Source organism: Camelus ferus, chromosome 6, assembly GCF_009834535.1.
Source record: "Camelus ferus isolate YT-003-E chromosome 6, BCGSAC_Cfer_1.0, whole genome shotgun sequence".
Classification (NCBI taxonomy): Eukaryota; Metazoa; Chordata; class Mammalia; order Artiodactyla; family Camelidae; genus Camelus; species Camelus ferus.
Window position 1 is genome coordinate 48,327,044 of NC_045701.1, and position 144,179 is coordinate 48,471,222.

Genomic DNA, 144,179 nt, shown 5'->3' on the forward strand with positions numbered 1-144,179 from the left:
TTTAAAGTTCTTCCAAACTCAAAAAAGCAGTTATAATTTTGTACTATTTTAATATACTCATTTTATGGCTTTTGTTACTAAAATGAGTTTGCTTTTATAATATTGATAAATTTATTAATTTTTTATTTAGTCATTTCTTTTAGTCATTCCTTGGCTGCCCAAAGATGTTTCTCTTTTTGTTATTCTATTTACTAGTTAGGTTAAATTTTTCATAATATTTCATCTAAACTTGAAATAAGAACCCTGCCTTGTAATCCACATTTTCCTTCTTTTGGTTCAGTGAAGAAATTCTTTAATTACTGAGATGCCACTTCAGCATCATGTTGAAACAAACTATTTTTCATGAATTGTTCATTGTAATGACAAACTTAATAATGTCTTCACAAAAAGATGTCTCTGCCCAAATGACTATTCCTGAAGAAAATAACATAAAGTGCACTCAGACTGTCTCCTTGGGAGGAATGAACAGAAGTACGTATCCCTAGAATTCATATGAAAAATAGTTTAATGGCTAATGTACTTGTCCACACCAAGAAATAGACTCACCAGGCTACTGTATCCATCTTGGGGGCGGTCAGCTGGATGTCTCTTTAACAAAAGTATTTTTAAAAAAAATCTGTTTTGTCCCTGCAGATGAGATGATCTCCTCTCTTTGACAAAAATAAAATGAAAGTTCCTCTGCAAGACAATGATTTAATCCAATGTTCCACAGTAAATACTCATGATGGAAACAGTTCATCATGGTTGTGTTAGTAGAGTTCTTTTCTTTTCTTTTCTTTTTGGCCAGACTTTAGGTTTGTTTCTAAGGATGGAGAGATACTCAGGTTTAATGTAGTTGCTGAATTATATGTGCTCAAAGCTATTGGTAGCCTCTTTTGTTGTTGTTGTTGTTGTTGTTGTTGTTGTTGTTGTTGTTGTTGTTGTTGTTACTATGCTGAAGTGGAGTGCTTAAAATTTATAAGATGATTTAAATTTTAAAATTTAAGCATGCATAGAGATGGTTAGAAATCTGGACAGATACCCAGTCCATAGATATAGAATAACTTTTTTTTTTGTTATTTTTGTTTAAAGAATTTTCTGACTCCACTAATAATCTCGGGCTATTCAGTTCCCTGGAGGTTGTCTTAATGATGTACTAGTGGAAAGACTGGCATTCCTAGAATTTCAATCATACAGTGGAACTGGTATTGATGGAAAATTACACAGAAGAAACAGCCTTGTTCTATATGGCTAAGCTCTGGTAGACAAATATTTTATGACTTTCAAGGAGTATTAGTCGTTAATATTTACCATTACTGGTATAGGATATAGCTCAATACAGCTGAATATAGCTGAGTATTTTTGACAGAACACAATGGAAAAAATAAACTTTCAGGGTGTATTATTTTCTTCTGATTGATTTAAATTCAAAGGTATAGCTCTCTTGTCTGTGTCAGCATTCCATCGAATACAAAGATTGTTCAGTGGAAGTGCACAAGACCAGCATCTCTAACATTCCTTGTGTAGTTGAGAAAATCATGATGCAGAGAATTGAACAGACCTTTGCCCCTAATTTGCATCCTTTGACCTTTGCCAAATTCTTACTCCTAATAATTTCCAGGGCCCCTGAGATAAAGTCACACAATATTTCCTTTTGATATAGATGCTTTAACTAGGATGATAATTTCTGATTAAAAGAATCCATTGTACGTGTACTATGGGTCAAATATACTGTTGAGTCTTAAGACAAAGATTCTAAAAACATTTAGTTTGGACTTAAAAATATCAAATGGACCCAGTGACTTACCAACTGGTTTAGACATTTCATGAAGTGACTCTTCTTTACATCTCTAAATAATAGTGGTTTGAAGAATTTACCCAGGTTAGCCCATACAATATTCTCCACTTTTCATTTGGAGATCACTTTTTTACTTATAAGTGGGAAATGTAATAAAGTCGAATTGACATATAGCTGATTTACAATGTTGTGTTAGTTTCAGTTGTATAGCAAAGTTATTCAGTTATACCTGTATATATTCTTTTTCATTTTCTTTTCTGTTATTGGATATTACAAGCTATTGAGTATAGTTCCTATTACACTTCTTGATAACGGATCCATTTAGAGGGGAACAGTGGGCCCAGCTTGGATCATCACACTCGGCTATTTCAGCAAAATTACCAAGACTGCCATTTAGTCTCTTATTTGAAGTTAACAGTTGAAGGTACTCCATCCTATATTACATATTGGCTACAATATCAGAGTATTATATGCAAAATACTAGTATGCTATGCAAAAAGGAAGCAAGGTGTGACTTGGACCTGTAATATTCTGGGCTACACTAGTATTTCTGCCACATTAGTATAGGAGCAAGTCCTGAGAGTAGTCTGATGACATATCAAGTCACCAGAAACCTATTTTTATTGTGTTAATTGACTTGGAAATTGCAGCTGAAATGTTTTTACACGCAGTTGAAAAATTTTCCTTTCAGTATCCTGTTTACTAGCCTGTGTATAGTGTAGATCTCAAAGATGTTAGAGCAGTTTTCAGTGTGGAATGTGAGAAGACTAACAGAAGCATTTTAAACAAAGAGGACTTGGGGTCTGAGCACTTACAATTTTCAGTGTGGCAAACAATGTCTTTGCTTTGTCTTATTTGATAAGGCTTTTGATGTTGGCACATTTTGCACATCACTGTGAGAAGGGTTTTTATGATACTTTCTTCTCCCCACTCTCTTCTCTCTCTGCCTTTTTGTTTTTCTCAGTAGTTTAGGAAATTTGGTTTAAAGACAATAAATAACAAAATCATTTAGCTTATTAAAATATAGGGAGGAGAGCTAAATTTTAATCTCAATGACTGCTAAATCAATAATAAAAATATACAGAAATTAGAGGATAAATTTAAATCAGTGATCCCACTTCTTTCCTGAATAGGATGAATCCTCAAAATGTGGTGATTTGTTGGGAAAGGTTTCTTTCGCTTCAGAAAGTAACTCTTTGCTTCTTTATTTCCATGCTATACTTTTGATAGGGTGACTGAATATTGTCATGAACTCAAAAGTAGATTTATAAAGAAAAAACGTGTCCCAGATAATAGTCAGCCAGTTGAATTCTGCCCTATTAGTACAGTGGGAAGAACAGTATTATATCTGTTTGGTCTTCCACGTTAAAACACTTTGTTTCTTCAAGCCAGTGGGATTCAGCTTTTGCATAGAGGTGGATTAACCACAAGGCCCACTGAAAATAGCTTGCTCAGCTGCTGCCAAGCCTTGAGCCAAGATAAATGCCTTGCAGCCAGATTTAAATGTAGCCTCTGCATTAAAAAATATTAAAATACTTAATGGCACAAGCTTATAGAAGATACTCAAGTTTCATTCAAGTTCTGGCATCTGCAAGTCTCTTATGACTTTCCTATTTCCCTTTTGCTTCAGGACATTGAAATGAGTCTGACTCAGAGACAAGATATGCATATTTATATATGTTTTATAAGAACAACTAACCTTGAAAAAATGCAGAATAACTCAGAGAGGGCTGAATTATGCTTACTTTTCAAATTCCCAATAGTCCTTTATTTTCTGAACAGTGATTTAAAGTCCTTGTGAGTGAAGAGCTTTCGAAAGGGGCATTTATTAATGTGCTCAACATATTTATTTATGACCTAATGTATTTTAAGAACAGCATGTGTCCTAGATTTGGAAAATGTCATTATGCTTTTTTTAGTGTCATTTTACTTGCTTTGGAAGACATATTCTTAATAACTATTTTAATTTTAACTGGAGAAAAAGGAGGAAAGATAAAAAGAAAACCCACCAAACTGTTTTTAAGTGCACAGTGCATAGTGTTTATTCAGAATTCTGTTTACTGGAGTCTCAAATAGCATTTCTATAAATCACACATGCAATGATAATTGATTTTTATAGTGATGAGTTTTAGTTATTATTACATATTGAACAACTTATGAATCATTAAAGAAACATTATGATTAGATTTGTTTTAGTGTTAAGTGTTTAACATTATATATCCTTTCCGGGGGTACAGTATCATTCATGGAGATGGCCTTCCTGCCTAGGGAAGCTGGGGAGGGTGTGTTAAACATGCATTACGTTAGCAAAAGGGACCTTCTTTCTCCCTAATGGCTTCATATGTGTCATAATATTTTAGAGACATAGGTCTGGATAGTAGCTGAATCCATCCTGATCATGTCTAGTTTTAATAAATCAGGTCTTTGGCTCAGTTTGGACTATCCTCTGCCTTGCTCTCCCCACACATCTTCCCCCTTGCCTCCTTCCTTCCTCAATACACCCCTCACAAATTTAGAAAGATAATATTTCTAAAATATACTTTTATTTGTGCATATCTGCTCATCAACCTGCCATGTGTTCCTCTGTGTCCCTTAACCCCGATTTTCAGTCTCTTTTTTGGTTGACATCCAAGTTTGAGGTGGTGTTCAATGGAGGATAGAAAAAAGTGTGAAGAGAAGAGAAAAAGTTGAGATGGGAAAAGAGGAGATGAAACAATTAAAAGGGATAAATTTGGGTTCTTGGACAATGAGAACAAAAGATTTACAGTTTAGTTGGTTTGTATGAAACTTGGAAATATTGTTGGTTCTCTATCTGTGGGTTCTATATCCATGGATTCAACCAGCCGCTGATTGAAAATATTTGAAAAAAAATTCCAAAAGTTTCAAAATGCAGAACATTTTTTGCTGTTGCACACTGGCAACTATTTATATAGTACTTACGTTGTATTAAGTATTATGAGTAATCTAGAGATGATTTAAAGTGTACAGGAGGATGTGCATAGGTTATATGCAAATACTATGCCATCTTACATAAGGGACTTGAGCATCCATGGATTTTGATATCTTTAGGGGTCCCGGAACCAATCTGCCTTGGATATTGAGGGATAATTTATATCGTCTTAAGATTCTTAAGATGGTTTTATCTAGTTTAGAATATAAGCTGGACTGATTTCCTTCATTAGAAATTATGGACAACTTCACTGCTTTGGAAACCAATAAGTGATGATCCAGTTAAAATGTTTCTCCAATATTATTGGCATTTTGATTTTCACTTATGCACAAATACATCTGATATCTAGAAAGATATAATAGTCTGAGAGCCTGTCTTCTAGAATCAGGCTGGAAAGGATCATTTCACTCTTAGGTCCCCATGTGACTGTGCCCCTTGGATAACAGAATAGATTCTGTGAAGAGGTATGAGTTGGGCAAAACAAAACTGTGAGATTGGGGAAGTTTTCACTTACCACGTTTAACCTCCCCTAGTAGCATTTTACTTTACTTTCCACCCTCCCTGTAACATCTTGTTGTCTCAGCGTTTCCTGCCTTTCACTTTTACCTGATGGGAGCTTCCTCTCCTAAAAAGGGGAGGTTAACAACTTTATTGAATCCTACTTATATCAACTTTGTTTACATTTTAAACCATGTTTATTGTAAAATAAATCACAGATACAGAAAACTACCCAAATGTATGGCTTAATGAATTATTATAAAGTAAGCATCCCCCAGGTCAAGAAATAGAACTTTCCTAGTGACTCAAGAAGCCGCTTCCATTTGTCCCATCCTAATTAGAACCCTTCTTCCTCTTGCCATTATCTTGGCTTTGATAGTGATGACTTCCTTGCATTTTCCTTTTTATAGTTTTATCACTCAAATATGTATCCCTAGACACTCTATTTTAGTTTACATTTAAAAAAAAATTGATGCTTGTCATACTGACACATGTCAAAGACTTTTAAGTCTTTTAAAAATCTCTGTGTTCCTCTTCTATCCCTTTCATTCCCTTATGTTAAAAAAACTTGGAAATTTTGATATGTAGAATTTCCCATATTAAAATTTCTGGATTTTAATGATGCTACCCTTTTGGTGCAGTTCAACATGTTTCTTGGTCATAGATATTTCTAACACATAGGCTGCTAAATCCAGAGAGTGGATCTGACTCAGGCTTGATTTCTTTGTCAAGACTATACATAGTATTTGCAATGATTATAGGAGGTACATGTCTAGTTTTCTCCCTATTTGTGATTTTTAAGCAATTATTGATGTTTAATGTCTATATCAGTCATTCATTGGCAGTTGTAAAATGATGTTTTCTAATTTTATCATTTCTTCTTGCATTACTTATTGGAATGCTTTTATAAAGAGACACTTCCCCTCATCTCCCATTTGATTATTTGGAAGTGCAGTTCATATCAAAAAAGCTAGATAAATGTTTGTTGCTGTACCTTTATTTACTAGTTTTCAAGATAATGAGTTAGTTCTCTATCATTATCGGAAGGTGACCAATATTCAAAATTTTATTATGAACTCATAAATTTGAACATACTGATAGATTTCAAGTCATTGCAATTTGCATTATTGTTGAAGCTCACATACTTTATGATTAATTTATTTAATCCTTGTCTAGTAAGATAGTCATTATTTTCTGTCTAGGGATGGGTTCTTCATTAACTAAGTCTTTTTTTTTGATAAAGTTTATTATTCTATCCTCTTTTATTTCCTGCTACAGAATGTAAAGGCTTTATTCTATTGTAATAAAAGAAAGATATGTCTATTGTAAAAATACAGAAATACTTAAAAGCATTAAAAGAGAAAATAAAACTAATTTATAATCCCACCACCCAAACTAATCACTGTTACATTTTGGTAATACCCTTCCAGAATTTTCTGAGCATAATATATAGAAATAAGATCTTGCTCTTGATTCTATTTTATGGTAGATTCTATTTTATGATATTTTAAAAAATCTGTATGTTATAAAGATACTTTGATGTTAATAAATATAGGCTGTATCATTACTTATAATGTATGAATATCAATTAATTGATATTTGGTTTCTATTTTTCCACCCTAAATTATGATATTGAATAATTACTGAAAATAATGCTGTGATACATAATTACTTTTGTATTAGAGGTGCAGGACATTTCCTTGCCCAACTATATCTCCTTAGAAATTTCTGAATGGGTAGTGGAATACAGAACATTGCACCCAACCCTCCCCCTCCACAACTGAAGGATTAATCTAGGGTTCTATATGGCCAGATTCTATAACCCTAGATTGTGGCTTAACTCAAAGTGATGAGATGAGTAGTAGCAATCAGATTTCCTCTTAAACAATTTATAATTGTGAACTAATAATCTGCTGTTGTCACTGACTGCTTAAGTTGGGGGCTGTACCAGCCATACCTGACCACGTGCAAGCTGAGGATTAAGAAGAAATAGTGGATCTATTGAAATAAAAAATGGAGTAAACATACAGAGCACCTACTATGCACCACTCACTGTTCTAGCTGCTTGGGACACATCAGTGAATAAAACAAAGATCTCTGTTTTCATGAAGCATATATACTAGAGGTGAAGGACAAGGAACAGCTATCATTTTAAATGAGCAGTATAGCGCATTGGATGCTACAAGAGGAAGGAAAGGAGAATAGCAAGAGGGGGATGGGAGCACAGATTGTTGGGATGGTGGATATGGCTCTTGTGAGACAAATGGGGAAAACCACCGCTTTGGTTCTGCCAACTTTCGAGTTAATAGTTTCAGTTTGCATGAATCCTGCCCAGCTCTACTCACTTATGGAGCTTGGCATTTGTGACATTTCGGTACCCTTCCATAAGTCTTTTTTATTTAAACTAGTTTCAATCTGTTTCTGTTCTTTTCAACTTTGAGGAAAACATTCTTATGTATTAATTTGGGGGCACTTATCCAATTATTTTTGTAGGGTCCTATAAGTGGATTAATGAGTATGCATATTCAAATTTCTCAGATACCTTATAGCTGAATTTGTCTTTTAGTTTCCTAACTACCAGTAATATTTTGGGAGATGACAAATATTTACGTGGCATATTGACAAACATAATGTAAATCGGACAGGATCCAATCAGAAGCCAGAAACCACACCAGTCATTTGAGCACCGAAAACTTGATATAAGAAATTTTTTTCAAGAGATAAAAGGGGACTGACTACTAAAAAAAGATAAAAGAAAACCCCAAAATCTGTAGAGGTAGCATCTGTAGAGAGTGGCTACCTCCCTGAGAATTGAGGGACAAGTCAATAAGGAAAGAACTGAGAGGAAGGTCCTGCAAGGCTGAGAGACCTTTGAGGAGAGGGTGTGGCTGCCACTGGACCACGCTGTTTACCACTGTGGTAAAGAAGGAGTGTGATGGGAAATACTTGCCTTAGAAACTTGAGAGCCACTGCTCCTGTGGTGATCCTTGCCAATAGGCCCCCTGCTACACTGCCAGGAGTGCCACTGGCTGCTGGGACCCCTGCAGGTCCTCTCTTCTCCCTCTAGCCTGGCAGGGTCCTCCAGGACTCTTAAATGGCTGTGCCTAACAGTGAGCCAAGTAGAAGAGAAGTGTAGTTTGCACGGGAAAAACAAGGTGGGTTTGGAGGTAGGCGGCAATCTATTAATACCTGCAAACGTGGTCAGTGTATTTTTTAAATCCATAAACAGAATAATTTTGATATACTAGAAAATAAGGCCCCCAAATGGATTCTTTTATGTTTTTAAATACAAAATAGTGTATTTGAGTATAATCCTATTTGATCTGAAGCTATTTTAAGCATGAGAAGAGTTCCTAATATTTTAAGAATTCCATCTTTGGTCTATAAGTCTGTATCACTATCTGGCAAAGTGATGAAATGCTTTGTTCTATCATTCAGTTTTACCACCCAAGTGAAGACCAGATAGTGCTTGAGTCCAGAGAGAATTTTATTGATTTAAGTTTAATACTGTGTATTAATCTTGCTGTGAACAGCCTTTCCTACTCATCAGATTCTCTATATATGCTTACAATTATTTTCCATGTATAATCTGCAAGTCTTTTCAAGTGCATTTGTCTCATGGGAACCCCAAAGCTCTAGAAACATTTTTTAGTGTGTATTTCAGTAGCTGCAATTTCAAGGTGCAGCTGCACCTGGTGAGACCATCATGATTCATCTGCTGTCTCTTAGAGAATGTAGTGAATTGTCAAATGAACTAGGTAGTTTTCTGTATTTATTTCTCTCTTTTTCATATTGCATCTGCTCAATAAATTATACTAATGTAAAGAAGAAAATTATTCTAAAATGATATTTTGATGAGTGTTATTTATATAGAATAGTCATAACCGCTGATTTTTTTTCAATGAGCAAAAGCCAACCTCTTCTTAACATCCCATGTTATACAGCCTAAGTTCCAGCTCCCATTATGTCTCAGACTATTAGACTAGTCTACTAAACTGTCTCTGGACTCTGTTCTTACTGCCCCAAATCTGTCCTCTATACTTTTATCTGTGAGGTCTTTGCGAAAAGAACTGATTTTGTTCCATATTAAGCCCCCAACATTGCTCCTCAGTGACTAAATTACTTTCAAGGCAGACAAAGTCACATCACCCGCTGCTCACTCCATTTTGCTCTTTACATCAGTTTCCTGACCCACTGGCTATTTTGTACAAGTGCGTGCTGTTTTGTGCTTAGCAGATGTCTACTCGTCCTTCTAGACCCAAATGAAGGGTTGCCATGAAGATACCCCTGATACTTGGGAAGAGTTGTTTAATCTCTGCCACCAGGGTTTTATTGTAGTGTTTATTCAGACATTTCAGGTATCTGAGCACCTACTTTGTACAGGAGAAGAGAATAGAGACAGGGTAAAAGATGTGATATTTTAGGTAGGATTACTGACTTCTCTGAAGTAATGTTGAGCAGAGAACTGAATCAATTCATGGTTTGAGCCATGTTCCTCTCTGGGAGAAGGAGAGCATTTCAGGTTTAGGATACAATAAATGCAAAAAGACTTGAGGCAGGGATGTGCTTTGATACAGAAAGAATAATATGAAGGATGACTGGCAGGAGAAAAGGGAGCAAGTAGAAGAGTAGTTGGAGGCAAGGTTGGATACTGGGGTAAGAGTGAGGGCAGATCACATAAGACCTTGTAGCCATAGAAAGGATTTTAGGTTTTATTCTCAGTGAGATAGGAAGTGAGATATTGTATAAGAACATCTAAGATTAAATCCCTTTCCCCCATTTGCTTTCATAGCAGAAAATAAATTAATTCTTTAGAACATGAGAACATGACATTGTCTAATTAAAATTCTTTTCACTTTTGCAGTGAACCCTGACGTGCAACAATGGGTTAACCTGCTCTCTTGCCTTTTGTAGGTGGGAGATGTATTTTGGTGAAAAGAAATGATGATTCTTGGAAAAATCAATTTCTTCTTATCAAATCCCTGAAAATGACAAAGGCTTACAATTTTTGCAATTCCTTGGAAAATGGCCTTGTAGTCAGTAGTGGTTTTTGATCACATATTAACCCATAATGCAAATTAAACTATTACAATAGCCCATTGAATTTTTTTTTTATGATCACTTTGTGTTTGAATACATGAGCTGTATTTGTAATTTAAATTACTTAAAAAAATTCAGAGTCAAATCTTGACAGCAACAAAAATAGAAACTGAAGTATACAATTGTTTTCAGTATGGAAAGGACTTTTTTTGAAAGAGATAAGATCTTTATCATTTTATGGAATGAATTAATGTATAATTTGCATAACTTTTGCAACTTAATGGAAATTCTAAAAGTAATATAAATATATAGGATATAAAATATCTGGAATTTTAACTGACTTTAAAAATAAAATAGATATTTGAAAATTATGTACATACTTAAGATTAAAAGCAAAGTCTATGTTGGAAATTATATGTGAAAAGTCAGGGAGGTAGGAATCTCAATAGTCCTATAGTGTATCCAATCACAGTTGGCGTAGTTATGGCATTCACTTCATAATATGTAGCTAATTCCAGTTTCAATATGAATTTCAGAAGTTCAATACTGATACTGTGAAACTGAATTGAGTCTATCCCTGAAGAGCTATATTAACTTCTTTTTAATAACTGAGGATGTTACATGACTAACTCTAGACCTACCACACAAATTGATCAATAAAAATTCAGTTTCAACATTAAGATGACAACAAAAAGGTTCAACTACATAAAACTGTACCACAGAGATTTGAAGTGCATTAGAATTCAGTGGTGGCACAGATTTTAGTTCACATTCATGTTTTCACTCCTAAAAATCTTGTACTCGGTGCAAAAAGGTGGTGATGGAGTGGGTCTCCCTGTTTGTTTAAAAGCAGTCACACCAGAAAAGGAGAGAGAGGATAAACCAGAATGAAAGTTTCTCAGAAAATATTTTAAAGAGATACCCTTCCTTACCCTTAACATGTATTAAATGTAGGTTATTCAGTTTTGGATACTTGGTGTTTTGTCAAAAAAACGAAATATTTATTTTCTGTTTAAAGTCTCATATGTACTTTAATGCTTCCATGCTTCCCAGAATTTCATTTGAGTTCCAGAAGACATTAAATATAAAACTAGATTTTTTTAAAAAGTTGCTGAATTAGTGTCCTACAAGTTAGACAAACTCCACATTATCCAACTAACAAACATCATTTCACTGACAATTCTTTTCTGGAATTCTTTGGTATAGATGTATGTGTATGTGTGTGCCTGTCCATGTATACATGTGTATATTTTCAAACAACCAAATAACTTAATATTAAATAAGAATAATTTGTGTAATGTGACCTAGCCCATCTACTTAGAGTAATAACTTTGAATAAAGAGTGAGGCAGTGAATTTGGCCAGAGAGGAGGACTAACAGAGAGAACAAAGCCTGTCTTCAGTGCACTTTGATGTGGCCCAGCTACCCGGTCACACTGTGAGCAGGAGTCCCAGGAGTTCCAGCTCCTTAGTGTACTAGCTGTTAGCCTATCACCAGGCAAATCAGCCTGCCCAAACCTTTTGTTGTGATGTGTTCTAATTCCAGTGTGCCACACTTTGTCTTGCCTCAGAGTGCCTGGGAGAGTTTCAGGAACACTTTGTTGGGGTGGGCTGAGGGTGGAGGTGAGGTGGTGGTGGATTTTTTTTTTTTTAATTTAATCTCAGGGGGCATATTTTCCTATGTCTGTTTAGCCTCCAGTTCCCTTTATTATAGGCAAAGAAGACAAGACAGAAGATTCAGAAAAATAATAAATAATGCACAAACAGGGTTGTAGCAAAGAGGCAGTAAAAATTGGGAACTGGGGAAACTAGAAAAGAAAAATTCTTAAAAAAGAAAGTTACCATAATCTTGTAAGAGAACTAGTAAGAAGGTGAAGGGATAGGATTAATTATAGAGATAGAAATACTGAAAAAGAAATAGAGAAGGTAGATGAACAAATATCTCATTTATCTTCATATTAAGTAAAGCAATTTTCCACAGTTCACTAATATGATAAATCGTTTTCTGGCAAATAAGAAAAAATTGCCTGTGATGTTAGTTCCCTTAACAAAGGAAATGTTCAGACTTTCTGATTCCACATTTTTTGAACATTGACGGTTATGCTCACATGGCTTGGCCCTTTAGAGATGTTCTTTTAAACACATTTCTCCTGCTAATCAACCCAGCAGGCCTTGAAGGTTATTAACACCGGCCTACTTTCCAAGTCCTGAGCTCAAGCCCCAGGGTATCCAGTTGTGTAAAGAAACACAGATGGGGAAGATGGTACCATTTCTGTGTCTTTACAGGGAAGAAATCATCCCTGTTAATTAAATGAAGAGTTAGAAAAGTGCTTGGCGAATTGTTTGTAGCTCTCCTGTGGGAAGAGTTTTCTTTGTCATGTCTTTGGAAGTCAAGGCTCCAGTTCAAGCTTTTCCTTTGTGAATTAGAATTTGAACTCATTTCATTAAGGAAAATTAAATCTCTACAATCAAATCTCCATTATAAATGAAACTCATACATCTCAAATGTAGGTTTGGACTAGCTACCCCTCTACTCTTAATTATAGCTCTAGAGAAATGGTTTGGAGATTCAAAGTGGTGGAATACATCAGAGTCAGAAGCCCAAAGTTAATTTGATTCTTCACTGCCATTTGTGTGATCTCTCTTTTATTATCTGCTACAAACACTGGGTCTTGAAAATAGCCTTTTCAGGCAGCTCGGGTTCCAGACTCTGGACCTAGTACTCCTGTAGTCTGCGTGTTGCAGAAGAGTTGGGTGGTTTACACCACATGGCCATTTTGCACATTAGGGACCATGGATGGGAAGCTCTGGAATATCAAAGTAAGGCTTACACTATTTCCTAAATAATGAGAAAGATCTTGAATTTTGGAGCTAAAGCTGGGTTCAAATTTCTGCTCCACCTGTTTCTAATTATGTGACCTCAGGAAGATTATTTCTTCAACCCTCATTATAAGGAGAATTTTGTTCACTATTCATGTCATCTGATCCATTGCCAGGCAGCTGGTAGGCAATTGATAAATAATAGCTATTTTATAATTCAGGTGTTGATTAATAAAATATTGTCCCTTTAAGTCTTTTCTTAGAATTGAAGTCATCTAAGGTTCGTACACATCTCCATTCTTTACTCAAGTACTCACGGATTCAGGCATATGGGAGAGATGGTTTTTCTTTGTCTTCAAAGTATTTGCATGCAGTTTTTCAGAGAGAAGGTATTAAGCTGCATTTTGAGCCTCACTATCTCCAAGGTCATTTTCTAATGCTCCCCCACCCCATCCACTTTTTACGGGGGAGAACTGCATATTGTTGCACTTTGATTTTCTCTACACTGTTGCAACTGTTGCATGAAAGGTTGTTGACTTCTTTTTCTTCATCCTTTATCCCAGAACTCAATACAGGCATATATACACTCCTCCACCCAACTCACACAGTAGACTGATGACTTCTCTCCTTCATAATCTCTTTCTAACCAAGCTCTCCTTTGCATTTAGAGCCCCTAAGTTAAACTCACTCTCCCCTGGCCATTGTTACCTGTGTTGGTACAAGTAGTGATTGCTTCAGGCCACTTAAGATTACCTTTTCAATAGACTATAATTCTTCCAGCATTTTTATAACTTGGATCCTGCCTAACTTTCAAAGGTGCCAGGTTTCTCTTCATATGAATACTGAAAACACATTTAACAAAAATTTCAAGCTATACTGATGATCTTTCACATTAAAGTCATTTGTTTCTGATGTTGTAATCACGTAACATACTTCTACTAAGTACTAAATTTGTAAATAAAGATGGTTGTTTCTGCAGTGCTATAAGGAATAGAATAAAATTAACAAGAAAACGTATTTTGGTTATTGACCAGACTTGGGAAAGAGTATGTTTAAAGCAGGGACTGGCAAACTGTAGTCTGTGGGCCAAGATCTGACCCACTCTCTGTTTCTGGAGGGCTTGCGAACCAAGAATGGTTTTCACATTTTTAAATAGTTGAAAAACATCAGAAGAAGAATATTTGGTGATACTTGAAAATGATAGAAAAATCAGATTTCAGTGTCATAAATAAAGTGTTATTGGAGCACAGCCACTCATTTGTTTCATATCGCCTGTGGTTGCTCTCATGCTACCTCAGCAGAGTTGAGTAGTTGCAGCAGAGATCATAAGGCCTGCAAAGTCTAAAATATTTACTATCCGACCCTTTATGGAGAAAGCTTGCTGACCGCTGATGTATGGTATAAAGCACTCCCTGTAGGGAATCTCATGTATCTACTTTATGATTTATATTATTCTTTCGTAAGTATTTAAGCTTCTTCCATGTTATTAAATGATTTGTCGAAGATCACAATATTAGTGACAGAGCTTGAGTTTCACATATCTTCTCAATTAGACCACCATTTTAAACTTAATTTAATGGAAAAAAAAAAAGAATGTTCATGTTGGAAAAAAACCTGTCTTGTTAAAATACACAACAATTTTCCTCTTTTATCTGTTCAATAGGATTTATTCAGACCCAGGGATTTTTTGAAGTAATTTATAAGAACCTTATCCTTGGATTATTTACATATAATAGGTTTGGGAATAAGCATATTCATGAACTAACTAGTGAAATGTAGAGGGAATCCACCATATTGAGCTGTTGAGATTTTGTACACAGAGGCACAAGTTTGTACATACAATGAATGCAGCAGAGAGATTGGTATTATGAAATGTAGTTAACCTGGGTGAGTGTTAAAGAGTATTTTTATTCTAAATTTTGTGATGTGTGATTTTAAATTTTGTTATAAAGATTCAAAATTATATCAGACATAAAACGGAAAGTGTTAGAAAAACTAGAATAAGTCAGTTTTATGTCTTGTCTTTTGCACTATTTCTTAATAAATGATATTAAATAAATGGTAGTTATCATTTTTCAGTAGAAAACAATGAATTGAAAATTCTGCAGGTAGAAAAAGAATATTTGTAGAGTAAATGACTAATTTTACAGTCAAACATTGATCATTTTATAATCAAGCATTTTTTATCCCCTTTTGGCTTAACCTTAATCTGATGTGATATAAAAAAAAACTGTACTGTGATGTAGCAACAAACAAAAAACCTTTTATATTAAGGATAATTTCAAACATATGCAAAAGTAGAGAGAATAGTACAATGAATCCTTTGTGTAGCTATCACCCCACATCAATAATTATCATCTTAGGGCCAAACTAGTTTCATTTTTAAAAAGCTTCCCCCAACACTTGATTATTTTAAATCAGGTGCCTGTAAATAATGTCTGTATGTATCTCCAAAAGGTGAATACTTAAAAAAATAGTAACATTATCACATCTGAAAAATAATATTGTCAGGATCCAAATAAAGGACATGCATTTTAAATTAGTTACTATTTCTCTTAAATCTATAATTTCCCTGTCTCTCTTTCTTCCCTATGTAATATTTTTTCTCCTTTTCCAGTTTTATTAGGTAGAATTATTACAGTTCGACTGCACATATACATTATATTGCATGTAAATTCATGTATACAGTATACTGTACTTTTTTTAGTCTACATGTATGTAATAATTATTGTTTCTATGACAATATTTTATTAATCAATACCTGAATTATAAAATAGCTATTATTTATCAATTACCTACCAGCTGCCTGGCAATGTATCAGATGACACGACTAGTGAACAAAGTTCTCCTTATAATGAGAATTGAAGAAATAACCTTCCTGGGGTCACATAATTAGAAACAGGTGGAGCAGAAATTTGAACCCAGCTTTAGCTCCAAAATTCAAGATCTTTCCCATTATTTAGGAAATAGTGTAAGCCTCACTTTGATCTTTAGCTTTTTAAACTTACATAGTTATCAAAGGAATAAAGCCAACTACAAAATAAGAATCGACAGAATGCAGTAATCCAATCATAAAGGACAGTCAAATGTGCTTAAATATAATCAAGAAATCAAAATAATAATTAGTTCATTTGTGTCCTTATTAGTATTATTATTATTTTTTAGATTCCTCATATAAATGATGTTGTATGGCATTTTTCTTTCTCTTTCTGACCTACTTCACTTAGAATGACAGTCTTTCAGGTCCATCCATATTGCTGCAAATGGCATTATTTTATTCTTTTTTATGGCTGAGTAGTGTTCCATTGAATATATGTACCACATCTTCTTTATCCAGTCACCTGTTGTTGGGAGAGGGTGTGGAGAAAAGGGAACCCTCCTACACTGTTGGTGGGAATATAGATTGCTGCAACCACTATGGAGGACAGTATGGAGGTTCCCTAAAAAACTGAAAACAGACTTACCATGTGATCCAGCAATCCCACTCCTGGGCTTATATCTGGAGAAAATTCAAAAAGACACTTGCGCCCCAATGTTCATAGCAGCACTATTTACAATAGCCAAGACATGGAAACAACCCAAATGTCCTTCCCTATTTAATATTTGTTGAAGAAACCAGGGTTTTTGTCCAGTAGGGTTTACTGCATTGTTACATTTTGCTGATTGTACCACATTGGTGTCATTTAACATGCTCCTCTGTCTCCTGTATTTACTATAAAAGGTATTTGGAAATAAAGGATTGATCAAATTCATGTTCAGTTCTAGAACAAGACTACCTCATAGGAGGATCCATCAGGAGGCAGATGAATATCCTATGCATCTCTCTTTTTCGTGATTTAGGGGCCTTGCTGATTGTTGCCTAGATCTATTATATCATTAGGGTGACATCGAAATTCTATCATTCCTTCTTTATTTATTAGTTGGAAAACTTCTGTAAAGAGAAACTTCTCATCAACTATTTGGTTACCTCAAGTATAGTTTGTATAGAAAAAATATAAATGTGATTTTTTCACCTAGTATTCTCTAGAAGTGTCCTACAAATATATATGCGTATATATTTATCTTTCTAGTGAACCAATTGATTTAAACATGTTTTTAATCAATTACAGTTACTATTCTTAATATTGCTTAAAATGTTCCATTTTCTGTTAGTGAGAGTTTAACTACAAATTTTTAAACATATTTTAAAAAGTTCCCTTACTATATTTATGTGTGAGTTTATTTGAAGTTCAATTTAGTTTTAATGCTTTATCTTTATATATGCAGTGAATTTCTCAGTGCTTATTGTTATTCAACTAAGAATTAAATAAGCCTTTTAATTTGAGTTTTGTGCGAGCGATGGCAATCTCCATCCTTCTTGTAGCAGCAGCCCTTCTTGAGTCCCCTGATCAGCTCACCCTGGATGAGGCTCCCTGCTTGTCTGCTTCTCTGTTTCCTTCTCATATGATGTAGCCTGAAGCAGTTTTCTGCAACCCCAAACGTCTAAGACAAACTGAAATGTTCCTGTCAATAAACAGTAGATTGAAAATAAAGAGATTTGGTTTTTGTTCTGACTTTGGCACTAAGTTACCATTTGTCAGGTTGGTTTAGATCAGTGTTTTCCCTCAAAACTGTATTCTATGAGATCCCTTGTGAAAAGGTCTTATTTGCATAAACTTGGGACACAATGCCTATGATTTCTTTGCCTTGGTGTGTCACTAGACCTGTTAGCATAAAAGGCTCTCAGAATTTTACAGGAAAGAAATCCCTTTAACTTGATATAACTGTGCAGTTTCCTACATCTGCTTGGCCACAAAGTCATCAATACTGCTATCCCATGCCTCTAGAGTTCCAAGGAACACTTTTGTTGGAGATGTTGAGATAGTTAATGACCAGGTCTCTCCTAATTCTGAAAGTTTGATTGTTATTACACAATGTGTCAGAAATCAAAATTGTCTTTTCTTCTATGTGAAACCTGCTTTCCCTCTTGTGTCTTCCTCTGCTCAATCAATGAAGCTGACTTTATCTCATCCCAATGGGAAAAAATTGTCCTGGATCACAGACTTTAGATTAGATGTGAATTTTGGTAGCAATCATTTTCTAAAGAGGCCTAGAGAGAAGTAAGACTGGCTTTGTCAAAGTAGGCAAAAGGAAACTCTTTGGAAGATTAGTGTAGCATTGGAGTATTAAATAATTAACTTAGGAAAATGAGTTTGAAGTCATACAAAGTAGAAGATTAAAATCTAAACCAGGGCAGTTATAGAGGAAATAGAAAATAGAAAAAGGAAGTTACTCTTTACCAACTGGGAGGATTTTTGACTCCAATACACACATTTAGCATCACCAGGGCTTTTGGTTTATGGACCTAGGAATGATGTGGCACTAGCCCTGCCACTAGCTGGGTCACCCTCAGTGAATCATATGGGCCACAGCTTCTTTATGTGCAAAATGAGTGTTTCACTAGATGATTCCCAAGGTTCCCTTCTGTTCTAAGTCAGTGATCATTATGAAACATGTTTAAAAAGCTTCTGTTTTATATACTATTGGTGTATAGAGAAAATAAAAAAGACTTCCTTTCTTCCCAAGAATCAGTTTAAAATATAGGGATGTAATTTTCCTGAAGATGTTGGTAATGTGCTTGGTGGAAATAGCATGGTGATAGGAAAAGAGCTAATGACAAGAAGTTTAGAATTAAAAGAAAGATACAGTAGAGCTTTAAAAATCATTTGTTGCTTCTCCACTATGAACAAAGGAACAAATAATTTGAAATAATTATTAGCATCAGAGTAATAATGCAGCAAATATTCTGACTGCAGATAATTTTGATTATTTGCAGGGATTGTTAAAGACAGAAAGCACAAGAACAGGCAATAGCAGGGGAAGAACATGGACTCTGGGACAAACAGAGCATTTGAGATAACTTTCTGCTCTGTGAAAAAGACCTTATGGGCTGGCTGGGACATCATTTCAGATTTTTTAATTTTCAATTCCCAGCATGTTCTTTTACTGACCTTTTTCTTTTTAATTACATTCGCATTTTATCCAAGCCAACAGCTTCAGAATTACTGTGCTTTTCGACTCATGCAGTCGCTTTACAAATAGAGCATGTCTGGGTTCCTCTGTGGCAAAGATAATTGGAAAAAAAAGTTAACTTTGATTTTGTGGCAAAATGTCTGTAAAAACATGGCAAAACTTTGTCATAGTCCCACACAAAGCAGCTTTATTAAGCTATCTGATCATGACTCTGCCCAAACTAGAGCTTTAAAAACTCCTTAAAAATATTCACTAGCCCAAAGCAATCAAGGGTAAATGACCTTAACGAATACTTCTGGTGACCAAATGGATACTCTTGTGAACTCAAGGATCCAAAAAGTAGTCCAAATATTCAATGGTACTAAATCGAGCAACAGATTTTTTATTTCTCACATCAGGCCTGCAACACTATTGCATAAAGCAGTCAAGAGCAGTGTCCACTTTTAATATGGCATTTGCAATTCAAATGTTTTCCTTCTTCAATTTTAGTCTACAATTGCAAACACCACATTCCCTTCTTGCTTGTCATATCCTCAGGGCTTTGTTCTGCCACAGCTTTCCATGGTAATTTATAGAACCTGGTTCACTTTGTGTCACCACAGGTCATAGATGAAAATGGAAACAATTTGCTGTTAAGAAATCTTTCTGAAACAAAATGCAAATAACACACTGAAACAGACTAAGGCTATTTTGAAAGAGCAGTGTAATATAATTATAGCAGTTGTATTATAATAAAATTTTTTAATAGACTCTCATTCTCTCTCTCATTCTGTGTGTCAAAGGATATCCTTCTGTTTTTTTAAATTAAAATACTTTTTCTTAGGAACTTTTTATTGATTTCTGTTTTTCCCAATTAGTTAGCTTCAAGCCTCTGGACTGCGGTGGGAGTCAGGGAGACCTTGGAGTTATTCCCAAGTGTCTGCAAATCCACCTGTACACCAAGTATTGTCCTTATACTGAATGACATGTTTTTCACATATGTGGAGCATTATTTTTAAATATAGCAGGTGTGATTAAGTTACTTAAAACTGAAATAAAATCATAGCATTTTTTTTCTTTTATGTACTTGTTTAATAGGTTCTCAAAGCATCATCTGTCAAATCAGTATTTTCCATTGTAATTCTAAAACGGAGTTTCTAACACTCCTAGTTGTGAACCACTTCTCTAATATGTTGAATAACTAGAATTAAATTGGTCATTAAAAGAATTACTGAGTTTCAAATATGATTTTTTTTAAAAGCAGGGCTGCTTAATCGTGAGTTCATGGAAATAACTTGCAAAATTTTATGTGTACAAAACTATGCTCATTTTTTCTGAAGAGAAAATTCATAGCAGTGTTCATCCAATTAACAAAAGTGTCTGTGACCATAACAAGATTGGGAACTACTTTTTAGGGTGAGAGATAAACCTGAAAAGAATGAGTACACTCTAAATTTCCTTGAAATGAGCTATATTTTTAAAAAACGAAAAAAAAATCTAATTCAGCAAGCAAGAAAAGCTTTTGTAGACTGAGTTTGTAGGAAAGAGTAGCATATTCCAACAATAAATTGATTATACTCTTGTAGTTACCTAGAGATAAGGAAAATTCAGATATACTATTCATTCTTTCAGAAAAATATTGCCAATACTAAGCTGTTTTTATAGTTTACTCACTTTTATTTTGCCCCCTGTGTTTGTGTCACCAACCCTTCTGAGTCGATTCCCAAGAAGCGTCCTTCTGCCTGGTGTCCCTCAGGCCAATAGAATGAGACTGAGCTGGGTTCAGAAACAAAGGAAAACTTTATTCTTTGACCGAAGAATGGAGAGGTTCGGAGCTCTGGCTCCAGAGCACAAGCGCTGCGTTCTCCGCGCAGGCAGTGGGTGGGGCTGCTCTAGCGGGATCTCGCAGTGGGGAGGGGGCGGAGTTCTCGAAGGTTTGGCGCAGCTCACGCTCCAGAGCGCAGTGTCCCAGACGAGGTCTCTGCCCACGGCTCCCCGCCGCCGCCATCTTGAATTGCGTGTGAGCCCAGCGCTTCTGCTCACCGCTGGTCGAGCTGAGGTGTCTGACGCTGCGCTTCTGTGCAGGGAAGTGTAATCCGGTGGGTTAGTTGCAGGGCCTCTGCACTCGGACCCCTGTAGGCAGGTAAAACTAGGTTAGCCCAAAAGAAGAGGTTAGACCTTATCAACTACATTCCGTCTTACTTTCCTCTGCGATCTCCGTGGGCTTTGCTGGTGACCTAAGAAGCTATCATATACTGGAAGAAATACCTTAGACCACAAGTCGAAAGGTTGGTTTAAATTTGTTTTCTTCTGTTGCTTGATCACTTAATATTGGGAGAACAGGTTGTGATGCTTATTCTAAGAGTGGTCTGTTAATTAAAAATAAGTTGTACTGGTTGTCTTGTTTTGAATGATCAAGACAACTAGGTAAAATGACTCCCCAAAATGCTCGTTTCAACTAGTCACACTGCTATCAAGTAATTACGAATTTAATTTCCCTTTGCGTCAGTATTTCTACTTGTGAAACAAATTCAAGCATATATTGTCATTTACTTAATGGAAATGCTAAAAAAAAGATACTATTTGTAGACATACAAAATTCGGAAGATTAAAATATGCTTTGTAGTTCCTAGAAAATTCAAATTTCCTCACCAGAAAATAAAAAGCACATAGACCACACTGTCCATGGTCTACATGCTTTATAGCTAGTCTGACATCTTGGATTCCAGACCTATGCTTCTAAACCCAAGTTGCCTAGTGCTATAATTTGGGCAGAGGTGGATTTTCCTTTCATAGTGCTCATGTCGATAATAAAATGTGTAAAGAACACAACATTTTATTTTCAAGCACCAGTCAAAATTGTGCCTTGTCCAGTCACAAAATAATATGCTCTAGGCTTTTAAATATCACATATTTTTCTCAACAATATTTTACCTTGAGAATACATACATTCCTAACTGGCATCTTTTAAAGTAATTTCACAATGACTTTTGACTAATGGGCTAAGATTTTTTTTTTATTTTAAAATACTTTAATAAGATAAAATGTACTTATAGTGAAATGCATAGATCTTTAGTGTATGATTCAATGAGTTTTCACAAATGTATATACTTATATAAACATAACTTAATCCAAATATAGAACATTTCCACCTCTGCACAAAGTTCCCTGTACACAGCATCCCCGTAGGTGACCACGGTTCTGATTTCTATCACTATAGACTGGTTTGGGTTGTACACAAACTTATGTATATAAAATAATATAATATGTACTGTTTTGTGCTTGGCTTCTTTTCATGTACATACGTTTTTGAAAGTTGTCCTATTGCTTTTATCAGTAGTTTGTCCCTCCTTTTTTTCTTTCTTCATTATGTTTATACCAAAATCCGCTCTCCTATTGGTAGATATTTGGACTGTTTCCATTTTTTGACTACGATAAAGCTGTTATAAACATTTTTGCACAAGTCATTGTATAGATATGTTTTCATTTTTCCTGAGTAAATACTCAGGAGCAGAAATGCTTAATTATAGACTATGTATATGTTCAATTTTATTTAGAAAATTCCAAGCAGTTTTCCAAAGTAGTTGTACTATTTTATAATTCCATTGACAATATTATGGGAATTCTAATGGATCCATAGCTTCCTCAACATTTAAGGTTGTTAATCTTTATAATTTTAGCTATTCTAGTGAATGTGAAACAGTATTATCACTGTGGCTTTAATACACAATTTCCTGATGACTAAAGATGCCAGATACTTTTTAATATACTTTTTATTTCCTTTTAAATGTAGTCTTTTCCCCATTAAAATTTTTGGGCTTAAAAAAAATGATATGTAGCAGGTTTTTTTTTTTTTATGTATTTGGACACTTGGGTGTGTGTGTGTGTGTGTCCTGACTTGTCATTTTTTAAACATATCTTTAGAAGCACAGACTTCTGAAGTTTTGACATAAGTCCAATTTATTATCATGATGGCTAGTGCTTTTTGTGTACTCTTTAAGGGTCCTTGCCTTCCCCAACACTGTTAACAAATTCTGCCAAAATTTCTTATAAATTTATAGTTTTAGCTTTTATCTTTGGGCCTATGAGATGTCTTGAATTAAACTTTATTTTGGATTGAAGTAGCTTGCAGTTTGGTCTGTTGTTCCATCACCATTTATTGAAAACACTCTCCTTTCTCCACTGACCGTATAGGCGTTGGTCTATTTCTGGATTCCCTTATCTATCCCAGTGATCTATTTTTCTATCCTTTATACAAATGCCACACCATCTTGATCACTATAATTTTATAGTTAGTTTTGAAATCTGGTTGTGTAAGTCCTCCAACCTTGCTTTTCTGTATCAAGTCCTTTGGTAGGTCTTATACAGTTTAAACTTATCTTGTAAATTTATCTAGCAAAAAACAGTGGAATTTTTATCAGAATTTTGATGAGTCTACTATTTGATGATTTGGGGAAAATTGACGTTATTTCAATGTTTGATTCTTTTAATCCATGAACATATATCTCTCTATTTGTTTAGGTCTATATTAGTTTCTTTTAAAATGTTTTATAATTTCAGCATGCAAATATCTTGCAGTTTTTCTTATTGCAGATGAAATTATTTAAAAATTTTATTTTTCAATTACTTGTTGCTAGTATAGAGAAGTTCAATTTATTTTCTGTATTAACTTCTTACCCTACAACCTTGTTAAATTTGCCTATTAGTTCTAGTACTTTTTCTGTAGTTTACTTAGCATTTTATATGTAACATGGGATACATTTATCTAATTTTTATTTCTGTTAATAAAAACATTTTAATACTTTCCAATTTTTACACTTTTAATTTCTTTTGTTTTAAAATCACACTGATTAGATTTCCTGAACTTGGGGAACAGAGGATATTATTCAATGTCACTGATATATAATATTAGCTATAGATTTTCATAGATGCCCTTTATCAGATTGAGAATTTCCACCTCCGTTTTTAGTTTGTGAGTTTTTATCTTTCATGGGTGCTGAATTTTGTCAGTTGCCTTTTCTTTATTATTTCAATATGATCAAATATATTGATTTATTTTTTAATATTAACCATACTGAGTTATGATATATTCTGTTTTATATGTTTCTAGGTTTTATTACTTAAATTTTGTTTATGTTTTGTGGGGATGTTGATCCATAATATTTTTTTCTCTATAGTGTTTTTTGTGATGTTTTGGTAGTAGGATTAAGCTGGTCTCTTCAAACAAATTGTTAAGTGTTCTCTTCTCTATTTTCTAAAAAATGATTTAATGAGATTCTTTTTTTTTTTTTTTTTTACTTCCTTAAATGTTTGATAGACTTTATCAGCAGAAACAATTTGGATCTTTAGTTTTCTTTGTGAGATGATATTTATTTATAAATTTAATTTCCTTACCATATATGGGGCTATTCAAATGTCCTGTTCATTCTTTATCAGCTTTTAAAGTTGTACCTTTGAAGCAATTTGTTCTTTTCATATATTTTGTCAAATTTACTGGCGTAAAGCTGTTCCATATTTGCTTAATTTCCTTTTAATGTCTGTATGCTCCCTATTCATGGTGCTTCTTTCATTTCTGATACTGCTAATTAATATTTTGCCTTTTTTCCTTGTTTGTTTGCTTTAGAAATTTATCACTTTCATTATTCTGTTCAGAGAATCAACTTTCAACTGCTAATTTTCTTTATTGTCTTTTGTTTTTTCAGTTTTTGTCTATATCTAAATTAATGATTTTTTCTATTTGGGTTTAATTTGCTTATTTTTTTCTAGCTTCTTAAAGTGGGAACTTAGATTATTGATCTCCAGCTTTCCTCCTTTCAAATATAAATATTTAGCTATAAATTTACCTTTAAAATACCACTTTAACTGCATCCCATACATTTTATATATTGTGCATTTATCAAGTTAAAAATGTTTTCTAATTTTGCTAGTGATTTCATCTTTAACCTCTTAGTTATAAGATGTTGCTTAATTTATTTGGAGATTTCATAGGTATATTTATTAATTTAAATTTAATTCTCTTATGGTTAGAGAACATCCTGTATAATTTCAATATCTTAACATTCATTGTGAATTTATGGTTCACTGTATGGTCTATTATGGTGACCATTATATGTATACTTGAAAAGAATGTTTTCTGTAGACATTGGAAATAATTTTCCACACCTATTAATTAGGACAAATTGGTTGATAGTGTTGTTGAAGTGTTCTATACACTTATTTTTTTATCAGGGGTTATAAGAAAATAAAACATGATTATATTAAATGTATATTCCTGTTTAATTTTAGACTTCGATAAAACTTTATGGCAATTTATTTATAAAACATGGCCGTCTGTTTTTATGGAGGAAAGGTAGCACACAGGATGCAGTGTACTGTAATTCAAGGAACAGTGGAGTGAAAATCAGAAGTCCCAGGTTAATGTCTCAGCTATGCTACAAAATCCATTCTGGAGCTATTATTCCTTGAATTGGTAGCTTTTCATTTTCAGTGCATTTTTCTTTGCGGTGGCGGGGAGAGGTATAAATCAGAGAATCTTGCCAATACCTTTTGTTTACCCCATGTTTTCCTTTTGCCTGAAGTTTCATTGTAGAGCAGTATTCATTAGTTCCAGTAATATTTATTGATCTTCAGTTATTTTCAGGCACTCTTATGAATATTTGGATAGATATATCCATGAAGCAGATCAAATTTCTGCATTTCTGGAGCTTTTATTCTCATGGGGAGAAATAGTAAATAAGTAAATTGTGTAGTATGTTAGAAAGTGATAAATGCTGTGGGAAACATAGGGGAAGGTAACAGAGATCGGGGTTCTGGGTTTGAGAGTACCAATGACAAACTGTCAGGTGGGCACAGACTTGAAGGGAATAAGATAGTTAGCCAATTGGCTTTTTGGAGATAGAGGCTTTCAGGAAGAGAAGACAGTCATTGTAGAGATCTCAAGGCAAGAGAATGCCTTATGACATATATGGAGAACAGTAAGGAGGCAATTTTGGTAGATTAGGGTGAACAAGGAAGAGAGTAGTAAGAGAAAAGGTCTGGGAGAAGCCAGGTCACAGAGGACCGTTGAGCGATTTTAAGGACTTTTAGAAAAATTTCAAGTGAAATGGCTTTTATTGAGAGAAGTGTCACAATTTTACTTTTATTTTAAAAGAATCATTGCAGATATATTGATAATAGACTATAGGAGGACAAGGATTAAACAGAAGGATATGTTGAAAGCTATTGCAGTAATGTAGCTGAGAATTAAATTTGGTTCAGACTGTGATGATTGAATGAAGTTGATGGGAAAAAAAGTCAGATTCTGAATATATTTTGAATATACCACCAACAGAATTTATTTACTGTATATGGAGGTTGAATAAAAGAGATGATTCGAGGATGATGTCAAGTTTGTTAGCTTTAGCAACTAGAAGGACAGAATTAGCATTCAGTGCAATGGAAAATGTATTTCTTTTGGAGGAAGGAGAAGATTAGATACCCATATTTGGAAATGCTGAGTTTGAAATGATGTCTAGATATAAAGTAGGCATTTGAATATATGAATCTGGAGTTTGGTAGAGAGGTCTGGACTAGATATATAAACTGGGATGCTATAAGCATAGATATATTGAGATGGGGAAAAGGAGAGGATTAAGGATGGATTCTTGGGGCATTTCAAATTTAAGGGGTCTGGGAGAAGAGAGTAAACTAGCAGAGAACACTGGAAAAGAGTGACAGGAAAGGTAGGAAGGAAAACAAAAGAATGAGCTATCCTGGAAACCAGGTGAAAAAACGCGTATCAAATAAAGGCTGACGAGAGGCTTTAACAACAATGAAGGCTATGTGACTTTTGAGCAAGAGCAGCTTTTGGTGCAGTGTGTGGCAGAAGGTGAGCTGGGAAATCTGATAATGAAAGTTTTGCTGCAAAGGGAAATTAAGAAATGGGACAGTACTTGGTAGAGAAGTGTAGTCAGTAGGATTTTTTTCTTTTAAGTGGGGAGAAATTAGAAGCAATCTTAAAGACCTGTAGCTGTTATTTCTATTTATTTATTATTTGGATATGCCTACTTCATCCCCAAAAGTCTTTGAGGTGGGTTACAAAAAACAAAACAAACAAATTTAAAAAGTAAAACAAAATAACAAGGGGAACATTCAGTAACTTTGCCTTTTATAAAGCCTTGAAATTTATGCCCCCTAGGAAATAGAGTAGGCATCAGTTTGTATTTTAGAAGAGGAACATAGTTATTTTTTGTCTAGGTGGACAGAATAACTTACAGTGTAATGACCAGGATGCTAGGTTGTGTTGTGTTGAGTTGTGTGTGTGTGTGTGTGTTGCTTTTGTTTTTTACCATGAGACATATACATCATGGAGTCCTATTCTTGGTTTGTGAATCACTTTTCTCTTGCTGACATTAGAAGTACGTAATTTTGATATCTGTTTGGCCTAGCTGCTCTCAAAATCTTATTTAAAGTTGTATTTCTTCTTGCAGTTAAAATGGCATAATTACATGTTGGTTAAATTTTTCATTTATAAGTCGAGTTCTGAAATGTTACCTGGCTTTACAAGCAGACACAGAGTAGCATTTTCCTGCTTTTTGTAATTTATTCTCAAGATGATGCTTTATCAAACTGAAAGTTACTTTTAAAATCTTATAATCTTTTCCCCCAGTTTTATTGAAATATAACTGTTATAGAGCACTGTATAAGTTTAAGGTGTAGAGCAGAATGACCCGACTTACACATATTGTGAAATGATTACCATAGTATCCTTTAGGTACATCCGTCATCTCATATAGATACAAAAAAAAAAAAAAAAAGAAAAATTTTCTTTTCTCCTTGTGATGACGATTCTTAGGCTTTACTCTCTTAAGTTTCAAATATACCATATGGCATTGTTAACTGTAGTCGTCATGTTGTACATTGCATTCCAGTACTTATTTATCTTATTGGAAGTCTGAACCTTTTGACCACCTTCATCCAGTTCTCCCATTTCTTACCTTATGCTTCTGACAATCACAAATCTGATTTTTTTCTATGTATTTTGTTTTTTTCCTTCCTCCCTCCCTCCCTCTCTCTGTCTCTCTTTGTTTCTGTAAAATTCTGCATATAAATGACAACATACAGTATTTGCCTTTTTCTGTCTGACTTATTTCACTTACCACAAAGTCCTCAAGGTCCATCCATGTTGTCGAAAATAGGATATCCTTCTTTTTAATGGCTGAATAATATTCTGCTGTATATGTATGCCACATTTTGTTTATGCATTTATTTGCAGATGGACACTTCGGTTGTTTCCACACCTTGGCTATTATAAATAATGCTGCAGTAAACATGGGGGTGCAGATATCTCTTCAACATGGTGTTTTTATTTCCTTTGGATGTGTTCCCAGCAGAGGAACTGCTGGATCGTTCAGAAATTCATTTCTAAAATTTTTGAGGAGCCTCCGTACTGTCTTTTGTAGTTACTGCACAGGTTACAGTCCCACCAGTAGTGCACCAGGGTTCCCTTCTCCCACCTCCTTGCCAGCAGTTGTTATCTCTTGTCTTTCTGATGATAGCCATTGTAACAGGCATGGGGTGATTTCTCACTGTGGTTTTGATTTGTATTTCATTTATGATTACCCATGTTAAGCACCTCTTCATGTACCTGTTGGCCATCTTTATATCTTTTTTAGAAAAATGTCTATTCAGGTCCTTTATCCATTTTTTAATTGGATTTTTTTTTGCTATTGAGTTGAATGAGTTCTTTATAAATTTTGGATATTAAATCCTTATTAAATAAATAATTTGCAAATTTTTCCATTCCATAGGTTATCTTTTCATTTTGGTGATAGTTTATTTTGCTGTGCAGAAGCTTTTTAGTTTGATGTAGTCCCACTTGTTTATTTTTTATTTTCTTGCTTGTGCTGTAGGTGTCATATCATTGCCACGACCCATGTCAAAGAGCTTTTTAAAAAATATGTTTTCTTCCAGGAGTTTTACTGTTTCTGCTCTTACATTTAAATCTTTAACCCATTTTGAGTTAATTTTTGTGCGTGGTATAAGATAGGGATATCTTTCTTTTATATGTGAATATTCAAATTTCCATCACCCTCTATTAAAGAGGTTGTCTTTCCTACATTGAGTATTCTTATCTCCCTTGTCAAATATTGTTGACTGTACATATATGAGTTTATTTCTGGACTCTTAATCCTGTTCCATTGGTCTATGTATCTATTTTTTAGGTTTTTTTTTTTTTTTTTTTGTACCAGTCTAGACTGTTTTGATACTATGCTTTATAATATAGCTTGAAATCAGGTAGTGTGGTGACTTCCACTTTGTTCCTCCTTCTCAGGATTGCTTTGGCTATTTGAAGTCTTTGGTGATTTCATTAGTAATTAGTAATTGATCTTTTCAGATTTTCTATATCTTTCTGATTCAGTCTTTGTAGGTTCTGTGTTCTAAGAATATTTCCGTTTCTTCTAGGTTGTCCAGTTTGTTGGCTTATTGTTGTTCATAGTAGTTTATTATGGACCTGTGTATTTCTGTGGTATCATTTGTATTGTCCCCTCTTTCATTTATAATTTTGTTAATTTAGGTCCTTTCTCTTCTTTCCTTGGTTAGTCTAGCTTCAGCTTTGTTAATTTTGTTTATTTTAATCTTTGTTGTTTCTTAATGTAGATATTTATTGTCTAAGCTTCCCTCTTAGAACTGCGTTTCTGCATCCCGTAAGTTTTGGTATATTGTATTTTAATTTGTCTCAAGATATTCTTTTATTTCTTCTTTGATCCATTGCTTATTCAAGAGAGTGTTGTTTAACGTTCTTGTATTCATGAATTTTCCAGTCTCCTTCCTGTTATTGATTTCAAGTCTCATAATACTGTGGTCAGAGAAGATACTTGGTATGATTTCAGTCTTTTTTGAATTTGCTAATTTTCAGTCTTCTTGAATTTGTTTGGGGTCCATATGGTCTATCCTAGAAAGTGTTCCATGTGCACTTAATAGAATGTGTATTCTGTTGTTGACTAGAATGTTCAATATATGTCTGTTGGGTCAATTTGATCTATAGTGTTGTCAAATCCACTATTTTAAAAATTGATTCTCTGGATGGTCTCTCCATTGTTGGTAATAGTTAAGGTATTATCATCCTAACTATTATTGTCTTGCTATTTATTTATCCTTTTAGCTCTGTTAGTTTTTGTTTATATATCTAGGTGCTCCAATATTGGGTGCATGAATATTTACAGTTGTTATATCTTCTTGATGGATTTACCCCTTTATCATTATATAATGGCTTTCTTTGTCTCTTTTTACCATCTGTAGTTTAGCATCTATTTTGTATTACATAAGTATAGCTACCCTGCTTTATTATCTTTTTACACTGTTTGCTTAAAATATATTTTTCCGTCATTTTACTCTCAGTCTACATGTGTCTAAGGCTAAAGTTGAGTCTCTTGTAGGCAGCATATAGTTGGCGCTTGTTTTTTTTTAATCCATTCAGCCATTGTGTCTTTTGATTGGAGAATTTAATTCATTTTTGTTTACAGTAATTATTGACAGGCTAGGACTTATGTTGCTTTTTTTTGTTTTCTGACTGTTTCGTTGATCCATTGTTTCTTGCTTCTTATCCTGCTTTTTGTTTAATTTTTTGCTATCTTTTGTGTTTTGATATCTTTTGATAACAGAATGCTTTGACTTCTTTATCATATTCTTTTATATATTTACTATAGGTTTTCCCTTGTGGTTACCATGAGGCTTACATAAAATATCTTAGAATTATAATATCCTTTTTTAAACTGATGACAACCTATGTCAATAGTGTTCCTAAACTTTACACTTTTACTTCTCTTCCTCCTCACATTTTAGGTTATGTTGTTACATTTACATAATTTTTTAAATTGTGTATCTAATAACAAGTTATGGTAGTTCTGGTTGTTTTTACTACTTTAAAAAAAAAAACCTTTAAAATAGAATTGTAAGTGAATTATGCACCACCATTACCATATCACTGAATCTAACTTTGACTGTGTGTTTTCTATTACAAGTGAGTTTTATGCTACCTTCTTATATTTTTATGATATTAATCAGCATTCTTTTACTTCTACTCAAAGAAATCCATTTAGCATTTTTTTAAGACAGATCTAGTGGTGATGAAGTCACTCAGCTTTTGTTTGTTTGAGAAAGGCTTTATCTCTCCATTTCTGAAGGACAGCTTTGCTGGATATAGAATTCTTCATTGACAGTTTATTTTTATGTCAAAGAATATTCTGCCTATGTTTTCTTCTAGGAGTTTTATGGTTTCAGGTCTTACATTTAGGTCTTTAATTCATTTTGACTTTATTTTTGTATACAGTGTGAGGGAGTGTTCTAATCTCATTGATTTACATGTGACTGTTTAGTTTTCCCAGCACAACTTGTTGAAGAGACCAACCTATCTTCATTGTATATTCTTTCTCCTTTGTTGTAGATTAATTGACCGTATGTGTGTGGGTTTATTTCTGAGCCCTTTATTCTGTTCAATTGATCTATGTGTTTGTTTTGTTCCAGTAGCACGCTGTTTTGATTATTGTAGCTTTGTAGTAAAGTCTGAAGTCTGAGAAGGTTATGTCTCCAGCTTTGTTCTTTTTTTCTCAAGATTGCTTTGGCAATTCAGGGTCTTTTGTGGGTCAATATGAATTTTAGAATTATTTGTCCTAGTTCTGGGAAGAATGTCATGGGTATTTTGATAGGGATTGTGTTAAATCTGTAGGTTGCTTTGGGTAGTATGGCCGTTTTAACAGTATTAGTTCTTCCAAATGGGAAGCGTGGGATAGCTTCCCATTTCTTAGAATTATCTTCAGTTTCCTTCATCAGTGTTTTATATAGTTTTCAGAGTATAGGTCTTTCACCTCCTTGGTTAAGTTTATTCCTAGATGTTTTATTTTATTTTTAAATGTAGTTTTAAATGTGATATTTTTACTTTTTCTTTCTCATTTCTTATTATTAGTGTATAAAACTATAACAGGTTCCTGTATATTAATCTTGTATCCCACAACCTTGCTGATTCATGTATTAGTTTTAATAGTTTTTTTTTTTTTTTTAGTGGCGATTTTAGGGTTTTCTATATAAAGTATTATATCATCTGCAAATAGTGACAGTTTACCTGAAGTTTCCTCTTCCCTTCCAATTTGGATCCTTTTATTTCTTTTTCTTGTCAGATTGCTGTAGCTAGGACTTCCAATACTGTGTAAAATAGATATGGTGAGAGTAGGAATCCTTGTCTTGTTCCTGAATGTAGCCAGAAGGCTTTCAGCATTGAGTATGATTTAACTGTGGGCTTGTCATAAATGGACTTTATTATGTTGAGATATGTTTCTCCGACACCCACTTTGATAAGTGTTTTATCATAAATGGATGTTGAATTTTGTCAAATGCTTTCTCTGCATCTGTTGAGATGATGATGTGATTTTTGTCCTTCCTTTTGTTCATGTGATGTATCATATTGATTAATTTGCAAATGTTAAACCATCCTTGTGACCCTGGAATAAATCCAATTTGATTATGCTGTGTGATCCTTTTCTATGTGTTGTTGGCTTCGTTTTGCTAATATTTTTTCAGAAGATTTTGCGTTTATATTCATCAGAGATATGGCCTAAATATTCTTTTCTTTGTAGTGTCTTTGTCTGGTTTTGGTATCAGGATAGTGGTCACCTTGTAGAATGATTTGGAAATCTTCCTTCCTCTTCAACTTTCTGAATAGTTTGAGAAGGATGGATATCTTTTCCCACTCCCTCAATTTTAGTCATGAAAATGACTTTAGCCCTGAAGTGAGTCTCACATAGGCAGCTTATTGAAGGATCTTATTTTTCTGTCAAATCAGCCATCCTCTGTCTTTTGATCAGATCATTTGGTCCAGTTGGCATTTAAAGTAATTATATAGGTATGTACTTACTGTCATATTATTGTTTTCCAGTTGTTTTTGTAGTTCTTCTCTGTTCATTTCTTCTTCTTTTTGTGTTGTGGTTTGATCATTTTCTTTTGTAGTATACTTGGGTTCCTTTCTCTTTGGATTTTGTGTATCTATTGTTGGTTTTCGCTTTGTGGTTATGATGGGGTTCATATGTGTTGATCCATAATTATCTCTACTTAATTTACACTGAGATTCATTTAGGTTCAAATGCATTTAAAAATATGTCCATTTTTAAACTTCCCTTCCCCACATTTTGTGTTTTAGATGTCACATTTTATATCTTCATGCTTATCTCATTGTTGTTGATTGTAGTTATAGTTGCTTTTATAATTTTATTTTAATCTAGGTACTGGCTTCACTCCTTACTATATATTTGCCTTTCCAATTAGGATTTTCCCTTTCCTATAGATTCTTACTTCTTTTCCATTTAGAAAAGACTCTTTAGCATTTCTGTTAAAGTAAGTTTAGTATTGCTGAATTCTTTGTTTTTGCTTGTCTGAGAAGTTTTTACCTCTCTTCTATTCTGAATGATTATCTTGCTGTGCAGAGTATCCTAAGTTGCATGATTTTCATTTCAGCTCTTTGACTATATCATGCTGCTCCCTTCTGTTCTGCAGTTTCCGTAGAGAAATGAGCTGATAGCCTTATGGAGACTCCCTTATATGTGACTCTTTGTTTGTTCTTCCCTTTAGAATTCTTTCTTTAACTTTTGTCTTTTTAAATTATAATATGTCTTGTTGTGGATTGGTTTGGTTTATCTGGTTTAGGACCCTCTGTGCTTCCTGTATGTAGATATGTTTCCTTTAGGTTTCAAAGTTTTCAGCCATAATTTCTTCAGATACATTTTTAATGCCCTTTTCTTTCTCTTCTCCTTCTGGAACCTGTATAATGCAAATGTTAACATGGTTAATGTTATACCTTAGATCGTGTATATTGCTTTTATGTATTTTTTTTTTCATTTTTCTTTCTGTATGCTGTTCTGATTGGGCGACTTCCATTATTCTATCTTCCAGATCACTTATGTGTTCTGCTGTGTTCTTTAGTCTGGCATTCATTGATTCTACAGTGCTTTTTATCTCAGATATTGAATTATTTATTTTTGATTGCATCTTCTTTGTATTTCCTAGTTCCTTGTTAAATAATCTGTGTTTAAATCAATTCTCTTCCCTAATTCAATTAGCATTTTTATTATCAACATTTGGAATTCTTTGGTAAATTATTTATTTCTGTCTCATTTTTTAGTTTTTTCAGGGATTTTTCTCTTGCTCTTCCAGTTTAAAGTAGTTCCTCTGCATTTTCATTTTACTTAACTTTCTCTGTCTATGAATTTGAGTGAAATAGTTACCTATTGTGGTCTTGAAGTTGTGTTCTTTTGTGGAACAGTATATAGACTGTGTTTGCTCAATGCCTTTAGTGGGAAGGCTGAATTTAGTGTGGATGCCAGTCATGTTTTATCTCAGGGTTGCTGGCCTCTATCACCTTGGTAGGGGGTGTGGCTGGTGATGGAGGAGCTAGAGCCTGCACAGAGTTTGAAGCAATTCTTTCTGTTCAGTGGCCATCACCACCCTGTCGGGGGCGAGATCTGCTCCTGAACTGCTGGAGCAGGAGCCCTGAGGGTTGGGCTTGAGCTGGCTCTGTTTCCTCTAAGTGTGTTTTTCCTTTTCCCTGCACTGGGGCCTTAACCCCAGAGGAGGGAAGTGCTGAAGCAAGTGGGACTTGTGCACATACAGAAATTCAGTGCACTGCCTGTGCAGGTGTCACACATAGCCTATGGTCTCGTCTTTTTGCCTGGCATGGTCATCCAAGATCTAGTGCTAGTCTGTGCTGTGGAATGGGCAAGGCTAGAGCATTTGCTCACCTTGGGCTCGGGACATAGTGAAGCAGTTGTGGGAATTCTGGTAGCCATGCTGCCATCAGAAGTCTGGGCTGCTTCTCACGCATTGTTTGAGTAAATGCCAGGAATGGCCACCACTGCCCCACCTGGGCTATGCCTTGGGCCTCTGGGTCACCTCTGTGTTCCTATATTAAATCTTTTCCCAGGTCCTGGTCACCCTAGATCCAGTGCCAAGTTGTGGCATGGAGTGAGGGGGCCAGGGCATTCACTTGGCTCAGACTGGGGAGCATGGCAAGGCAACAGTAGTTAGGGTAAACTCTCTCCTCCCTGCCTGGGGCAAGGCAGCACCTGTGCACTCCTCACGAGTGGAGTCTAGCCTTCTCTAGTCTTCGTTTGTCCCAGCAGTTCTCCAAGCAGCCAATGGGACTTTCCTCCTTCTTGCAGGACCCCAGGACTGGGACACCCAGTCTGTGGCTTGACCCACGCACTCCCCAGGATGAGTGCCTACCCATGTGATCTTCCTCTTCTTTAGTCCCCTCCCAGGGGCACAAGTTCTGTCCTGATGCTTTTCTTCCCATCCTACCTGATTATATATGTGTCTTTCTTATAACTTTGGTTGTGTGGGAGTCCTTCTGTCAGTTTCTAGTTAGCTTTCCGTGAGAATTGTTCCATATGTAGATGTATTTCTGATATGTTCATGGATGAATGTGAGCTCTACCTCGTCTTACTCTGTCATCTTGATCTCCCTCCCAAATGCTTCTTTTATAAATATGCTCTCATTATCTTAATCTTGACATTTTTACCCGCTGTGGTAGTTGCTCTTGAGAGCATCCTCTTGTGATATTTATGGTTGTGATTTCTTGTGTTCTTTGAGGTCAGAGGTACTCAATTTTGACTAGAAGCCAAAAAAGAGCATGAGTCCATTTCTTGTCCATACTCCCTTTTGGTTATATATCCAAGTTTCCATATATTTAGAATCAATTTCTTTCAAAATTTCCTCCTTTCCCCAAGGTTTGATAAACACCCACATTTCAGCCAGTTGTTTTTTGGAAACTTAAAAATATTTCTTCTATAGCTTTATTTTCCATGGTTTACTCATTTATTCACACTCTCTCCCTCTAAGAAGACTACTGCATTAAAATTCTTAGTTCAAAAAACATCACCACAAGAATTCTTCATAGAGATTTAAAAATGCATTGAAGAGTTGGAATTGTCATGAACAAGAATTCTGCCTCCTATATATTGTCAACTCTTTTATGGAGCCACTTATTTATATATCAGAAACATAAGCACATCCAATAGAACAAAGAATACTTTCTGTTAGGCTTAGAATTCGTTGGTATATTAATCCTAGGGAGTCTTAGGAAAGAAATGGGCAAGGTTGAAATATAAAGTTGTGTTCAGTGCACCAGAGGGAAGAAAAGGAGTCATCTGAGCCACGATTTACCTGTCTTCATTTTCTGAGTCCAACCCTTAAAAATGTCTAGTGTGGTGAAGAGAACAAATAAGAGCAAATTAACTTTCATTTTCCAGCAGGGGAAGATGGGAGATACTCAGGAGTGAATCAATCACTCTGCCACTTGGTTCACTGACAGCATTCATCCGTGTGAGCAAACTTCTGTGCGGGCAATGCCAGTGAAATTTATTTCTCAGAGCGAGTTACTGCTTGCATTCAGGGTGTCTCATCTTTCTGGCAATCAAGATAAACTGTGTCTCAGTAGTAATATTGTAGCAAGCTATTCTTTACTGTGAAGATCCAGTAATGACTGTGTCTTACATTTGCATTAATTCTGACAAGATTTACTGGTGCTTTGCTGGTGCTTGCTGATCTGTAAATTTCAAAATGGCAAACAGCAACAAAGGTCAACACAGCAATAATATTAACAGTTTTAGAAAAAAGGTTGAGAAACTCAGAGATTCCAGTTGATAACTTTGGTGAGAGGGAAATTCAGTGAATGGTTTTGTCATCTATTATTTCCCTCTTTCTTTTATAAGGTAATGATAATACTGTAGCAAAGGAAGCATGAGGTCATAAAGATCAATAATGGAATCAGAGGGGAGGGTACAGCTCTTTGATAGATTGTGTGCTTAGCATGCATGAGCTCCTGGTTGAATCCCCTGTACCTCCATTAAATAAATAAATAAATAGACTTAATTACCTCCCCTCTAAGTTAAAAAAAAATAGAATTAATAATGGAATTTAGTTTAATTATAGGTAACATTTTCTCTAGAATCTATATTTTACAAAAACACTGGGAATTATGATGAGAAAATGGAGATCCTTGAATATTATAGTTTATACCTACAGCACATAGTTGAAATTTTTTGAAGGTTAAGGACAGCTCAGTAACACTTTAACACTTTACTCTGTAATATATTCCTCACTAAGAGGAAACTCAGAATTAGAAAAGCATGTTTAAATAGAAAGAGATACTATCACCTTGATTCTTTTGGTTTCTAATGGGAGAAATGTGTTCACATCGTACAGGATTCACATCTTGTGTGAAATTTTTCCTGATGCCTCTAGAATGCTGCTGAGTAGCTGAAATGTGTAGCTCATACAGACGGGACTCACCACAAGACAGCTGGCTAAATAGTAATGTGTGGTTTCACTAATCCAGATATCCATCTTGAATAAAACCTGGATGAGTTCTTAGCTTAGGCATCTTGAAGAGCATAGAAGAATGAATGCAGAATAACTGAATCCACTGAGTGGGAAGAGAACTTAAGTGCAGTTTGCTCTGTAGTTAAATGGTATTATATCCAGCCAAATATATATGATATTGAGAGCTCTAGTGTAAAACCTGCTAACTTTTCTCAATAAAGACATGGTGAAAATTCTAAAGGAGAAGAGAATAGTTTGTTCTTAGTATGGGCTCCTTTCTTATTTTGTTGTTTCAAGTTTTCTAGGTGATCTGAAACAAAATTTTGCTTACACTAGAACCATTACTACTTGCAGAAGAGTGTCAATCTTTACTCATAGTATCTTTATAAATTAGATTCCAAAGGAAGTTTGATCCCACTAATGAATTGGTACAAATGCTCTTCAATAAATTCTGTTTGTGGCCCTGCACCTCTTCATCTTTTTTTGTTATCTGCATGCTGTTAGTTTTTCATGCTGTGTCCTAAATTTTCCCTGATATGGTGATTGGAGAGGCTGTAATCTGTCTTTTGGTGAGGAGAGTTATTTCCTGAATGGGGTCTCAGCCATAGCAGTGCTTGTATTGGGATGAAGGGCCATACCAGCTGCTCTGTGAGACAGTTCAATATCTTTTCTAGTTAAAATGGCTCATGGTTTTCCTTTTGAATCATTTCACATCTGATGTAACATAAGCCTTGGAGACAAAGACTGAGGATGAAAGCTTGCAAACATTAGACATTTGTAACACCCAACATACTTGATGCCATAAAGAATAAGAGAATTATGAGGTGTGGCATCTATGGGGAAGAGACTTCTTTTCTCAGGAGATGTACCACAATAGAGTGAATTACCACCCCAAATTCTTCACCTCTCCTTATATTCATGCCCTTTGCTATGTGAATGGAAGTTTTCCTACTGCTGGCCAAGTTCTTTGACACTGTCATGTGAAGAGTTTCCTTTTGATAGCTGTTGTCCTTTTAGCATTGACACTAGAATGAACATACTTGGTGCAGTTCTGAGCCCAACCTATAGAATAAAGATAAGTCCTGTGGAACCTGCAGGAAGAACCAGAGGCACCCAGCCCCAAGTTAGCTGACCTCCCAACTCACGACCAGCAGTCATGTGAGTGAAAATAATTGGTGGCTATTTTAAGGTAATGGTTCTGAGCCAGGTATGATTTTGCCTCTGTAAGGACATTTAGTGAAGTCTGGGAACAGTTTTGGTTGTCAGAACTTGAGGGATGTTACTGGCATCTAGTGGGTAGAGATGTTGATAAATATCCTACAATGCACAGGAAAGCCCCCTCCTATGAAGAATTATCTGGCCTCAGAATGTCAATAGTGCTGCTGTAAAGAAATCCTATTTTAAGGTAATAGCTAATTGATACAGTCACCATCTGCTCTCTTCTACTAGATTCTCACTGACCCCCCCCCCCCACACAAATACACACTCACGCACATGCACACACACACACACGCACAAAAGAGTCCAAATTGGCCAGAATCCAGAAGCACCATTGGACTACAGCTTATTAGTGAGCAGAATTTTATGCCTTTTAGACATGACTGTTCTATGTGTTGTCTTGTTGTTTTTGTCACAATACTACAACTAGGCAAGACCTATGTCCTTGGGGGTAAATCCAACTGTCTCCCTTTTTCTTCTCTCCTTCCCTAGGATCTTTTCTGAATTTCTTGCTCACTCATATTCCGTCTTGTTAGATGATCCTGAACTTGCCTCCCGGCCCCATGAAATAGATCAGGTTCGATTAAGCATGAGGGCTTTCTGCTACTTGCTCAGTTGTAAATGCAATGGTTCTTTGATTCCCATTCTGCTATTTTCTTTAGTACATTGGGCTCCCCACTATGTGGGTTGCCCTAGGAGCCCCACAGGGAAGAAGGTGTTTGATGTTACAGGATGTAGGCATTTCTTGGTCCCAAGTGGCAGTGTCATCAAGTAGCACTAAAACCTATCCCTGAGATCTTCACAGGCTCACAGCTGTTAACTTGTATAGTAAAAATGTTAAATTCCGTAAAAGTTCAAAGAAGGAGGTGTGAAAGTCACTGAGAAAGAATTCATGGAGAAAACAGAGAACATTCAACAACTATTTGTTGAACCAATTTCAAATAGGTACATTTCAAAAAAAAATTGAAGTACAGTCAGTTATAATGTGTCAGTTTCTGGTGTACAGCACAATGTCCCAGTCATGCATATACATACATATATTCATTTTCATTAACGGTTATTACAAGATATTGAATATTAAGTGTTCATCGCATTTCAAAATGTAGCCTCAGCATTTTTTCTACACTAGTCTTATCGAACTTAGTCTCTTTTTTTCTCCACACAATTAAGAAACCAGATGACTCACTGCTCTCCAAATAAGCTGTTGTATGTGCTCTTCTTTCTGCTTCCAACTCATTCCTTGCATTTATAAAACCATTTACATTTTAGCATTTATAGCTGACCTCTAATGATGCCTTCTTGGTCTTTTCTGTTGGTCTTTTAAAAAATTTTTTCTTTTCTTCCTTTGAACTTATTAGAACTGTGTTTTATATTTCTTAGTGTTTCCAAACTCTTGACAGATATTAATCTTTGGGATTCAGAAATAAGAAATTGAAATTCCCAGAATTCTTGCTAATTCCTGAAGTCGTAAGATATTCTTCAAATACTTCATATTTTTATGTTATTATGGATTTCTTAAAAAGTTGTACAGTTAATAGGAAATATTAATTTAGGAATATTTACAAGGATAATAGTCTATAGTAAATATTCAGATGCTGGAAAATGCCAGCCAACAGTATTTAGTAGTGTTCACAAATAGTATAATGTTTGGATCTTGAAATAATATTAATAGCACATAGAGAATCACCTGTCAAAACTGCCAATTTAAGCCCTTATTTTACTTCCATTATGTGTTTTTTTTTGTTTCACTCATATGATTTGTTTACAGTGAAATATACATGTAAACAAGTTAATATTTATTTTATTTGAAAGAATGACTGACCATTAGCAGTGGACAAGACCCAGAATACATATATGCTTAAGCAAGGCAACAGCTACAAGCGAGATTGACTGATCAGTGTTTTCTGTGTTGCTTTCAACTTGATGCCATTGATTCTTTTTCATCGATAATACCTCTGTGTTAATTGTTAAACTTTAATTTTCTCAGGAGAATTATAATACTTTTTTCCTCTTTCTGATTTCTTAACTGATTTTGGGGGGATTTGACAAAACATAAGTTTCCCAAGAAATGCCAGGAAGGAATTTCAGTGTGAAATACTAGTGCCTCTCAAAGTACATATCCTGCCTCTTATGTGCATATTCAGACTTCTAGATGATACGAGTCTGCTGTAGATTTTGTAAAGAGGAGCAATACGATAAATGCAGGCCTTTATTAACATTCATCTGAGAACAGAGAAATGTCCAGTTGCAAGTGGTAGGGAACAGGATGGGAATAAGTGAATTCAAACAGAGGATAAATTATAGACGCTATTGCAGTAGTCCAGGTATGAAGAAAGCTAGCTTAGAATAGGGGATGCAGGAATAGGGAAATGACTTGATAGTGAATTGATAAGGACAGTAGAGCAGAGGGAATGGTCTAAGAGCTGAACTGTTAAGCTCGGGGACTAACAGAGTTGTGGGAGTATTAATAGAAATAGGGAATTCGAGAAAAGAAAGTAACCCCTAGGAAGCACTGGCTAACATGCCAGGAACTGTATTACTCACTTTCATATATTATTTAGATTAGAAGTAGAGTCAGTTCAAAGAGGGAAGGTCATCTGTTTGGAAATGGAATCTAGAGTTTGGAGGAGATGGAACAATCAGTGGTGATGTCTAATTGGCAATTGGAAATAAAGTACTTAATTTTAGGTGCGAGGTCAATGTTTGTTACACAGGTGTATTTTTGAGGAATAAAAATACAGATGATGTTTACAGCTGTGAAAAATCAGCATGGGTCTCCTTGAGCTGGTCCAAGTCTTATCACCATTTAGAATGGAATATTAAGTATCATAAACTGAAAGGAAGTGGAAAAAGTATGTTTTTCCATCTTATGATTGGCATATGTTAGAAAAATCCCAGGGTATGTTTAACTAGTTCGCTTCTATGTTTGGATACATAACGTAACTTATTAATTATATAAGAAACTTTTGAAATGTAAGCTGTAAGGATTCTGTTAGGGTCTGTTGGGCTCATGACCTACTGTGCTAACAAAATGAGCCCTAGCCTCAGATTTGAGTGCAGTGACTTTTGGGAATTTTTGGAATGTAATCAAGTTGCTCTTTTAAAAATCAACACCATGGATGATTTGTTATTAGAATCAAGGAATGGGCAGCAGATACGGTTTTAGGCTTAAACATCAAGGTCCAGTGCTGTTCTCCATTCTTCCTCATTCTATGAGTGATTAAGTAATTCACTCACGGCACTAAAAGAAGTCAGAGGAAGAGTAATGATCTGAACTCTCTGACCTCAGGGGTTTTCCCCACTGACATCTTTGGTTCTGGAAATGTAACCTGGTTGGGGAAAAAAAATTTTTAAAAATAAAACAAAACCCTATGAGTAAGGAAGGAAGAATGACCTGTTAATGTAAATAGTAAGCATGGTAAAATGATGGGATTGGTCAGTGATAGTGTTAGTATATTTGTTATCAGAAACCTCTTCTCCTAGAGGAAAAATTGAGAAGTCATAAAGATATTGGGGAAAAAAGTGGGAAAATGGTGAGAAACTGAAAACACAAATACTTTACTCCTGGCCTTTTGCTCTCTGACTTTTACGATCCCATTTATTTTTCAGCTGTGTGCTTGTCCTTGCTCTTTAAATTCCCTTTTTTTTCTTGGCAGCTATATTTAGAGCTGTTCCTTTGACTAATAGAATACTCCGCTTGTGTGAGTTTGATGTGTCTCCTTTAAATATATGATGAAGTAGCTACTCTCTAGGATGCGTCAGGAATATTTTCCTTGCAAGCACAGGGATAATACACTTAAGATGCATTAATGGAACTTGGTTTAAGTGAAAACCATTCTTCATTTCATATATCCAGCACTCTTCTTTTAAAAGACAGTGACTTTATTATTCAAAGCCACATTTAACCAGAAGAATTTTCGCCAGAGTTAGCCACTCAGTCATAGAGCAGAAGTGAAAGTCGTATGCTGCTTATAGCCCAAGTGCAACTGCCTTACTGAACATTTTAGCAGATTGTACCAATGCTATGATTACAGGGAATCTACTATGAGAAGTTTTCTAAGTTACAGGCCAAGAAACGCATTGAATTTCAATCAGATGTGGTACGTGTTGTGTTATAATTATTAATGAAGGCACTCTACCCTTCTTTGAAGGGGAAACACAACTCAGTTGCCCCTGTGTTCTTTGTTTTATATCCTTTCAGACAATTTCAGTGACCACAATTGAATCTCCTGTTAATTTTTGTCCAAACTTAATTTACTATCAAATAAATGATGCCGATTTGGAATAATTTGTTCAGCTACTGTGATTTTAAGGTTTCCATTTTTGTTCACTGAACAAATTCTCAATTATCTCAGGGCATTGAAATGCTCCACAAATCTTTGTGCAGTCAAAGTTATTTCTGTGAATAATGTACAAACTAACCTCTTGGGAGCCCATCTATATTTGAAAGGTTTACTAATGGGCTGTTTCTTCGCCTTGCACATATGCTGGTTTATAATTTACAGCAGCCCTGCAGGAGCTGTGTCTAATCCCTCGGCCCTGCCGCACATCACAGCACATAGCTCTCAGCTGCCACAAATCCCTGTCTGGGAACTTTCTGTTCTCTTCTTTCCCTACAGTTTATGGCATTTTGTTTCTATGGTTGTAGCATTTCTAATTATTTAATTGAGCCCAAACATGTTAAATTTTATGCCATTATAATCCTTCAATAACTTTCTTCTTGAAGATAGACATTTACATTTTCTATAATATTTTTACTTTTCAGTCCAAGATATATGGATTATCATCATTTCTTTTTATAATCTAGTGACTGGTTGAGGAGTCAAAACAACTGGAATGTTCTGAGAGTATTTTTTGTGGTTGTTTCTCCCATTGCTGTTCATTATCACCCACCTATGTGCCAGATATGCTGCTTTCTCTGCCTTTGCAGATATTTCTTCAAATCAAGGATGAATCTCTTTGGGAATAGCAGTTGTCTTTTGTCTTTGGGTTTCTTAGACATATGTTCACACTTGGATTTGTGGAATGGAAGAAAGCCAAATTAATTATGCTTTTACTCTTTCAGTTTCTTGACATGCATTTTTAATCCAGCTGCTATCATATTAGCTTAATGCCTCCTACATTAGAGGCTTCTATTGAAGGAACTGAATTGTACTTTGTTAGTTTTAGTTTTGAAATCTTTAAGTGATTTACAGGACTAAATTTGATCATTTGTTTTTAGTATTTTACTTCATTTTCTAATCAATATTATCTCTGTCTTAAATACAACCCAATACCTCTTTTTGATTTTTGATCTTTTCTTCCATTTTACTGATATTTACAGTTGCTCACTATTTCTCCTTCATCCTACTTCCAGTTAGATGCAAATTAGGTATAGTAGCTTTGGATCTGAAACTGACAAAGCTTTCTGATCCCTTTCTTTCAAGAGGAAACTGCTTTCTTATTAGTGAGAACTACCTTCTGCTTATTGAATTTAGAGTATACTCTAGTAGTCAGGCCGTTTCATTTAATAATGAACCATTTTACATTCACATTGCTTCCAATTTTATTTTGTTTTTCTTGGTATAATCCTAAAAATTGTCTATTTTAGAGGAAAAAATAATGTGTTCTCTGTTCTTGGTATTTGGAAATTCAGTTTTTACATCAGTGCTTCAATTTATTGAAAGCCGTTTTTACAAAAGAGTGTATCACTAAGAGTAAGTCATTTGTTGCACTAGTCATTCTTATAAACTTTTTGCTATTTCGTGAGCTTTCACATTCTTGGGGCTAACTCAAAACCAGCCAGATGCCTATGGAGAAGGGAGAGTCAGGCTATCTTAAATATAGCAATATGGGATATCCATGGAAATATAAGATTAGGGCCATAATTACTGATTTACATTGGTAATACAACATTCTCCCTTTCCTATTAAACTTTTCGTTGGGAGAAATGACTAATAATGTGACATTTTTTTTTCATTATATTCTCTGTGATGAGAATATGAGACTGAAATGCCTATTACATTTATGAATGATGGCTGAGTGCAGTAACATTTTGATTTATGTATGTGTGTGTCTACACTGTACTGTTGGCCAGTTGCCTCATTCATTTTGACTCTGCAGCATTCTGACTTGTGGTTTGAAGAATTAGATAACCCAAATGCAGAATACTAAGAACCTATAATTCAAAGGCAACATCAATCTCACAATGCAATTTTCTCATTAAAATGAGATTGTAGTGATATATGCCAATATCATAAACTGCTCTCATTAGATGATTGGTATTTAAATTGGACAAGGAGCAAATTGAAACCAACCCTATTGAAGATAATTTATTGCATTTGTTTCTCAAGTGTGTTGTAGTATTGACAGGCTGTTAGGTAATTATATCTTTTTTTTTTTTTAATATGGATGCAAAAGGCCTAAGGTGCACGAGGATCATACTTTTGAGTTTTAGAATGTTAAATATCAATTACTGGTACTTGTAAATCCTCCTGGATGTGGCAGAGACCCTGGGACTTAGGCAAGAATCAGGGTGCAGGAAGCATGTAACATACTTCCAGTTCTACTGGGCAGTTGACTGAGCTCCCTGTTTCTTTTTTGAGCTTCCTGCTGCAAGATCTTCTGTTCTTATCAATCTTGATCATCACCCTGCTCTTGGGTACAATGACAACATTTACTCTGTTTTCCCTGGGAGAACAACTGAGTGTTGGAATTTTGGGAAATCTGAGATGAAAATGCTCAACAAAATTCCCTTGTAATGTCAAAGCTCTTGCTATTCCCTTTGGTTCAAAGTGAACTATGGCAGTTCAGCTCAGAAGTTCCTAAGATGACTTTGAAATGAATTTTGTTATCTGTAGGTTTCCTGACTTAGTAGTAGTAGAAAATGACAGCATGCTGGTTGATATACTCAGTCTTTGTGCCTCTATTACCATAATGAAAAAATAATCACCTTAAAAGCACCAACATTGTAAGAATTTATCATTGTACTCCTTACAGTTTTAGCTGTGTAGTACCTTACGCTTAATAGGTATTCAATAAATATTTGTAAAATTGAATTGAGAGCCTAAGAAGAGGAAATGAGCTCACAATCCACAGCAGATAGGATTTTAATTACCTTCACTGTTGAGCTTAGTACATGGATATTAAGAACCATTAAATGGCTATTTCTAAATGTCTCTTATTTTTTCAGCCAATGTTTATAATTGAATCTGTATGCCCAATATGGTGCTGGGAGCTGGGGACAGAGAGGGGTGATTAACAGCCCAGTCCCTCAAGGGGCTTCTAACAACAGGATATCTTTAGGGATATTTAGCTGGAATAGGTGCTAGATTTATTCCAGGTTTAGATCACAGTGTTGCTGAGGTCAAGATGATTGGTTTAATTCTTTCAGTCCATTTAGTCAGACACTATTCTCTATGGCTTCTGTCAGGCTTATATTGCTGATCACAAGTGGGACTTGGTGATAGATTATGTGTGAATCTATGTCATTACTGTTAAGGAGAAAACTCCTCTAAAACATGTAACCAAGGTGGTCAGTAGCATCATCCCTTCTTAACAAAGAACATTTTCACCTCTGAGACTTTTTTGTTGTTGTTCTTTTAGGCTTACAGTTATGGAAAGTAACTATTTGAATTTCAACTGTTATTTTCAAAATGAACCCTGGCTACTTGACAGGAAAAGACTTGGTTTGTGGAACCTTCTCCGTGTAATTGTTGCTGAGGTTGGTTTTTTCTATAGGCGACAGTACTAGTAGCACTTGTGCAAGATCTGCTGCCCTATACAGAATCTTTGGAAGCATCATAAAAAGGAAGTTTCCTAGCAAGGTGAATTACAAAGAGGCACCCTTTTCCTGGAGGTTCATGCAGCCCTACACCAGAGCGCAGGGTTTAGTGAGCAGAGAGAACAGATTGAATCAGCCCCATTCACACCCTCTGCCAGATCCCTTTGTGTTTTAGGCAAAATGAACAAATGTAGGCCATAGCCCTGGCACTTCAAGAGGAAATGAAATTTAATTTGTGACTCTATAATGATATCCACTTAGTTTTTAACCTTAAATAGAGTGCTGATCCTATTTCCATAATGATTCTTCATTTAAAAACTCACTCTGTTAATGACATGTCTCAGGATTCACTTCAGTATGCAAGTTCTCTCACAAATGCTTAAGAGAACTTGATGCTTTGAGAGAGCAGCTTAGTGCTATTTCCCGAGTTTTCCTGAGTGTGAACTGAAATTGTGGCAAAGTGAAGACCATTAAACAATCTGTTTCTCAGTGAGTGACAGGTGTGCATGTTATCATCTTTGTGCTATTTGATAAATAATATTTATGCTCTACAGTTTATATTGCTTTGCTTATTTGTGAAGAGCCTAGCAGAATTATTATATTTTCTAACTGCATCATGGTGTATTGTGAGATTTCAATGTTAAAAGGCTGGATTTATTTTTAAACCTAACTGATTAAGAAGGAGAAAAGCCCTCTTAACACTTGTGAATCTGAGCAGGTGGCTTTGTAGTCTAAGTAATACAGCAGCTGCCCTACTTGCACTTACCCTTATAAGCATGTACTGCATGCTAGGCATTTCATATCACTTAATTTATATAGGTTGAGAAAGGCTTAAATTTTCCTGTTTGGCACAGTACAGAAATTGAAACAGTGCAGTGTTGACCTTGATTTTTTCTGACTCTTTCCCTGTTGCTATGTAAACTCTGTTGAGAAAAGGATCTTGTTGTCTGGGTCATTCTAATATGCCCAGATTCTGTAACAGTGTCACTATATTGAGCATATTTTTAATATATATATAATATATATTTGAATAAATAATGAATTAGTGGGCTTTAATTATATCACCATTTAAAATTTTTTATTAAATATAAAATTTGCTGATTTTTGACACCTAAAGTAGGACTAGTTGGGACATCTACAGAACAATTGGCAATTAAGCTTAGGATATTTTCTGGTGGATTTTGAATTCATTACCTGCATATTGCTTTGTTTAGAGAACACTTATAAGAAAGCCTACAGAGAATAGGTCAGTCTGTGTCATAAGTTAAGAAAACACCAGATGTGGTTGACTAGAAGTAAGAAGTTTTATGACCCTGCCATTATCCTAGCCCTCTTCATTTCTTTGTAGGTGGTTTAATCAGAAGGAAGCCAAAGAAATGAAGGCAGGAAAATTTTAGAAAAGTGTACACTGAATGGAAAAGACATTTTATAAGGCTTGGATTTACAGTAAAATCATATTATTAGTTCTAATATATATTTTTGACAGTTTTTAGTATCAACAAACCTCATTTTCTAGCAAGTTGATTATGTGGTTTTATTTGTGGACCTAACCTTCAATGTAATGATTTATGTGTATATTGATTACTGTCTATATTCTATTTGCCAGAAATATTTCTGGTTTATTTTAAGAATATATGTTTTATGTTCTAACATGAATTTTCTATAATTTGGAAAAATTGGAGAGATCTTGACCTGGATTATTTAAAATTACATATGAATGCAAATCAGGCAATTGTTAGTATTTCCATTTGCACTGCTAATTAACTGGCAGATTCTTGTAGCTCTACAAGCCAACATTATTGCATTATGTTTTCAGAAACACAGAACATATTAGAGTGACTCTGTGATAGGGTCATAATTTGTATGTGTCTTGTTGTTCCATAACATTCTGAGAATAGACAAAATAGTTCAGTGTAGTAATTTGATCTATTTGAGATGCTAGTGTAGAATGACTTAACTACATGGCATAAAGCAATAACCTATCTTGTTTTAGAGATTCAGGAAAGAGCTCTTTCCCCCAAATTTCTCTCTCCTTCTGAGGAATGATCATACTCCCCCTTTCCTCCAGACCAGTCCTGCATTGCAGCTATTTCTCTGGCATAATTACTAATAGGACCTCCTTTCACTCTCAAAAGTATTCTTGTTTTGATTAAAAAAACTATTTGAACAAATTACTTCTAATCATTTGCCCTGAACACTAGACTTAGTCTTTTATACTTTAGGTGGATACAATTTAGGACCTTTCCTGTATTCTTATTAAAAAATCAAATCAGTAACAAGCACAGACTTTAAAAAGGTAGAAGGGATACCTAACTGGAACATTGGGGAAGTAGACACCAACTTATTCTATTTCACAGTTTTCCCAGGGGAATAACCTTTTAGGAATCTACTTTAAAAATTATTTAATCAGTTGTATATTTCTTATTTGCCTTTCCCTTTCCTTTGATGTGGGAACTAAAATAAAAAAGTCTAGAAACAGAAAAAAATGGAAAAATTATTGATCAGTTTCCCTTAGGTAATCAATAACTGCCTACCTTTGGATAATTTTTGTTCATAGCATTTCAGCTTTATTTTAATGTCTGTCTCCCTCTGCTTCTGTCTTTGTCCCTGGGTGTCCTATTGCATTCTCCTTTCTTGTTCACTCGCTCTCTTCCCCCTATGTGTAATTCTCTGTCTCTTTTCTCAGTCTCCCTATATCTTTCTCTATCTCATCTCCCTCTACTTCTTTCTAAGTTTGATGCCATTTTGCTTACTATTTCTAAAGCAATAAGTCTAAGAGTCCAACATAAGCAGAGTATTTTGAAATATTTACATAGCTTGAATATCAACGTCTGCTGGTATAATTTTTGGTTTGGGACGACTGTAATTTATGTTTCCCTGTGATCTTATTTATATTTGCGGACCTTTGCTTTTTGATCAGTTGACTATGTTTTTTTGAGCATGTGCTATAGACTCAGAACTTTGATAAGAATTTTGGAAAATCTAGTATAATAGAGCAGTAGCTCTCATACCCAAATGGATGGTTACAGTGTAGTTAGGGAAGATGTTTTATGAGCAGTACAAGCCAGAATGTGGGCTGCTCCCAATTTATAAATAGAGTGTGTTTCAAGATTATTTGGGAGATGGGTCACTTCGAAATCAGAATATCTTTTCCTCACAGAAAAATAATACTGTGTGGCCATAATAAACCAGTCTAGAAAAGCTAGTTATGTGTAAAATTATTTGGATTAATGGTGCTGTAGAATGCAAATGCTCCTAGGAGAAGATTATCCTAAATTTTAACTGGGATAGTTGAAATACATCTTCCTACCTTTAGCACAGGGGCTAGGATATGTCTTCAGAAGCCAAGGGATAAAAGAGAACTGTGAAAGTAAGAGGCATGACTGTTTGGATGTGGAGGTAGTTTCCAAAGCCAGGTTTTCAAATTAGGGCAATTTGAGGATAATAAGGTCTCAACCTGTGTGGAAGAGATAGTGCACACTATAGAAGGTCCAAGGAGAAGGAACTTCTAAAAGCTTTAGCAGCCATGGGAGTCTGAAAGAAGGACATAGGACTGGAACTGGGTGTTAAAAAACTGATGGCTTCTTATCCACATTTTATATCATTTCCCTACATATTTACTCCAGTTGGTTATTTCTTGGATTAGTCCTTCCCCTCATCACTAAATGTCCTAATTGGTTTGAAATCTGCCAGTTGGCTATACTCATACTATTGTCATGTCCATGAAGCGTCTCTCCAGATGACAGCAAGTAAACGTAGCAAGAGAGAGGATTTTTAAGCCCTGATGTTATACTTCAGCTATATGCAGCCGACTTTGAATTATCTGTGTGAGGATTATCTGCATTTGTGGATTATCTTTAGAGATATGTAAAGACTGGGAAAATTTTTCCTTGATGCCTCTCATAAAGCCAGGACATATTCCTGCACTGTTCAATTTCATGTTGAGGCTTGTAAACTGAACTTGCCACGTAAAACTGCAAAGATATGCTTTTCTCAAAAACTGACAGAATGCATATGAAAATGCAGTTTCAGAAATTTGGATATCAGGACCTGTGTGAGAAAAAATGTGGTACAGTGGAAAAAGCATTATTAGATATGGAGTCAGAAGACTCAGATGTTGATCATGGTTGTTCAACTTACTAGGCTTGTGATCTTGGTGAAAATATTACCCTCTTATACCTTATTGGTGATGGTATTAACCTCTATGGCTCAGTTTCTTTATCTGGAAGAAGTAGCTATTAATATAATCCTGTTTATTACATAAGAGGTTGCAAGGATCAGATGAGATGCAGAGAAAATAATACTGCTGTGGAAATGACTCTACAAGCCTACATGCTACTTTACTACCTTCTTGACCCTGAATTACAATCTCAGGGCATGTATACCAGGACTTCTAGAGTCAGATGGTACCTCAAGATACCAGTTAGTCTGTCCTGCTCTCTTTAAGCCAATAATTAAATACAGAAATTGAGACCCAGAAAAGTCAATTATACATTGTCATACAGAGTGTGAGGAGTTGAAAACTGAGGTAATGTTTTTTTCCACCATACCAGACTAGCATTTACAAAACATAATGCATGTCATTGGAGCAGAATATTATTAGTGTCCAATTGTTGTTTGCCTTAAAAATGAACGTGATTTCTTTAAAGGAGAGATATGAAATGTCTATAATAGTTACCATTTTCAGAGCTTGAGTTCAGGACTTAGGGTACAGAACATCCATAATTGTATTTCTTAGAACAATATCCAGGTTAATTTAAAATATCATTAAGATACAAAGAGTTTGTATTTGCCCCTTTTCACTTGGATAACTAAGAACTTTAAACACTGCACAGATTACTCATTATTGCCAAATCTATGGGAGTCAGAGAGGGTAGAATATTTACAATCTTTGCTAATTAAAGCAATTGATATTATTTAAGTAAAGAGGAGGGTAAGGCTTTATTGAGCATTCTTCCCAAGCAATTAAGGAAGATCAATGGAGCTCAGCCTCAGCTAGCTGAGGGCTGTAAATTAGGAAAAAAATTTATTTTATCCTACATTTACCTCACTTTATCCCTGTGGATTTAGGAAGCTATTAGTGAGGTGTGCGTACAGAGAATCAATAGACTACAATATGTATTAGTCTCCTGATGAGTTCTCATTCTGGTAGTAATCAAAGCAACTTAAAAAATAATGGACAAAATAAAAATAAAATTAGTAAACAACCAGTAGAAAATTTTTTAGTCCCAGTTCTAAGAAAGGATTTATCACTTGCTTATCACTAATTACTTCAAGATGACAAACTCAGAATTTTTCAACCTTGCCAGACTCTTTTCTTTTCACTCATAGCATTCACTGTGGTCAAGCGCGTTTTGCAATCGGGTATGAACCTTGATTTATGGCTATTTGAATAGGGCAGAAGCTTGAGAAAATTGTCTGCAGTGGTATCATTTAATTGTCTTATTACTATGCTTGATCGGAGGCAGTATAGCACAGTTCTCCATTATAAAGTCTCAAAGAAACAAATACAAGTTTGGCTATTTACTCAAACTTTCCCAGTTAAAGAAATTGAGTTATAAATCTTGAATGCCTGGGCTTTCTCAGGAGTCTTCTAGTACTTCTGCTCAAGCAGAAAATACACAAGAAGAGCATTGCAGGTCTCAAAAATCAACTTGGAATAGTGGGACAGTAGAATAATGACATCATAATTGCACTGTAACATAGTGAGACTCCAGACTTTCCCCAGTCTTCTCAGGACTCTTTAAATTTTCCAGTCAAATTTCTTACCTATACTATTCAAACTAAAGAGCTGGTCATTTTGTGTAATGATCAATTTTGTAATTACTATAGTTCCTTTATGTCTATAAAAAGACTTGAGAAATGTATAAGCTGGAGAAAAGAACATGGCTGATGTAATCACAAAATTTATTACAGATCTCTGAATTAAGAAATAAAGTAAAAAAACCTCTGATTAACTCCTCCATGCATTTAAAAAATAGGTCCTTGTGTTCGTAGCACATTTCTAACTCCCTGAAACTTTGGGAGTTAAGTCTAATGCTGCAAATTCACAAAGGAAGTAAAGTCATCAAAATTTATAAATCTTTTACTTACATGATTTTTATTGATAAAAGTATTTTTAAAATGATGATTTGAGAACTTTTTTGGGAAAGTACGCGAAGTAAATATGTATAATAGAAAAGTACATTAAATGTCATTAAGTTTACATGAAGTATAGGGAAATTATAGAGGGAATCTTTTCAATAAAACTTAAAATATAAATGGGTAAATAAATAATAGGATTATAAAAGCAAAACATATTCATTATTGAAAATTTGGAAAATATAGAAGGTACAAAGAAGATCTTACTACTTAATAACCATTATTTGCTGTTCCAGTTGTTTTCCTACAATCATTTAAAAATGGAATTCTCTTCACACTATTTGATAGCATGAGTCATCACTTAAAAACACATTGTGGATGGTTTTTAAAATAAATAATCACTAACAATTTCATTTTTAATATGTATATATTATTACATTGAATGGACATACCATGACTTGTTTAAATAATTCTTTTTGGTATTCTTTTAGGATATTGGCCATTTTCTATCATATAGGTCGAACATTTTAAGTTTGTGTGTGTATTATATATGTGTCTATATATAATACATGCACTTACTTCTTTTTGCATATTATCTAACTGCTGTCTTGCAAGGAGAAGTGACTAGACCTGTTCCACCATATGCCACTGAAAGATACAAAGAGCAGAAGCTTTGATAGAGCAATGTGCAGTCATCAGAGTAGGAGCTGTCATCTGTCATCAGTTTCCAACAAACCGGGCATTGTCCTGAACACTTTGTATAAAGTTAATCCCCTAGCAATCTGATGAGGTCAGCAATACGGTTTTATGATTGTTTCTCCTTTTTATAGATTATTTCCTTATGACTTAAAGATCTTAAATGACATTGTCCAAGGTCATGCAAGTAGTAAGTCATAGAGCTAAGATTTTGAACTCAGGACGTCCAACTCTAGGTTCTCATGACTGTATTTTCCCAAACATCTGTGTAATTTGTGTTCAAATATTTTATATGTGACAAAACTTTACAATGTATTTCCTTGAGAAATGGAGACAGGTACACCTTTGTGAGAGTGTGTGAGGGAGAGAACAGAGGTCTGGGAAGTGAACTTCAAGATTAAGTGTGGGAATATTAATTCTCTCCTAAGGGAGTCTGTGCATCTCAGGACAGGGGACCTTCTGTCAGCCATGATTAGTATCTTGTTAGCTGAGTATTTAGTCCATAGTCCCTCCTTCATTTGCTATAGACTTAAAATCTTTTCAAACCTATCTTAAAATTGAACAAATCTCAAAGTATAAGATACATAAAAAGACTAAATATCAGAACATAGTCGCAGCTCCGAAATCCATCTAAAGTATATAGCAAGCAACCTTGCAGTGTTAAAAAAAAAGGCAATTATGAAACACAAAGTGCAATAACATGATTAAAAAACAGAAAGGTAAGAATTGACTCTGTTATAAATGATAAATTAATTTTGTTTTTATTTCACATGCCTTAGTTTATTAATAAATATGGGCCATTAATCCTTATTAAGAAGGAGACTGCCTTTCTTTGCTCAAAACAGAATGAAGATAGGATACACTTTATGGATGAGAGAGTATTTTCAGAAGACACTTCAGGTTGAATGTGTTCAAAGCTAATCTAACACTGCAGTTATCTTAGGCAACAAACACCCCCAAAACCTTAGTGGCATACAAGAAACTTTTTACTGCTTTCAGTGCGTGTTGAGATTTGTTGTTCTTAGGTCAACTTCCCCAGGCTCATCTAGACTGGCCTGACTGGGACAACTCTTACCATGTTTCTCATCCATCTTCAGGCTAACTTGAGGCATATTTTCACTACTATGGCAGAAGCACAAAAGCACAAGCAAGTTAAGTGCTTTTATAAACCTCATTTACATAACATCTTCTAGAATTTCTTTTGTCAAAGGAAGTCACATAGTCATGCTCAGAATCAAAGTGTGAGAAAATATACCTTTTGATAGGAGGAGTCAAAAGTCATGCGACAAAGGCTGTGAATCCTGGGAGGGGTGAAGGATTGGGGCCAGTGATGCAATTAGTGGATGGTTTGATATCAGTATTATATCATTATTTTTAGTGATCTCCTTCAGATAAGTAAATACAATGGAAACACATTGGTAATAATATTGGCTTTAGTAGGTAGAGGTAGTCATATTCTATCTTAAGGACTCATATGTGCTGAAGGCTATTAGCCAGAGAGGATTTCTTCTATGGTCAAATGGAATCCTAATGAATTTGCAACTGCAAAATTACCTTTAATTTCAAAGAGGGAAACTAAATGATCACTGAAGAACAGCCTGGGGATTCTGATGGTAACTCTGAAGAATAGCCATCTATAAATTGTATCTTTACTCAGTAAGCTGACTGAGTAAAATATTTATTAAATATGTGTATTTCTAGGAAACCTCAATGTGACTTTGTGACTGCACAGGGGATAATATCAGGTGCTTTGTAATAGTGCTTCCCCTAAGACTCACAAGGCCATACCCCAGAGTATGCCTTACAGATGAGGAATCAAGGATCTGAGAATAGTCTGATTAAAAATAGAGTAGAAGAACTGAGTTTGATTTCCAGATGTGTCTGGATTTAAAAACCTGTTCTTATTCTACTACATCACACTGCTTGATACATGTTTTATATGTGTTTGTAGTAGAGTAAAGTAACTTGTATGCGTTGTCATGTTTACTGGAGAATAAAAGCATCTTCTACTGATCCTGAATATTTTAGAATATGGAACTATTTCTAAGTAAGCTTATTGAAGTATAATTTACATACAGTAGAATGTACCCTTTTTAAGTTGATGAGTTTTGGTAAATGTATACAATATTGCAGCTGCCACCACAGTCAGGATTTAGAACATCTCCATCAGGCCCCAGAGTTTCCTTATGCCCCTTTGCCATTATTCTCCCCCTTCCCTGGGGTTCAGGCAACCATTGATTTGCTTTCTGTCACTACAGTTTTGTCTTTTCTAGAACTTCAAATAAATGGCATCATAAAATATGAAATACTTTATGTTTAGCTTCTCTCACTTAGTACTTTTTTAAAAAGATTCATCTTTAGTTTGTGTTTCACCAGTTTATTTCTTTTATTGCTGAGTAGTATTTCGTTATATCAATATACCACATTTCATTTATAATTTACCTGTTGATGGGCATTTGGATTGTTTCCAGTTTGGGGCTATTATGATAATACTGTTACGAACACTAACATACAAGTCTTTGTGGACATATATTTTTATGTCTCTGGTGGTGGTACCTAGGAATGCAATTCTGGGTCCTATATTTAGTGTACAGTTAACTTTGTAAGAAATGCTGATGTGACTGTACCAGTTTTCATACCTATAAGAAACATATGAGAGTTTTCATTGTTCCATATTTTGGATTGAAGTGTATCCCCTCAAAAATTCAAGTGTTAAAGTCCTAACTCCCAGAATGTAACCTTATTTGGGTTTTCAGCGTACAGATCTTCCACATCTCTTGAATTTACTCCAAATTATAATTTGTATTCCTTATAAATGGAATTTAAAAATTTCATTTTCATATTGTTGGTAGTATACAGAAAAAAAGTAGTTTTAAAAAAATATTGCTCTTACATTATGCTGTATTGCTGTATTCACTTACTGGTTCTGTTGGCTTATTTGTAAATTCCTCAAGATTTTCTACATCAAAAGTAGGAAATATTTTTCTGTAAAGGGCCAAAAGAGTAAGTATTTTAGACTTTATAGGCCATTTGGTCTCTGTCACAATTACTCAGCTCTGCTTTGTCGCACAAAAGCGGCCATAGACAGTATACAAATAAATTTTCTACATATATATCATGCTATCTATAAATAAAGAATTGTGTTTAATCCTGTGCAATCTATATAACTCCCCTCACCTCCTGCCCCCATTTCACTGTGCTGGCTCAGTCTTCCTGCGTTATATTGGATAGAAACGCTGAGAGTAGGCATCCTTACGTATGTAATCCAATTACAGTTTTAGGGACTCTATTTTTCATCAGTCTTATCTTTTTTCTGTATGCTTTGGTTTGAATAATTTCTATTTATCTATGCTTTAATTCACTAGTTCCTTTTTTTCCCCTGCTGCCTCTAACCTGTGAGGCTCAGTGAATTAAGAAAAATGATTCATGTATAGCTTGTGCATGTGTAGCCCTTGCTGTGGGGTGCCATTACCAAACTCCATTCTCAGAAGACTGCCAATTCATCTAGTGGTCTTATACCTTTTTGACTCTCCTGCTGTCTTCATTTAGTTAGCTTCAGCTGTCATAGCACAACAAATTCATTGTGTCATGCTCAAAGAGGCTCAAAGCCTCTTTAACTCCTAGTGTGAGATAGGTCAGTAGGCTTCTGCTTTGTCTTGTAGCATCTTTCAAGGAGTTACTTTCCAGATGGTTGTGTCATTCATATGGGGCAACCAGCAGGAATAGGATATTATACATGAGTTTAAGAGATGGATGTGGAGTTGGTGGAGATGATAAGAGGGATAGAATTGAAATAGTTGGAATTTATCTTAGATATTAAGTTTATATCTAGACCCCTCACTTCACCTCAACAAATGTTTTGATTAGACCTTGAGGGTCAGTCAAAATGTCATCTGTAGAAAGAGAATTTAGGTCTCCAGGCAGAGCTAATAGCTAATGCTCAAACTTGCATTATAACCCTTTTCCTCCTGCACTGTAATTATTTATTTGTATATTTTTATTCTCACTGAATTTTGTCCTAAGCTGCTTTGTATCTTTAGCGATAAACATAGGTCCTAGCTCGTAACACATCTCTGTTGAATGAATAAAGGAGATTTGAGTTGTAAAATAATTTCATCAGACAGCTCTTCCCCTTCTTTTCTTCCTTCCTTTATTTTTTCTTTCCTTATTTCCTCACTTCCTTCCTTTCTCTAATCCCCTTCTCTCTCTCTCTCTCCCCCACCCGCCCCCTCTCCTCCATTTGTTCCTTCCTTCCTCCCTCTTCCCCCCCCTTCTTTCTTTTTTTCCTTCATCTTCCCTGCAAGGCATTCCAAAATTAATGTTCTTATAATAAAGTAAAAGCACTAGTTTTCAGTTTTCTGTTTTGAAATTTGGTATTTAGATATAATTTGAGTTTGTTTTTTACATCACTACATTGTTAAAAACAGTATTTTCTATGGGGAAAAGTTGATATAATATGACCTCCTGTTTATGTTTATTTACATGTCCATACCCATAGTGTTCTTGTAGTATACCAAAGAATTTGTTTTGTTTCATTTTGTTTTGGTTGCGTATACCTGCATCTTTGTGGTACTAGAATAATTCCAGGTTGTCTTGAAATGCAGATTTCAGTCTTTTTTCATAGATGCATAGCAATGTGTTAATAACCAAATTCACCATTATAGTTATTGTAATTTTATAAATGGTTTTTTGGTTTCCCAATCAATTATCCTGTGGAATCTAGACCTGTTAACAATCCTGGTTTTCAGTGGGCTCAGCATCGATCTTCCTCAGAAAATGAAATAGCTTCCAATGTTCTTTGCTTTATGTGCTCCCAGCAGCAATTCACATCTGTAATCTATCTGCTGGGTTTCAGTATTTCAGTTTCTGAAATGGTAAATAGATTGCTTGTAGCTGAAGGACTACCTTCTAAATTTTTAGTTATACAACATTTTCGTATTGGCCAGAATTTAGACTGTAAGTCTATTTCTCATACTACTGAAAAATAATGTCTTCATTTCTTCAGTCTTGTTTCTCAAGACTATCATCTAAATAAGAGTGTGTATATTGTGGGGGTGGGTGGTGGAGAGAAAGAATGAGGATGGAACAAAGCATACTATTTCTCAACTCCTGTTGAGAAACTGATGTATTTTTAACATTAAAAAAAAATGATTGATAGGGAGATATGGGCTCCAGGGATAAAAAGCTGAATAGGATCTAATTTTCTGACTCTATTATCCAATCACCATGCAATTTCCCTACTCCCAATGTTAAGGTATTGCAGTATGAGAAAAGAGGTCCTTGCAAACCTGTGACAAGTCAGAGTGAATGAAGTGTCAGTATAAAAGAAGAAAGAATAGGCAGACTTGAGTTGTAGTCTTTACATAGATCTTAAGACAGAGAATCCTTTAGAAATCTGGGGTTCATAGTGTCAAGAAAGAAATAAGAGCGATACTTATGGTGGCAGGATGCAGATTTGCTGTAAAAGCTGTTGAAATTATTTATATTTGAACTCTGCTGTTTCCCCATATCATTCTAGTCTTGAGGTAGTATTTTTATTGCATTGATGGAAATGCAAAACAAAAATCTCAGATTATGTAAGAATTGTTTGAGATGGATGCTTTTCTAGGTGCATAGTTTGCTCTGGGTTATCTGAGGGCAGTTGGTTCTGTTTTTTGGGGATACTGTTATCAGAGGCCAGCGTTCCTCAATCCCTGACTCAGTGTATTAGTTTTCTATTGCTTTGTAACAAATTCCCGCAAACATAGTGGCTTAAAACAAGTTGATCTGTTTACTGTCTTACAGTCTTGTAAGTCAGAAGTCTGGGCACGTGTGGCTGGGTTTTTTTTGCTGACTCCCAAAAGGCTGCAATCAAGGTGTTGGTCAGGATGTGAGTTCATCTGAGGCCTTAGGCCTCTTCCAAGCTCACATGGTTGTTGACTGAATTCAGTTCCTTGCAAGTGTAGAAATAAGGTCCTCACTTTCTTGCTAGCTATCAGCCAGGGGCTACTCTCAGTACATACAGGATGCTTTCAGGACCTTGCTATGTCACTCTTCACTTTAAAGCCAGCAGGAAAGTTTCTCATGCTTTAAATCTCTTCCTTCTGGAAGGCCTCAGTCCCTTAAAAGGGCTCACCTAATTAGATCAGGCCCATTCAGGATAATCCCTTTTTTATTTAACCCCAAATGAAGTAATTTGTGACCTTTATTACATATGCAAATCCCTTCATCTTTACCATAATAGTTTGCTTAATGAAGGGAGTAAAATCCATCGTATTCACAGTCTAGCCCACACTCAAGGGGAAGTGATTATACAAGAATGTACACCTGGGATGGGGATCACAGGATGAGCATGAGAGTAGCATTCTGCCTGCTACACGTCTGTAGTATTAGAGACTGCAAATACATTTGTATATTAAACTGAACAGGAAATGACTAGGGAGCCAAATCTGCTGAGAAAAAATGCTGTTTCCTTTGTCCCATTTTCCTCATGTATTGATTTTTATCTTGTGCTTTTAATTTTGTAAGCATCCCAATATCATGATTTTGGAATCAGTGAGGTATAAATAAATACTAAGAAAAAGTTTTTATTCTCCTAAATCTATATGAATATTTGAATGTTCACAATTTTAGATTACCTGGATCATATTTCCTCTCATAGATTCCACTAGCTAAACCAGTGTCTTTTTTTGCTGATAAACCTTTTGCAGTAGTGTGACTCAGGAATCAGTTCTATAAGATCAAACGGGGGCATTTTTGAGATTTTACCACTGTACAGCTTACCGTTTGCTTGTTTTGAATAACCGTAGTTAGCAAATAAGCAAATTTTTGCTATTTTTTTCTAATTACACAATTAATGATGGAAAATTTAGAAAATGCACATTACATTGGCATCTCAGGCTTTATCAGTCAAAAAGCAGATGTAGCCCTGTTTTCTTTAATAGCAAAATACATGAGGCAACGTGCACCTTGTCATTTCTGGTGCCCCCAAGGGGATAATGGATAAGAGTATTGATGTCATATAATCCTGTGTTTGAGGCTGAATTTAGCTATTGGTGTGAGAAATTTAGCATGTTATGAAACTTCCCTAAACTTTTTCCATCCTTTGTAAGATGGTGACAATAATCATCACTATAATTATATGGTGATTCCATCGATTAAACAAAATAGCGCATGTAAAGTGCTTAACGTATGGCATCTAGGTGTACTCTGTAAATGTTAGCTAGTAATACCATCATTGTTATCTGTTTATTTATCAGACCAATGTACTTTTCCTAGTGTCATCTTGCTTAGTTTGTCTTATAATCTAGTAATTGCAGTGGGATGAAAGTATAATTGGTACACATCACCCATATGGTAGTAGTGGACAAGTACTGGTCTTGGGGAGCAAGAATAAGGGTGAATCTGACATTAACATTTGCTTAAAACATGAAGATAGGATTAGGTAGAAAATCTGGAAGAGGAACGATTGCATTTCTTAATACTAATATTGCCTTCTCCAATTTGTTCTCCTCTCTGGGGTCAGAATGGTCTTTCTACTAAGATCTGTATTCCTCTCTCTTCCTCCAAATCTTCCAGTGGTGTCCCATGGTCAGATGTGTACTCTGGAGTCCAAACTCTTGCATCATGTACAGTGTTGGTTCCTCTTCACCTCCCTCTGTCTGTCCATTCATTCCTACCATCTTCTACTTCTTCTCCCCTAATTTGTGCTCTGCTTCACCTTTTCTCCACTTATGCTTTCCCAAATTATGAACTATGTACAATTTTCCAAACACATCACAGATTCTCTTGCCACTATGTTTTGCAGGAGTGATTCTCTCTGCCTGGAATGCACTCCCTTTCCTTTAGATCTGCTAAATTCTTACTACAAGTCTCACTTCAAAGGTGCTTCTTCTCTTAACCCTCACAGACTCCAGAGGTAGATTCAGACACTTTGTTCCACTGCATTATGCAGAGTTCTCCATCATGGTAATTATTGTGATACATTTCTGTCTTTCACACCACATTAAAAGAAGGGACTGTGATTCATCAACTCTGCCACACCCTTTTCCCAGCAGCGCCTGCTCATATATTTAAGCCTCACAATTTCACAAAAATTTTGTTATGTAGGTAAAGAATAACTGTCACCACATTTTACAACTGGAGCACTAGAGACACACAGGTATTGAATGCTTTCCTAAAGTAACATAATTAGAAAATGGCAGACCTAGGATTCAGACAAAAGATTTCTGGATCCAAGATTCTTTTTTTTCCATTGTTGAAATATTAAAGTAAACCCACAGATATTTGTTGAGTAGCAACTGTGTTCAGATCTTAGTATTATGTTTTATAGATGATAAAAATAAAAGAAAACACATCTTCTTAAAGGTGCTCTTTATCTCTTGATTAATACTAGGACAATGTCCTTTTCACCTGCTGGTAATTGATACATAGTAAACATTAAAATGTATTTATCAAAAATGGATGGATGGATGATTGTGATGGAAGAAATTTTCATGTATTTAAGTGTACGGAAGTCTTTCTGGCTTATACATGATTTATCTTGGACTTTATGCTAAATAGAACACCCTGTCTTATGGCCCGTCAAACGTGTTGCATACCTGCTTTAACTATTACAGAAAAGAATGCATTTAAAAATCAAAATGGAGTAACTGTGGTTCAGGCATTCAGAATGGAGCTGGGTCATCGTGATGTGGTTTCAGATGTGTTCTTGCATCACTGAGAACTTGAATTTCCTGAACTGTGGCAATCTCAAGAACACTATGAGGTGTTCTTAAAACAGTATCTGCTAGCAGTTGCCAGCTGCACCTTAAGGTTTCAAGTTCTCCCCTTGAAGCTATGCAACGGTTTTGGACACTGAACAGTCCTTGCTTAATAAGCATCCTCACTTCTTGCCAGCTTCAGTTCTAATTCTTGACAAAAACTTACATAATTTTGTAGGTTTTGCCATGTAAGCCTCCCCAGTTTTGTAGTCCAGTGGAATACAATTCAGGAGCTTATTCTATCTGTGTCTCCTGGGCTATAGTATCAGTTTGGCTATAATAAAACTCTTTTTCTATTCCTATTATAGATTGTTTATTGATTATTTGCAAGGACAAATGAATGGTGATTATCAAGTTAACTCTTTGATACTGACTTGCAGATAAAAACTGATTAGTTAGTGACTCCTTTTTTCAACTATTTCAGGTTTGGAGCAATGTTTATTTATTATGGATTCAATTTTGCAGACATTTAGGAAGATGGATTGATAGGCTGTATTGTAAAATAAAATGGCATAATTCAGATTAAAAGATAAAACAAAAACAGCATAAAATTAATATTAGCAAACATGAGATAAACTAATCAGAGTTACATTTATAAGAAAATCTTGTAGCCAAGGTGAAAAGAGGATACACATTAAGACATACGGTTTTTTTAAAAGATGGTGTATAAGTTTATTTGCTGAGATAAGTTCTCTAGGACTATAAGGTTGAGGTGATTAATGAGTTTGGCTAGATATTATCTGTTCAGTTCCAAGCAGTTGTCTTCAGAGGAAGATCTCACAGATAAAATAACATCTCAGTCCATATATCCTCCACCATATTTGAACCCATGTGAAACCAATAGCAAACTGTCACTTTCAAATGACCCAGAATTATAGCCAGCTGTTCCATGTTTTGTGAGACCTAAAGTTTATTCAGTTTTGGAGACTCTCTCTGAGAAAAATAATTTAGAGTTATGAATATAAAATACAGTACAAAAGTATATATTTATTTACAATAAAAAAGAAATCATAGCAAATTACAGATTTGTAAAGCTGATATACATCACAAATGTTTCTTTCAGTTTGATTTTAACTTCCAAAAGGGTATTTTTTTCCTTATGTTAGAAAATAAAAGAAAACAAAAAATGGAAGATTTGGGCCAAAAATGGAGAGTTAAGCAGGGAATCTAGTCCAATACAATGACTAATAGGTGTTCAGCTGTCTGTTTTTGGATTTTCTAGAAAGTCATTTGTTTTTGTTGCATGTTTTGCACATGAAGCACTCATCCCCAGACTATGATTCTTCGTAGTGTTTGCTGCATAAGTGAGGTGCCCATTTCAGGATCATAGCACCTCCAGGAGTCATTTTAATAACAGTTAGGGCTGTACTGCTGTCAGCAGGCTCCGTCATCAAGTCAGGATTTATCATCCCTCCATTTTTTTTTTTTTTCATCATTCTGCTTATCCAGAGAAGGACTGAGCGTGAGGTATTCTATATCTTTCTGGTACATAATCATCACCCGAATGTCCTTTCTAGATAGCAGCTGCTGATAGCATGAAAACACCGGCTAATGCCTTAAATCAAAGGAAAATAATTATTGTGAGAAAATTCCATTATTATAGTTCAGAAAATTTCAAGTACACCAGTTTCCTATTTGACCTAGCCAAATCTAAGTGAATAAACCCCTAGGCTTAATTGGCCTTGTCTTTGAGACCCAGTCAACTTTTTAAAAGAGATTGTTTTCTTATTTGCCTTGAGGCATTAACAAGAAACAGCAGAAAATATTAGCCAGAGAACAGATATCCTTTTGTGAAGCTACCAAGTGCTTTAAAGTTTAGTGATCTTTATTACCATGGTAGCAAATGACTCTTTGGCTGGGCCCATATGGCATTTGCAGTCTTCTTTGTAATTTCAGCCATGGCACTGTGTACTCTCTGTTACTTCCAGGCAACTTTTAGCATTTCTTTGTCATTCATTTTACTGCTTACAAAGTCTTCCTACTATTTGCTGTTCACATCACAATTAGACATTGCTCGGATCTTAACCCTTTTGGATAAAGGGAAATTATATAACTGTTCAGCTGTAACTCAGGAGGTAGTGTCCAGGGTATCCCTACAGATAATCCTTTAATGAATCCTGGTTCAGTATTGTTTATAGATGGCTTTTTCTTTAAAATGAGAAAGATATTTCCTATGTAGGACATAAATCACCATGGAACATGTAGCTCTCAAGTCAACTCCACAGTCTAGTGCTCTGTTTTCCCAAGTGGCTAACCTAGTAACTTTGAATTGTGTCTTTGTCTGGTTTTGGTATCAGGGTAATTTTGGCCTTGTAGAATGTAAGCTCTGTTTTCAGAATACAGAGGTTGGTATCTATTATTTATATCTACCTCATTCATTATTATTTTGACTTATTGAAGACTGTCCATTCATTATTATTTTGATTTATTGAAGACAGTCCATTTGAGAAAAATGAATTAAAGCCTGTCATTATTAATATGTTGCTCTATTTTTTCCTAGTATATTTTTAGCTTTTTCTTTATGTATTTTGATGCCATCTTATATGATACACAGATATTCATAAACTTTATATTCATTGCAAATTGTGTTCTTTAAGAATAAAACTGTCTTTTAATATTTTTTGCTCTGAATTAAACCTTATTTAATATTAAATTATTTGTATTTACCTTTGCCCAGACTTTTATTTTCAGCCATTTTGAATCACTGTTTTTGAAGTATGTCTTACATACAGCACAGAATTTTTTCCTGATTCTTTCTGAAAGTATTTTTCTTTTAATAGATAAACTTAGACTTTTACGTTCGTAATTATGGATAATATGTTTGGTATGTGAATGAAAAATACTGCAAACCACATCAGTAAACAAAGAATGCTGAAGCAATCAAGTCATCAGCAGCTGCCGCCCCCCCAGTGAAGACAAGCCTGCAGCCCTGCCTCTGCAGCCACTCACAATGGTGCACCCTGAGGGGACTCAGAATAAGAAAGGACAGGATACTGGCCCTAGATAGCTAGGTGCTTGTCAAAGGAATGAATTCAATGAGCTCAAATGTTTGCTTCCTCCCACATATAGAAAAGTGCTAAATTCTTTAACTTAAGATGCCTGGTTTTCTTTAGTTTAACACGTAATCTTTTAATGTTCCAACTACCTTGTCTTTGTTGTAAAGCTCCTATATATCCTAGCTCCTCCCCTGCCTCTTTGGAGCAGTCCCTGAGAGTGATCTGAGAGGCTGTCATCCCAGGCTCGAAGGGGTTGAGTCCTCAGAAGTGTACGCCAAATAAAACATAACTCTCAACTTTTAGGGTGTGCATTCATTTCAGTCGACAGGTATTCTTTCTGTCTTTTATTTAGTTATAATTTATATATTTTAACCTTAATTTTTGAGCTCTTTTACCATATGATGTGCATTTTTTAGAGGGTGTATTTTTTCATTAATTTGAAAGATTTATATTTTTGTTTTAGTCATCTTTAAAACTATACTTTCATATAGTTCTTTCAAACCTCTGCTTTTTACATAGTTGCTGTTAGTTTCTCCTGATCAATGAAATGATGTATTTTTTTTACTATTGCCTTCCTTTCTCTGTTACCATATTTGTTCATGTTTATAACTTATACTTAATTTACCAGCTTAAATTATGTTTTTGATCTTAGACGTAAATAACATGAACAACACTTTTTTGACTTTGTTTCCTTTTCATCTTGATGTATTTTTCTTATATTCTAATTCCTTTATTGTTATTTCAGGATATCTGTGGTTTCTGTTTGTATATATGTGTTTGTTACTTGCAATTTCACCACCATTTCTGTGATACTTTAGTTTTTCCCTCTTTCTTAAACATTGTCATTGACTTTGTCTTTCTTTTTGTTATTGTGGTATCTTAGTGCCATGTTTTTTCAAAATTTTTATTTACTCTATGGAAACATTTTTCTCATGAGTAATTTTTTTGCCCCCTCCCCATTTGTTTTCTCATATATTATCTTTGTAAGTTTCCTATGCTGTGGGTTTTTTTTTTTTTTTTTTTTTTTTTTGACTACACATCTTTGATGTGTTACGGAAACGACAGGCCAGCCAAGAAACAAGCACCATTCGGAGGATGGGAGTACTCAGATATATTATGCTGGCGGGCTCAGAGGGGCTTCTGCTCCAAAGCTCTGAGCACCTCCAAGATGTGCGCATGAGGTTTTATAGGGTAAAGTACAAGCTTGGGGTATTCGGCCAATAGGCATGGAACAGCTTTAGCAGCATCATTATCACAAAAGTGGAGGCAGGGAGGCAGCAAACCAACATTCCAAAGCCAGATATGTATCTTTGAAAATCCAGCTGGCTAGCAAAAAAACATGAACAGCAAACCAACACTTATTAACTTAGATTTACAAGTTAGTCCAGCAGAACTCAGATCAGTATTCCGATACTTAGACTTGTGAGTTATCTTGTTAGACCTGCCTGGCTTTTCCTTCACATTCCCCTCTCTTGATGCTTTCACAACCCTAGTTGGAGTAAGCATCATCACTTATCTGTTGCAGGGGCTCATAATTGGAGGCTAACATCTGAAGTTCTATAGCCTCTATCTGCTCACTGACAAAGCGGGTCAGGAAGTTTAGGACACAGGGCCCAAATAGCAGAACTGCAAAAATCAGGAGCAAGGGACCTATGAACGGTGCCAGCCAGGAGGTCCAGCCCCAGGGGCCTGTCCATGGGCTCTTATCTAAAATATGTTTTTTCTTTTCCACTTGGTCTTGTAACTCTTGAACCATCCCTCTGACAATTCCTGATGGATTGGCATAAAAACAGCACTCTTCGTTTAGGAAGAGGCACAGTGCCCCCTCTTTGGCCGTGAGTAGGTCTAGACCCCTCCTGTTTTGTAAGACCACCTCGGCCAGAGAGTCAATCTGATTTTGCAGAACAAGGTATAAAATAGCTATCAGGATTCTATGGCCTATGTTTCACTCAGGTAGGGCGGTGCTAGCCAGCCCCACTGCTAATATGCAGACTAGTATAGCAAACAAGGAAAGAGGCAAGGGAGCACAAAAGAAATACATTTAACAGCTTCGTTGAACTTTCCTCAAGCTTCGGCCGTGCGTTGACTAGCCAGCTTCCGGATGTGGCTAGAGCAGGGCTCGTCGATCCGTTTCTGGTCCCTCTTGATCTTGATCTTGAGTGGGTCTCCCGGGACACTCTCAGTTTTCTAGGAACCCTCTGTCTGAGCTGAAGTCGCTCTCTTAACCCTGGAGTGGTGGATCCAAGGGATGATTCCTGCAACTTTAACAGCTGTAGGGGTAGTTAATACCACTAAATATGGTCCCTTCCATGTTGGTTTGAGAGGTTCCTTTTTCCAATCCTTCACCCATACCTGGTCACCTGGCTTATGGGGATGCACTTGGACCCCTAACGAAATGGTTTTCTCTATTACCCAACCCCAAACTTTTCATAGTACTTGCCCTAGTCCCAACAGTTGTTGGTGGAGCCCTAAATTTCCTATTTCTGGGGTGGGATTTCCCATCCTGACTAAAGGTGGCGGTCGCCCATAGAGGATTTCAAAGGGAGAGTACCCAATATTAAATCTTGGGGTGCATCTAATTCGCAACAGAGCCAGGGGTAAAATGTCCACCCAGGGGACCTGGGTTTCTTGGCTGATTTTAGCTATCATTTGTTTTAGAGTTCTGTTCATTCGTTCTACCTTCCCTGAGCTTTGAGGCCAGTATGCTGTGTGCAGGTTCCAGTGGATGCTCAGTGCCTTTGCCACTTGCTGTACAATTTCTGCCATGAAGGCGGGTCCATGGCCAGACCCGATGGAGGTAGGCATTCCAAATCGAGGGATAACATCCCTGAGGAGAGCCTTTGTCACTTCCCTTGCTTTCTCTGTCCTGGTGGGGTAGGCTTCTAACCACCCTGTGAAGGTGCAGACGAAAACCAGCAGGTACTTATATCCCTTACTGGGCCCAAGTTCAGTAAAGTGCACTTCTAAATCTTCGAAGGGAGCCAATCCGCATCGTTGTATTCCCATTGACCCAGTGAGCCCTTGTTTTGGATTGTTTTGTGCACAGAGCAAGCAGCATTGGGAGACTGATGTGCACAGAGTAGGGAGATGAGAAATTAGGAAATACTGCTTTAAGAGGGCCTCCAAAGCCATTTTTCCCATATGTGTGTCTTCGTGTTGTTGTTGAAAAGTCGTTGGTTAGCCCCCTATAAACATCTTGACCTTGGGCATCCGGGGGCCCAGGGGAAGGGAGCCTGGTCTCTCCTATTCTGAGTCGACCCCAGCCAGTCCGATGTGATTACTGGCTGGTGGCTCCAGCTGATAAGTAGGCCTTTTGGCGGGGTGCTCTCTTTCCATCCTTTCTGTTTGGGCACTCGTTCTTCCAGTGTCCTGTCTCCCGGCAGTATGCACACTGGTCTCGGTCCAGGGGCATCCATAGTTGGGGTCCCCTCTTTTGGGGGGGGGTGCAGGATTCTGGATGAAGCTTGTTTTCCCCAGGGCTGCTGCAAGGAGTGCGGCTTTCTGCTTCATTCTCTGGTCTGCCTCTCGTTGGGCTTCCCATTCTTGGTTTACAAAAACTTTGTTTGCTACTTCCAGCAGCCGTGTAGCGTTCATCCCTGCAAATCCATCCAGTTTTTGGAGTTTCCGGCGTATATCTGGGTATGACTGGGCTATGAAGGCAGCGTTGACCATCCGCTGGTTTTCTTGGGCCTCAGGATCAAAAGGAGTGTAGACTCGGAATGCTTCACATAGTCTCTCATAGAAGTCAGTGGGGGTTTCATCTGGCCTCTGGGTCACCGTGGTCGTTTTAGACATGTTAGTTGGCTTCTTGGATCCCGCTCTTAGCCTTGTAGGATGGCCTCCTGGTACTCACAGCAGTGCTTTTCTTCCTTCTTGGGTGTTAAAGTCCCAGTCTGGTCTGGTGTCAGGGGCATGTGTCATGGCCCACCCCTCAACATCCATTGTGTCCCCAGGGACTCGGCCCTGCAGCCACTTTCGTGCTTCAGTGAGAAGGCGTCTTCTCTCCTCCGTATTGAAAAGAGTCAGAAGCAGCTGGTGGACATCTTCCCAGGTGGGCTGGTGAGAATGGAAGATAGACTCTACGAGGTCAATCATAGCCTGCGGCTTTTCAGAGTAGGAAGGAGTATGATAGGCGCCAATTGAGAAGGTCTGTGGTGCTAAAGGGTTGGTAGTAGAGTACAGAGTGTCCGGGCTGAACAGTCCCGTCTTCCCCAACTTGCTGTTGCCCTTGTGTCTCCCGCAGCGGCATTTGGAGGGCCGGTGGTGCTGGCTTCCCAGCTTGTGCTGAGCGGAGTCTCCTTCCTACCGGCTCAGCCTGGGGGCTGGGCTCTGCCTCTGGGTCCTCAGGTTGGGGAGGTGTTGGTGCCACGGGGGCATACGGAGAGGGTAGGCATATCTCATCTTCTGTGTCTCCCTGGAAAATAGGCTTTTTTCTGTCTGTCTTTTTTGGCCTGGACCAGCTGAGCTACTAATATCTTGCATTGTCTAGGTCCATTTGAGCAGAACCGAATCCATGGGGGTAGAGTCTGGTCAATATTTAGCAAGGAGTCAATGTAAGGGAATTGATCTAGGTGGCCTGGGGTTCCAGTGATTATTTGATAGATGGCTCGCACTGTTGCTAGGTCCAGAGTTCCTCCTGAGGGCCACCCGACTCCAAAGGCCGGCCATTCAAGCTCACACAAAGTGCGGAGCCTGCCAGGGGTCATTCGAATTCCACAGTCTCCTGAGAACCCCTTTTTGAAATTCTTAATCGTGCAGTCTAAAGTGGTAGGTTTCGACTTAGAGCCTCCCATTCTTTTTAGATGTTTAAGGATAATAGATCTGTTGCTTTAGACATTTGGGAAGGTAGCCTTTATATCTTTTCTTTCTTCACTTCTCAAAACACCGGAGTTCCCAGAGAGACTACTCTTTTACTGGGTCTATGAGTTGTTTGAAGGCTAATTTGGTCAGGGAGTCTGGGTTCCAGTCACAGCTGATGTCTCTGGAGCTCAAGGCCTCAAGCAGTTTCAGGGACTTTCTTCATTAAATCCTCTCTATATCCTGAACTAATGTATCAAGGGCGTGGGACTGACGGAGGATGGTAAAACAAATGGACTAGAAAAGGGACCTCCAAGGCTGGGTGAGCCTGGTCCTGAAGGAATTTGTCTTCTAAACTTGAGTCCTGGGGGTCTGAGGCTAGGCAAAAGGGGCACTACTTGGGTCAGTTCAGTAGGGGAACAATGAGTCTCGGGTGTTCTGTGTCAGAATCAGGTAGGAGACTTTCTCAAAGAAATAGCATCCTAGCCTCCGAGGGCGCAGGGGCATTAACTCGTTGGCTGTCTATGTCCTTTTCCCTCCCAGTGTAGCCACCCTGTGCCGGTGTCGCAGACAAGACAAGGGAGGGTTTTCGTTGCGTCTGCCTGACCGTTCCCCTCGCGGGGACGAAGGTGCCTCTTAGCTTTGGTGGGTCAGTATAAGCCGCTGACTCCGATCGGGACCCTGAGGGACCGATACCACCCTGAGCCATATGAGGTCACCACGGAACCGCAGGTTGAGACTCACTCGAACTCCGTAGCAGAATGCCATGGAGCTACAAACTCGAGCCTGACCGCGTGCTTCACAGGCCGCTCATTCACTCACACATACACACACAGAGGTTAACGACAGTCCTCCCACCAATACCAATATCCTGTTTCCTGTAGGAGGGGATCAGCCTTCTCTTCTGTCCACTGGGACAGGACCTGATTCCTGACCTGATTTCCCCGTCTGAAATACCATCAGACAGAGAGCCTGTGGGAGGGGATCAGCCTCCTCTTCTGTCCAATGGGACAGGACCTGATTCCTCCTGAGGGTTCCTACCTTGTCCGGATGGCCACCTGGTGAGTCTGTCCATCCCTCCACGGAGTCTGGCTCTGGTTGTAGCCCAGTCATCCCGGGGGCCGAGTTGCTGTCACGAAGGAGAACCCGGAATACCGTCGGGCGGCGCCACCTTATTCGCTGCTGGAATCCCGTCCCCTGGTCGGCCAGGAGCCGCCAGTCCAGCGGCTCAAGGGGCCGTCGTAGTTGTATCTCGCTGGGGCCTCCAGAAATGTTACAAAAACGACAGGCCAGCCAAGAAACAAGCACCATTCGGAGGGTGGGAGTACTCAGATATATTATGCCGGTGGGCTCAGAGGGACTTCTGCTCCAAAGCTCTGAGCACCTCCAAGACGTGCGCATGAGGTTTTATAGGGTAAAGTACAAGCTTGGGGTATTCGGCCAATAGGCATGGAACAGCTTTAGCAGCATCATTATCACAAAAGTGGAGGCAGGGAGGCAGCAAACCAACATTCCAAAGCCAGATATGTATCTTTGAAAATCCAGCTGGCTAGCAATAAAAACATGAACAGCAAACCAACACTAATTAACTTAGATTTACAAGTTAGTCCAGCAGAACTCAGATCAGTATTCCGATACTTAGATTTGTGAGTTATCTTGTTAGCCCAGCCCAGCCTCTCCTTCTCATTGCTAGACTTGTGAGTTATTTTGTTAGACCAGCCTGGCTTTTCCTTCACAGATAAAGAGAGTTCTCCCTGGACCAGCTATTTTTAGGATTTTTCTATAGGGAAAATGCTGGAACTGGGTTGCAGGCTAGCAAGGATTATTCTCAGTTGCCTGGGGATTTGTATATGGGTTCCTTTAGTCTTGACTTCTTCCCAGCCAAAGAAAAGATGAAACTGTGGGGCTTTTAATGCTGTTTCTTTTTTCCCTTGCTGCTCACTGATAGATAGATTTCTGTAAATGTGATTTATCCATGTGATGCCTCTCCCAAAACTGTCTCTTCTTGTTCTCAAAACCAGATTGCTTCCTTGAAAGCTTATACTGCCAGTCTTTTCAGCCCTTTCTGTTGCTGGAAATAAGGAATTTTAGTTTTTAACTGAAAAGATGGGCCCTTACTCTTGGATAGCTTGCTTTTCTGAGATCAACAGCACCAAGTATTCTCTCTCCACGCTTTTATGAACTCCTATTTGTTCTTTAATGCTTTTAATAGTGATTTATCTAATTTTTAACTTGTGATTTTAGTTGTCTCTGAATTTTGTTGAATATGGATATGGATTTCCACTTCTTATTCTTCTCATTGCATTTAAATGACTTCTAAGAGGTGAAGACCGAAGTTCTAAGTTTACTTTGCCTTTTGAAATTAGAAAGGTCTCATACTCCTTTATGAATGAACTCGTTCTGTTTTCAATCTGTGATGAAGGGGAAAGCTGGGTGGTCATGTTTCTACCAGTGCTTTCTCAGTTTATAGTTGGTTGGATCTGGAACAGACAACTTTCCCAAGGCAGACAAATGGGTTGAACCAATCACATTTCCAAGAATTGAACTAAGACTTTGCAGTTAGTTTGTCACAGGCACTTGAGATGAAGGGTCTCATAGAGATGCAACTGGGGTAGCCACACTGAGCTAAAATTCAGATAAGTTGAGAGAATGGAACATGGGTATAGAGCAAAGTGGAGAAGCAATGAAAAAAGGAAGGAATATCAAAGAAACCTTGTGATTTCTAAGAGACAGAAAAAGCATCCTATTTCTAGTTCCTTTTCTGTTCCCATGAGACTGGGCTACAGTTTTTCCTACTCTTCAATTCTGTGAGATCTCTGTGTTTCTACTATACCACACTCGATCTGTGTAGTAGGTTCAGTATGTCTGTTTTTTTTGCAACCAAGTAAAAAATACAAGTAGAAAAGAGAGGTTCCAAACATAGAACTGACAGCACTCAAGTTAGACATACTAAAATTAAAACAAAATGGTATACACATTGGAATAGTGGTTCATAGAATGGAAATTTTTTGCCCCGTAGACAAATTCTTGGAAATATCTGTTTGTATATTGAGGAATATTTATAAAAAGTTAAGGCAGGTCATATATAGTCCATGTTAATGTGAATTCATCCCAGAGAGGGCATGTTGATTTGGTGTGAGACTGTAATTTAATTAGTGCAGTTAATTAACATAGCACACAAGTGACAATACTGTATCCAAAGCAATTTATTGGTGTTAATTTCTTCATTTGCAGATGCACAAAGTTCACCTGTTGAAATGGATGTTTTAATATATACTATAAATGGTTTCTGAACTTGCACATTTAAAAAAATTAGCTCTAGTTTAGTTAAATTTGTGTGAGAGTGCTGGAGAGAACCTTTCCCTCTTAACGCTGTGTAATTGAGTATTTATATTTTATATAGTGAGAGTAGACCCTGCCAGGGCCATGGGCAGAATAGTGAAGGATTACTTGTCTTCTGGTATCCTCAGACTCCCTTTTCCTTAAGTTTTCTTTACTGTAGAGCTTACTTTCCTTTTCTCTGTCTTAACTGTTCAGGGCCCAGGCTCTTTCTTCTTTCAAAAGTTACTCTCAGTATAGGATCTAAAACTGGTTCATCCTAAGATTTAAGAACTGTTAATGTTTTATTCTCAATACTATAAATTGAGACAGGGCTGCCTGTTCCCACAGGAGTGGTTAATTTGGCTATTCCACTGTAGAACATTCCATGTGCATGTAGGAAAATATTACATGATTGGTTGGAATAATTTGATTACTGTATGTTCACCAAGTGGAAAGTCTAGTCACAATATCTTTTTGTCTTCATTTTGTCCCTTGATAACCAATTCATGAAGCCAATCAAGCTGAATCAAATCTTTCTGGAAGGCAAAATTCTTGCAAACTGTCTCTGACACCATCTGCTGCACAAAGAAAGAAAATATGGTGTACTAATTGGTATGTTGCAAAATAGCCGAGGGACTGAATGGTGGTGGTTTTGGAGTCAGTGGATTTCTGTGAGATCTCACATTCTGACAGATGCTAGAGAGTGCGCAGTGTCTGGCCCTAGATATATGGAAAGAACTTCTTTCCTGAAGCTTGCCCTGCCTCTCTCTGCCATTGTGGCCACCCAGACAAGACAGCAAAAGCAGATTTTGTTTAGGCACTTATATACACTTTAAATTTTAAATTAAAGAAACATATGCTTACTGAAATTGTATCTAAATAATACAGAATTACATATTGAAGGATAAAATAAGTATCCTTCATCTCTCCCAACTCTGATTCTTTGCAGGTAACCACTACTAAAATTTATTTGTTTTGGTCTCTGCTTTTTATTTTGGAGTATTTCCACAAAGATCTGGTGACTCTAGTTCTTTGTTCATCTTTAAGAGCAAGTCGTTAAAATGTTGGTTAGGAGCTCTTTGTGGGGAAGCAGGTCTTTTTGACAAGTGAGTTTAACCATAGGGTGACTGCCTCAGACATTTTCACTTTGGCAACCTCCAGTATCGATATCTGGGAGAATGTTTCCTTCCAGAAGTCGTTTGGGCCCTTGCCCAAAGAGTGTAAATCTGTACATCAGCCTTCTTAAAGTTGGACAAGGGGAAGGGGGCTGGGGTCCCAGCATTTAGTATGCAGATTTCTCTTTAATGCCTCTATTTGTAATCTTAAGTCTCATTGCTCTCCCAAGCCAAATGTTTTTGAGGTCTCTGGCTTAGACCCTCTTAGCTCAATTTATCCAGAGTAAACCTCCCATTTCTGAGGTGAAGCAGGGCTCTCTGACTGTAGGGTGGTTTCTGGGCTGTGTGGAGGCAGGCAGAGTTCTAGAACGTTGGCCTCTGTCCCCCTGTGCTCGTCCTCACCTTTGGTGGTATTGTGTGGCTCCATGATACTTCAGCTGGAGCGGGACAGGGAGTTTCCCCCCAGTTGTCTCTGAATAAGCTTGTTCTGTGAACTTAGGAACTTGTAAATTGTTTTATATAAGGTAGCAAATATGGGCAAACATACAAACAAAATGAAAAAAAAATTGGCTAAAGTATAACCTTTGTCATATGTTAGTGACAGGCTTATTAAAATCAACCTCTGAATTCATTGAGTGAATATTTTAAAGAAATGCTTTTGCTTAATGATGATAGCCAATATTCAGGTATCTCAATATTGTCCATGTAACTCCTTCTTCAGTAGAAATGTTAATTTGGTTTTAGTGGAAAATTGTATAATATATGACACTTTCCTATTGAACATGGAATATACGGCTCAGGTTTTTCTTATGGTGACAGTTATAAGAAGAAGGTAATTACGAGGCAGAATTTCTGTGGTATATTATTCTCATGAAACACAATATTAGAATATTGTCTGGGAACTTAATATTACTAGCACAATGGAGTGATCACTTTTAGGGGCTAATCATTAAGTTGACATAATAGTACAGAGTTTTTGTGAGAGTAAGGTGAGATTGCACACCACATTGACACTCTCTCTTAATCAACACACATCCAGCGAGGGTGTAAGGAGAAACTGGGAAATTCTAATTTGAAACCAGAGTGATAGATGTATTTCTTTATGCATATGTATTATACACACTAAAAACAACAGAAATATCATGTAGTTTATAGGAGAAGGAGGATGGATCAACTAAATCTCTGAACAAGCTTAAACAATTTTTTTTTGCCGTATAAATAAATCTCCCTCTAAAGTAGGTAGGATGAGCAGATACAGGGAAAGGTGTCTTATTTTGAGGAAAAGTCTTCAGTCATTATTTTAATTTGTTGTTTAATATGCCAAGATGTTTACCAAAATAAAGAAACAGTACCCATATCAATGTGCTTTTTTTGGTTGTTTTTAAAAACGCTTCTGAAGTCATTTTATTAAACAACATCAGAAGTATCTAGGGATGCAGTCTCTGAGAAGGCCGCCTCAGGCTCTGTATTAATTTCCTCTTGCTGTCGTAACAAACTGTTTAAAATTTAGAGGTTTAAAACAACATGCATTTATTATCTTACAGTTCTGTAGAAGTCCTGCACTGGACTCACTGGGTTAAAATGCAGGTATCTTCTGGGCTGTGTTCCTCTCTTGAGGTTCTACATGAGTCCATTCCTCTGTCTTTTCCAGCTTCTTGAGACTGCCTGAATTCCTTGGTTTTGAAGCTCTTCCTCTGTCTTTTGGATCCTGCTTCCACTGCTGCATCTCTTTGTAATAGGAAAGATTCTCTTCTTTTAATGATTATATAATTAGATTTGGCAAACCCAGATAATCCAGACTAATTTCCCATTCTCAACATCCTTAACCTTAATTATGTCTAAAAAGTCCCCTTTGCCATGTAAAGTAACATTAAAGACTTCTGGGAATTACAGCGTGAATATCTTTAGGGACCATTATTCTCTGGATCCCAGGTTCTAACCTTGAGTTCTCTGGCAAAGCAGGGGCGCAGACCCCGTTGCAGATATAATCTCATTTCTGCAGCATAGTTCCTGTACTATTTTGCTGAGGGCATTGTCACCATACCAGAAGAGCTACTTTTTTTTTTTTCAAATGTATTTGGCAAATACAGAATTTTATTTTGTTCCAAATACTGTGATAGGTATTGAGGAAATAAAAATGAAAGACAGAGGCTCTGTTCTCAAGGATCTTATGTAGAGTAAAAGACAACTACACAATGTCATAGGAGAGAGACAGGGTGCCTTGGGATCTCATAGGGGTACCCTCCACAGCATTGTAATTTTAGGCAAAGATATCCCAGAGAGAATTACATTTAAGTCCTTTGCAAAAAAAGGACTATGTATGGAATTGTGGAGGTTAAAGACGATTGCATTTTTATTTATTTTACTGATATATTCTGTAGATAATGGTGTTACATGAAACCAACAAGACTTCTGCCTTTATGGAGGTCCAAAGAAATGGATAGTCCAAACCCAAGGAGTTTAGTGTCCTAATCTAATAGATTTAGCAGGAGTGAGAACCTTTACACATCAAAGGTAGAACAAGGAAGGACAGAAAGAGTGGGAAAGACCTGAGGTGGTTAAGAGGGCTGACAGGCAAGAATGTAAGATGTTTGGAAGCACCCATTAAAAGTCTTATTTTAGATTATAAGAGCGTCTAAGAGAGCAAAGGTGTTCTAAACTTGAGGAAGTTTACCTTTTAGGAGTGATTTTTTTTTTTTAATCTCAAGGAAAATGCTTAGTAGTTGATCATTTTGAGTTTTTTTATCCTTTCGTTGACCTTTTAAGATGGACTCAGATTCCAGTAAAGAAGTTACTTTGTGCAGAGTAGAAAGGGCTCTAAGCAGGATAAAGTAATTTTTTTTCTTTTTTTTTAGGATAAAGTAATTTTTACTAAATTTAGGTGTCACTTACTTGGAAAAAAAGACTACTTTAGATAGCTGATTCTTTAGCCTGGTCTTATTTTATGGATTATGGTAGTAAGCAGTTTATGACCTGATGGCAGTGATCACTTGTCACTGCAGTTTCCAACAAACTTCTGTAGAATACTTTCAGTTGTTTCCTAGATCCCCTTCCTTCCCCTTCCCTCCCCTTAAAAAAAGACTGGAAAATTTGGATAGTATCACTATCCTGTGAACTCTCAAGGGACTGTGTGAATTCTGAGCAAGTTTGGAGAACACTGCCAAATTCATGTGGGGTGAAGGAGAGCATCATAGCATCTATCTGGCAGGAGAACCCCATGTTTTAGTTCCACTGTTCCCTGTCTGTTACACTGCATTTTGCACTTTGTATTTTTTTTAAGTCTGGACTTCTGACTTATTTTAACTAAAACATCTTCTTCTGGAAAAGGTGGATTGGTCAAAGAACAGCAGAGTGTTATTGCTTCATCTTATCACAAGATGTCCACCACTTTCAGATAAAGAACATGAGTCCTTTTGTGTGTTGTGTTAATTATCTAAATTAATCTAAATATCATATTGCCAAAAAAAAAAAAAAAAGATCAGTAAGTAGTTTCGGTATCTGAGGGGGATTGGTTCCAGCAGTTCCACAGAGACCAAAATTTGAGGATGTTCAAGCCCCTTAAATAAAATGGAGTAGTATTTGCAAGTAATGTACACACATCCCTCCTGTATACTCTAAATCGACTCTAGATTACTTATAGTACGTAATACAATGTAAATGTTATGTAAATAGTTGTTGGCAAGCACCAAGTTCAAATTTTGCTTTGGGGAACTTTCTGGAATTTTTTAAGAAAATATTTTTGATCCGAGGTTGGTTGTATTTGTAGATGTGAAATCCACAGATGTGGAGTGCCAGCTATACATTTTAGCTTAGAGTGGTGGGAAGTGGGAAAACAGGCAGATGTGCTTATCAGTAGTTTTGTCATAAGAACTTGAGATTCTTAAATCCTGTTCTCCTATTGCAATTTAAGAGGAGAGGAACTCCAGAATTTTCAAGTGGAATGGGGTGTTCTTGTAATAAAATATGAGGAACATGCAAGTTATCATATTATAAAGATTTGCAATTATGCCTTGATCGAAGCTAAGGGATTACATGTTTTTAATGAAGTGCACATTGTCAGTCTGCAAAGCACTAAAATGAAAAAAATTACAGAACTGAAAATTTAATATATATGATAATACACATAAATCTATTAGAGAAAGAAAAGCAGAATTAATTATAATTCAGTACCCAGAGGGCGAATAAAATAGTAAAGAATTATGAAATAAAAAATTCATTTTGTAATTAGTTTAGCAGAGTAAAATAAGAAAAGAAGTAAGTTTTTAAAGGTCCTGATAACTTATAAAATATTTTATGAAAGGAAAGCAGGAAAATGTTAATTATAAGCAGTTAGTTATAAATAGTAGGGAAAAATCTATTCTATCTTAAAATAACAATGATTAAATTTCTAATTAATTCATGTTTTCAATTTGGAAACTAATCACAACAATGTTTTGTATATTCTAAATATTCAAGTGAAATGCAAAGATGTGCTTAAAGCATTTGTGAAACTCAAGTGATCTGAGCACCAGTAATTCTCTCAAATGCTTTTTGGGAAAGCAACATGAAAAGTTTTTTTCCTCTTTGGAGTTGTTTAACGTAATTATTAGTATTTGTGAGAGTTCTGATGGGCTATTTGTTTATGTATGAATTTGATTGTTCTTAATTCATGAGGAAGTACATTTTTTATTATATAGTGTTGCTGATTTCACAGTAGGGTTATTGTATTTTAAAAAAATATTTTAATGAAATGAAATAAAGATACAAGAATCAGAACCTATTCTTTCAATCTTTATATGTAATAAATACCTACAACAGTCTTAAAATCACATAGCTGGTAACTCAGGCTTGATATATGCATATGGTGTCTGAGTCATCACAGAAGGGTGGAACACAATTTTGGGTGAGCTACAACCTTAGCCAGTACAAGGGTCAGAGAGATCAAAAATTGTTTTCTATGAATGAGCATACTTGATAGATTGGACCAAAAGTAATTCTTATACTGTTTAGTAACTATTCTGTCCCTGATGGAGCAGTTATATCTCAAAGGACTCTTAGGAACAATTGTTTTAATATACTGTATTATATTTCAAGGCAGTTGATACTGACATTTACTTGACTAGCTCCAGATTGTCAGCTAAAAATTCTGATTCAGTTCACCACTTCACTACATGGAAGCCCAGTCAGTGTCCTTGGTTAGTATTTTTAGATGCCTCTTAAAGGATCCCTGGCTTCTGGTTTGCCAGATATTGACAGCTGGTATATTATTTTTATACAGTTGACATTCTTTGTTTATGTAGGATTGGGTAACTGTTGAGGGCCAGATTGTGTCCCTGTAAAATGTGTATACTGAAGCCCTAATCTCCAATGTGACTGTGTTTGGAGATAATGCCTTTAGGCAGATAATTAAGGTTAAATGAGGTCATAAGGGTAGAACCCTAATCTCATGGGACTAGTGTCCTTATAAGAAAAAAAAAAGAGACATCAGAAATCAATCTCTCTTTCTCTCCATGCAAACAGGTAAGAGACCTGGTGAAGACAACAAAAAATGTGACCATGTATAAGCCAGGAAGAGAGGTCTCCTCAGAAACCCACCTTGAAGACACCTTGATCTTGAGCTTCCAGAGTCCAAAATGGTGAGAAAATAAATTTCTGTTGTGTAAGCCACACAGTCCGTGGTATTGTGTTGTAGGCAGCCTGAGCAGACTAATACAGTACCCAGGTGGGAGGGTTGACTGGATTAAATTAAATATTTTGTGATCATATGTTTTGATGTCCTTGTGTAGGGAAACTGGAGGTTAGACTGTAAATGCATTGGAGACCTAGGCCGAGGGACTAGACCTAGACTAGTTCCTTGTATGTGGTTGCTTTATTATGAAGCTTGCTTTATTATGGATAACATGTAAATACTCAGGGAAAATAATGCAGTGATCAGCTGAGCAGCCTCTTGTTTTTTTAAACTTTAATTTTATGTGAATTATGTTTTTAATTTATAGTGGTTCAAAAATTTTATGATTATTTCGGTGGAATGTTCATTTTATATCACATTCTTGTAGGCTGGTGTTTCTAAATGTTTCAGAGCAGTATGACCTGATCTTAATCTTAGTACTGACCTGCTTCTTAGTTTTGATTTTTGTGGCTTTTTTATCTTTGAAGAGGATTCACAATGAGTAAAGACATTTTAATATGTTTAATTCTATGGGGAGGGTATGGGAAGGATACTACTCATAATTCCTCATATTAAATCTATTTAGTTGACCATTTATTTTTATTAAGAGAAAGCAAAACTTCATATATTCTATTTTCCAGTACTTTTTTGATTAAGAGCTAAACAGCTGTTAGTAATCATGTCTTCATCAATTAAAAACACTGCTCTCAACTCTTCTTTTCCAATTCACTGGAATGTTTATTTTTTATTCTTGATACGTAAGTCAGTTGAGATGGAATAGTTTTTAATTTGAGTGACATGCTCTCAAAAAGAAAATGATGTTTTGATTACACATACTAACTCAAAAATACTGCTGTTTTCCAGCTTTGCAAGAAATGAAAACATTTATTTTCACATCTTATGACTTTGAAAATAAGTACTACTATTTTACAGCATTGCACCGTTTATTCGTACCAGTTTGGTACGAAAAATACGGACAGACTGGGGCTTAAATCCTGGCTCTGCCACTTGCCCTTATTAAATTCACTTTACTTTTTGGCTTCAGTTTCCTTATCTGTAAAATGTGTATAATAATTCATGTCTTAAAGGGGTTGTTGAAAAAAGTGAGTATAATTTGTATGTGCTATATTTAGCATAGTGACAGGCACACAGGCAGCAAAAGTTATTTCTCTAAGTAATGACATTTTGAAGAGCTTCTGTTAATTCACTACACTTAAAGTTGCCAGAACCTAGACCTGAAGTTAGTGTGGATGTTTTTCCAGAGTGTCCTGTGTTTCCAGGTGGTAACTGGAATACTGATCAGTATTCAGGAAGGGACCAATCTTCGACATTGTAGTTGCTTTTGAGGACTTGTGAAAGGGTGAACTGAGGTCGTACATATCTGCAGAGCACTTTTCATAGCCCTTGAGATACAGTAGGTGGTCACTGCATAGTCAGTGGTAGCCAATGACATCATCATCATTAATCACCATTCAGAGATCAATATTATTCATTTCCCATTCTGATACCTGAGTTGTGGCTCTGGGCAATGACACAGCGATTTGGGAATTGGATCCCTCTACAATTCCAGGGTTTTATTTGTAAGAGAGTCTACACTGAATCAAGCAGTCAGTGAGAGAGAGAGACAGAGAGAGAAAGAGGGAAAGAGAGAGGGAGAGGGATGAAGTCTCTCTTAGTATATACTCTGTCATTATTCGATTTAATTTTTGAAAGGATTTAAAAGGTAAACACAGACAAATTGTTTGAAGAGCAATAAATGAAAAGTGCAGGTTTCTTAAATGAATGTCTTAATTTTTTTATTTTTTTGCACCCTTGTTTGCAATAAGGGAAGATTTTCAGTAATATATTAAGGTAACAGGATATCCTCTACTGGATAATTATTGATAAATTATATGGTAACATTTGAAAAATAAGAAGTACACTTGAACTGGTCTAAGCAGTTAGAAATAGAACTCATTCATATAGCATTAAAAATAGAAATAAATTACCTTACTGAGTTTTTCATGACACTGTGACTGTTATTCAGATGCTTGAATATGTAGATGTCTGATATATTTCTAGATGTATGTATAATATTATAAAGGGCAATTAATGTTTTCCTTAAATTGCTGTTGCTTTTATTAAGGCTGTTATGAGTAAATTACACCCAGAAAGAGTGTCAGGAAATGTCACGTGTGGCTGATGAATGTAGTAAAAGTACTGAATCATCATAATGTTCACGTTTGGTACAAGAAGGAAACAAAAATTAGCACAGGACATAGACTAAATACATGTTTATTAAATGAATAATTTCCTGGTAGAGCAAAGCTTATGGATCTTAAATATTAACTCCTTAGGTGTGACAAGCTGCTATTTTGTGGGTATATTACTATGTACATTTTTGTATTTATTAGTCTATAATATGACATAAATAATAGGAAGGAGATTGAAAAAATATTTTAAAAAAAACTCCAGAAACAATAAGGAACTATTAAATGGACTTTCTTTGATGCCATATCACCGAACTGTACAGTTTTCTCCTGTCCTTTGATTTATGCCTTCATCCAGGGTTCTTGTGTCCACTTACCTCTAGTAGCAGGCCGATTTCCCTCAGACAGTGTCTCCACTCTCCTCTTACTCCACCTATCAGCATCTTGGATATCCTGATTGTCAGAACTATGCACTTAGCCTTCTTTTGAGAGGGTGGAAGAGTCTGAGAACTCCTTAGCATATAATTAAACCAGTATTGACTTAATTGTATTATTCTTTGGCTTGGCAATGCTTTTGGCATTCATCAAGTGACAATAAATAGTTGCTAAATTAATTTATAAACGGATGTTACTTAAGTAAAGAAAGAAGCAGGGAAAGAGGAAGGATGTTTTTGCATCTGAAATAGCACGGAAGGGATGTAGAACAGGCCATATATAGACTATTTTTCATGGTAAAATAGAACAGATTTCATTATTCTATCGTAGAATAATGATGACTGTGTAGCAGAGTGGAGGGGACTGTACATGGGAAGAACCGAGCCTTTAGATCAGGCCTGGATTACAAAGTTGGGCAAGACATTTCATCTCCTGTCCTCCCACTGGTTCATTTCCAGGGTGGGTGATTTGGACCTGGTTGCCTTTAAAGGGCTATTTCACATCTTGATTCTTATAGTTTGACCAATGTTAGACTTGATATTGTTTTCATTAAATTACAGGTGCCACTATTTTAATTAGGTTTTTAATAATTTGGAAAAGAGAGAGAGAATTCCATGTGTCACATGATAAATCAAACAAATGTTTCACCAAATTGAGATTAATGTTTAAGGGAGCAGTATGATTTAATGTATTAGAGATATTTTTAATTTATGCTAATATAAAATGTCCAAAAAATCTGAATAGAACAAGTTAGTCACTTAACCAGAGTCAGAAGTTTAAAATGAGTAATTAACAGTATTGATTTTTTTAAAGCTATCAGTAATAGCTGTTATTAGAGAGCTAGAAGTAACTATTCTAGAGTATTTATTATATTCAAATTTTTATTAGGGATCGCTCTAATTTTTATCTTTGAATTTTAGTAAATTTCTAGAGAAATGAGAGAGTCAAGAATATATATGAAATACAGTAATGCACATTTTGAAAAAAGATTCTAAAAGAGTCCATATACGGAGAGCTTGTTTTTAGTAAGATAGAGGAAATAACTGTTTTCAAGCATTTGAAAGGGAATTATGAAAAGGATTGTATTCCGTTATCCTTCATTTCTACTGGGGATTGAAAGAGAAGCAGGGGGCTTAATTTGCAGCAAGATGAAGAATTCATTTAGAGATTTTTTTTTGACCCAAATTGTGATTAAACATTATAACAGTCAACTGAGAACTGTTAGGAGTCCCTAGCTAGTTATTATTACTTCTTTAAAGAGTGAATAGAAACAAACTTACATCCTTACTCATGTGAGTATACGTTCTCACTTCATGATTCTTTGATAATCCTATACAAACTCTAGCATTTCTTCAGAGTTAAAAGCATTAAGGGGTGATATATTTGCTGGAAGATTTTTTTTTCTCTCCAAACATACTATTTTTGTTTTATTCTTTAAGATAAAACCCAGCGCACACTGCTTTGATAGCTAAACAAGCCTATGGGCATCCATGTTAAAATGAAATGCGAGAGGCCGGGTAAAGGCAATTTAGTTCTTTTTTCCTCATTCTCTCTGGTCACAGGGTAAATGTTAAGGTTCTCTTGAGAAGTTGCCATGAAGTTGTATGGGCTGCTACTTTCTGTCAGCACAGTCCATGGCCTGCTAGTGCCTCTGAAAGGAGACAGGCTGGAATTGTGGCACTTTTCAGGTTTGTTTCTTAAACTCCCTTCATGGATAAACAGCTTCAGTGTGCTTTTCTAGTGACTCCCAGGAGGTAGAGTACCTCCCTACTGCTCTACATTAGAATAAAAATTAACAGACACTTAAAAGCATTTCACAGCCTCAGAATGGAAACATAAAATAAATTCAACTATTTGGATTTCTGCCAAGTCTTTCAGAGAACACTCAAAAACTCTCTTTTTCCGGTGGGCATATCTTGAAATTTCCCTTTAGATTATGGTTAAACAGAGAGATCCATGGCTCACATCTTTCCAAGTTCAGACATAGGAAATTACTGCCCTCCTAGACTGCCTGGCATCAACTGAGCCCAGGGTTGGGAACCAACCAGTTGATAGTTGCATGGTGTATGTGTGTATATGCAGTGTGTGTGTTGTTCTACCCTTGTAGCAGTCAGAGAGCAGATAGTAACCTAAAGGAGAGGAGAAGATGATAATTAAATATTTGGAAATTAAAAGAAGTTCACAGAAAAACCTAGGAGCCATCATGATTTTGAAGGCAGATCCCAGAGATGCAAGATACTAATTCTGGTTCTGCTGCTTACTTTCCACCTTGCAAGTTCGGCAAGTTACTTAGTCTCTCTGGTCTCAGTTACTTCATGCATAAACAAGGAATAATAAAAATAACTATCTCATAGACTTGTTATGAGAATTAAATTAGACAGTGAATGCAAAATAACTATTACATAAGCATTCAATATGTTACCTGTGGTTGCTATGTGGAAAAAAGTTCAAAGAATACCATGAATGACAAAAATCTGTGGTTGAATTACCTGGTTTCACAAGAAGGTTGTGATCACTTAGCCTTCTGCAGAACAATGCTGGATAAGTGCAACTCCCTGGTAGGCTGGGCATTTGCTGCTATGCACATTGCTCCCAGAGGGCTCTTGCTCTAGACTTGCTGCTATGCATTGCACCCGGCGCTCCTATTGGCAGTCTCTTGAGGATGCAGTGTTTACGGTCCAGGGCTTTGCTTCAATCTTGCCAGATCAAGTGAGACAGTCTCCTATCTCCATGAGTATGCAACACTCAAGCATTTCCAGCTGCTTCCTTGTCATTTACTCCTGGCTTCATCCCTGTGAGGTAGCTGTGTAATTAACATAGATTTTATAGCCACCTTAGGAGAGAAAAGGAACTAACCAAGCAAATATGAATGTGGTGGAGAATTTAATCGTCTGCTGCTCCCTTCTTAGGGACCCGCATGCATTGTGCAAATGTTTTTCTGCTCCTAAAGTTCACCTGTGATAAAACTCAAGTTCTTTCTTTTTAAAATAATTATTTATCCCAATGAAGTTTTTCTCATTAACAATAACAAAAATACACAAACTTGTCAGTTGTCTATGATAATATTTATTTTCTTTCATTTATTTAAATAGTTGTAGTTGGAAAAGAAAACAAGAACTATCAGGTCTTGAGTTTCTGTGTGTCAAACTGCATAAAGGATTCTCTTTGACTTTTTGGGAAAGTTAACATAAGGTGCCAGTATTCAAATAATTATGTTGTTAAATGTTCCCCACTCCCTTCTCTCTCTGCATCCCTTTCAATTCATGCATATTTGCAGAATCTGAATTTTTGATTCTTGTACACTCTGAAGAAATTGATAATAATAAACATTTATTGGGTGCTTACTATATGGCAGGATGCTTCCTAAACCCTCGTCCATCTAGGCTTATCGAAGACATCAGCAGAAACAAGAAAAAATAAAGCTGCAAGCTATTTGGTATTTCTTAGAGTGAAAGCTCAGTGACCCACTTTATCTTTTTTAGTGGAGGGATCCAGACTTGTGAATTTATTTCTGGTAGAATGAGCACTCCTGGCCTCGATATGTGTTGATGTTGCTTTGAAAACAAGATATCAGTTTATCACATCACTCAATTATTTTTATGTGCTTGGGTCCTCAGTGGCTAATTTTCGATCTTGCTGAAGTTTCTCTTCTCTTTCACACTGGGACTCCTATTTTAGTTCAGGTCACATAGGTCACTATGACAGTGACATAGGTCAGTGACATAGGTCACTATGATTATTAGTTTAATTAATGTACAGTTTGAAAGTTTATTTCATTAAATAACTAAAAATATATTTCTAAGACAAAGTAACTAAGATTGTCTGAAGTTTCCTTTAATAGGGAGGACAATTGTCTGTTGTCCTAAAATAAAGAAAGAAAAGACACTACTTAGCAAACATATTTTTTTAAATTTTTAAACTTTATTTTATTTGTGGCCACTAATATTGAACAAAACACCATCCTAGGATCTGAAAGAAGGTAGAGGTAGTTCTCCTCATTACCAGTCCCCTTTAAAAATTCTGTTGTTCAGTCCCTTTTAAAGATATCTCTTTGAGGACCTATATTTTATCCCTCATCACCTTCATGCCCTCATTGGACAGTTTATGCTTATTTTGAGCTGCTGCCCATACAATCTGAATTCAATTTGAAGATGGTTTTATCCAAGACCTAGTTTCACAAAAAAAAACTGTACTGGAAACTACCTGTGTAGGAGGCCACAAATAGCCACACTTTAATTTGAGGAGACATAAAAATTCTTCTTTTCATGTACTTTTTGAAGCATCTTTCTATACTAGAAAGTAAACTCTGAATTTGTAAGGTTCATATTCCATGCTTTATTTCCTTACAGTGACATGAACAGGCAACCACTAGATTACGCTCAGTGTATCATCTTCAGCACAGCCTCTGGAAAGACATCCTGTGTGACTTTGTTATGTATACAATAGGTAGATACTTAATTTTCACTGTTTTCTATCCCCCCAAATATGATGTGGATTGCAAATAATACTCAGCTAGGAGAAATAGATTTATATAAAGTACAATACGTAGGTAAGTAGATAAGAATAATAGGATGATAATTGTTTACATTCATTAAAGTATAAGGGAGAGAGAAACTGTGGAAAAGGAATAAAATGTTTAAAAAATTTATATAAAGTGTAGTGTTACTTTTGAGTTTTATACTATGTAAAAACTAAAAAATCTAATTACTAAATGAAAACAATTTAAAAATAGCCTTCATTATTCTACATATGAGAAAAATAGGAAGAAAATACTGTAATTTATTTCAAATTACTCACAGGTCTAAATTACTTCAAATTATGGATTTGATTGGTGTAGATCAAGAAGTTAAGGGTTACTTGAATTTATTTTTGTAAGAAATATGGAATAATAGGAAAATAAAAATTTCTTTGGCGTGTTAGATGCTGTTTTAAACACCGTATCCATTCATGCTTACAATTGCAAGAGCACTTTAAATTATGTAAAGTGAGAAGCTTTAAACCTAATCATTTGTTATATTTCCAAGTTCCCACAAGATGGCAGAATTTCAGAGCATTTTAGAGTATGTGCCAGGATAGGTAGCTAGAATTATTTTAAATTTTGTAACTAGGTTAAGCACAAATCCTGTTTTCTGGTGAGTGATGCAAATAAGACTCACATAGAGCAGGGTCTAATTCTTCCTCTTGTTATTTACAGCTTCTACTAAACTGAAGTACTGAAACAGTGGATTGCATGGGGTTTACAATACTGTTCAGGTAGACAGCTACTTTCTTGTTTTATAACTCTAATTTGAGGTCATTCATAATCATCCAGGAAGGTGCTGCCTCATTTGTGGGTTTCATTTGTTTTATTCATGAGGGTCAGAGATGGGCTCGGAGGCAGTCTTCAACAGATGGAACTTCACATTTTGGTATTTCAGAGATTCTGACCACGTGGCCATGTGGCAAGCAGTCAGTCCTATCACCACGCTTGCCTCTATAAATATTTAAATGATTAGATTTTACTCAGTAAGGGTTTGATATGCTGTGGATGAAACATACTTGTTGTTGGAATCCTTTTGGGGAAGCAAACTCCTGTTCTTCCTTTCTTCCTCCCTGTCTTCCTTCTTCCCTGTCTTCCTTCCTTCCCCCCATCTTCCTTCCTTGCTAGTAGTGCTATTACAACTGTTAGTGACTCACCAAAGACAGACCTCTAAGAAGCTATTAAGCTTCCATAGCCTAAGAAAGGAGGTGAAGTTACTGGAACCAAATTGGAATAAGCTACTCTGAGTAATAGCCTAAAAGATAGAGATTTGAATTTAGCACCTGTTTCAAATCTTGCCTGAGTTTGTATTTGTCTTCTTTTTGTCTTCATACATGGGGCTTTTATATTCTTCAAGGTCTTGCATTTCTTTGTGCATAGGATCATCTAGGGATAAATGACATTTCTTTTTTGAAGTCACTTTTCAAAATCAGAATGTTAGAAGCTAAATTAGACAGTTACACAGTTCCTTCATTCGATAAGTAGGATATATGTACTTTTGAAAATAATTATGTCTAAGTGATAAACTCAGTGCTAAGGTTATAATTCAGCCTAAATTCACCTGGAATTTACCCAGTGCTAATAGGAGGTCATTTATGTTCCAAGATGTCAAAACTCAAAAGAAAAATATTTACTGGATTACTGATGGCAAGCATCTCTAAATTGATGATGAAGTATTTGTTATCTTATAGTTTTGGAACTGTTAATGATGGGATTTGATTTTTATGGTGTTAGGCGGGGATATTGGAATTCTGGTAGTGATAGTATTGTGGTTAGGTGAAGGCTTGTGTTTATAACTAATACACACTTGGGGGGAAGTTTATTTATGTGAGCTGAATTTGAGCTGTTGCACATACTGCTCCCAAAATGCTTACGGGCACCATAAGGGCAATATGTCTTAAGATTCTGCAAACTAAATTGTTTTAGCTCCCCAGCTACTACATGGAGACACAATCACTGAAATGGGTTACCTCTGTAGCAATAACAAATAGCAACATTGAAATCTGCCTGACTGTATACTAATAATGCCAGAGACCACTTTGAGGGGACATAAGATTCTTCGGCAGTCTACTTTCCTACCTCTGGTGAGCAGACTGACTGACACCTCTCCTTTTTCATCTCAACATGCACTTGGAAACAATTCAAGGTGATTCTGTTTATGAGAGAGAGCTCTCAGTATGAAATGAATATCTTCTGGGCAGAAAAACAAAGGTCCTGAATGTAGAATATTTCTGTCAGTTCTTTTCATTTTGAATTTTAGAAAAACAGCTAGCAACGTAGGAGATTAACCATATTTAAAAATATTTCAGAGATGATCTTTATAAGCTACTCTGATGCTAAATATACAGGTAAAAATTCAGTTGCAGAGAACTGAATCCACTCTGGCTAGTTTAAATATAGAGGGATATGTTAATGACTATTAAATAGCTTATAGAATCATTGGGAGGAATAGATTCCCAAAGTCATACCACAGGAATGGGCTACAAGTCACTGCTGCTTCTGCTTCTGTCAAGTGGTTTCCTGTCATCTCTGCTACATCCACCTCAGCAAATGAACGTGTTGTGCCTGCCTTTCTTCAACTTACCTCAGTTCAGAAATCAAGCCTCTCATAAGTGAGTCTAATGGAAAACACTAGCTGCGAGGGAGTTAGGCATATTTTTCACAGTGCAAATTATGGCAATAAAGATAATAACTGAACTTTTAAGATTAACTTTATCATTATCTGGATAAAATGTAACCTTTGAGATGCTGAATTATGTTCTGTCTCAAATATTTACTCAAAACGGTTTTTTCGAATTTTCTCGTACTTACCTTTTTTTTAACGTTACCCTCGTATAAAATATGGTAGAATATTATATGCAGTTCCAGCTCTAATATATAATAAAAGGCAAGCAAAGCTTATGAAGGAAAATGTACTGAAAAGAATAGAGCAGTTTCGGATAAGGCTGCATTGAAAATCTAGAACTCCTCAGTCTGGGAAAGGTGAATAGACAGTGTTTTTGACAAAAGTAAACTTGAAGGAATAGATAGGAAGAAAATACAAAGCTAGAATTTGCTCTGAAATAACTTTGAATAGATGATTTTAAGATAAATACAAGGAGGTGGTACTCAGCCAACCAACACATGTCATTGCATTCTTACTATGTCTGCAGAAGTGTACCCTGTAGGGATTTTTACCAGTAGAAAATAAATTTGAGTACCCTGAGGAGCATGGGCATAGTAAGTGCCCAAATGTGTCTTTAACCTGAATACATTAATGAATATATAAAATAAAAATAGTTCAAGACTTGTTAAATTAATTCATGAAAGGCAGATCATCAAAGGAAGTCAGGAGAGAAATATTTCTAAGCCTTTGGACTAAGTCGTGGGAAGGAAATGTAGCACAAGGGAAAGGCTTTGGGTTTAAGCCAGGAATTTAATCCAACTTGCTATTTGCTACTTGTTTGATCTTGAGCAAATAGTTTAATTTGTAGTAGCTTCAACTTCTTTCTCTGTAAATTGGAGACAATATACCTAGCATTTAAGGTGGTTGTGAAGATTAGAGATCGAAAAAGTGAAATATCTAGCTACATACTCTGGTACATAGCAAACACCAGAAAGTGGTTATTTTTTTATTGCTACTTTGTTAAAGCAGAATGCCAGTGGGTTGGGCACTTGATAAAACCCATGTGACAGCGCTCATCTCCTGATGTATGTGTGTAATCCTTCGTGATGTTCCTCCTGTCCCGATAGATGTGAGCCACGTACAGACTTTGATCTCTTGCATGTCTACATTCTTCGTATTACCTTCTGCTTAACTGATTGCAGTAGCCTCATGATGGATCTTTTGGTGTCTCCCACTCCTATTCCTGTCTTCATTCTAGCCCACATACTGCCCACATACTAATTTTTATTATGACAGTCCCCCATCAGACATCTGCAGTGGCTTCGTATTGTGCTTACATTTGTTTTCAAAAAGTACAATCCCACTTCACCAAAACTTTGAAGTCTTATTGTGTGTATAGGGGGAGAGTGTGACAGGCTGGGAGAGAATGAAGATGAATAGGAAAGGTACATAGTTTGGAATATAGGTAAAAAAATTCAGGTGAGTAGTAGTAGATAGATAAGTAAGCGTTTAGATGATAGTTAGCTAGATGATAGGTGAAATGAGGTAGGGAGAATGGGAGCTGGAGGGTAGGACAGGCGTAGGGTGAAGCAGAGTCTGTGTGGTATAGAGTGAACAGATCGTTCACTTAGGGTTGGGAGACCCAGGTTCTGTATCTTGTATCATAAGTCCCTAAGTCTCTCTCTGCTGTAGTAAAAGCTGCTAGGTTTATGTGACCTAATACCACATGATCTTCACTGAGGAAGGGCTATATATTTTTAAAGGCACATTTATAAATATTATACCCTGGTAAGAAATCCAAGATTTCAAGAACTTGTGCAGGATGTTTCTTCTTTCCTTCCCCTTTCTCTGGCATTCCTTCCTTCCTTCTTTCCTTCTGTTTTCTTTTGTTGTAATTTTTGCATTACCACTATATTTCCCTCATACTTTCTCAAAGAAATCAATATTTTTTTTCTGCATAGGAAAATAACATGCTTTTCCAACATGCTTGTTGTAAAAATAAATTCTAAGAATAAAAAGAAGTGAATATTTTCACATTGGGCACTTAAATTGTTTCTGATTTTGTCATTATAAACACTCATAACATTAGACATTTGGACGTGTGAATGGTCATTTCCTTTGGACAGAATCTTAGAAATGAAATTCTTGGGGAAAAGTGCGTATATTTTTAAAGATTTCTGTCATGTATCTCCTTTTTTGCCCCCTCTGTCCCTCCCTCAGAGCAGGCACAGGGATGAGAACACTTGTTTCCCCACACCCTTATCAACAACTGGATTTATTGATCTTTTAAATGTTTTCCAATCTTTTGGGTGAAAATAACAACTAATGGATGTGTTAGCTTGCATTTCATTGGTTAATAGTGAATCTGAAAATATTTTCTCACAGTTACTAGCTTTCTGTAGCAGGCAATATTATACTATAGCTTATCTTATTCTTTTTCAAGAAATGCCATTGTCACCTCCTCTGTAGGAAAAGTGGTGAGTCCATGCTAAATAAATTCCTGTGTGTGTTATTTTACATGAAGAAGAAAAAGAAAAAAAATTGAAGTGTGTTACTTGGTAGTGGTCTAATATATCATATTTAAAATAAAAAGAATTCAGCTTTATATCCTTACACAAAATTGAAGTACTTTTGGATTTTCTGTTTTATTCTGTTTTGCTAGTAGGGATGCTATGGCAGAAGAACGTCTGCCGTATTTCTAGTGCGATTTCTAGTGATCTGACCATTTGCACTTTCCTTAACTCTGTTTCTCAGCATCAGTTAAACTTGGCCAACTTTACTTTTCCATGTTTGCTGAAGTAGGGCCTCGTCTGCTTTAACATGACCATCTTTATGAGAGAATTCTCTATGGATAATGCTAGAGAGTGACATGGGCCGTTGCCCAAATAACAGTAACATTCACTTTGGAATTGTCTTTCAATAAACTCCTCACAGTGCTTCAGTGGCATTAACTGGTAGGTTATAGAGGTGGGTTCCTAAAGTTTGAAATGAAATGGGCAAAGGGCAAGTCAAACATTTTCCATAATAGTGTTGAAATGAGTGAGAAAAGAATCCAGGACCCGTACCAATCTTTTTTTAAAACTCAGATTTCTGTTTTCATTTAAAACCATCTTTTCTTCACTGATGAGTTCTGCGTACATAGTTGGCTAATCTGTGACTAACGCACTAAGTGCTTCTTCCCCAGTGGCGAGAACAAGGTCATTTGGAAGAGATTCAATTCCAAGCCTCCTCTTATCAGGTTTGCTTTATTAGCTGTGGTGTCTGGGTATACACAGTATGCCTTACTCCTGCTGCAAGTGGAATTGTTTGCTGGGAGAGGAAAACATTCTTTGTCCTTGAGAAACCTTCAAAGTGAGTGAAAATTGCTGTGATGCAAACTCTGGGAAGCAATTTGTAAACCTTTGGGCCACCAGCATTGCTGTTTCACATCTTAGTGTCTGTCCTTCCTATTTCATCGTATTTTTTATCTTCCTTGTTGTATTGGAAGAATTATTTTGTTTGCTCTAGGAGGCCTAGGGATATGCTCTGAAGAGGAAAGTCAAAATGCCAAGGCAGTGTACTCTGGCAAGCGAGAACACTGTTGGAATTTAGGGAAAATTCCATAGAAAAGAAATTTCTTTGGCTAAGCTTGTCCCTTTTCCTCCTTTTTCCTGTAGTCATTTCTCTGGCAACCAACTGGCTAACATCCTTTTTACTTCTACCCTTCAAATAACCATCATCCCATACTATTATTCTACTGTGGATCCCTTGCACCCTCCTCAGAAGCATATGTGGTTTAAGGGCAACATTCTGTGTCTGTTAAAGTGTTGAGTAAATGTTTAATGAATTGAACTGAGTAAAAAATCCCTAAAGATTCCTAGGCACAGACTGTTTAGCCTTGGAGTTCTTAGTCAGTTCCCTAATACAAATGCTGTGTTCAAATTCTTCACGTCAGGATGAAGTCTTTCATTTTATCAAGAATGAGGGGAGGTGAATAGCCACTACGTTGATTTAAAGAAGGCAAATATTCTGCCTTACAGAGTATTCTAAGACATAAAGCAAAACAGCAAACTTTGAGAGATAAAATATTAAAAATCAGAAGTCAAAATTGTCTTTCCACATGTAAGTGAGAAAGAAAAGGAAGTTGCATAAAAGCACCCAAAAGACTCAAATTTTCCAATCTTCCCATACGGTTCAGAGGAAAAGGGGGGCACTAATATTGTCAAATATCAACCAGTGGGTAAAATTTAAGTTTTGGAATAATGAGGAGTGAAGTCTGTTGTGGCAATATCTGTCAGGTGAGACAAGTAAGGTGAGCCATGCAATGCAGCGCAGGGAGTGAACAGCATAACTGGCTTCAACTGGGCAGGAAAGAAATGCTGGAAGAGCCAAGCAGCAGCCAAACAAGTACAGCATGATCACTGCACCATGTGAAGCTCGCTTCATGAGTATCACAGCCACAAGCTGCCACAGCCCTGCCCTCAGTCCTGACTGCTAAGGTCCTGTGGTAGCAAATTGATAGAGTTTCTTTGCAAGAATCTTAAGAGATTTTATTGGAAGTCTGTTTTAACCCATGGATGGGAGGTACCATACCAATGCCAGCCTGAGCTAAAGGTTTTCACAAAAATTTATAAGCTCCAGAGTTGTAGTCCTCTGATAGGTTCCACCCCCATTCTAACACATCTGGTCACCTTCCTATAATGGAAAAGGGTGCAGTAAGTGGAATTTAGTGGAAAAAATTTGAACCCTCAACTCTTTCTCCTTCTTGCAAGAGGTCAAGATTACACTCAATACCTGGTTATCTTCTCTTTGTCTCCCTTGATCCAGTTCGCTCTTTTCTGCCCAGCTCTGTGCTCCATCAAGAATGACCTCTGTGTGGACTGATTCCCTTCTGGGTTTCCTTGTTGGATGCTTCCAGTTGTATTTCAACAACGAGAGGCATTGACAGGAGACTAGGGGAAAAAAGGAGAGAGGCTGGGATATTTCTTCCTTCCTCCCTCCATTACCATCTCTGGCAATCATTGTTCCCCCATCACTGCCTCGTCAAGTGGCCCCTCCTCTACAGTTCCAGCTCTCCGTGGATTCAGGTAAGGCTTTTCTTTCAGTCCCTTCAGCCTTTGTGGTAGCGATGACTTTCCGTTAATGTTGGCCTCTGAGTGCCTCTCCATTCCTTGTTTATTCTCTTCTCTCTGCTCACGTTTCTCACCTTTTTAAGGAACACCTCCACCAAAGTCTCTTTATTTGAATCATATGGTGGTGAATTCTGTTACCTGCTCTGGGGCCTGACTGATTCAATATCCAACCTAGAAGATCTCTTATTCTTTAGTTTCTATATAAGAAGACAACAGGAATTTTTCATTGTTCTGATTATATCCTTGCTTATAGGAGCCCGTATCATGAAAATATTTTTTGATGCAATTAAATGGGCGAAAAGGGGGAAAAAGAGGCATTGGGCAGATTCAAGGTCTTCTTAAGTCATTTTACCTTAATGTGGTGTGTTCATCAGTAAATGTTTTGGGAAATAAAACTGGAATAAAATTTTTGCCCCCACTAAGTTCACAAATAATTAACCTTTTGTTGGACCTTTTGTTATTAATAATAATTATTAAACCAAAAGTATATAGGAAAGCAGAGTCACAGAAGTAAATACTTCTAAAATCATGGCAGGGATGAGAGGTGAACTATAAATACTGCTGTTGGAATACATGCTTTTAAAGATACAGAAAAAGTTTGTCATGTGACACCGGTGATTGTGCTATAATTACTGCTGGCTAGTTCAGTTATTTTGTGAGTTTGAAACACTTTGCACGTGTCAAGAATTGTAATATTTGAAATGAGCTTTTAACACAAAAGCTGAAAACCTCTGAAAAGCTACTAAGAGAATGGAAGACATCTATTTAGTTCTTTGTATGATATTTTGCCTGGGATGGTGTACCCTTAAATACTTTTGGAGAGAAGTCATTAGATATGACCATAAAACTGAAAGAAATAGATGACTGTGGATTTTATTATACTTATTAATTTATTTGTTGACTTGCCTCTCAAATTTCCATCTAATAAGTTGTAGTTTCTACTGCAACTATAGGAATTAAAAAAAAATCAATGACACAGTATTTTTCTCCTCAAAGGTATTACAGTTTATTCAGAAGGCATGTGTGCATGAAAAAGCTAGAGGACATTTGTAAGGTGACATGTAAGCACTGACCAGATGTGTTATTCAGGATTCTTAGCTACAAGTGACAGAAACCTTAGCCAAGTGAGTTTACATAAAAGGAACTTATCTGTCCACACAACTGAGAAGTACAGGGAACAGAGCTGCCTTTTGGATAAAAGCATGCCATTAGGTCACTTATTCTCTCCCCATTCATCATCTCTTCTTTCTTCTGTGTTGGTTTTAAACTCAGGAAGTATTTTCTTAATTTGTGGTAGAGTTGGGTATTGGAGGAAAGTTATAAATTCATATTATCTTTATAGCTGAGAGTTCCAATCAAAAGAATATGCCTCTTTTCTGATACTTGCAGCTAAAGTCCCAAGAAAGGTTGTAATTGGTCTGAATTAGATCATGTGCCATCCCTGAATATCCTTGTGATCAAGGATTAGGGTGCTCAATTGGCTCATCTTGGGTCATGTGCTTATCCCTGTGGAAAGTGAGGATGGGATATAAGGGGTCATAAACTCAGATTTTCATGAAAATATAACAAGAAGAGGATGAGAAAAAGCAGAGTAAACAGACAAAAACTGTGATCATCACAGTCCTCTACCACCTGTTTCTTGACTGCTCAACAACCTTTCTTCCCACATGCAGCATTTCAGAATCCCACTGCATGGCAACGGACGTATCAGACTTACAATCAATGAGGTAAGTCATCGTCTCATCCAGGTGTTGCCTTCACCTCCTCTGTGCTTATCTGTGTTGACTTAATCCCTTCACATTTTAAATTTTGTCACTTGCAACATTCTCCTTCCTGATACTTCTGTATTGCTACTCTCTTGTATAAAATGACAGAAAAATGAGGGAAATGATTTTAACCCAAAAGAAACTCATTGACTCCTATAAATGAAAAGTTTGCAGTTGGATCTCAGGTGCCATAGATTTAGGGATTAAAATGATCCTTTCAGGACATCATCTTTCCCCATCTGAGCCCCATTTTCCTCATAGTTGGTTTAATTTGAAGGCAGACTTTCTTAAATGGTGGTAAAGCTGACTTCTAGTGTTTCTAGGCTTACCTCGTTGGCATAGCCAGCAATTCCAATGATTAGTGTCCACTTCTTTAAGGTTCAACAAAATTTCCAGGGATTGATCTGATTGAGTTGGGGAAGATGTCCATCCCTGAGCCAGTTGCTGCAGTTCGGTGTGGTGTGTGTGGGGTGTGTGTGTGTGCGCACATGTGCACGCATCGCGTGTGAGTGCTGGAGGTAGGGTAGGATAGATGGAGTACTCCAAATTGCTGGACTTGTGTCATATGGCTACCCTCAGTGGCAGTGATGATAGGGAGAGGTCAGCTCCACCTGGACCACATGGAATGGGTTTCACATGACAGTGAGATCCCACTTCCAGCAGAAATACCTTACCCAGAAAAATGATGCACACAAAGACCATAATGCCACACTATATAGTAAATGATAGAGTGAAGAAATTAGTCTTTATTGCACTCCTGTAAAGTTTCAGGTATCTGGTATGTTATTTCATATTTATCAAATAAATTTACTCCGAATCACATAGTAGTGAGTGGTACTAGTAGGATTTTTTGAATGTCTAGTAACTCATGGCATTTCAGTATGTTCCATGCCACTTTAAAGAAGGGGATCCTGAATTTCCTTCTTAGAAGAAATGTTAGATTTGGAAAAACTAGGGAGAGCTTTAGGGCATATGAAGAGGAAGATGGAATGGTAAGTGGAGATGGGAAAGAGGACATGCAAGAAATAAGGTTGGAGTTTAGTCTAATCGAAACTGAGCAGAGGATCCAGGGTGAAGCCATGAGTAGTGTCAGTGGACCATACACACTGGGATCCTTTCACAGAAGTCCTTAAATGCTCAGCTTGGATGTTTGGATTTGCCCTGAAATGTGATAAAAAAAAATTAAGAATTTTGAGCTCAAAATATTTTTGTTGGAAAGGATGTTGAGATTTTTACACAGGGGATTCTGGAGAAGGCACTAGAGGCAAAGAGATAAGGTGCCAGACTATTATCAGCCTCTTCGTGTGTGATGTAAGAGTCCGGACTAGAGAAGAGCAGGGGGAATTAAAGGCAAGATTCAGATGGATTATTTTGAAACTCTGGAGTACATAGGAGTACTGATGGAGTGTTCTAAAATGCAATTTCCTGGGATTCTCTTCCACACATTCAGATTAGGTAGGTCTGGAGTGGGGCACAGCAATGTGTATTTTAACAAAGACTCAAGATGATTCAGATGCAGGTCATTCACAGACCACAGTTTCTTTCAGAGGAGGAATAGACAGGTGTTTGATTAAGGATGAAGGGCAATCAGGCTGGGAGGAGAGGGGAGTCTGCTGCTGATGGTAATTGAAAGGTTGGGAAAGGCCCTTGATTGTAGGGAGAGTTGATGAATTCTGTTTAGATAATTCTTATTCACATTTATGTTTGAACTTGCGGTGTGTAAATTTCAGTTGGTATTTTCTGTGTGTATAAAGCTGTTGATAAAAAGATGTCCTGGAATGAAAACTATTATATATTTGTCCTTGATCAACAAGACTGGAATTGCCCTATGAACTTACTAGCTTTGGCTGGTTTGAGGCAGATTTTGACGTGGAATAGGGACGTGACTGTGGTAATGAACCATACTGAGGCTGCTGTGTTTTTCAAAATGTCTAGTTGGACATTCTTTTCTTGCCTAGGAATTATGACTTTCAAAACTAATCTAACGGTATCTGAAAAATCAAGATGAAGAGATTTTTTTGCTAGTATAATACGTAGATTCTCATATTCTCTTAGTACATCTCACAGTGGCCAAGGTATTAAGAATGTTACTAATGAATTTTTACCCCATTAAGGCAATGGTATTTCACGGGGTACATTATTTCTTTTAAGCTAAGCCTTTCTGTCAAGTTAATAGTACTCCCTTAATTTGCCAAAATAGTCTTAAGAAAGGCCCACTACTTTCTCATCTCTTTTATTCTCAGATCTGAGAATTCCTTTCTGGAGCTCTGTGAATTGTGCTGGGCAAGCAAGATATTTTTGTGACACTATCACTGCCTAACCTCTCATAGCTCCCTGCTACAGTTCCAGTTATTTCAGTGAGGGAGAGTAAAGTCTTCGTAAGTTGTTCAGCGTTTCTAAGTATCATATACTGAGGAAGCCTCTTCACCGAACACATTTTCTCTCCATGGTATTCTGGGTAGTTTCATGCAAGGTGATTTCTGTATGTTTACTCATAGAGGAAATGCCTTTTTACACAGCTTTTCTGTTTTGATGCTCACTCAGCTGAGATATCTGTTTGACTTGGTGGGGTTATGTGTTTATTTCTTTCATCTCAATTCGTGGTGACCCAGGTCAATATATATATTTGTACAGGAATAAATTAAATGAAAATTTACACCCCTCCTCTGGTATTTCCTACTTTGATAAATTTAGATTCAGTCATAGTTTACTTTTATCTGTTTTTTTTTTACTATAAAAGCATATAATTTTAATCCTTTGAGACTTTATACTCAATTCTGCTACATTTTGCTGTAGGCAAGTCCATACCACTATTATTTACCTTTCTCAAAAGGAAAAAAAATCACTAAAATAATAATGATTCAAGTATTTATAGCAGCTATTGATTCTTCACAGAACCTTTTCCTCCTTTCTGTTAAAGAGGTTTTTTTTGAGGCGGGGGGGGGGAAGGAGTTTATTAGGGTATGTTGTCACAAACAGCAGTGGTCCACACGGATGAGAGGTGCCTGTGTGAGAACTGAGGTGAAGAACATGGGACAAGTTCAATAGATTGTTAAGGAGTTTATTCTGTGTGACAAGATACATTATTTTAGTGCAAGTATCAGTCCAAGGAGATAATATCTTAAAGTTACATGACGTGTTTCATTCTCTGTTAATTCACTCTCTCTCTCTCTCCAATGTAATCTCTAAGTGCTGTTTTTCTAGGACATCAGGAAGGTATGCTAGATTACTATTTTTCTTATACCAAACATGAACTAAAATTGTTTCCTCACAAAATCCATGGATACCTAACTTATATAACATGTATGAGTCTATTGCTCTCAGTGGTTGAACTCTCTGTCCATCTTTCAGTTGACTGGAGAGTGGGAAACTTAACTTTGATTATGAACTCTACAAGAAGGCAGTCATCATAAAGTGTTCATATTGTTTCCTCTGCTGTTTTGTTCAGATCCCATGAACAACTTTTGAGGCTGATTAGGAGAGGTACTGAAGTCTCAAGCAGAACCATAAAAATACTCATAATTATGACTTGACAGATAATGCTGCCCTACTGAATTATCTTAGGCAAGTTGGCTCCCCTTGGTGTCATCTTTTTATAGCCCTGGACCAGTGTGCATTTGGTTATGTCTGTATTCTCTACTATGGCATCAAAGAGTGGTTGGCTACAACTTTAAAATAACCACACCCCCTACCCCCAGAAAAACTGAAGGTAACATAGCTATCAGACTAGTATAATTTAATTTAATTTTTATATATGGGGGTATATTCTGTTTTTTCACAAATAGGGAGAAGCTGGGCAATAAATGTTTGCATTCCATAATTTGTATCAGAAATGAAAATGTGTACCTTTTAGCAGAAGAAAGGCAATGTACCTAAGGGATACTGGTTTTTTTTATTCTTAATTAAGAAACCCACTATAGTCATATTTGGAAATTTATTCCACTTCTCTGAGCTTTAGTTTCCCTCTTCTGAAACAAAAATGTTAGAAGTCTTTATCATTTGACTTTGTAAAGTCTAATGAGAAAAAATTTTGACACAGGAAAATAGGAATAAAATTGGGGAAATGACTGGAGCTTAACATCAGTATTTTAGTAGTTTCAATAAATGATGATTATACAGAAGATGGGATATATTCTAAAACAGTGTTTGAATACAGTACATCAAAGTTTTAATACTTTTTTTTGAAATTATAGAAAACATCAATTTATACACACTATGTTTTTTTGGATATAAATATTGTGATCTGAGATTTCTTTGGTATAGTACTTTCCTGGTATAGTTGTTTTTCCCTAAGTTTTTCTTTTTAACCCTTTTGTTCCTACAATTTTCTTAGCTATAGTTTTTCACACTATGAAAGTCATCTATTGTAAGTATACAACTCAATGAATTCTGGTAAATTGATAGAATTCTACAACTATGACCACAATCCACTTTTAGAGCTAAAGGTTCCCTCATGCAGATGATCTCCAGTTCCATTGTTGTTCTGCTTTCTGTCTCTATAAATCACCCTCTTATGGGCATTTCATATAAATGGAATCAATATGTAATCTTTATTCCTAGCTTTTCCCACTTAGTACAATATTCTTGAGATTCATCCCTGTTGCTGTATATATTAGTAGTTCATTGCTAGTTGTTGCTGAATAAAATTTACCAGATAAGCCATCTGGGCTTGGAGTTACCTTCTGGGGACTGTTTTCAAATTGAAGTCAATTTTCTTAATACATAAAAGCTATTCAGATTTTCTGTTCTCCTATGTTAGTTTTGGTAATTTGTGCCTTTCTTGAAATTTTCCTATTTCATTTAGGTTTTTGAAAGTACTGCCCAAATTTGGTGGCACAAATCAACAACTATTTTATTATACTTAGAGATTTTGTAGATCAGGAGTTTGGACACAGTACATCCAGATTGGCTGGTTTATTCTCAGAATGTCTGTGTTTCATCTGGAAATGCTGAAATGATTGGTAAGTGAAATCCTCTGGAAAGCTTCTCTCACAAATCTGACACTGGTACTGAGATAACCTAGAGTCTGGGCTTCACTGAGTCTGTTGACCAGATCACCTACATGTGACCTTTCCAGGTGTGTATCTTCCTGGTCCATCTCTGCTCTAGCATCAAACAAACACTGATCAGCTTTCAGTCATGATAGATTAGGTTAATATTTTATAAAATTTAATAAAAATAGGTATAATGTATGTACACTTTTAGTGCCTGGAATTTTTTTGTTGTTGTTGAATGTGTCCCCAGTTGGTTTTATTTATTAAGCTGTATATTAGTATGTGAATATACAACATTTTATTTATCCATTCAACTCTTGATAGAAATTTGGATTGTTTCTAGTTTTAGGTAATTATAAATAAAGCTGCTAAGAAGATTTATGTACAAGTCTTTGTGTGGATAAATGTTTCATTTCTCTTTCATTTCTCAAGATCACTTTATTTCCTGTAACCTTGGCAAACATTGGTTCTAGTAACTTTTGTTTGTTCCATAATGCTTTCTACATATGCTATAATTTTGTTTGCAAATAAACAGAACTTTACCTCTTTCTTTTCAATCAATTTGCCTATGTCTTTACCTTACTTAATTCCTCTGGTTAGTACTTTGAGTACATCATGAATGGTAGTGATGAGACTGAACATTCTTTGCTTTCTTCCTCATTTTAAGGGAAAAGAATTCAGTATTTCATAATAAGGATGATGTTAGCTGTAGGTTTTCTTATAGATCCTGTTTATCAGGTTGTGGACCTTTCCATTTGTTACTAGTCTGCTAGAATTTTATAATGAATGGTTATTATAACTTGTTGTATGACTTTTCTGTACCTATTAGATGATCATGTGGATTTTCTTTTAGTCTGTTAATAAAGTGAATTATAGTTGATTGATTTTCAAAGACTGAGGTAGCCTTGCATTCTTGGGATAAACCCCAATTGTTAATACATTATTGTTTTTATATATTGTTGATTTGATTTGTTACTATTTTGTTAAAGACTTTTGCATCTGTATTTGCATCTATGTTGAGAGGGATTTCCCTGCAGTCTTCTTTCTTACAGTGTCTTTTTCTAGTTTTGGTTTAAGGGTAATGTTGTCTTCATAAAATTAGTTGGGAATTTTCCCTTTATTTATTTTGGAAAAGTTATTATGGAACTGTATTAGTCTTTTTAAAATACTGGCTAGAATTCACAAGATAAGCCATCTGGATCTGGCTAGAGTTACCTTTTGGGAAATGTTTTAAAATTGAAATAGGTTTTTTTTGACACGTAAGAGCTATTCAGATTTTCTATTTCTCCTGTGTTAGTTTTGGTAACTTCTGCCTTTCATGAAAATTTCCTGCTTCATTTAGGTTTTTGAAAGTATTGCCATGAAGTTGTTCATAAATTTCTCTTACTGTTCTTTTAATATTGGCTGATGGCTATTTTATCAAACTGTTCAATTTATTGGTACAAAGCTATTCATAATATCCTCTGGTTATCTATTTATCAGTCTGTATGTTGTGTAGTGATTTGTTCTTTTTTTTAATTGACATTGATAATTTGTGTTTTCTCTTTTTGTTCTTATTCTAACTAGAGCTTTGTATCTCCTAATTATTTTCAAAGGAGAAGTTTTGGGATTTTTTTTTTCCCTCTACTTTTATTTTATATTTAACTAATTTATTCTCTTATTTTGATTATTTTTCTCCTGCTTACTTTGGGTTTAATTTTCTCTCAAGTTTTTTTAAAGTAGGAGATGAGATAAAGATTTTAGATCTTTATTTTTTACTAATATAAGCAATTATAGTTATAAATTTTTCTCTAAACATAATCCTAGTTGCATTGCATATGTTTTAATTATTGTGTCTTAATTTTCATCCAGTTCAAAATATTATCCGTGCATACTTGGAGGAATTTGCATTTTGCTTTTGTTGAGTGGCATACCCTGTAAACACCAGTTGGGTCAATTTGTATGATAGTATTTTAAGTCTTCTACATTTTTTTATTGCTTTTCTTTCTACTTATTCTCTTATCACTGAGACAAAAATGTTGAAATTCCACCTGTAATTTTGGATTTGTCTGTTTCTTCTTTCATTTGAACCACAAACTGTGCTTAGTAATGAAGATGATTTTTGTTCTGGTGCAAGCTCCTTATCCTTTTACAGCATGGTAACAATCAGATACCAGATAAGCACCAGTAGTACATGCATCACATTTTTAGTATCTGTTCTGAAATCACCAATAAGCTATTATGGGTATACAGAAAGCCTTCAAGTAACTATGCGCTTGGAACTTCAACATGAAAGGATAAAGTCTTAATATGGAAATGAGACTGTTTAAATAACTAAAACTTACTGAAAATTAATTGAGATGTCACTAGAGAGGCCAATATCCAGTAGGGATAAAGAGATCTGACAGGTTGCAGTAATTTTTTAAAAATAATCATTTTATTTTTACAGTCTAATTAGTTAACACTTCCTACTAAAATGATTAAACTTGATATAGCAGATTCTCAGCCTAAAGCAGTTTAAATGTAAGCCAACTCAGTTGTTACCTCAATACTTAATTTACAGAAAACTGAGGTTTAGAGTTCAAGTTCACATAGAATATGGTGGAACTAGGATCTGCAATTACTTTGCATTTCTCAAAAGCCCATGTTCTTAACCACTTCACTATGCCTCACTGTTTCTCTAAAATTATGAGATCCTTGGCAAGGCTCTTTCTTTCTTGCAGTATGTAAGAATGCCTAAAGATACCTTAACTGAGAGCCATTCCTTAATATTACAAGTGTTCTTTTATTCTGATTCCATGACAACTAAGCAACCTTCTGATAATTTGGTTCTCTCTGTTGTTTTCCTATAGATTGAGAGTCAGCTGGTCATGTCAATGTGAACATTTGATATAAATGACAGATTTATTTCTTCACTGTGAACTAATACACTGCCATTCTGCTTTACATTGGTCTCTGGGAACTTGTCCTGGAGAGACAGATCCATTTTTAGTAGACAGATAAAAATCAGTTTTATGAATCCACAAAGCTGAAGACCAGACTAATCTGTGTTGGTTCACACTGTTGGTGAAGTGCCGTGATATCTGAAACCGCAGTACTTACAGAAGCATAAAAAAAGGTAGGAAGATAAAATTATCTGAAGGAACCAGGGTGGAAACAAATAAAATGTAAAGATAATATGAAGCCAGATACAAGGTTAGTACACAAACTGTATGCCATAGAATCTGCCATATTGCTAGTGACAGGCTTTAAATTAGAGTCTGTGCTACTTAGAAGGCAAATCAAAGTGGGGAAACATGATAAGGTAAGGAGTCATAACAGTGCTTTTCTTTTAATTTGTCCCTTTCTGAACTAACACAAGTTAAACATGATTATTACAGAAAAATTTTAAAATGGGTAACAATTCTTATTAATCTTATATAACCCCTCCACCCACAACTAATCACTTTTAACATTTCAGTGTGATTCAATGTTGGAAAACATTCATTTACCCCAACTTCCATTTACATAAATCTATATTAAAAATAGAATCATATTACCCATACTCTTTTTAGTTACTAATATGTTGTGACTGTTTTCCTAAAAGATATTAATCATTATTTTTGCTGAATACACAGTGTCATGAATGGATAAGTCACAGTTTATTTAGCATTATAATTCTGTTTGACTCAGATATAGATAGAATTTATAGACAATGCTGTGATGAACACCCTTGTACATCTCTACCCATGTAAGCAATTATTTCCTTGGGATAAAGTTTAAAAAGTGGTTTGGAAATCCTATTACACTTTTCACCATGGCATATGATCTAGCCCTTAATAATTTTTTTATACTATTTTTGTTATGTTACTCTTGTTTCGACAACAAGATGTCTTTTGAGGGGAAGTTCTGTGTTACGAATAATTTTGCCTAGCATAATTCTAAACCTGTAGTGAATATTCTATAAATATTGGTTGATTATAATCCTGATAGGTTGAGGTGGGAAGAGAACAAAGCCAAAAAAAAAAAAAAAAAAAAAAGATGGATGACATGAAAATATGTGTCATTATCATTGAGAAAATGAAGTCACTCATTTAAGATTGGAGAATCAAACCATTTCAAAAGTATTTTCTGGTAATTTATGTCTCCTTTTTAAAGCCATGTTTTAATTATTTATCAGCTTTTATTTTTTTATGGGTCTATCATTAATTTGTTATTTCAATAAGAAAGGTCTATATAATCTTTCTTCTTGCCCTGAATTAATATTCATCCTTATCAAATACTTTGGTCATGGCTCAGATGTTACTGTGAAATTGGGAAGAGTACAGCATTGTTCTGCTACGCTTTTGAAAAACTGCTGTCTCTTTTATATTAGGTAAATAGACATAGTTCCAAAAAGAGATATACATTTCCATTCTAATTCTTTTCATGCTGATGTTACATAAAGCATGTCCTGAGAGCCAAGAATGAACAAAAACTGCTTCTTAAAGAAGAAAGGATAAAGCCAGATAAAGACATCAAAGCTGTTGCCAATATATTTTATCCTGAAAGAAACAAGAAATTACCAGGAAGGATCAGAACTTAACGGAAAGGGGTTACTGTCACAGATCCTCCTGAGAATTTCAGAAGGGAGTAGAGAATTTTCAGGGGAGGAGATATATATATCCAACTGACAATGGTCCTGTGAAATTTTCTAGTTAATGCAAATGAAAGACAAGAGCTTTAATATATCTACTGGGTAACTGATGCTTCAAAAATCAGGGAAACACATGTAAAAATGCATAAAGTGAAAATATCTAGGGCCAGATTTTGAAAAACTTTTCAAGACACTTTCAAGATTTCTCAAAGTACAGTTTCAGGTTCAGTGCAAACTCACTGGAAACTAATTTCACTAAGAACCAGCATCAGCTCATTGTTAGGGCTATGGTTTCCCATGGTGCCAGGTACTGAAGAAGCATTTTTTGTTATTTTGTAATATATCATTTGTTCAATAAGTTTAAAGCTTCCGCTTCCTGCAAGGCACTGTGTGCTAGGGAATAGAGGATTCAAAGATGTTTGAGATAATTATTATGCCCTTAAGGAGAAAACAGTTGTAGAAAGTAACAATTGCTGACATCTTTAAGAAAGCTTATAAAAATTAATTTAAACCAAATTGATGACTTACAGTGAGAACTAAAATATCCTATAGCTTTAGTTTTAAGGAATATTTTCTTCTAGCTTTACCTCTGATTTCTCTTCTGTGACCTGTGTGAGAATTGCCACTTTCCCCTTTGGCCCTATTCGACTGTACTGTGTGTGTACTGCAGAACCTAGTGCCATTAGGAGTGTAGGACAGTTGAAAGTCCAGGATCTGGAATGGGGAACTTAGGTTAGAATACTTCTCCCAGCACTTGTCAGTTTTGTGATGTGAGCAAGTCTCATAGTCACCTTCTACCTCAGTTTTCTATTCTGTGAAATGGGATAATAAGATTGACTTTATTGGGTTGACATAATGATTAAATAACATTATAAATCATTTGGCAAACTGCCTAGCAATAGTGTTAGCAGATAGAGGGACCCCCCCTCAATTGGAAAGCCCACCAAGTGGGTAGGCAAGCCCTGCCAGATGTGTGGGTTCTTGCCCGCTGACTGAGAAAGAATTTTCAATAGAGGCAGAGGGACAAAGTGGAAAAAAAAAGAGCTGCTTTTATTGCTCAGAGAGAAAACACTCGAGCGGGGAGCCGTCAACCAGGTAGCCAGTGGGGACAGCTCCAGCCCCTGATGGTGCCATAGGGTCTTCTGTTGGAAGGCTCTGCCACCCTTATCTTCATTCTGGTAGTGCCAGTCATCTTCTGTTATTGGCTCTTTTCTCCCATGGAGCTCAGCCCTAAAACAGAAACTTCAGGAGGAGATAGAGAACAAAGAGATACTGAGGCATGTCCTTGGGATTGATGTGGCAGTTGTGGGACATAAAATGTCTTGTTGTATGGCTATGTCCTTGGAACCAAGGAGCCAGCCGCAGGATAAGAGAAGTGGCCTGCCTTTCATCAGCCTGATACTTCCCCTTGTTGGAGGCCAGTCAGGGTCAGTAAGCCTGTCTTGTCACCTCTCTCAATAGTAAGCACACATTAAGTGATACTACATCAAATAATATTGCCTCTGTTTAGAACTCTCTAACTGCTTTCCATTGCACTTAGAATCAGAACTGCCCCTTGTGACTTAAGGTGGCCTACAAGGCCTTAGGGAACTCTGTCCTCCACTGGTCTTAGTGCCTTCTTACACTGCTCTTTCCCTCTTTCCGTATTTCTCAGTCACCCTGGCCTTCTTGCTGTAACTGGATGATGCTAAGCGTCCTCCCTCCAGGAATCTCTAAACTTATTTTCTTTTTTATCTACAAAAACTCTTCAACAAGATTGTTGAGTGGCTTGCTCACTCTCATATTCACACAGAGCATTTTTAATGAAGTTTCGGTATCAGTGCCATTTCCTTATACCCGCTTCAACTGCTATCATATCCAGTGGTAACTCCCCTCCGGGATGTCCCTTTCCTCTCACTAGTGCCCTGGTTGCTTTTTATCTCCTATGCCACTTAGCACTTCTTTGTTTGCTTATTTATCTTTGTAATATAATATACAGATAAACATCTTTGATATGTAGAAATAGGTCACTAGGTTTAAAATCAAAGGGGACTAGTCCATTCAGTAAATCACATGCTCATCAGTGCTTCCAATGACTGTGTGTTTTCATTTGTCTTACTGTTTCTTGGGAGGCAAAGCTTTAGATAGCATTTCCACTTGATCTGAGGCAAAAGATTCATATTTAAAATAGTTGAAGCTTCTATTGTGATGGTAGCCTTCTCTGCGTAACAAAATAATGAATACAGTAGATTCTAGACATTTACACATTTAAGATTCATGGCTTTAACTATTTGCCAGTGATGTGGAAAATTCTTAATACTTTACTGAAAGAAATTTGATTCAGTTTCCCTGTAACTCTAGTAACTGAAGAGAATCAGCTAAGTGAGTTCATCTAGCAAGCACTCAATCTTTTAGTGTTTTGCTGCTTTAAATCCCAAAAATGATACCAACTTGCTTATTTTGTGAATATTTTCCATTAACTAAGGGCGAAAATTATATCAAAATTTGATAGACAAACTATGATGTGAGATACTGCCTAGGAAATATAGGACTGGTTGGAAATACGATTCAAAAGAAAGAAGGAGGCTGCATAAATATTATGTAATCAGATTTGGAGGTTTCCTAAGGCATATTTTTATGACATTATTCTCAACCTATTATTTGGAACGCATTCTTTATATTTTGTTAATATTAAATACTAAGTTGTTTGGATTTAGATAAATATTTTTGTTTTAGTTTTTAAGCATATTTATGGCATGTTTACCATGAGGATGGATATTGAAAATATCGAATTCTTACTAATGATTGGCTTATTATTTTATTTATGTAACTTCTTTGAAGTGCAGGGACATGAAATTTTATTACAAGTATTTTGACTGTATTTAAATTGTAGTCAATAAAACTGTTTCAAAACCTTTGCATTTCTACTTTTGGTTACGTTAATAGTGGCAGGTTTCACAGATGTAATTGTATTTGCAGCAATAGTCTCATGATAACTTAAGAAAAGTTCAAAGAAGGAAGAATTCACTGAGTTCTTAATAGACTGCATCTTAGTGTGCTGCTCATAGGGTATTTTATAATTTTATTATGTAGTATCTCACAACTTGTTAGTGAGGGGGAGTTTGTATACATCAGACAATTAGAATACAGTCAAAGAAGAAGAACCATTTGAACTTAACCAAGCACCAACGTGTGTGATGAGTACAGTAAAAGTTCAGGGAAAGTTTAATGGAAGATTTCAGTCTAAGAACAGATCTTGAAGGCTTGGTTCTTCTGTAGAACTTGATAAAGTGGAATAGACCAAATGGTTCATAAAATCATAAGTGAAACTGTGAGTAGTGAACTAGTGTGATTACTGTAAGAAACCGAAGAGGTCAGCTGGTCTGTGGAGAAGGCACAGGGGAGGGAAGCTTCAACCGACTCCTGGGGCCTGACGATGCCTGACCTACCATGCATATCCTTGTCCAGGAAGGAGTCTGGACTCTCTCCATTATGCAGTGGGAAGTCAATAAGGTTTATGAGTACAAGACAGTCACAGTCCTGAAGATTTTTTTCATAACATGTGTCCAAATAACTTTAAATAAATCCACACGTGTATTTACCTTGATCCAAACAAATACTTACAGAAGGACAAGAAATTCCGAGTTTGGATACTGTTTAACTAGATTTTCTTCTTAGTCTAACATTTTATAAAACTTCTGAGGTAAAGGTATAGCCTTTACTCAAGTCTTGTAATACTTTTATTTTTAAAAGAATACATGCTAAAATTAGACCTTTTGATGTTTGTAATTTGGTTAAAGTGTGCAGTTTTCCAGGGTGACTGAAGATCATAGGATGTTGACCTCAGAGCTGTAAAATATAATTCTGAGATGATCTCCAAATTAAGAATGGGAATTTGTTTTCTTGTTAGTGTGGATGCGAATATTTGAACAGTAGCACACACACTGTGGCTAGAGCTCTATAAGTAAAAATAAACTGGAGGTTTTTGCCAATATCTACATAATTAATAAAGGATTTTTAAAAATCTGGTGAAGGAAGCTCTGGTAATTGACTATGTATAATTTATGAAATTCTTATTTTTCTGGAATCACAAACAGGGAACTCTCTGAGGACAGTAATGCTAAATTACAGAATTCTGCATAGATAGTGTGACATTTACTCAGAAAAAAATTAGATCTAGGACAAAAGTTGAGAAAAACAGCTATCAGTTGAAAAAATTATAAAGAATGGGAAAGTATTTTAGAGGACATTCTTTGTCTCTACTCTCTACAGGGAATCCCTTATGTTCTAAAATCTGTGCGTGATAGAAAGTCATTTGAATATTGCTTTATAATACTTCCTAAATATTCCCTAAAGGATTTGTTTATTTTAATATATCCATGGGATGTTTTCAAAGAATGTATAATGACATGAGAAAATGATCACAATGTGAATGGAAAATGGAAACAAAATTGTAAATACAATACCATTTCTATTTTGTAATTAAATTAATTAAACAAATATATACAAATGAGTTTTAGGAAATATATCACAATACTTTTGGGGGGTTCTTAAGTTGTAATTTATTGAAAATTTCCCCTGCATAAATATGTATTTTCCAAATTCTTAACATTGAACATTTACTCATATTTGCAGGGCAGGCCTACAAATGGTCTACTTATGGCCATGGCTCTTATTTTTTTTATAGAAGTTTCAGTTTTTGTCTCAGATTTGTATATACTTTCTGTGTATCAAGAAAAAAATAATCCTGGAATGTTATACCAATTTCACAAATTAGTTTTTCATTACACTGTTATGTGTAGTTTTAAATCACCCTCAATGATGAATCTTTTTCAATTTTAGGAGTTTGTTTTGCCCATTCTGATTGCAATATACGTGGTGACAAATTTTCATTCATGATTGATCTTAATGAAAATGTAGATCTGTTTTATTAGTTCAAGTTTATACTTCGTATCTGAAAGTACAACGTGATGAATACATTAAAATTACAAAGCAACAGATAGCTGCCAACCCAGCAACATGTACTAGGGTTGAAGAGAAGTGTATGTTGCTTCACTTAAGCTGCAAATGCTGTTATCATTCAGCATGCAATTGTCAGTTTTCAATGCCAGGATGGAGAAAGTTTGAAATCCAGGTCGCTGCTTACTTTGTCAAAAAGTTAAAGACTCAGTTATGGTTCATTTTAATAGGTGAACGCTAGGAGCTGGCTGGCTGGCTAGACAATTTCATCTTTCTTGAAGGCCTAGATACTTATTCCCTGAGGATTAGTTGGCTTTGAGTATAGTGTTTATGAAACGTATAAGAAGTTGTTCACATAAGTAAAGCTTAAAGGTGTGAACTCTGCATTGCTGAACAATACCTTTTTTTTAAGACCCCCCAGCATGAAAATAAGCATATTTTTTAAAATGGAAAACAAAACAAAACAAAACAAAACAAAACAAAACATAATGTTCAGTGTCTGCTGAATTTTTCAGTGAACTTAAAATGTTTTCAAAGGCATTTTAATGTCTTTATGATTTACATTTGCTCTGAGGATCCTGAGGATAGAGAAGATACATCTGAAAACATAGTAATGTAGTTAATATGCTTTAAATACTCTCTTGGGAGTAGGGATGGACAGTTGGACCCATTGTGAGTGCCAGTGTAGTCTATTTTATGGGAATGGATGTGCCTTATAGAATAACTTGGTGCTATTGTGTAATTCAAGTAAAGTGAAAAAACAGGGGAGTATAAATTCAGGCTATGGTTTTCAGTTAATGTTTTACTGAAATAATCCTAGAAAAGTTGTTAGCAGACTAGTATAATGGAAAGAATGTCATATTTTATCTTTTCAGGTTGTGTGACACTCTCAACTTTATTTTTTTAATCTGTAAAGTAGTGATACTACTATATTTTACAGTTATTGTGAGGATTGAATAAAATGTATAGCATGCCTAGGGCAGTACCTGGTATTTTTGAAGATTCAGCAAATAGTATTTTATATAAATGTTTCTATGTCTTCTTTCTCTTTAGCCGTGGGTTTAACCTAGGGTCTTTGGACATTTAGGGGATAATGAATGTTCACCATTTAGAGAACTTCCTAAATTCTATGCAAATTTTAAGTGTGTGTTTATTTCTGAGAGGGTATAGTGCTTTCATCAGATTTAGAATCTCACTGTTAAAGCTCCTGATTACAAACATACATGTTAAACTCCATTCAGTTTAACAGCCAATTTATCTTATAGTCTAGTTTAACAATTTAATTGTAGACATTGTAATAGAATGAAATTAGAAGCCAGACCTGTGAGTATAGGCCTGGTTTTGGTAAAAAAAAAAAAATTGCAAAAGTGACTAATTTAAAAATGAAACATTTATTCCATAGATAGATTTTTTACAATGTCAAGAATAAAATGCATTTATATAAAATTTTCTTAGTTTTGGATTCAGTTGACTGATGTTTTGTACAAAATCATACAAAATGAGACCTTTATTATGGCCATGGGAACAATAAGAATCTTCAACATTTCATATTAAATGTATAATGTAAAATGTATCTACAAAATATTTTATCTTGTTTGGTGTTTTAAGTCTTTAAATTGAGATCTTTGAGTCTTTGGTTTTTAGATATCATACTTAAGTATTTGCAATATGTAAGGCCTCTCATGTTATGCCTAATAATTTTAAGACCTAGGTATATGCTAAATATTTGCTATTTTTTTCCAGATTTGTTGAGATATAATTGACATTTACCACTGTATAAGTTTAGACTGTATAATGTGATGATTTGATACATACATATTGCAAAATGATTGCCACAGTATGATTAGTTAACACTTCCGTCACCTCACATAATTACATTTTTTGTGTGTGTGAGGTGAGAAAATTTAAGATATATTCTCTTAGCAACTTTTGAGTGTAGAATATATTACTGTGAACTATAGTCAGCATGTTATACATTAGCTCACTAGACATTATTAATCTTGTAGCTGAAAGTTTATGCCTTTTGACCAACATCTCCCAATTACTCTAACCCCACACTCCTGGCAACCAAAATTCTACTGTTTTTATTAGTTCAGCTTTTTCAGTTTCCACATTTAAATGTGATCAGTCAATATTTATCTTTGTCTGACTTATTTCAGTTAGCATAGTGCTCTCAAGTTCATCTATATTGTCTCAAATGATAGTATTTCCTTCTTTCTCATGGCTGACTAATATTCCATTGTATATATGTAATACACCTCTCTAGCCATTCATCTATAGATAAACACTTAGGTTGTTTACCTTGGCTATTTTGAATAATGCTGCAATGAACAAGAGAGTGCAGGCATCTCTTAGAGATCCTGATTTTATTTCCTTTGTATATATAACCAGAAATGGGATTGCTAGATCATATAGTAGCTCTATTTTTAGTTTTTTGAAGACTCTCCATTGTGTTTTGCATAGTGGTTGCACCAATTTACACTCCACCAATAGTACATAAAGATTACCTTATTTCCACATGTTCACCAGCACTTATCTCTTATCTTTTTGATAATAGACATTCTAGCAGGTATGAGGTGATATCTCTTTGTGGTTTGATTTGTATTTCACTGATGTTTAGTGATGTCAAACACCTTTTTATGTACTTGTTGGACATCTGTATGTACTCTTTGGAAAAATGTCTATTCAAGTCCTCTCCCCATTTTTTAATTAGATTGTTTGCTTTTTGTTATTGAATAGTAGAATTTCTGTGTATATTTTGGGTATTAACTCCCTATCAAATATACACTTTGCAAATATTTTCTCCCATTCCATATTTCTGCCTTTTCATTTTGTTGATGGTTTTCTTTGCTGTGCAGAAGCTTTTTACTTATTTACTTTTGATTTTGTTACTTGTGCTTTTCACATCATTACCAAAAAATCATTGCCAGATCAATATGAAAGAGCTTTTCCCCATCTTTTCTTCTAGGAGTTTTATGGTTTCAGGTCTTATGTTTAAATCTTTAGTCCATTTCAAGTTAATTTCTACGTATTGTATAAGATAGGGGTCCAATTTTGTTCTTTTGCATGCAGTTATCTAGTTTCCCAACAGTTTTTATTGACAAGACGGTCCTTCCCCATTAAGTATGTTTTGTTCTCTTGTAAAATATTAGTTGATCATATGCATAAGCATTTATACCTAGGCTCTCGATTCTGGGCTCTTGATTTCATTGGTCTGTATATCTATTTTTAGGCATACCATAGCTGTATGGATAATTGAAAAAATGTAAGTGCCATTTTATTAAGATTAGGGAAAGAGCATGTTTTAGGGAATAATTAAATCGAGACTTTTGCTTGCATTATGCTAAATATGGAATTTGTGTTAGATATTAAAGTGGAGATGTCAAGTAGACAGTTAGAAATGGAGTCTAGGGTTCAGGGAAGAGATCATACTTAATGCCATGGGATTAGCTAAAATCACCTGGCAAGTGTGTATAGATACACAATAGAAGAAGTCTGGAGAAGATGAGGAAATTCCAACAAGATACTGAGAAGCTACAGCCAATGAGGTAGTAGGAGCCGAGACAGGGGTGAGGGGGTGGTGTTTCAGTAAGGAGGACGTGATTAAGAGGTGGAGTCCTAAGAAAACCTTGAGCACTGACATTTGCATTTGCAATGTGGAGGTCATTTTTGACCTTAATGAGATGGTGGAAGTATGATGAAGTTATCTTTGGTGTTTTTGTTTTCCTTATAAAATTAAAAGTGAAGAAATTAAGTTAAGAGTTAGAAGGGAATATGAGATTTTGGATGTTATCAGAGAAAGATGAGACATTGTCATCTTGGAGAGAGCAGGAGAATAACTGTACTATGGCACTTTCATGGAATTTCAGGCAACATTACCTTTCCCCTTGAGGCCTGTGACCATGTACTTAAGGTGAGACCAGCATGGCTCTAGGATTTTCTTTAGCAAGTTTCAGCTTTTCAGGTAAAGGTAGGAAGGAGGTGAGAACTGGAAGTAACCAGAGTTGGAATCTTGCCAAGTTAGTATACTGAAGGGAAAGATGGAGAAAGAATTGTCGGGATGAACCATGAAATCTAAATAGGGCAAGGATGAAAAAAAAAACTTATGAAGAAAATGATAGAGAAAAAAATTAGTGGAAAATAATTGTTGGAGTTGGGATAAAGAGGATCCAACAATACCTTAGCTATGGAGAATGGGGTATTAGAAACTAACACTGGAATGAGTGTGGTTATTGGTAATTAACAAGTTGTGTTTCCTGAGTCAGGCGATTTTGTTGATGACAGACTGAGTTTCTCAGGGCAAAGTGGAAGAGCGCATGGAAACGAGAGAGGACTGGGGACATGTGTTAGATGAGGAAAGAAGGGAGATGTATCACAGGGATCTCAGTGATAAGGACTTAGAGTCATAGACTTCTTAAAGTTTCTGAATGCAACCAGGGCCTGGGGAACTAGTCTTAATAGTGTCTTCAGAGGCGATAATCAGATCTAATTAGAATCTCCTTCTAAGTCAGTTGTTCTCAGCCTTGGCTACACATTAGAATCACCTAGGAGAACTTAAAAAATTTCCAATGCTCAAGCTTTACCCCAAACCAATTAAATTAAAATCTCTGGGAGTGGGACCCAGACATCAGCATTTTTGAAAGTTCTCCAAATGATTCAAATGTGAAACTAAGGCTGATAGCCAGTTTTCTAATTTGTGAGGCCAGAAAAAGCAGCAAGAAGTTTTGACTCAAGCTGAGGCTCCGCATGCTAAGAAGACCGCCTCCAGTGCTGTCTGCACATAAGGTGGGGGTCAGATTTGCCCTCCTCCTGGGTCTGATCATCTAACAAGCTAAGGTTTATGAGAGAAGCAAACCAAATGACTCAAAACAGTCCAGTAAATGTGTTTGTGTATATTAACTAGTAAAAAGTAAAAAAGAAAATTTTCTCCCCAAGAGCTGAACAATCACAGGACAGGACATTTCGATGTCAACAGGTCATCAATGACATTGTCATTGAAATGTCACAGGACAACAGGTCATCAATGAAATGGCAATTGATGATCTATACATCATTCTCAGCGCTCTTTAAGAACTTTTACTCTTTGGGAAGAACGTCAGGTGAAAGGTTCACAGCACAACTTTTCACGGTTAATTAGCAGTTAGAATCGCCTCAAGAAATGGAGTAGGGAAGAGCAGATGGACTTGTACCTGATCTTGGGGGCAGTAATTTGTATGTCCCAGCCATTAGTCTTGGTTGCTAACAACATCATCTGGAGGAAACACAATCTTATATTTTTGCTTATTTTCCATTTGGTTGCTAAATAATTTAACCCCCAAATCTAATTTCTGTTAAAAAAAAAAAAGAAAAAACTAAATTAAATCTTTATATCAGAACTATTTAATTCATAACATGTTGCCATTATAATCTCCTGGCATTGGTGTAAGGTCTAAAACACATCTGGTTGCTTTAAACACTCAGTGCTGATATGCTCTGGTAAGTGAAGAATTTCTACCTGCAAATTACAAAGAACGCATCATGTTTTACTGACATCTCAATATAATAACTTACAGAGGAGTAAAGGTTTTGTTGTCAGATTTTAAAAAGAAAAATCCTTTTATTTTAAAACTTATCTCTATAATGGTCCTGATTTTTGAACAAAACTGGTTGTATTATTTAGAAAGCCAGGATTGTCCGTTTGTTGTGGAAGCAGTTTTGCTGTATTTTAAAAATAAATCTTTACTCCACAAACATTTATAGCACTCTGAGAATGTTTTACATTTTCTTTACTAGTGCCATAGCTTTTGAAATTGAAATGTAGAAGTAGGGTCTGCCATAAACTCTTTTGCATTTTGTTAAATCTCTGGGTCTACATGGCAACACTGACCTAGGGGAGAATGATAAGTTTTCCACCTTCCTCTACTTGGAAATGTGTGTTAGCTCTCTTTGGAAAGAAGGCATTACTTGCATTTAATTTGTTATTATTTTCCCAGTTGGAGTGACAGAGAATGCTGGGTGACCTTTGTAGGGTTACTTACTGTCTTCATGAAAATGTTCTCCATCTGAAGTAGAGAAAAATACCTGCTGAGCTAAGGAATATGGTGAAGACAATGCTTGTCAAACATTTTTGTGCTACTTCTCAGAAAGAAGTCAACCGTGATAAATAGACTTTCAGAACAAGTTTTCTGAAATTCACCTTGTGCCAAACTTTTCCAAGTTCATCTACTCTTCATTAGGCTTTTGCACTCCAGTTAAGCCATGCTGATGAGTCAGAATTGGCTCTAGGCAAAATATTGCAGTGAACAGTTTAAATTTCTACCTTGTCTTTTTGTGCCTTTCTCCTTTATACCTCTACAATGTGCCTATGAATTTTATCTTCTTTTTACTCCAACATACACAGCACCAGATACAATTCCACTTTTCCACACAAGGGCTGCATGTGCCAAAATCAGCCCTATTTCAAGCCTTTGTTACTAAAAAAAAAAATGGTTTGAACTCTACCCCAAACCAATTAAATCAGAAACTCTGAGGTTGTAGCTTGGAGGATATTTAGGCTTAAAAACACCCCTGAGTCTAATGTAAAGCCTTGGCTAAGTGTCACTGTCTTAAGCCAAAAGCCATGGATTCTTAAGAGTCTAGTTCTAAAAAATTAGCAGATGAGTAAAGAAGATATTTGTAGACCAGAAATCCTTACAGGCTTTTTATGAGCCCCAAACTAAAGAGAGGACATTGTCTCAACAGCCTGAAGGATGACTGCAGCTAAGCTAACAATGATATTTTACATTGCTATGAAATTCCTCAGTGGCCATGACCACTGAGTGACCATTATTTTCTTTCATCTCAGGCACTGGGTTACATGTAATCGTCTGTCACACATTGAATGTACTATTATTCTTCTTGCATCTGATAGTGTAATGTCCACTAACAGGAGACTAACTTCCTAATTTGTGGGTGTGGGGAGAACTGCAAACTCATTTGCCATATGTCACAGTGAATTTCTGATGTTTCTAAGAAACATCTATAATCACCATAATGACAGAGTTATCTGTATTCCTTGCACGCTTTAGTGAACTTAGTGAATCTCTGCTTGCTTGGAGTTGGCTGCCTCTCTGTTCAGGATGGTTAGAGGGGATGGCCTCAGAATTGTAAGAATACTGGGACATTCTTCATGGCCATGGAGACATTGGGTTCAGAACCATAGTTTCCTAAGCTGATTGCTTTTTGAATGTTGAACCAGGTATCAGAAAATAAATAACTAAAATTTGCAGTTTTTTGTACTCTAGAAGTAAGAATTTACACTTACACATAGGGTGAAGATAGAAGCCTTTTGTAGAACGTTACATGATAAGGATCAACATGCTCATTTTTAATTTCAGTTTTTGGGCTCTTTTGAACTTGTACCCTAAACCTGATCATGGCAAATAAAACCTAATTTGTTGCTGTTTAATCAGTTTAGTAAAATGGAGAAAGCTGCGACATCTGGCTTTTGTTCGAGCTCAAATCTCTTCCACTAAACTGTGGTTTAGAAGACATCTTTTAAATACACTTTAGGAGCATTCATCCTCTCACTGTAACCTTTGAGAGGAGTGCTAATGCATCAAAGACGAGGATACTATTAACAGTTTCGAGAAGTTAAGTTTTTGTATAATGGTGGAAGAGATTAAGATCTATTTTAAGGTTTCCAGTTTCTGGTTTCGCATCACGTATAAGGAGCTGGGAAACCACCACTCAGTCCTAACATCAAGTAAAAAACTGAAGAGTAAAAAATCAACCTGCTTGGACCTGTAAGAGAGGGGAGACAGGAAAAACCAAGGCTGATGAGCCAGGCAGATCTGGGAGTAGAGCTTCTGCAAGTGGAGGCTTGGGGAGCGGGACCACCTCAGGAGCAGGTGCTCAGGTTGGAAAATAAAAACTGTAACTGACAAATTGCTGGTGTCTCAGGGAGGACAACTGTGAGGGTTAAAACTAGATCCAGTCACAGTGGTGGTGGTGTGTTTCTGTGCGTGTGTTAGCAGGAGGTGCACAATATTGTGTGATTTTCCTCCTGGAGTTTGATCAGGTTCCCATAGTAAATAGAGGAGAAAAATCCCCTAGGGCTTCCTGCAGGGGGAGGGGAAAAGGAACCTTTTTGAAATACTGGGAGCACTCTGTTCTTCTTACAAGGTCTGCCCTCGGGGGAAACTAGATAACTCAAGCCCAGATCACCAGGGGGAAGGAACATTCCCAGCTCCAGCACTCTCTAGCTAGTTCTGTCCCACCTGAGGGTTGGGGGACTGTGGCTGAGAAACACTTGTGAAGATCATAGCACAGAGGCATGGGCTCCCTGAAAGACTGAGACTTAATCATAAGACAAAATGCTTCCCTCCCACAAACACCTCACCACCATATTACTAAAGGCCTTTTTGTAGCAGTTTCCTTTACTCGGGACCTTATATCTGTCTGTCAAGGAAAAATTGCAAGGCATGTTAAAAGGCAAAAAACACAATTTGAAGAGACAGAGCAAGCACTGGAACTAGACATGGCAGGGATGTTGGAATTAAAATATATTTTATCTATCCAGTGACCATTTGGTGGTTGTTCTACAGTGTACATCTTTGGAATTTTATTTACCAATTAATTGTTCTAATGAGACCATCTTATGGATGTTTCCTGAGAATATAGGCATTGTGGATATCTCTTGCCTGCTCTAGGTTTGAAGAGCTTTAGTCAAATGCTTTATGCTTTTGGGAGAAACCAGGTTTCTCCTTAATGTGTTGTTATCATTAGCAAGACGATCTACTGATAACTAAATATTATGGCCATGGGGTCTGACTTGGCTGCTTTGGCCCTATTGTAAACAAGAGCTGGGGTCCCCAAAGTCATTTTTAATCATAAATATTGTTTCACCTGGATGTTTAGCCTATGTGATTCATTTTTTTAACATTTTTTATTGATTTATAATCATTTTACAATGTTGTGTCAAATTTCAACGCAGAGCACAATCTTTCAGTTATACATGAACATTTATATATTCATTGTCACATTTTTTTCTCTGTGAGCTACCATAAGATCTTGTGTATATTTCCCTGTGCTATACAGTGTAATCTTATCTATTCTACAGTTTTGAAATCCCGTCTATCCCTTCCCACCCTCCGCCCCCTTGGCAACCACAAGTTTGTATTCTATGTCTATGAGTCTATTTATGTTTTGTATTTTTGCTTTGTTTTTTTGTTTTTGTTTTTGTTTTTTAGATTCCACATATGAGTGATCTCATATGGTACTTTTCTTTCTCTTTCTGGCTTACTTCAGTTAGAATGACATTCTCCAGGAGCATCCATGTTGCTGCAAATGGCGTTATGTTGTCAGTTTTTATGGCTGAGTAGTATTCCATTGTATAAATATACCACCTCTTCTTTATCCAGTCATCTGTTGATGGACATTTAGGCTGTTTCCATGTCTTGGCTATTGTAAATAGTGCTGCTATGAACACTGGGGTGCAGGTGTCATCCTGAAGTAGGGTTCCTTCTGGATATATGCCCAGGAGTGGGATTCCTGGGTCATATGGTAAGTCTATTCCTAGTCTTTTGAGGAATTTCCATACTGTTTTCCACAGTGGCTGTACCAAACTGCATTCCCACCAGCAGTAAAGGAGGGTTCCCCTTTCCCCACAGCCTCTCCAGCATTTGTCATTTGTGGAGTTTTGAATGATGGCCATTCTGACTGGTGTGAGGTGATACCTCATTGTAGTTTTGATTTGCATTTCTCTGATAATTAGTGATACTAAGCATTTTTTCATGTGCTTATTGATCATTTGTATGTCTTCCTTGGAGAATTGCTTGTTTAGGTCTTTTGCCCATTTTTGGATTGGGTCGTTTGGTTGTTTCTTATTAAGTTGTATGAGCTGTTTATATATTCTGGAGATCAAGCCTTTGTCGGTTTCATTTGCACAAATGTTTTCCCATTCCATAGGTTGTCTTTTTGTTTTACTTACAGTTTCCTTTGCTGTGCAGAAGCTTGTAAGTTTCATTAGGTTCTATTTGTTTATTCTTGCTTTTATTTCTTCTAGGAGAAAATTTTTGAGATGTATGTCAGATAATGTTTTGCCTATATTTTCCTCTAGGAGGTTTATTGTATCTTGTCTTACGTTTAAGTCTTTGATCCATTTTAAGTTTATTTTTGTATATGGTGTAAGGGAGTGTTCTAGCTTCATTGCTTTACATGCTGCTGTCCAGTTTTCCCAACACCATTTGCTGAAGAGACTGTCTTTATTTCCATTGTATATTCTTGTCTCCTTTGTTGAAGATTAGTTGCCCAAAAGTTTGTGGGTTCATTTCTGGGCTCTCTATTCTGTTCCATTGGTCTATATGTCTGTTTTTGTACCAATACCATGTGATTCATTTGTAATCAAAGAATAATTCTATTTTTATCTTCCATGTTGATGAAATCTAATTCAGAGGGGCAGTGTTCCTGACCCTTGATGAAATCTTGGCAGACCCAAGACATTTCTTGTTAATCTCTGGCAACAACAATCTTGTGATTCTAGTCCTTCTAAGTTACAAATACAGTGTTAGTTCATTAAGTAGACATCTCATTCTGTATAGTAGTATTTTAACCTTCACTGAAGAGTGTAATGTCTCCCTCTACAGGAAGTTCCAGCTAGTTGTAGATAGTTTCTCCCTTCCTTACTTAAGTCCTGTAGTGGTGGAAACCTTGTTCTACAAAAAAGAAAGTATGCTAAGCTTCTTTTTTTTTTCCATCCCCCATTCCTACCTCACTTCCTCTCCCACTCTCTAACTTCAACAAATGGAAAATAGTGGAGAGAAAATAGAAAATGACATAGAACAGAGAAATATCTTACTTGGGAAATATCTGATGATGTCATAAGTTGACTTCAAGCTTTTTGGGCCTGGTAGATGTTACAGGCCAATTTCTTTTTTCTTACGGGTGCTTGTATGTACACATGTATGTGTGTATGTGTTTGTGTTTCCTGAAGATTCCGTCACTGAGGACTTGTCCAGCTCTGCCTCTTATGGTATGTGCAGTACAGTCCATTTCTCAATCTGCTGCTCTTCCTTTAGCCCCTGGCTTTCTGGTGGTTCACTCCACAAGAAGCTATTGGTGTTTCCTGCCTTTTCCAGGAGGAAAGGTAGGAGCTTGGACTGAAAACAGCTTCAGTCTTGCTTTTTTCTCTTTTTGACATGGCTTACCACCTTGGACCTGGCAGTTTCTGGGTATGAAGGCCAGTCCCAAGAGAGCCACATTTATTTTGCTGCCACAAGCCACTATCAGACCCTGAGGCATTCTCTATAACTTCAGACTCTAGGGAGTTGACATTCTAGGATCTGGGAGTAGTGCAATGGAAATGTCCATTCTAAGGCTTTAGATGGAAGGGTTAGTACGTTCCACACTTATCCCATCCCTCTTGGGGGAGGCTGGGGATTTCTATTTCTGTTTCTACCAATGAGTCTTCTCAGAAATCCACTCTCTCCATTCCTTGACATAGTATATTATCTCTGATTTGCTGGAGGAATCCAAAAATTGTTGCTATCGACACTTTCTTTATACATTTTGTATATGGCCATCTGTCTTCCACTCATTTCTACATTTGATATGTATCATATTTTTTGTCTCATTTGAAATAGAAACAGAAAGACTTATGTTTTAACATCCTACTACATGAGAATTTTCCAGAGTGTACCCTCTTAATATCTCCTTCAAGAACCAGGGACACTAACAGGCAGGTTCCTTGAGAGAATTCTTTCAGAGGATTCAGATACAGTGTTTGGAATTGTCCCATTTCATCATGACCAACCCTCTTGTTAATTAAAAAGCCATGGCTTAGCTTACAAATGCAATTCCTCATAGATTTGGATTATTCACTAGAGTGAGGAAAAACTCTTTGAAATAACTACTATAAAAAGACAAAATCTAGTGGGAAACATTGAACCCTCCTATAGGAATAGTTTTCTATGAATTGAGTCACACGAGTTGCATTTACTTTATAAAGTCTCCAGTAAGTCAGATAATTTAGATAAGCTTTAGGAACCAAATGGCAATAGAGTGCACTGGGTCTGCCCTAATTCATGAGGCTGGAAAAATACTTCCTAACTCATCTTTAATTGGCCTTCTCTTCCCCAAGCATCATAGCTCACATTAAATGGACCATGAGAGTTAAAATATTGCTGTGCTATCTGGACATTTATATTAGTATATCAGACTTTACTAGCTTTGTAGGATTATGAAGTTAGGACATTTGAGGCATTAATAACTGTGATTATATTTTATACAGTTAATTATTTTTGGTTTCCGGGGTATGGTGAAATAAAGTATTATTTCTTTCCTGCAAGGTGTGCAAGTTTTTGAGCTATAGATTGTAGTCCTCTATCTTTATTCCTTAAAGGTGAATTAGTATCAAAATTTAGACTGTAATTTTATACATTTTTGCCTATGTTTACAATATTTGTATGCTGAGAAGTTATTCTGTAATGAGATTTTCTATTAAAGTTTTTCAGTTTATTTAGATTCAGTGATTTTCTTTTCCAGAAACATGAAATCTTAATCTTTACATGAAGTGGAATTAGAATCTAAGAGCTTTAGGGACTCATTTAAAGGAACAGAGTACATACACTGCTTTTATAAAAAGAGACTCCTAGAAGATGGTTCAGTAACTAGTTGGGAGGCTCCTGGGTCCCTAAGTGACCATGTGAAGCACATCACCACACCCTGCCTGCAACATGAGGTTAACTATCACGTTTCATGTATATGTCTATAAGCTATGATATAAGTAGGAGAAATAAGCTATTAATACTTACATTTTGGGGTTGTTGATTTCAATTTTATTTAACTTAATGGATTCTGCTTGTTTGAAATTGGTTGTTGCTATGTTAAGAATAATTTAGAAGGATTTTCTGAGAATTGAGAACATAATTATAATATAATTGTTTAACTTATAAGCTATATTGCAAATTAAAAGGCCAGAATTTTTAAACATGTAAGAATATATGAACAGTTTTCATTATCTATTATAATACAGCTCAACTAGTTGGGTATGTTTGGACATAATATGACCACGTGCTACCAAAGTTCTATTCTAGTGACCTGGAGGAGATGAAAAGACTTTCTCATCAGAAAGTACAGAATTTTAACAGTGGGGAAGGATTTCAGTTGTAAAGAAAAGTATAAATATATAGAGAGGGAGTTGGGTACTGAATTAACATACTAATGCCAGATATTGACAATTAGTGGCACATTAAGGAGATACTCTATAAAACAGTGCATCTGATGCTGACATGCATCAAAAACATTTGAATATTTTTTTAAAATATAGACTCTTGGGCCTCAAACTAGACTTTCTATATTAAAATCTCCACTTTTAATGTGCTTACATGAGAATAATTTTATCTTTGTCATGTTTAAATGAAGTAACTGTAGAAAGTTCTTACTCATAATAGTACCTTATATATAGTAAGCATTCAATAAATGTTAGTCATTGGTATTATTGAAATTCCTGTGCACACTAAAGCTTGAGAAACTGTCATAGAAATGGATCATATGGCATGATTACCACTTTTATAAAAATCAGTATAATTATATTAAAAGGAGAACAGTTGATTAGCTAAATAGAGGATTACAATACTTTAAAAATGACAGTCTTATTTATCCTTGGAAAAATTGCAATGATCAAAAGAATGATGTAGAGTTCACCTCTGCCTTGTTATTTCGATGTACGGCTTGAGTTGAAAATGGACCAATTGGCCTATTATTTATCAGTACAAAGAATACAAGAGGAAAAGCATGATTTTTTTAAAAGTTAAATTTGGTTTTTATTTAACAGTTTAGTGGTTAATGAGCTGTCTCTCTGGAGATATTTGAAGGTATTAGTCTGGAGCTCACAGCTAGATAGGCAGGCAAATTTGGGTGTTAACCAAATAGAATGACTGTAGACAAAGGATATTTGAAGTAAAAGCCAGGGAGAATTTGTAAAATTATAAGGTTGAGAAATAAAGTCTAAGATTAAAAACTGGGGGATGCCTACTTTTAGGGGAAGGGGGAAGGTAACAGAATTAGATAAAATAACTGAGAAAAGCCTATTCTGAGACTAAAGAGAACAATTAGAGTATAGTGTTCTGGAATCCAAGAAAGTTTCAAAAAAGAGATTGGCCAGTGGTAAGAAATTTTATAGGTATTGAGCTTGAGCATACTGATTTTTTTTCTCTGTAGCTGAAAGTTCTCTCCTTAGACTTGTACAGTCACTTTCCCACGCATAAGACCATGACAATTTATTTGGCATTTCCTGTGCCTACAAAATATCTTGTATCATATAACTCCTTCAAAGTTCATTGAGGCTTTATTGTGGGTCAGAAACTATAAGTCTTAGGGAAGCTGGGATGATTCATAGTATTTAGTTTTATATAATTTCCTGTTATGTCCCTCAATATCTGCAGTATTTATGTTAATTGGGAAAGAAACTGCGTCTTACACACTTTAATCTGGCACATGGTAAGTAGGAAAAAAGTTTGTTGTTCAACTAACGGATCCATCTAATATGTGGCTGTTAGTTGATAAGTAAGGCCAATTATTTCCTTCATCTGTAGTTTTCAGCCTTCATTATTTAAATAACTCCCCTTCTGAGATCTTAGACTTGACAGTTGCTCCCTCTGATCATAGCCTTCTTACTTTGCAGTAACGCCATACTCTTGGTTCCACTTACAGAAACTTCTCTTTTTTGTATCTCCCTCTATTCACTGAGTGCCAGTATATTCTGCGTTAATCATCCTCCTTCTGGTTTTCTGTTTTCTATCTGATCTGGACTTTTAGTAGATATCTACAACTGATACAGCACTACTCATGGCTGTGGTGACATGCTATTCTGGATCACTCTCACTCTTTGTCCTAGGTTACATGTGGACTGCTAAATGTTACTGAAGAAAGCAGTGTCATTGTACTGCTTTTTGCTTACTGCTGAGTCATACTTTCTAGTGTCAACTTGTTTCCTTTTCCATTTAAAAGTCATTTTATTCATCTCTTACGGACTATTCATTATAGCAACAATTTTAAAACCTTTTCACCCTCCTTAAGAGGAATCCAGAAGAGGAGTTTATATTTGACATTTTTGAAAATATTCAGGCTACTTGACGCAAAAGTTCTCAATTTTCTTCACTCGTTCTTTACTTCTATATTAAAAAATTGCCTCTCCTCTGTAAAACTGTCTTGCTCTGCTTTTAGTCATCCAGTCACTTCTTGTTTTATACCAAATATTGTTTCATTAATAATCCTTTTTCTTTTGAATTTTCATTTTCGTAAACTCATTCCTTCTTCCTAGCCAACTAGTATGTTTAGAACTCTTGCAAACAACAAATACCCAAATTTTCTATCTTCCCTGTGACCTTTTTAAATTATCTTTTTTATTTTCATCTATAGACTTCCTCATACTCTATTTGCTACTTCTACTCCCTTACTATTTTACTCCCTTAAAATCTTACCACTTTTTTTTTCTCCCCCTTTACTTACCTACTCAGATGTTATCAATGACTTCCTTATTTTTAAAACCACTATTATTAGTAGTAGTAACCCTCTTTTTCTCTGGCTTGTTGGGAGCTTCCTTTTTCTTGATACCCTCTCCTTCCTTAGCGTACTTGACACTGTTTTATCTGATTTGCCCCGTTTCTTTGCTTAATTCTTTCACCTCTCTTCATTCTTCAGATGTTTTAATAAAGGGAATTCCCCAAGATTCTGTTCTTTCCTTTCATCATTTTTCTTTCTCTCTCTGGGAACTTACTTAGTCATATAGTTTAAAGGCTTGCCTTAGTTTGGACAGCCCTCAAATATTCCTCTCTCACTTCTGATCAATGTGCTAATCTCTGTATTTTTCTGACATACTGCTAACTATATTTTTTCTGTTTTGTTTTTAACCTGTCTTCTCAAAAATATTGTTTATTCCTTTGGATATTGTTTCTGCCAGTGTTTACCATTCTCCCTTTTAAATTTATTCAACTATTTTTATCTTTCATTCTGTTTTCCTTCTGTCCTTCAGATAGGACAATTTGCATTGATTTGTATTGATCTATATTTAAGTTTGTTGACTCTTTCATTTGATTGTTAAGTCCATCCAGTGAATTTTTAATTTAAATTATAACTTTCAGTTATATAATTTTTATTTGGTGTTTTAAAATAATTTCCATTTCTCTGAGAGTTCCTGTCTGCTCATGCATTAGGAGTTTATTTTATTCTTTGGACAAAATTTAAAAGCTGTTTAAAATTGTTGGATGCTAAACCCAACACATGGCCCATGAAGATTTGGTTTCTATTTACTGTTTTGTTTTGTTTTCCTTGACTCTGAGGCACATTTCCTGTTTCTCTATATGTGTAGTGATTGTTATTTTATAGTTGACATTGTGAATGACGTATCTCTACGTATATTCTTCTGAAAAGTGGTTTTTTTTAATTAGGCATTTTAATTACTGGATGATCACTTTGAACTTGTGTAGGATTTATTTTAAACTTTGTTAGTGCAGGTTTATGAAAAGCCCAAGTTGTTTCCCAAGTTTCTGTATATTGGCAGAACTAACCTCTGAACTCCTCATCCTGCAGATCTTTCATGGCTTAGTTGTAAGATATGTTATGGCATGCCAAAAGTAGGCTCTACTTTATGCTGTGGTTCTGACTCTTAAGGCACAAGCTTTGTAATTTCTTATTGGTTTGTTCAGGGTTTTAATAAAGTATTAACTGGATCTCTCCATTGTGATTGGCTTGAACTCCAATGTCCCCCTGACATTGCTTGATCTCTCACATCTCTTCTCAATTTTAACACATAGCAGATGCACTGTAATAAATTTTAATCTTGTCCTGTGTATGTGCAACCCATTTCTCAACCAAGAGCTATGTGGGAGCCCCACATGGAATTCTGTGTCTTGTTTTATGCACAGGTCCCTACTCTCAGGTGCCCTGTCACACAAATTCTGGTCACTCCCCTGCTGCCATGTACTCTGCTTGGCTTCTGGCTCATTGTGTTGTGATTGGAAAATTGTCCCTAGACACAGACAAAGGGCAATTGTAGTTTCCCAAATGAGTTTCCTATCTTTCAGGGATCATAGGATTGCATTGATTGTTGTCCATTGCCTGAAAAGAATTGTTGTGTTTTTATAATTTCATAGCTTTACAGGAGGAGATAGTTTATAGGAGGAAGGAGATATTCTATCAAAGCCGAAAGTCTTGAAAGCTTAAAATCTTGTTTTGATTTCTTTCTCATCATCAGGCTTCCATTCCAAATTAAATTCTTTTATTCTTCCTTCTCAATGCTGTTTATGTATATCCGATAATTTCTGTGATCATTGCCTACCATTTCGAGACCATCATTTCCCCAAACCTCCATGATGTCCATGCCTTTCTAACCAGCCTCCCACAGGTGATAAATGACTTTAATCATATAATTTGTTTATATAAGTTCTTTACTATTTACTCAGTCTCTACTATTTAACCAGAAAATTCATTTTTCCTCAGATTATCTCCAAATGATGTTATAGCTTTTTCTCCTACTGTTCCCTCATATATACCATAGTTGTTAGAATACCTGTATGTGTGATTCCTTGACATTTCTTATATTATTTATCTTACATAGAATGCTTTGATTCTTCAAAATTATTTTTTCAACAAATATTTATTAAGTGCTTAAGGCATGCCAGACACCATTTTAGTTTATAGGATTACAGGAATAAACAAAATAGACAGGTTCCATCACATTACAGAAGTTACAATTTAGTGGAGGAGATAGAAATTAAAGAGAAATTCACATAAATATAATTATGCTTGTTAGTACTGACAGTGGATAATCACACCGTGTCTTAAGTCTATTTCTCATGCAGCCCTACCCTAAATTTTAAAATGCATTTACCTGGGGAATTAGATTTGAGTACCTAAGCAGTAGTAGAAGAAACTGGATGAAATACAAGTGGAGGACATCTTTCTAGGTAGAAGGAACAGCTTGAGAAAAAAGCCCCAAGGAATGGAGGAACATGGTTCTGTAGGAACTGAAAGTAGCCAGTGAGCCTAGAGTATAGTGACCAGTAAGTGCTGAGTGATGGGACTGGCAAATTACTATAGAGTCAGATGATGCAGGCCCTGTAGGTTATAATGATACTTTTGTATTTTGTCCTAAGAGCAAAGAGACACCTACAGGTCATCTCAAAACTGCCATCAAATTTGCTAGCAGGTGCTAGGACTGTTAGACAATCTCTCTCTTCACTCTCCAAACTGTTATTCCTGGAGATGGGAACCCTAATGGTACCACAGAGCTGGAAAGGGGTCATAAATTCTGCTCAAATTGCTCTTGTCCCTATAATTGACAGAATACCAGCCATTTGTGGACATGAACATGTAACAATGCAGTAGTGTGGGACTGTGTTAATCTTTCTTTTAATTCTCACACTTATTTACATAGTCAGACAAACTTATTTACCTCCTGGATCACAAAGCTGTTGTTTTAAGTAGGGAGATAATATTAAAATCACATTTTATTAAGAACTCTCTTACTGCAGGAGGCAGGAGGCAAGAGTGAAAGATAGAAGGTTAGTTAAGATGCTTGAGTCCAGACTAGAATTGTGCAGCTTTGGATAGAACATGTGCTTTGGAAATAACTAGGACAAGGGACCATTTAAATTGCATAATTTCCCTTAGTTGATCACCTTAATAAAATTTTTCTATTTTCTTCTATCTCCATTTACGAATATTGTCTACTTATGTTTTGGTGGCCTGTATTTACTTATTTCACCTCTTAGATAAGGAAAGACTTTGTATTTTATTTACCTTATCTGCTATGTTATTTAGGACAGCGACTACATTCATTCATTTATTCATTCATTTGTTCATTTACAAATATGTAGCTCTTAACATGTTTCAGGTTATTTAAGCACTGTAGAGGTAAATGTCAAGAAAAAGACATAACCCCTTTCTTTGTAGAGTGTCTCATCCCCATAAAGGCATTTGTCTGACAATGATACAAATTAAGGCCAACCACAAGTGTGATGGGCTCATGTCATAGAGCATCCATGGTGCTATGAGAGCATATAAGAGAGGCTTCCTATTGAGCTGAGGTATGGAGGAAGAGTTAGAGTTAAACAAGGGAAAGGGAGAGAAGACATTTCAGGCAGAGAGAAGATATATTGATTTTATGGCAGGAGCAATTAGATGCATCTGAATGATGGGAAGAAGGCCAACATAGTTGGAGCTCAGAGAAGGAGATGTAAGGTAAAGCTGAAGAAGTAGGCAAGGGCTAGGCAATTCAGGACCTTGTAAATCATGTTAAGATTTTAGTCTTTATTCTATTACTATGTAATATGTTTCTAATACGCATTTACTTAAAGAACAAATCTGAGTATTTTAATAAGCAATGAAGATAGAGCTAACAGTAAAAAAGATTAACTAGGTGAGATTTAGGGAATTAGATTTGAGTGAATTAGAAAAGGGATCCATGATGTAAGATGGTGAGAAAGTAGTCAGTGTTTGAAGTACAGGGTTTGAAAATAGAGCAGAGATTTGTAGTGAGAAAAATGAAGACTGTCAAGAAGTTATAAATGTGTTAAACACAGATGACTACTAGTGCTGTGGGGCTGCAAAGCTGAAGAATATTTATGTGAACCCAACTCAGTGCCTAGATTTTTCTCCATACTTATTTTATGCATTGTGACCGTGAATGACATGTCAGGGGTCCCCAAAACTATTCCCTGGGTTGGCGATGCTCTAGGAGGACTCATAGAACTCAGCATGTTGTTCTACTCACAACTCTGTTTTATTACAGCAAACAAAATCAACAAAGGGCAAGGTGCATGTGTCAAAGTCCAAGTGTAACCAGATGTAACCTTCTAAAGAGTCCTCTTCTAGCAGAGTCACAGAGGATGCATTTAATTCCCTAGCACTGAGTTCTGATGACATGCTTGAAATATTGTCTACCAGGAAAACTCATTAGAGACTCAGTATCCAAAGTTCTTACTGGGGGCTGGTCATTTTGTCACATTCTACGTAGACTGTACCCAATTTTTAGACTGCCAGAAGGAAAGTAGGTGTTCAGGATAAACCACATTGTTTTAACAGAGTTTAGGCACAGTAAGTGACTCAGTTCTTGGAATAGTCGAAAAATATCCTCTTTAAATACAAGTTTTTAGATGCCAGCCAAGGGCCAATGTTACAAACAGACTTTTCTCAGGATATATTAACTCTTCTGCACAGTAGTAATGTAATTTGTAGATCATCCTCTGTTTCCTAGTTCTTTGTGCTAATTTATTCTTTATATCATATATTCTGAAGCAAACTGTTATCTGTATAGGTGTGACTGTCATTTAATTTATCTATGGTGTCACAGACTCTAGACTTTTGTACTTTTTTTTAAAGGACAATTATTTTATTTCATATTTACTTTGAAAAGCTTTCTGTTCCATTATTAAAACTTTAGGTTGACCTTTTTCAGTTGGAAAACATCCTTAACACTGATGAATTTTTTCATGCTTTTTTTTTTTTTTTTACCATTTTTTATTGAGTAATAGTCATTTTACAATGTTGTGTCAAATTCTAGTGTAGAGCACAATTTTTCAGTTATAGATGAACATATATATATTCATAGTCACTTTTTTTTCACTATGAGCTACCACAAGATCTTGTATATATTTCCCTGTGCTATACAGTATAATCTTGTTTATCTATTCTGTATTTTAAAATCGCAGTCTGTCCCTTCCCACCTCCTGCCCCCTTGGCAACCACAAATTTGTATTCTATGTCTATGAGTCTGTTTCTGTTTTGTATTTACGTTTTTTGTTTTTTTTCTAAATTCCACCTATGAGTGATCTCATACGGTATTTTTCTTTCTCTTTCTGGCTTACTTCACTTAGAAGACTTTTGTACTTTTGGGTTATCATATTTCTTCACTCTTTTTCAAACAATGCTCATGTTGCAGGACATATTTTGCCAAGCTTGGGTCTTGTGGAATTCTGTCTTGTGCTCCCTTCTTTCTTCTAATCTCTTCTCTAGTCACTACATATTGATCTCATGTCACATCTAAGTTTACTTGAAGGTTAATGGAAAAAAAATTCTTCACTTTAAAATGCCTTTTTTATATTAGGTTGTAATTTATCTTCCTAACAACTCATAAATCTACTGAGAGTCTACAGTATTTCTGATTGGAGTTAAAAGATAGTATTTATGGGAAGTTGTAAAATTTAATGAAAGCTTATAGAGAATTAGTATTAGTTAAAATAATCCTAGTGTAGGAACATATTATCCAGTAACAGCTTACCTGGTAAAGAAATATATACAGATTTTTTGTTTGTTTATTTTACTGGACCAGTGTGGCATTTGCTTGGTATTAGGTTTCCCATACTAATCGAGTTGCTAAGAAGATTTTTTCTTTTTCTTTTTTCTGGTGGCCAGAATTGTGATGCATCAGACTGTTGTTTGGCTATGGTCTTGCTGTATTTTAACACAAGAGTTTGTATATTGCCCTATCTTTTGTATTACTCCATACCCAATGCCAAGAACTTTTTTTTATTCCTAGAAATTGTTCCTTTTCTCTGACCTCATGTTATTCAAAATATGTTTCATGGACCAGTAATATTGCAATCACCTGAGACTTTGTTAGAAACACTGAATCTCAAGCCTATCCCCAGATCCACTGAATAAGAATCTGCTTTTCACCAAGATCTCCAGTTGATTCATATGTATATTAAAGCTTAGGAACTGCTGCCCTAAGTCATGCCACTATCCTTGACTTCTTATGCTCTGCTGTCAACCTGGGCCTGTTTCATGTTACACATCTGGTCATGTGGAGATTATTAGCATGTTAGGAGTCGGGGAATTAATAAGGACTGTGAACTAATATACCCAGAATCATTATACCCAGAATCAGTGTGAAACAATCATAATTAACAAAAATTCCCTAAGCTGAATTAATTTGGAGAATGCTACTGCAGCACCAACTGTTAATAAATCTATTGTTTCTCCCATGATGCTGTTTGCTTCCTTAGCTTCTAGCTGTTGCCCCAGTTGAGGGCCAGTTTCCTGAGTGCTCCAGATAACTACCTGAAGGTGTCTTTAGCACAGTATCGTCAACCCCGACACGGATGCCCCTAGTTTTAAATCTGCCGGCTTCACCTCTGTTGTTTTTAGGCAAACAGCCACTGAGCTGGGCCATTGTTAATTTTTATTTTTATTTAAAAAATTTTTTATTAACATACAGTTGATTCACAATGTTGTGTTAGTTTCAGGTGTACAGCAAAGTGATTTAGTTATATGTACGTATGTGTATGTGTGTGTGTGTGTATACACACACATATAAAACTGAATTCTTTTTCAGATTCTTTTCTATTATAGGTTATTACAAGATATTGAATATAGTTCCCTATTCTATACAGTGGGTCCTTGTTTTTTATCCACTTTACATATAGTAGAATGTATCTGTTAATCCCAGACTCTTAATTTTTCCCTACACCCTTTCCCCTTTGGTAACCATAAGATTGTTTTCTATGTCTGTGAGTCTGTTTCTGTTTTGTAAATAAGTTTATTTGTATCATTTTTTTAGATTCCACAAATATATGGTATCATACGATATTTGCCTTGCTCTGACTTACTTCACTTAGTATGATAATCTCTAGGTCTATCCATGTTGCTGCAAAAATGGCATTATTTCATTCTATTTTTTATGGCTGAGGGTGGGCCATTGTTTAGAGCTAATCAACTTTCTTTTTTTCTAATATTTTCCCCTCCCTATTCTTCATCAGTAGCAGCTTGTGCCCAGATTCTAGGACAGACCAAAGAGGCCCATAGCCTTAGGCAATTTAATGATGCTCTCTGTCCACAGAGTATATCTTGGTCAGGAAGAAGGAGTTTAATACTTCTTCTCTCCCCTAGCCCCAGAGTTGGGCAACGTGCCTGCATCTCTGGTTCTTTTTACCTCTTACCAAAAACCTGTTTCTTCCTCTCTCTTTAATTTTCTGCTTCTATCCACTCATCTCTTCCCTTAGTTAATTCAACTTAAGCCTTGCACTTTTCTCTTATGTTTTAAGTTTTAGTGGCTCAAATTTTCCACAACTGAAAATCTTGGTTACATAAAATCATTATGCTTCCGATTAAAATAAAAGTTACTATGAAAAAAAGTTTACTAAAATAGAAACAGAATATAATTTATATGAACAGTGTTCATATAAATTAATTTAAACTGTTTGAATTTTATTATTCAGGATTTTCTAGAAAGATGTTACTTAACATTGGAATTTGATCTGCATATTGAACCAATTTACTTATTAAAATGGAGTTCATAAGTATTGAATTGATTTATACTGGAAGGAAATACTCTGTTTAGTAATTTGAATTCCATTTCTAAGATAAATAGTTTTATAGTTCTCTAAGACTTGGAATATGCAAAGTGATAGAATTACACCAACTGAAAGAATGGTTGAGTCTGATTATTTTCTACTATAAATTTATATTGTTCTCTAAATAGCGGGGTACTATTTGTTACTTCTTTCCCTTAACATGCTGTTTTATTAAGTCAGAGTAAACTGGACGTACTCATGTAATTTTCCTGAACTCATTAGTCCTAGCTCCTTATTATTTACAATTTATTATGGGTATTTGATTATATTGGACAAAAATGTGTTTAATGATCTCATTCTGGGTTTATTTTGAGAACTCACTACTGAAAATAGGAAATTTTATTAAAAGTAACTGAATTCATCTGGAACATGTCAAAGTAATTTTTAAAAACTTTGGAACAGGCTATACTTTAAACTTTAGTACAACCATTTATACCCATTCTTGTTATTCTAAACAATTCTGAAGTTCATGCTGTAGTTTTATATGTGCAAGCTAAGGAAGTCATCAGAGATGACAAATGTATCTCTAAGAAAGAAAGAAAAGTTTTATTTAATTTTTTTTTCTCTTGTGGGGGTGTCTAGTTTTGATAGAGTGCTCCACTGTCTAAGCCTGTCTTCAATCTTGAAATAAAATCCTTCCTGTGGACTGGAAATTGCAAACCCAAGTTCCTTCAGGGTTGGGCAGTACTCTAGATCAGATGGGACTCTGAGCTGGAGGATGCACATAGCATATGTGACATGTCTAATTATGAGAACCAGGACATGCCTAAAGTTATGGCTTTCCACAAAGTATTAATAGTTCATAAAGTCCAGGTACAATCTACCGTCACAGAGCATTTTTACTACAAGTAAAGTTGCATAATAACAAAGTCAATATTCTGTGTTTATCAGTTTAAAACAATAAGCTGAGCTAGAAATTTAACCAAATGTCAGATTCTTTCACAGAAAGGTGATGTGTTTTGTTAACCCTTGCTTATAGAGCTTAATCAAAAGTAACCATAATGACAACAAAACAGTAGTTGCAGCAGTTGTAGAAACTTTTCTTAGTAAGAATTGCAAACCTTAACCTTTAGTAATCTGACAGTGAGCAACTGCAGCAGAATCTGAAAGCTCCTGGTGACTATCATCAAAAGTTAGCATGTGGTTCAATAAGCAGACAAAGTCAGAGACAGAAGGAGGGTGGGATCCAGGACCTTGGACAGAAACTCCACTCTAACCATATTGACTAAATGTGTTTATTAATCCTTAGTGAAGAGGGATATGCTTTGTGATGAAACAAGATTGCTTCTGAGTTGTATATAGTAAAATTAATTGCCTCTGTGCCCAACTTAATTGTAAAGTATGTAAAACTGTTAATAAGTATGTGTATAAATTGAGGCAGCATCTTCTTATGAGTATGAGCCCCGGAGTCAGACTGCCTGGCCCTATCACCCCTTACGTACGTGACTTTGGAGAACTTTCTTAACCTTTCATGCCATTGTTTTCTATCTATAACATAAAGATAATAAAGGTAGCTTAGACATAGGGTTGCATGACATTTAAATCGGCTAATATAAGTAAAGCTTTTAATAAAGTGCCCTGAATATAGTAAAATCATTAAGCAAATGAAAGTAATTATTAGCAAATAGTTAGGCAAATTTACCTTATATATATACTATTTAAATTATTTTAAGTTTATTCTCATTTAGAATGCCCAAAATTAATGAGCTATGAAATAATAAGAAATATGGGGGGAGGGTATTGCTCAAGTGGTAGAGTGCGTGCTTAGCATGCATGAGGTCTTAGGTTCATTCCCCAGTACCTCCCCTAAAAATAAATAAACCTAATCACCTCCTACCCCGAAATGAAGAAAAATAATTAAAATAATACAATAATAAGTAAATAAAATATTAAAAAAGAAATACATATATTGGTCTCTGACCCTTGTTTCTAACATATAGCTCCTAAAAGCTTATAAATAGGGGTAGTTGAAGAAACTTTTGTTCTAAAATTTGATCTTGACATAGAATTCCTAGGACCCTTGTACCTACGTTATAGAAGCATCTAACACAGAACTCCTAAATCCCTAAAATTTTCTGAGCGATAAGAATCCTCTTTTGTTCTAATGAGGCAACTCTTGGTGGAATTCTGGATTGGGGCTGAAAACCAGAAAGATCAAGCTAAGATTAAGCTTCCTTTGGGAAATTCAAACCAGGTAAAAGTGAATAAAGTAAGTCCAAGTGATCACAGTGATTTCCTAGGCCAGTGATATGCAAACATGGCTACACATTTGAATCAGTTAGAAAATTTTTACAAATATAGAACCCCAAGCCCCACTTTGCACTTACCCAAACTGTGTGTCTGGGAATGGTTCTCTTAGAGTCTGCCAGACATGAGCCTGAAGCTCTATTAACTGAGTTGATCATCAAGGCCACTAGCTAGTACCTACTGTATCACAATTGCTCTAACTAGAACTGTACTGTGCAAAGTTAGGTTTTGACATGTATGTGTTCACCATTGAATATACACCATGATTCATTTTTTCCAGGACATTATTTTCAGTAATTCAGAATAGAAGTATCAAAGTTACAAATGTCCAGATTTCCCAAAGATGTAAATAACTGAATCACTTACTATAAGTTAGGTCTCCACATTCACTTAGAACATTTCTCCATGCATTAAAATGAACAGGCAAGATGTCAGTTTCCAATGTGTGGTGGTATGGTGTCATATGTGTGTGTCCATGTGCAAGCACACATGAATGTTTATTGTATCAGACATGTCAACAGTGCTCAGTAACTCTTCCTCATGAGCTGCTTCTCTATTCAGAGAAGCAGTCCTGTGCTATGATTTGGGCAATGTTGGGCACTGGTGAACTAGGAATAGGTACTTCACCTTATAAGGTATAAGGCAGACCATATACTGGACAGTGATATGTGAGTTATCCTGGTATGATAGGTTCTAGACATATGACATTGGTTGAAAGCCTTCCAGATGTGAAAAAGCAAAAATGTTTCTTATATAGAATCGTTTTAAGAAAAATGTAATTGAAACTATTTATTTTTATTTTAGAAATACCACCTGACCCATCTAGAATTGTATTCCTTCAAATATTTCAAGGTGAAAAATTAATTTAGTTTAATTGATCATCCTATTTTGCTCTGTAATTAAGACTAGGAAGTGCAGAGAAGACTAGATGGTTGGTGGTGAGAAGTGAACAATGGAGAAAAGTATAGAGAGAAACATCCAGTAGTGTAGTGGAATCAGTCAGTGGTAAAGTCAAAGATTACATCAAACTCTCCTCACTCCACCCACTGGCCAGTCTGTCCAAAGAAACCCAAGGTCTGGTAGCACCTGAGCCATCAATGAGGAAAGAAACCCAGCAACCTCAATGTCAATAAATATTGAGAGTAGAGAGAGACAACACTGCTAGCAACGTCACTGACCAAAGCACCACGAGAGGTCTGGATATAGAGGGAGATACCAGGATGGCCAAGTTTTAGAGGAGAGCTGCTGTTGGCTCTTTCAGTAAATTCCTGTCACTTATCCAGTCTTTCTTTTCATTGCAACTCAAAGGGTTAACAAACATACGCCCTCTCTACAATGTAAAGCAAGATTAAAAAAAATATGAAGGCTTAGGCAAAGATCATACTTTTCTACTAACATTAAACCATTATCAGTCTGTACTTCTGTTTATCTGGGGTCATGTTCAGGGGAGGTGATTGACTCAAAGGGACAGATGGAATGTTTTATGATGCTGAAATTGTTCTGTATCTTGGTGGTAATGATGGTTACATTGTGTGCAATTCCCTAAATCCATCAATTTATACACTTATAATAGGTGAATTTTATCTAATGTAAACTAGACCTTAATAAAGCTGTAAATAAGTCCAGAAAAAAAAAAAGTTAGGGAATCCTTCAGCTTCAGGAAAGTGAAAGTTTGGGTAGTATGTTTGTATCTCAGTGGAAAGGCTAATTATACATTAACCCTTGAAGTGGAGGGGCCCTTCAAATTATTGGTTGAAAAAAATTGGATACAACCTAATAGCCTAAGTAGCTTATGGAATTAATACCTCAGGAAATTTGTGAAAAATATTGAAATGCTTTATGGGCAATGTTGAGAAATTAACTATGAGAATGATTAAGCAATCTGCTTGAGATTACAGAAAGAAAGAGACAATAAAACAAAACAAGCAAAAATTCTTTGAACGTTAAGAATAATTTGGGGAAAATATAATTTTTCCCTAGTTCTCTGGTAGATCAGATAGAATGAAAGTTGTCTACCTTCTCATTAGCTGGACATAAGTAGAATTTCAGTTTCTAAACTTTAATATTTCAAAACTACCTAGCACATTACCTTTGTTACTGAATATCCATTTCACAGGTTAACTCATAGTTTCTGTTTCATGATTTCCTCCTTTCTTGCCAGCACTCAAAATTAGTTGTATACGTACTGCAGATTTCGTTCTAGCTGATAGATAGGCCCAGTAAGTGCATTTAAAAATAGCAAATGGTCAAATCTGACCTTTGGATTCTGACGGCTGAGGGGTAATTGCATTGAAATCATTACCCTTCCAGGGAGGAAAAGCTTGCTGAACACTGACCCCCTGCTTGAATAAGATGGGGTTATTTTTTCCTTATCTGGTGAATCTTTTGACACTTTGATGCCAAGTGTCATTACCCCTGTCTAGCCTGTGGATTGCTGAACTCTCTGTGTGACTTAATAGCCTGAATCTGTCATGAAATATTTATAACATTTTTGTGCTTTGAAGATTTTGAATTTTACTTGTAACCATATTATTAATGAAATAGCCTGTATAGGAGATGCCACAATATATCATATTTATCTTGTGCAAGTACAGTTGTTCCGATATAAATGTGTATTTTTGATCTTTTTATGGAACTTACGTAATATCCAATGAAAAGTCAAATATTTAGTCAACCATGTGGGTATCATCTTTTATAAGCTTTATTGTTTTTTTTTAAAAGTACAATCAGTTAAAAGGATGATTCAATAGAAGTATTTTTAAGTCAGTTAAATTAATGTTTTTAATAAAGTTTTAAACTAAAAATTTAAAACTGAGTCAGATTGTGAGAAATACATACAAATAATAAGTTAATATTTATTGAATACTAACAGTTATTCCAGTTACTGTGATAAGTTCGTATACATTAATGAAATTGTACTTTCTAATTTAAAGAAATTTTCCTCCATTCTTATTTACATATCACATTATTTATATATCATATACATACATCACATATATGTATATGCTATGAACTGAATGTTTGTATCCCTCCAAATTCAGATGTTGAGGCCCTAATTACCAATTTAATGGTATTTAGAGGTGGGGCCTTTGAGAAGTAGTTACGGTTAGATTAGATCATGAAGGTGGGGCCCTCAGTGAAATTAATGCCCTTGTGAAAAGAGAAAGAGATAGGAGATCTCTGTCTCTTCCCTCATACAAGCAGGAAGAAAAGGATACAGGAGGATGTAAGGAGAAGACAGACTCCTTTTTAAAGAAGTGTAGTTGATAAGCTAAAAGAGGCTATCCTCATTTCCTTCACAAGTGGGCCTCTCCATAGGGCTGCTCACCACGTGGTAGCTTCTCCATTAACGCCAGCAAGGGAGACAGACAGCTAGAATGATGGAAGTTGCAGTCTTGTGTAACATAATCACAGAAGTGACATGCCCTCCACCTGAGTTATATTCATTAGAATCAAGTGACATGTCCTACCCACTCTCAAAAGGAGGCAGTTACACAGATACGAATACCAGGAGGTGAGGATCATTGGGGTCATCTTGGAGTCTCTCTGCCATAGTCACTGTGTTTCATATGTAAGGGGCTTTCTCTGTGGACAAGTTACTGATTGTGGTGTGACATATCATGTCAAATTGAGAAGGAAGTGCCTAATGTGTATGAATATTTTAAACTACTTTTACTCTCGTCAGTTTTCTTTTGTATCTTTACTTTTGTTAACTTTACAGATTCCATCTTTTTTCCTTAGAGAAGACAAAAAAGTCACCAGCCTTGAACCTTCCAAGCTGAATTTCTCTCCATGTTAGATGCAGTAATCTCTATCTTTGTTTTCTTTCATTTCTCTGGCTTAGATGGTAAAGAATATTTCTTTCCTTTCCAAATGACATGTACCTTTGTCCACTTTTCTTTCTGTTGCCAAGCTCTCTCTTCACTAGCCTGATAACATGATCATATTTTCAATCACAAAAATTTCTCTGCCCCTCAGATATTATCCCATTTCTCACTTTTATTTAATTTTTAGGAAGTCTGGAACAGTGTTTCAGAGTCACTGATTTCATTTTTACCCTTCCCATACACTCTTCAACTTATCACCCTATGACTTCTGTTCCTAAAACTCTGAAGAATTCTTTCTTTGGAATATTATTTCTTATTTGTCAGACCAGTGATTTATCAATTTCTAAACTAATTTGCCACAATTTTTCCTTTGTTACTTTTTTTCTAAACTATTATAATATCCTTCTAATTAATTTCCCATTTCCCATCTGTCCTCATTCCAATCTATCCTATGCACTGCTGCTCTAAATCATGCAGCTCTAATCGTGTCACATGACTCCTACAGTTATTTTAAGTTCAGTGTTAGACATCTTAAATCTCAGGTTTTAATACCATCTCACAAACTGTTAAATGTAATTATTTCAAAAATAATGAAATTATTCCATAATTGTAGGTAGGGTATTATTTGTCCTTTGATGCCCATTGGCCATTGCAGAAGCTTTAAAATAAATAAAATTTCTTCACTAGTATATAGTCAAATTTTTTACTCTTCTGACCCTGAAATTAACTAGCTGTATGATTTCAGGTAACTCTTCTTTGCTCCTCACCTCATCCCTGATCTGTAAAATAAAGCAATTATTTTATTTGATCTTAAAAGATCTTTGCCACTCTTAAAAACTACATTTTTATGATTGAAACTACATTTTTATGACTGAAACTGCTATTTTATTGCATTTGATCCAAATCAATTATGAGTCTATAAGGTAAAAAACTCAACAGAATAAGAATGCAAACTTACATAACCAGTGTTATCAGATAGCCCTAGAGTTATAATTGACTGAACTGTACTTCTGTACCCTTTTCACCCAAATTGGAAGTAATGGTGACTTTTATCAAACAAACACATTTGATGTTAAAACATTCACTCAATTTTAAATACAGGACATTCTCCTTTTGTTTAGACTAATGTTGAAAGTTTAAAGTAGATGTACAGACATGATCTTCTGTCAGTTTAAACAGAATCTGACTAATCCACCTGACATTAATTCAAGTCCTCTACTTATGATCAATAGAGAAGAAAGCAGTCAGAAAGTTCCTGTCATAGCTGAAATACAACTGCCAGAGTTTATTTTTCACACTGACACATGTAGAAAGAGTTTTAGTGTGCCAAATATACTTTCTCTGTTCTCGATTTTACAAGCATAGTATGGTGTTTGCTTTAATGAAAGTGGAGTAGATTCTTGTGGTCTAGAAAAGTGTCAGTGCATCATATTCTCAGAACTGGGAACATCTGTTATTTCAATATTAACCAATCTTTGATATTTTCTTTATATAAAATAAAATTTAATTTTTAGATAACTAGTGTGAAAGCAATGCCCTCAAAAAGCACATTGGATTCTTAGCTGTGTGCAAGCAAAACAGAATTCTAAAGCCCACTTTACATGTTGATACCCTACTTAAGTTCTTTTTACCAAGTTAGTTAAATGTTTGTGGTGGTTTATGCCTCATATGTTTAAGTATCAAAAATGCTTGGTGTTTCATCCAATTTTTTTGTATATCAAATTAGTGACCTTGAGTTAAGTGCCACAAAAGTTTTGTGATTGTACTTCCTGCACTCTTCTTGTGTGGTAAACATCAGGCAACATGGAGTTCTGGGAAACTGTAGAGAGAAAGAGACACAAAAAACATTGGTGTTGGGGATAACCAATAAGTTATGTGTTCATTTATTTGTTCACTAACTATTTATTGAATATCCCAAAGCTAACAATGAATGAAATTTAAAGGAACTCCTTCCTCAAGATATTGTATGGCCTTCTGCTGGAACACTGTTGTAATAAATATACAGATCTGTGATAACTACAATATGGATGTTCCTCTAATAATTGTGCAGTGCACAGCCTGGTCAACACTGAAGGTGATCAAGAACAATTGTGTCCTTGCCCTCATGGAGAGAAACAAAAATATAGATATATAAAGAAATAGTTACATAGTCTGATTATATATTATTTGGGGGAGGAAAAAAACCTGAAAGAGAGAATAATAATTTAGAAAGAGCTATTAGAGAATGTCTTTTTGCCAGGGAATACTGATATTGAGAGCTCAAAGATGAGAAGAAATCGGCCATATGAAAAGTATAGGAAGAAAGAGAGGATATATATAGAGGCTATGATGCAGTTTTATGCGAGGAATTGAAGGAAAGCTGGATTGGCCTGGGAAACAGGAGAGAGAACAGAATAACTGGAAACAGCTACATGTCTAAAGACAAGACACAATTTTATAAAGTATGGTTCATTTGTATAAAAGAGTACCATGTAGCCACTAGTGAACATGTTTCTGAGGGTTATTTTATGACATGTGAAATTATTCACAGTAAGTAAAAAGCAAGATATAAAACCACTGTGTGTTATGTATATATGTTATACAATTTTCCAAGTTCACTGTCTTTGAAAAAATAGGCTATATAAATATAGTTAAAGCAATTATCTGTAGTGGTGAGATAATGAGTGATTTAAATTTTGTTTTAATGTTGTCTGTTTTTTTTAATTCTTGAGGTATTCTAACATGTATGCAAGAGACGTATAAAAAATTTTGATGCTGCTTTCTTTGTTATAGCAAACAAGTAGAATAAAACTAATTGTCCTTCAACAAGGGAATGGATTAATAGACTGTTTTATTGCTGTAATAGAATATTCTGCATCAATTCAAGTGGAAAAAAGAAACTAGAACATTCATTAGCATACATAAATATCAAAAGCATAATTTGGAAACAAACAAAAGTTAGGTGCAAAAAAGGTAGTTGTAAAGTAATAGTTTATATAAATTTAAAAACCAGTTTTCTATATTATTTATAGTTATAATTATGTATGTGAACTTTAAACATTACATACTATAATGATACTGTCTAGTTTCAGAAAAATGTAAAATGATCACCTCAGGGGAAGGAGGGAAGAGTAGCTTAAGTAAGGAAGTGGCTTTAGTCACATTTATAATTTTTATTTTTAAATAGACTAATCTGAAGTAAATATGATAGAAAATTAACTCTACTTAATCTTGTACCCTTTGTACTATTTTGTATGTTAAAATATTAAGGAAAAAAGTACATTTAAATATTCTTACAATTGTTCAGACTCATAACCACATATGGATATTATTACTCAAGGAATAACAAGGGAAGATACCATGTTGCAGAATCTGAGGTCAATGTAATTTAATAGTTTTACTATGAAATAAAACATGCATACTGAGGAGAACATAAAATACATATGTGCAGCTTAATAAGTAGTTGTTAAGTAAATACCCACAAAATCACCACTCAAGTCAAGAAATAGAACATTATAGCAGCTAGAAGTCAAATGGGCTTAAGTTTTCCTAATTTTTAACATTTGTTAATGAAATTATGTTAATGAAATTATGCGTTCTTTTGTTGCTGCTTTAGCTCAGTATTTATGTTTGCATGACTATCTATGATGTTATATTTAGGTGTCATCTCATTTTTACTGCCATATTGTACTTATCCATTAATGGGTGGAACTGTTAATGAACATTTGGGTTATTTCCATGTTTAGCTACAATGAGGAATGCTGCTCAGCAAATTTGCACAGTGTGTAAATGTATGTGTGTGTGCATCCTAATGTACACATGAACAAGTTTCTCTAAGTCAGGATGCTTAGGGGTGAGATTAAAGGGTC

General features: G+C 35.8%; 2 long non-coding RNA genes across 2 annotated transcripts; both read left to right on the top strand.

Annotated features, from left to right (window-relative positions):
* Positions 1–21,247: 21,247 nt before the first annotated feature.
* Positions 21,248–96,439, top strand: LOC116664263. Its single transcript, XR_004320684.1, has 4 exons — positions 21,248–21,363; positions 79,647–79,762; positions 94,349–94,608; positions 96,327–96,439. It is a non-coding gene; the product is annotated as an uncharacterized LOC116664263 (long non-coding RNA).
* A 41,261-nt stretch (positions 96,440–137,700) lies between these two features.
* Positions 137,701–143,938, top strand: LOC116664267. The gene is made up of 3 exons (XR_004320688.1): positions 137,701–137,764; positions 143,156–143,158; positions 143,927–143,938. It is a non-coding gene; the product is annotated as an uncharacterized LOC116664267 (long non-coding RNA).
* The last annotated feature ends 241 nt before the right edge of the window (positions 143,939–144,179 follow it).